The 107,252-nt window shown below is 44.9% G+C and overlaps 1 protein-coding gene across 2 annotated transcripts; it reads left to right on the top strand.

Moving 5' to 3' along the window:
- Positions 1-4,066: 4,066 nt before the first annotated feature.
- Positions 4,067-90,615, top strand: TTC8 (tetratricopeptide repeat domain 8). Of its 2 annotated transcripts, XM_077463742.1 has the most exons (15): positions 4,067-4,293; positions 18,491-18,517; positions 32,091-32,211; positions 35,825-35,888; positions 36,061-36,220; positions 43,501-43,590; positions 56,055-56,099; positions 56,475-56,560; positions 57,641-57,728; positions 59,605-59,715; positions 60,780-60,919; positions 61,060-61,234; positions 64,108-64,230; positions 75,906-75,989; positions 83,944-90,615. In XM_077463742.1, the coding sequence occupies exons 1-15, from the start codon at positions 4,180-4,182 to the stop codon at positions 84,058-84,060; spliced, it is 1,545 nt and encodes a 514-aa protein (XP_077319868.1). In that variant the 5' UTR covers positions 4,067-4,179; the 3' UTR covers positions 84,061-90,615. The 2 variants fall into 2 exon arrangements, with proteins under 2 accessions (XP_077319868.1, XP_077319869.1); XM_077463743.1 differs by lacking the exon at positions 18,491-18,517 and having other exon boundaries at positions 4,069-4,293.
- The last annotated feature ends 16,637 nt before the right edge of the window (positions 90,616-107,252 follow it).

Here is a 107,252-nt window from a genome sequence, read left to right on the forward strand (position 1 = left end):
TCGAGTCGCTCCTCTCAGAACGGTTCCATTGTACAGAATGGGGGCGACTTGCGGGAGCGAGGCGAGGCGAGCCGTGTCGCCTCGCCTCGCGTCGCAGTGTGAACCGGCCCTTAAGATCACAGCGCGACTTGGGACGACTTCAAAACGACTTGTGATGACTTCAAGCCCGACTTGGGACGACTTACAAGTCGCCCCAGGCCAGGCGACTTTTGCCGAGGCCAAGCAGAGAATGAGCTCAAGGGGGAACTCCACGGCAAATTTCTGAAAAAAATTTGGCGTGGGTTCCCCCTCCGAGAGCATACCAGGCCCTTAGGTCTGGTATGGATTCCAAGGGGAACCCCCTACGCCGAAAAAACGGCGTGGGGGTCCCCCCCAGATCCACACCAGACCCTTATCCGAGCACGCTACCCGGCCGGCCAGGAAAGGGGGTGGGGACGAGCGGGCGCCCCCCCCCCTCCTGAGCCGTACCAGGCCGCGTGCCCTCAACATGGGGGGGTGCCTTGGGGAGGGGGGGCGTGCGGCCCCCCCACCCCAAAGCACCTTGTCCCCATGTCGATGAGGACAAGGGCCTCTTCCCGACAACCCTGGCCGTTGGTTGTCGGGGTCTGCGGCTTGCCTCGCCGCGCATCGCTGTGTGAACCGGCCCTTACTCAAGTCGTGTCCAAGTTGCCTGACTCAAGTCGCCTACAAGTCGTGTTGCCCCTGTGTGAATGGGCTCTAAGACGGCTCTCATTCACTTACATTGCTTTTTAAATGTTGTCCGACCTGAGGCGACCTGAGGCGACTAGGGGCGACCTGAAGTCGGATCAGGAGTTGCCCCTGTGTGAATGGGCTCTGAAGGGGTGAGCGGTGGAGGAGTCAGTTTTAGTAATGAACACACCTGAGCTCCAGATTGCAGGAGGGTGACACACCTGACCGCTGATCATACATGGAAAATAATCATCCAGAGAGATCCATGAAATGTCTACAGAAGCCTCAGACTTCCCATCTTCACATGCGGGCCGAGACCTTCTAAGATGAACCTCAGGGGGCTTCATCCACTCCTCATCTTACAGGAAAGGGTCTTCATCGCCCAAGCAATCTGGTATGTAAACCCCAACCCCTTTTTAGTTTGTTGGGGTTCCTTTATACTAGTGGCAAGGACTGCCGCTCCTCTGAAAAGTGATCTATGCTTGGATCGCTTTTCAGAGGCTATTGAGAGACAGTGAAGAGCCTCCTCACTGCCTTTTTTAACCCTTTAAATGTTGCACTGCTATGCTGCAACCACCTGCATTGTGTGTGATTGCAATTCAGTGGTTGCCCATTAATTTCAATGTGTGAGAAGCATGCAAAATCGCGCCACCCCCAAATGCATTATGCTTAGGTACCATGCATTTTGGCACGCTAAAATGGGCATTTTAGCAGATGTGTGGGGTTGCCATTAAGGCCCGATTCACACCAATGCAGGTTGCATTTTTTTCAATATATGCTTTTCATATATTGAAGTCTTCCCATGATATTGTAATTATGTAATAATATCTTTTATAGATGCTAAAAAATGCATAGGTGTGAACCAGGCCTAGGGCCATTTCACACTTTGCAAGCTGGAAATGTGTGCAAAATCGCATTATTTTCCAACATGCACAGAAAAACGCAGAGACATATGTGTAGGGGGTGCCATTAAGGCTGGATTCACACCTATGCATTTTTAGTGCTTTTTGCATTTTACAAATTTGTACTTGAGAATGTGTTCCATAGGAAACCAAGTTAAATGGATGTAGTACAAATCTGCAAAAAGTACTAAAAATGCATAGGTGTGAAGCCAGCCTAAGGCTATGTTCACATTTTGTGCACGTCAGGAGTATGCAAAAAAAAAATAAAAATAATAATTTGCATACTTTCCAGACCTGCACAGAAAAGCACCGCCCTTCATTTTTACACACACCAAAATGCAGGCTGCTGCAGCACTGAGGGTCAGGGACTGTTGTGCGTTTCTCATTAGGGGGGAGGGGATCTGTATTTAAGGGCAGTGGAAATAATAATTGACCTAGGAGGGGAGTATGCTAGAAGTGTTGATTTTGGGGGATTTGTGTTGGAAGGGGGAATGTGTTTTGTGGTAGAAGAAGTGATATGGGAAAGGGGATTTGTGAAAGGAGGGGAATTTCTTTTTTTTTGGAGGGGGGGATTTGTGGTAGGAGGAGGGATGGGGGGGCAGTTTGTGTTAGGGGGTTGGATTTAGGGGCGGTGGAGGTAAAAATTGATCTATTAGGGGAAGATTGGGGTGGGGTGCTAGAAGTGGTGATTTTGGAGGATTTGTGTTGTGAGGTGGTAGAAGAGGTAATATGATAGAAGGGGACTTTTGTTTTGTTTTTTGGGGGGGGGGTTGTGGTAGGAGGAGGGTTGGGGGGGATTTGTACTGGGAGGGGGGATTTAGGAGTGGTGGAAGTAAGAATCATTCTAGTAGGGGAAGATTGGGCGGGGCGTGGGATGCTATTGGAAGTGGTGATTTGTGTTTGGGGGGGGGGGTTGTGCTAGGTGGAAGAAGGGTGGATTTGGAATGGGGGGAAGTGGATTTGCATCTGAAGGGGAAATTTAAGGGGTAGAGTGATTTTGTTTATGGGAGGATTTGTTATGGGGGGGAGGATTTGTGCTGGGAAGCGGATTTCAGCAGGGGGTTGGATCCCAGCAGGGAGGAGGGGAAATGTATGATTGGAGATAAGCATGCAGTTTGGTGTTGAATTTGTGATTTTTTTTTTTTTTTTTTTTTTGGGGGGGGGGGGGGGGGGGGTGGTTTGCTAACACATAGCGTTCACATTATGCCATTTAGCACATTCATCCTGGGCTCTAGACCAGTGGTTCTCAACCTCAGTCCTCAAGTACCCCTAACAGGCCATGTTTTCAGGTTTTCCTTTACTGCTTTCAATCAATATCAATGACATGGTATTGATAAGAATTTTTTTTATCTAAGGGAAGTTCACAAAACATGGCCCATTGGGGGTACTTGAGGACTGAGGTTGAGGGCCACTGGTCTAGATGACCTTATCCTGGCTCTGCCTACAGGGTGTGAATAGAGCCCAAGGATTAATGGCCGCTCTGTGTGACTGCTAAAGGGCATCTTGTTTCTGTGCATATTGGGAATGCACGCACTTTTGTGTGAATGTAGCCTAACCGCCATTCACCATTACAGGGAAATGTGTTCCCACCATGTTTATTCCTACTGATGAGCCGTACCACTATGGATAGCTACGGGTTTCCATGTGTACGGCTTTTCTATAGGCATGCATACCTCCCAAATTTTTGAGATGGGAATGAGGCACACCTGTCAGCAAAAGTATGCAGGCATAGGACACACCCCCTGCCACACCCCTTAAAGGAGAATTGTACAAAAAAATAAGTTAAACTCACAAGTGCTTTTTTTTTATCGCTACTATTCCTTTATATTGGCTTTTGGAATTTACAAATGCAGCAATTTAGAAATCGGATTAAAGGTTTAGCACTGGGAAACACTTTTTGATAGATAAAAAGTGCATTTTATATACATCTATATAGATTAGACCAAAATGAGGGACAGGTGAGGAGGAATGAGGGACAGAGAGACATTGCTCCAAATCAGGGACAGTTGGGAGGTATGGGAATGAATGGGGCATGGCGGGCACGCGTGGTATGAACGGGACACAATGGCGCGCAGTACCAGGCAGGGGCACACACCAATTATTATAGGAAACTCTCTCTACAACCATGAAAAGTGTTCTTATAAGATTATTTTCTTGTTTCCCATAACAACAGCTTCCAAATGCCCAGAGTTTGAAATGAGCCCTATATTTTGATTGGTTACTCTGGAAATGAATACATTGTTATTCTAGAGATCAGATCCCAGCCAGATACAATGTATCTCTTCACCATCTTGGTCACAGGAGGTGGCTAGGAGCTGCCTGTTAACTAATGATGTATTTTTTCCCTCTGATACATGACCTGAGTACGAGGACCTGCCTCCTCCAATACGCGCAAAAAAGGCACATGCAGCGTCTTGTAAGTGTTCGGTACAGACCGACCTCCAGTCAGGCACAGCGCCGGACAGCCCGAGTCGGCGGAAGGACCCCGAGGTTGCTATTCCCAAAGGATGCGGAGGTAAAGCCGTTTCCATAGAGACGCGGCCTACAGCTTCTCTGATCCCCGGACTGTCGTACTCTGAGTGCTGGGATGGGGCTGGAGATGGAGCCTCTGCTGCAGGCCTGGAGCTACTTCCGGCGGAGGAAGTTCGAGCAATGCTCCCAGCTGTGTGGCCGCATCCTGGAGAAAGAGCCCTATGACCAGGTATACCCAGTCCTGTATATACCCTATATACACCGAGTATATACCTCATACCCCATATACACCCAGTCCTATATACACACACCTCATATTCTATATACACCGAGTATATACCTCATACCCCATATACACCCAGTCCTATATACACACCTCATATCCTATATACACCGAGTATATACCTCATACCCCATATACACCCAGTCCTATATATATATATATATATATATATATATATATATATATACATACACACACCGAGTATATACCTTATATACACCAAGTATATACCTCATACCCCATATACACCCAGTCCTATATACACTGAATATTATATACCTCGTGTAGCGGCCATAACCTTCGATGGGGCGGCCTTAACTTTTGGGCTTACCGGTTACCTCCGCTTGGCTGGTTCTTCCACGTCTAGGGGTTCCCAGGGTTGGTACCCAACAACTTTGGACGCTGACACCATAAAAGTCCTTTAGAAAGGTTTTTATTTGCAGGGGTAACATCCAACAAACACAGTCTCGTATGGGAACAGAGGGCAAGGGTGAAGAAACTCAGGCACCTTGAACTGCTAATATCAGAAAGTCTCTAATACAACCAAGAGAGTAGCCACTCGCAGCTGGGCGCTTCAAGGCTGAACAAATCTCTAGCCAGAGATTATGGCAGTCAGCACTTTGATCCGGAACTTGTGAAATCTCTGACCTTGAGTAATTTGTAAAGGAAAGTGAACAGGAACCTTTCCTCAGTACCTGGAACATTCTCTGTCTCCTTGGCAGTACTGGAAAAGCGTGGATTCATTAGTGTCCTTCCCAACCCAGCAACCAGGCACTTCTCAGGATGCCAGCTTGTTGGCCCTTCTCCGAAGAGTCCTCCCCCTGTCACTTACATGAGCTGCGCTGCCCCTCCAAGTTGAGAGCACACCCGGACGCCTTGAATCCTCCCTCTGTTACTGCGCCTCGGACCAGCCGGTTCCGAGACTCGGGAACAGACGGATCCCTACCCCAGACCAGGCGGGTCTATTGGGGTTAGTCAACCGAACCATGTTGAAGAGCGACACACACTCCCGTGACCGGGACCCCTCACGGGCTACCCCGATTCAGAATCAGGAATAGGCAGCTATGGCCTCAGGAATGAACCCTGAACACGTGACTTCAACATCTTAAGTACCCTTCCCCGGAATCCTCAGCTGGGCCAGGCGCACCCATTGATTAGTTCCGGGGAACGCCAATACCCAAAACGTCCAACCAGGCCTGGTTCTGGGCCTGTCATGTGCACCTCACTATACACATGTCCAGGCAGAACTCTAACACAGCCCAGCCAAACTGATGTCAGAGTTAAACCTACACAATCAGCCCTCAGAACCCCTTTACTGTTCTGAGGTAAAAACGACATTTGTACATAGCAGACACCTTGTCCAAAGTGTCGCTTCTACACTCATACATCCTCCCATGTCCTATATACACCTCATATCATGTATATACCTCATATCCCATATACACCAAGTATATACCTCATACCCTATATACACCTCATATCCTATATACCTCATATCCCATGTCCTATATACACAGAGTATATATATATCTATATATAGATATATATATATATATCACACACACACACACACACACACACACATACTCGGTCCTATATACACAGAGTATATACCTCATATCCACCCAGTCCTTTAATACACCTCCTATCCTATATACACTGAGTATATACCTCATGCCCCATATACACCTCATATCCCATGTCCTATATACACTGAGTATTATACTCCTCATATCCCATGTGCTATATACACCGAGTATTGTATACACACACCCAGATGGTGAAGACGACTTTCTGAAGCTCAAACCGGGCATCAGAATGGGGAAGAAAGGGGGATTGAAGTGACTTTGAATGTGGCATGATGGTTGGTGCCAGACAGACTGGTCTGAGTATTTCTGGGATTTTCACACACAACCATCTCTCGGGTTTACAGAGAATAGTGGGAAAAAAAGAGAAAATATCTAGTGAGCGGCAGTTCTGTGGAGGCTTACCGAGGTCAGAGGAGAATGGGCAGACTGGTTGGAGATGATAGAAAGGCAACAGTAACTGAAATAACCACTTATTACACCCAAGGTATGCAGAACACCATCTCTGAATGCACAACACATCAAACCTTAAAGCAGATAGGCTACAGCAGCAGAAGACCACATCGGGTGCCATGCCTGTCAGCTAAGAACAGAAAACTGAGGTTACAATTGGCACAGGCTCACCAAAATTGGACAATAGAAGATAGGAAAAACGTTCCCTGGTCTGATGATTCTGGATTTCAGTTGCGACGTTCAGATGGAGGGGTCAGAATTTGGCGCAATGATCCATCCTGCCTTGTATCACTGGTTCAGGCTGGTGGTGGTGTAATGGTGGGAGGGGGGGATATTTTCTTGGCACACTTTTTGGGCCCCTTAGTACCAGTTGAGCATTGTTTAAATCTCACGGCCTACCTGAGTATTGTTACTAACCACGTCCATCTCTTTATGACTACAGTGTGCCCATCTTCATCCTCATTTGTTGGGGTCCTTTCACACGATCTACTCTACGGACTCTGCTTTGCTCAGCGGGGGATCAATTCGCTGGGCAGGCAGATGACAAGTCTGTGTCCACTCACTGTGCTGAGATGGACCAGTCAGAGTCTCGCTCTCCTCTATGGGGAGATCTAATGAACACGGACCACCTGTCCATTTTCATCCGATCCGCCAGACAGATGTAAAATGGGGTCACCAGCCTTCTGGTTTTGGCGGACATGATCGGATAGCAGTGGGTGTCAGTGGACATGTGACCGCTAACATCCGCTGCTCTATCCGATCAGGTCTGCCTGAAAAACTGACAGGTGGATCTAACTGGACAGCCCGTGTGAAAGGGGCCTTCATCATCGGTGGATCAATTGGGAGCCCTCTGTTGATGTGATCTTGGTGTGGTGAGAAATGTATAACACAGCAGGAGGGACTCGCTCTACTTTCAGTTTTTAGCTGTTACTGATTAAAATTTTCGTATTCGATTAATTGTTTTTTTTTGTTTTGTTTTTTTTTGACTAATTTCGATTAATTATAATACAGATACTTTTAGCTGATCTCCTTGCATTGCAACTCTGCATTAGTCGGTGGTAAATGTGGTATACGCTATATACAATTACCCCACACTAGTTAGTTTCCACAATCCATGACTTAACTTCACAGTTCACACAAATATGTTTAAATTCAAACTGTAGCACTGACGTAAGTCATTTTTTATTTTTTTTTCCACAGTAGCGTGACAATCCCTCCACCTCCAGTCTAACTACTGTATTTATTAAGCCCCATACACACTATCAGATTTTCTGCAGATTTTTTTTCCATCAGATTTACCAAAACCATATAATATGAGGTCAAACCTTAGGGGTTTCAATGTGTATGCGATCAGGCAGGCCCTTGTACTACATGGTTTTGGTAAACCTGAAGGAAAAAATCAGCAGACAATCTGATAGTGTGTATGGGGCTTTAGCGTATAACACTCACTTTTTCACCATGAAAATCGGGTGCAAATAGCGTGTTATACGCCAATACTTCAATTTTAGCTGCCTCTGAGGGGACAGGAAGGGGGCGGGACGAGCGCCGTCAGATTACATACAGTGAGAATCTCCTCTTTACTTGGCAGCCTCTGTGATAGAAAGTCTATCATAGGAGATTCTCACTGTATGTAATCTGTCGGTGCTCATCCCACCCCCTCCCTGTCCCCTCTAGGCTGCAGATGGGCATCGATCAGGCTGCACTTATGGCAATGGTGAGGCTGCTGCACTTATGGCAATGGTGAGGCTGCTGCACTTATGGCAATGGTGTGGCTGCTGCACTGATGGCAATGGTGAGGCTGCTGCATTGATGAGGCTAGATTGATGGAACTTGTGAAGCTGCACATGGGCATTGTTCAGGCTGCATTGATGGCAATGGTGAGGCTGCACATGGACACCGACCCTTATTTTGCTTCAAAGTTCCTTATTTAAAATTTTAAGTTTTTTTTTTTTTTTCCCTGAAACTTCCCTCTTAAAGCGGAGGTCCACCCTAAAATGGACCTTCCGCTCATCGGAATCCTCCCCCCCCTCCGGCGCCACAATTGGCACCTTTCAGGGGGGAGGGGGGTGCAGTTACCTGGATAATCCAGGTAACTGCACCCACTTCCGGGATAGCTCTCTGCGGAAAGGGGCGTAGATTCCCCCCCTTTCTGCAAGTGCCCGCCCCCTTCCGCAAGTGCCCCGCTGCCTGCTGGGAAACACACAGATCCCAGAGGCAGCGGGGACCGTCCTTATTGCGCAGCGCAACTCGCGCATGCGCAGTAGGGAACTGGGAAATTAAGCCGAAAGGCTCCATTTCCTGATTCCCATACCCAAGATGGCGGCGGCAGCACCCAAGTGACGATCTACAGATCGGCTTCGGGTGCCGACATCGCGGGCGCCCTGGACAGGTAAGTGTCACTATTTTAAAAGTCAGCAGCTGCAGTATTTGTAGCTGCTGGCTTTTAAAAAAAAAAAAAAACGCGGAGTCCCGGTGGACTCCCGCTTTAAAATGAATGTGCGTGTTATACGCCAATAAATACCGTAATCACTCTCGCCTTTATGGCACGGACCCCTGTGTAAACAGGTGGTCATGCAAGCGGGTATCAAAAGGGTTAACACGGACCATAAACTTCTCTCACGTCTCCTTAGATCTCAGCAAGGACGGCAGGTCATGGGTAGAAAGAAAACATCTAAGTGCTCACCGCTTAAGTCTAAGATTTAATTTTTGTGTTCAAACACAAACTACTCACATAAAGATGATAAAAACACAGCATGTAAAGCGGACAATCGTGTTAGTTCCGTAGGGCAGCAGCGGGTTACGTCATGGGTAGCTCCTCCCCCATACGCGTTACATTCAATCATTATACACACACACACAGCCACAACAGTTTTGAGAATGACACAAATATTAATTTTCACAAAGTCTGCTGCTTCGGTGTTTTTAGATGATTTGACAATTAAATGAAGTTTATGCAAAGAGTCAATATTTGCAGTTTTGACCCTTTTTATTTTTGAATCAAGACCTCTGCAATTCGCTCTGGCATGCTGTCAATCAACTTCTGTCCCACGTCTTGACTGGTGACCGTCCATTCTTTCATAATCAATGCTTGGAGTTTGTCAGAATTTGTGGGGTGTTTTTGTTCATCTGCCTCTTGAGAATTGACCACAAGTTCTCAATGGGATGAAGGTCTGGGGAGTTTCCTGGCCATGGAAATTTCGATGTTTTCTTCTCCAAGCCACTTGGTTATGACGTTTGCCTTATGGCAAGGTGCTCCATCATGGCGGAAAAGGAATTGTTCCTCACGAAACTGTTCTTGGATGGTTGGGAGAAGTTGCTCTTGAAGGATGTTTTTGTACCCTTCTTTATTCATGGCGGTGTTCTTAGGCAAAAGTGTGAGTGAGCTCCCTTGGCTGAGAAGCAAGCCCACACGTGAATGGTCTCAGGATGCTTTATTGTTGGCATGACACAGGAATAAGGGCACTTTCACACTGCCAGCGCCCTGGCGTCAGCGGTAAAGTGGTGCTATGTTTAGCTATTTTTTTTTTTTACCGTAGTTTTATCGGCTCTTTTAAAACCGCCCGCAAAGAACACTGCTGCAGTGGCGCTTTGCTGGCAGTACGGCGGCGTTGCCTATTGATTTCAATGGGCAGGGGCGCTTTAGGAGTGGTGTATTCACCACTCCTACAGCACTGCAAAGAAGCTGCTTGCAGGACTCTTTGTGATGCCCTGCCAGCACAGCGCCCCAGTGTGAAAGCACTATAGCGTTCTCACTGGGATTGCAGCTGAGGCTTTTTTCAGGTGCTATTTTTAGTGCTAAAGCACCTGAAAAATGCCTCCAGTGTGAAAGGGGTCTGATGGTAGCGCTCACCTTTTCTTCTCTGGACAAGGTTTTTTCTGGATACCCCAAACAGAAAGAGGATTCATCAGAGAAAATGACTTTCCCCCAGTCCTCAGAAGTCCAATCTCTGTACCTTTTGCAGAATATCAGCCTATCCCGGATGTTTTTCATGGAGAGAAGTGGCTTCTTTGCTGCCCTTCTTGACACCAGACCATCCTCCAAAAGTCTTCTCACTGTGTGTGCCGAATCTGCCGATGTCCTCACACCTGCCTGCTGCCATTCCTGAGCAAGCTGTGCCCTGGTGGTGCCCCGATCCCACAGCTGAATCAATTGTAGGAGACGGTCCTGGCGCTTGCTGGACTTTCTTGAGCGCCCTGAAGCCTTCTTCACAAATGCAGTAGAAATATTCTTTTATGGTATGAAGTTTATGTTCATGGCAAAGAGGGACTTTGCAATTCATCTGATCACTCTTCATAATGTTCTGGAGTATATGAAAATTGACATCATAAAAAAACTGAGGCAGCAGAGTTTGTGACAATATAATATTTGTGACATTGTCAACTTTTAACTGTGTGTGTGTGTGTGTGTGTGTGTGTAAATGTATGTATATATCTCTCAAGTCCTATATACAACCCATATATACCAAGTCCTATATTCACCCCATATTCCAGCTATACCAAGCCCTCTATGCACACCATGTGCCATCTATAGCAATGGCCATCAACCCTGTCCTCAGGACCCAATAACAGGCCAGGTTTGCAAGATAACTGAAATACATCACAGGTGATATCATTTGCTGCTCCGTGATTGCAGTATTCTAGTCTGCATCTCCCCAAGGTAATACATAAAGAGGAAGTAAACCCTGATGGGTTTACTTCCTCTTTCATTCCCTGTAAAGGCAAAGCATAATGGACTACTATGCATCGCATAGTAGCCCATTATGTGTCACTTACCTGACACAGGAGCCAGCGAAGTCACCGCTGTCCCCTGTAGTTCCGAGCATCCATCTTCTTGGCGGGTCTCCGTGGGTCTCACTGCTCCGGCGCTGTGATTCGCCAGAGCAGCAATGACGTCACTCCCGCGCATGCGCACGGGAGACGAGACTCGCGGCATTGCCGTCATCGGCGATGCCCCGCTCAGTGCGCCTGCGCGCCACTGTCTGCGGCGCATGCGCCGTAGATAGCGGTGCCCGTCTTCGGGCAAATATCGCCTAAACCGTATAGGTTTGGGAGATATTTCTTGGACCTACAGGTAAGCCTTAATCTAGGCTTACCTGTAGGTCAAAGTGGTTTGTAAGGGTTTACAACCACTTTAAAACCTGGCCTGTTAGTGGGCCCTGAGGGCAGGGTTGATAACGACTGATCCTATAGTGCAGTGATGGCGAACCTTGGCACCCCAGATGTTTTGGAACTACATTTCCCATGATGCTCAACTACACTGCAGAGTGCACGAGCATCATGGGAAATGTAGTTCCAAAACATCTGGAGTGCCAAGGTTCGCCATCACTGCTATAGTACATGTATTTGTAGACCTAGTGCTACTATACCCCTAGGGGGGCAAGTCCCTGGCAGTCTAGGCTCAATTGTAAGAGGCTGAACAAGGCCAGGCTGTCATTCAGCGTGAAGGAGAAGTGCCAGCTGGTGTATAACGTGATATTTTGCAGGGGCACCACTGAATTAAAGGTGAGTATTGCATTCAAAGCTGCTTTTTTATATTTTTACTACTTCTGGACAATTTATTTAAAGCTGGAGTTCTCCTTTAAATGCAACTAACAGGGACCTTCATTGATAGGGGTGTTCTGGGAGAGTTGGCTCAGGTGACCAAAAGTCAATTTCTGTCTTCTCCTTCTGAAAATGCTGACTATGATAGTCACAGAGCCAGAACGAGTTTAGAGATGATAAAGTCTCATTTTCACTTGCTGCATGCTTGTTCTGTGTCGGTGATACAGAACTAATGCCGCATTCACACTTCTTGGCGCAGTAAGTTGCGATACCGTGCAATTTTATTATTTGTTTTTTTAATTTTCAGGGCCTGTTCAGATTTTGGCCTCTCAGTGTGTTCACCTTCGATGCGTCAAAGCCGTATTAAACCCAAAAACTTTTATTATATTGCAGCCTCCCAATTCTTGGATGTGATGGCTGCATTCGTTTTCTATTTTAGGCTTTCCCTCCTTTGCCCGGTGATCCAGCTAGCAAGTCTGTTGATTTTCAACAGAACAAGCATTCCTTGCAAGTGTAGCGGTTAGAATGTTGAGACAAACCATTTATCACTGACGGGTGCTAACCATGATCAGCTTTTATTTATTTATGTAAAACCTTTATCCTAAAAGGAAAAAAACCTCTGCTGTGACCAATTACAAAGTATGAGCTGGAGTTTGGCTTCAATTTGTTAGTGTATCTAAATCTGCTAGTACATCTAACACTTCCCTCCCACAGGTTGACAATGCTGCTGTCCAAAAGTGCCCCCTGTGCTCCGCTATCCAGAGTGGGGGTGCTTTGATACAGGAGGTTTGTTACTGGCCGGTCACCAGGTGAGAACAGAGTGAAAGACGGCCCAAAAAAAAAGAAAACAGATGCAGCCACCACATCTAATGATTGGTAAGCTGCAACATATTACATTTTTAGTTTTGGCTTTAATACCACTTTAAGACTCCCTTTTACACTGAGGCATTTTGCAGGCGCTATGGCGTTAAAAATAGCACCTGCAAACCGCCCTAAAACTGCTGCTCCATTCAGCTCCCTCGGGTTTTCACACTGGAGCGTTGCACTGGCAGGACGTCAGAAAAAGTCCTGCCAGCAGGTTCTTTGTAGCGGTGAACTCGCCACTCCTCTCTATTGAAATCAATAGGGCAGCGCTGCTATAGGTGGATTTACCCCTTTTTGGCCACTAGCGGGGGGTTAAAACTGCCCCGCAAGTGGCCGAATAGCGCTGCTAAAGAGACGGTAAAGCAGCACTATTTTTAGCTTTACCACTGACGCCCTAGGTGGCACAGTGTGAAAGGGTACTAACGCCGCCCATTCAAAGCAGCAAGACGGCAGAGACAATGGACATGTGCCATTTTTACTGCATGTTGGAGCCACATTGCCTTTTATATGTTCAAAATTAAAGGCACCAAAACAGTCTCACAGTGCAATCACAGGCATTGTGGGCTTTTGTGTTGCTTGCATGAGCATCAAATGACTGAGGAAACTTAGTAAACCTCCTCCCAGAGCAACTGGTGCCCCATCCAGCCGCTTGACATGCGCAATTGTGACAGTTTTTCTTCTTTGGCCTGGAAGGTTGCGTTGTGCAGCATGGAGGGTTGTGCAGCTTTGCTCTGTGCAGCGCGGAGGCTTGTGCTGCTTTGCTCTGTGCAGCGCGGAGGCTTGTGCTGCTTTGCTCTGTGCAGCGCGGAGGCTTGTGCGGCTTTGCTCTGTGCAGCGCGGAGGCTTGTGCGGCTTTGCTCTGTGCAGCGTGGAGGGTTGTGCGGCTTTGCTCTGTGCAGCGCGGAGGCTTGTGCGGCTTTGCTCTGTGCAGCGTGGAGGGTTGTGCAGCTTTGCTCTGTGCAGCGCGGAGGCTTGTGCGGCTTTGCTCTGTGCAGCGTGGAGGCTTGTGCAGCGTGGAGGGTTGTGCGGCTTTGCTCTGTGCAGCGTGGAGGGTTGTGCGGCTTTGTGCTGTGCAGCGCGGAGGCTTGTGCTGCTTTGCGCTGTGCAGCATGGAGGTCTGTAGAGCTTTGCGCTGTGGAGGGTTGTGCAGTGTGGAGGATTGTGCTTTGCAGTGTACAACCAACCAGCTGCGGATCGGATTGGATGACCTCTGGATGGAAACACAGATGGTCCGTTTCCATCTGACAGCCCCATAGCGACCAGCAGGCTGTCTGCGTCTGCTCTGCATAAGCAGAGCTGACACGGACTAGTCATCCACCTGCTCAGGGGGATCAGCAGAGAGATCCCCCGCTGATCTGGCAGACCCTGCCAGTGTGAAAGGGTCCTTAGACGCGGTTTACACCTGTGCGTTTTCAGTTTTGCAGAGATGCACTAAAGTCCATTTAACATGGTTTCCTATGGGTCACGTTTACATCTGTGTTTTCCACCAGTGCATTTTTTGGAAAGGGTCAGGGACTTTTTTCCCCTGCAGCCAGTTTGTGTTTTTAGTTTCATAGACTTCATTGGAAACTCTGCAGAAATGCATCAAGAACGCATAAAAAAATAAAAATGCAGTGCTTGTGTTTGTGTTTTTTGTGTTTTTTTTTTTTTTGTTGGCTTCTCCTGCATGACAAGACACCTCCAAAAAAAACTCATCAGAAATGTGTGTGAAACAAAAAAGGCATCGGGAAAATGCATCAACTGCATCCTGAATAGGTGTGAATCAGGCCTAGGGCCCCCTTCAGCAGGGGACCTGTCTACTGATTCCCTAATGATCAGAGCAGAGCTGTTGGATGATCGCTCTGATGACTAATCTGATCAGATGGTGGATGATGACCAATGGATGAGTGATCTGGTCAGATGACTGTGTCTGCTCAGTTTATGCAGAGTGAACATGGATCCAGCCTGCTGTGCTCTATGGGTGGTCGGATGCAGAGAGACTGTGTGTTTATACCAGACTGCCCTCTAATCTGCCTAGGCAGAGGAGGAAGGATCCCCTTCCTGTGTGTGGGGTTGTGTTTTTTTTTTTTGGACTGGATTAGACTGGAGGTAGGTGAGTGTAAATGGACCTACAGTATCTCACAAAAGAGAGTACACCCCAAAGTGAAAATGTACAAATTGGGCCCAAAATGTCAATGCCTTAACCCTCTTGGGCATGAAGTTCACCAGAGCTTCACTGGTTGCCGCTGGACCTTTGCAGCAATGCTGGCAGCACTCCTATGTCTATTTCCCAAAGACAACCTCTGGCAGGGGCATCGGCAGGGGGTGGCTAGGGGGGGCTGGAGCCCTGAATGGGTCCCAGAAAAGCCCCGAATCTCGGTAAGACGCCATCAAATTGTTAGCCCCGAGCACCACCGGCCGCTGCCGAGTGGGGACCGATCTGATCCGCTGAGTAACCTAGCAGGTCACGCCTTCTGGAGCTATGATGGACGTCTCACTGGTCCAATGGCGGGATGTGTGACATCCATCATAGGCACTGCAGGCTCCAGAAGGCAGGAATTGCAATGCCGCCACTGCGCCACACCACTTCACTGAGATCCCCGCTCGGATCTCGGAAAGATCATCATGGCAGCGGAGGAGCGGTCGGGTGAGATCTGTCAGTGACTGCGCTGGGGGCGGATGGCAGAGTGAAGATCTCAGTGGCAAGGTCAGCATGTTAGGTAGGTGTAATTGTATGCATGTCAGGTAGGTCAGTGTATGTTAGGTAGGTGTATGTTTAGTTAGGTCAATGTATGTAGGTGAGGTCGGTGTATGCATGTCAGATAGGTCAGTGTATGTAGGTGAGGTCAGTGTATGTAAGTTAGGTAGGTCAGTGTATGTATGTATTATAGGTCAGTGTATATGTTAGGTAGGTCAGTGTATGTATGTATGTATGTTAGGTCATTGTATGTATGTTAGGTAGGTCAATGTATGTTGGTGAGGTCAGTGTATGTATGTTAGGGGAGGTCAGTGTATGTAGGTCAGTGTATGTAGGTGAGGTCAGTTTATGTATGTTGGGAAGGTGTATGCATGTCAGGTATGTCAGTGTATGTTAGGTAGGTGTATGCATGTCAGGTAGGTCAGTGTATGTAGGGTCATGTAGGTGAGGTCAGTGTAATGGTCAATGTTACTACTGGTAAGCCCCAGGCAGCAACCAGCAAGTGAGCTCGCCCAGCCAAAAAACCCCGTGCCACGACCACCCTGGATCCCCCGCGCCCCCCGGTGCCAGCATCGGACTTCAGGCTGAAGCCCCTGGTCTTTTTGCCACCTAGCAACGCCCCTGACCTCTGGATATGATGCTGAGCACGTGCACTCAACTGCTTTGGTCGACCATGGCGAGGCCTGTTTTGGCAATCTTCTTATAGCATAGGCCAGCTTTATGTAGAGCAACAATTCTTTTTTTCAGATCCTCAGAGAGTCCTTTGCCATAAGGTGCCATGTTGAACTTCCAGTGACCAGTATGAGAGAGTGAGAGCAAAAACACCAAATTTAACACACCTGCTCCCCATTCACACCTGAGACCTTGTAACACTGAGTCACATGACACAACGGGGAGGGAAAATGGCTAATTTTTGTTGCCAGCGGTTTAGACATTAATGGCTGTGTGTTGAGTTATTTTGAGGGGACGGCAAATGTACACTGTTATACAAGCTGTACACTCACTACTTTACATTGCAGACAAGTGTCATTTCTTCAGTGTTGTCACATGAAAAGATAGAATAAAATATTGACTAAAATGTGAGGGGTGTACTCACTTTTGTGAGATACTGTAGGTCCATAGGGGTGAATGGGGGGGGGGGGGGGGGGTCCGATCTGGTCCTACTGCAAAATGGACCCGCTTGGACCCTTTGTATGAGCGGAGCCTAATTCACAGGTGAGTTCAGATCTGTCCTTATTTTGGGCGATAAATGGGAGCATCCTCCCTTTGAGAATACTGCAGCTGTCTTTTACTATATTCTCCATCGAATGTTTGATTCTCTAATTATTATATATCGCAATAGAACTGTAGCCTTCCCTTTTTGTGAATTTCTTTATGTGCAGCATTTATGCTCTGACCTTGAGAGATGACATTGAAGGAGTGTTGCCAGGATGCACAGAGCAGAGAAAATGTAGACTGTACATGGGATATTTGGGGAGATGCTGCTTTCTGCTTGAGTCACCTTCCTGCTTCTCTGGCTGGGAACACATAGATGTTCCAATGAAGCATTTAGCATGCAGCTCAACAGCCCCGTGAGCACAGAGAGAACTCATTTGCTAATCGGCGGTACGGCGCTCTGAACTTAAACGTCTAGTGGAAAAGGTTAAGAGCGCAGTCATGCTTGTTCTTGCTATCATGCAGTACATTGGGGATGTGCTTTGGGGTGCATTGCCATTCTTTAATAATGGCACCCCAATGTGCACAGATGTACACACAAAAAAAATAATTAAAAAACATAAAGCACCTGACCAGGACACATGCATTAAAGCACTGGTGGTGCCTGACAGTACATTGGTGAAAAAGGAAGTCGGTGATTATTTTTTGGCCCATGATCTATTGTGAGCCCATGAAAAATAAATGGCCATGCTCAACGCAGTGCACGTTAAGGTGCGCACATGAATGTGATGTTATTTAGGTTGATTTAATTTAGAACTTAAAACGGCACTCCAGCTTTTTTTGCCTTTATTAAAAGTCAGCAGCTACACTTTATTTTAGCTGCTGACTTTTTTAATAAACACACACTCGCCTGTCCCAGGATCCATTGATGTGGCCGCCTGAACTCCTTGCTCCTCTCCCTCGTCACTCCACTTCTCCACTTGCTCCATTTCTCCACAGCTGGCTGCGCACCGAACATGCGCGAGTTACTCTGTGCTCCCTGAATGGTTTGGCAGTCTTCTGGCACCTGTGACGTGTCCCAGAAGACTGCGGGGGGGGGGGGGGGGGGGGAGAGGAGAACTTCTGCTTGGATCACCTAGACCAGTGATGGCGAACCTTGGCACCCCAGATGTTTTGGAACTACATTTCCCATGATGCTCAAGCACTTTTCAGTGTAGCTGAGCATCATGGGAAATGTAGTTCCAAAACATCTGGGCTGCCAAGGTTCGCCATCACTGACCTAGACTATCCAAGTGGAAACCTGTGAAAACTAGATATCCCCCCTCCCCCCCCCCAAAAAAAATGATGCCCTTGTCACCACTAGAGGTCGTATCAATCCTCGCCCATCTTCCTTCCGAGTCCGCAGACTCTGGCTGTGTGACGTCACTCCCGCGGCGCCTGCACGCAGCAGCCGCCGGTCACAGCATAGGGCTCTGAAGAAACGGCACGGGTGGCCGTTCATTCAGAGCACATGTGCAGATGACGTCATTGGTGGCATATATAATAAATATCTCCTAAATGGAGAATGTTTACCTATAGCTAAAAAAAACATCCATGGACACTTACCTCCTCTTTAAATGAAAATGCGGGGGGTGTTTCAAGACGCTGTCTTCCCAGCCTGTAATTGGTTATTAAGGTCCAATCTCTGATGCTACTTGTGACCATTTGGTGTGGAGGTGCACAGACATCTATTCTACAGGCTACAGAACAGTTAAAAACTAAACAAACATAACTTTTTTTCTCTTCCTGACACAGCAGTTGTTATGAAATTGTTGGTTCTTTTATGCCTTGGTCCAATCTTTCCCATTTTCTTCAAATGCTTCCGAAGGAGAAAAGTTCTAACCATCTGATCCAGGTACTGGCTGTAAATTCTCTGTAGACTGTAGATAGATCTAGTTAGCTGATAGTAGCTCTGTTAGTGATGTGTAGATGTGATTGTGAAGATTTACTAAAGGAGTTGAAATTAAGACTGTTCACATGGAAACTTCAGTTGTGATAGAGGAGTGTGTGAGCAAAATATTCCATCCACACAGAACTGCTTACCAGAGCTTAGGATCCCACATTCACAGAGGCCATACAGTGCTTTAGCACAAATCCTGGATTACTGTCTGGATCAGACTACTTCCCCTTTCCCAGGAAGCCCCCCCCCCCCCATTTGAGACAAAACACGCATAGGGCGGAGTCTTGCAATTAGGGCTGCAACTAACGATTATTTTCATAATCGATTAATCGGCCGATTATTTTTTTCGATTAATCGGATAAAATCACAAAAAAACGTAATGTTCAATTTTTTCGTTTATTTAAAAAGTAATAATGAAAAAACTGGGACACCAATGATGGGGCACTATTCCTCCCAGGGACACCAATGACGGGGCACTATTCCTCCCACTGACACCAATGACGGGGTGCTATTCCTACCATGGACACCATGGATGGGGCGCTATCCCTACCATGGACACCAATGACGGGGTGCTATTCCTACCATGGACACCATGGATGGGGCGCTATATTCCTACCACGGACACCAATGATGGGGCGCTATTCCTCCCACTGACACCAATGATGGGGCGCTATTCCTCCCACTGACACCAATGACGGGGCGCTATTCCTACCATGGACACCATGGATGGGGCGCTATATTCCTCCCACGGACACCAATGATGGGGCGCTATTCCTCCCACTGACACCAATGATGGGGCGCTATTCCTACCACGGACACCATGGATGGGGCGCTATATTCCTACCACGGACACCAATGATGGGGCGCTATTCCTCCCACTGACACCAATGACGGGGCGCTATTTCCCCCCCCCCACTGACACCAATGACGGGGCGCTATTCCCCCCCCCCACTGACACCAATGACGGGGCGCTATTCCCCCCCCCACTGACACCAATGACGGGGCGCTATTCCCCCCCCACTGACACCAATGACGGGGCGCTATTCCCCCCCCACTGACACCAATGACGGGGCGCTATTCCCCCCCCCCCACTGACACCAATGACGGGGCGCTATTCCCCCCCCCCACTGACACCAATGACGGGGCGCTATTCCCCCCCCCCCCACTGACACCAATGACGGGGCGCTATTCCCCCCCCCCCACTGACACCAATGACGGGGCACTATTTCCCCCCCCCCCCCACTGACACCAATGACGGGGCACTATTTTCCCCCCCCCCCCCACTGACACCAATGACGGGGCACTATTCCCCCCCCCCCACTGACACCAATGACGGGGCACTATTCCCCCCCCCCACTGACATCAATGACGGGGCACAATTCCCCCCCCCACTGACACCAATGACGGGGCACTATTCCCCCCCCCCTGACACCAATGATGGGGCACTATTCCCCCCCACTGACACCAATGATGGGGCGTTATTCCTCCCACATTGGTGTTTCTGGGGGGGGGGGAATAATAGAGCCACATTGGTGTTTCAGCCGGGGGGGGGGGGGGAATAATAGTGCCACATTGGTGTTTCAGCCGGGGGGGGGGGATAGTGCCCCATCATTGGTGTCCCCGGGAGGCGCTACTCCCAGGGACACCAATGATGAAGCACTATTCCCCCCCCCCCCCCCGAAAAACACCAATGGGGCACTATTATCCCCCCCCCTGCAGAAGCACCAATGTGGCTCTATTCCCCCCCCCCCTCTCCCTCCCAGGAAAGCAAATGATGGGGCACTGAATGGTTGGTGTGTGTGTGTGTTGGGTACAACTTTTAGCTGATAGCTGCTACCTTTTTTCACACTCTGTGTGCAGCTCGGCTCAGTGACCTCCTCACAGATTCTTGCCCTCTCTGTTCCCTCGAGACAGCAGCGGATGGAGCTGAGATCTGTGTGAATGTCACGTGACATCAGCGAGGAGGAGAGGCGCGCCGTGGACGTGCAGCGGCGAGTGCGTGCCTGGTCACAGAGAGCGCCGCCGAGGACGGATGACATAGGAGGAGAGGATTTATTTCATTTTTTTCAACTAACAGACAGGCGGAAGGTGTGGACCAACTAATCGATAATGACAACGTTGACAACGATTTTCATTATCGATAATATCGATTAATCGTTGCAGCCCTACTTGCAATGATGTCAGTGCACCCACTGGTGAAAGTGTAGCATTTTAAATCAACCTCCCTGTGTTTGATATAATTGTTGCACAGCATCTGGGAATTTTATGTACAGCGGGAAAAACAAGTATTGAACACGTCACCATTTTTTTAGGTAAATTTATTTCTAAAGTTTCTATTGACATGAAATTTTCACCACATGTTGGTAACCATACATACATACATACATACATACATACATACAAAAAATAACCTCCCTCCCTCCTTAGTCTTTCAGGACTACATGTAGTATGGTGCACTTGTCCTGGCTCTTCATTGGCCCCTGGCTGCAGCCAATAGGGAGGCAGGAGGAATCGGAGCGGGCGGCAAACTCTGAGTTATTTTCGCAAAAGAAATGTAGCCGAATACATGTTGGCCTAAGTGCCGGTTCACACTGGGACGACTTGTCAGGCGACTTAGCCACCTGACAAGTCGCGTCCCATTCTGTACAATGGAACCGTTCTGAACCTGTTCTGGTCGAGCAACACAAGTCACCCCGACTTAGAAAAAGGTTCCTGTACGACTTTGGGGGCGACTTGAGGCGACTTGCAGTGACTTCTATAGAGAAGTCGTTTTGCAAGTCGCCACAGCTGTCGTGTGCAGGTCGCCTGAGGCAGTCGCGCTGCAAGTCGTACTGCCTCAGTGTGAACTGGCACTAAATGTATCAAGAAAGATCGTTTTTGTTATAACATTTAGCAAATAAATAAACAAAAATGCGTTGTTCTTATTTTTTATTTTTTTCAATTACAGCGGATTTCCGCCAATTAAAAATAAATAAATAAAGTTGGCAGATGCTGACTTTTAAAATAAGGACACTTACCTGTCCAGGGCGCTCCCGCCATGTCGGCACCCTACCAACCTACCAAAATACATTTAAAAAAAGATATTAATATCATAGTTAATAAGGTTGAATAAAGACACCAGTCCATCCAGTTCAACCTGATTGAGTGTCCACAACTGTCCCTATCCTTGTACACTGTACATTGCAAACCCACATCGGTCCCTACCCTTAAGGAGCCCACAATCCAAGATCCCCATTCACACACTAGGGTCAATTTTGAACAGAATCTAATCAACCTACCTGCATGTCTTTGGATTGTGGGAGGAAACCGGAGTACCCGGAGGAAACCCACAAAGGCACAGGGAGAACATGCAAACTCCAGGCAAGTAGTGTCATGGTTGGGATTCAAACCAGTGACCCTTCTTACTGCTAGGTGAGAGTGCTAACCACTACACTACTGGGCTGCCCAATATCGGTCCAGAATTTTACAGATAATGACCGTCAAAATTACTTATCAAGATAAATTTAACCACTTGAGCCCCAGAAGGATTTACCCACATAATGACCAGGCCATTTTTTTGTGATAGTGCACTGCATCGCTTTAACTGACAATTGCACGGTCGTGCGACACTGTACCCAAACAAAACCGATGTCCCTTTTTTCCCACAAATAGAGGTTTTTATTTATTTTTTAAATTTTTTTGGTGCTATTTGATATTTTATATTTTCTGCGCTTTAAACAAAAAATGAGCGACAATTTTAAATTATTTTTTACTTGAATTATCCAATCATGTTGCAAGCAAATCCAAGTTTGTTGAGATTTCAAAAGTCAAGATGTTCTTTATTCAAGAAGAATGGAGCTCTTCAGCTTTTCTGAGTTTTATACAACAGAACGACGTAAAAAAACAATTAGAAGTTCTTGAATCAGAGAAGGCAGCCTTCAATCCACTTGTTACAAATGTAGTGGAAATACATTTCCAGGATAACCTTGAATGACAGCAAATACAATGTGTATAATGTATTTTCATGAAAGAATAAACATTCTCTTTTATTGTAGAGGAGCTATACATTCCATAGAAGCTTGGATTTATTGATTAAAGTAGTATAAAAGGGAGCACAACACATAAAAAATGTACATTATTAATAATGTGTTTTTTTTTTTTGTTTGGATTATTATTATATAATATTTAAATATATTTTAAGGTTGGGGGTTAATTATTATTACATATTGATCTAGTTTATATATTTATAATGTGTATATATTTATGATTATTTGTAGTTACTTTATTTTTACATTCATTTATTCATATATTTACGTGTGTGTTTTTATTTTTATTTTTTTTTCCATTTGAGCAAGAAATTTTCTTTTCGTTTCCGTCAATCTCTGTGGTAATGAAAACATGCAAATCTCCCCAGGTTTTGAGCTACTGAGGAAGTCCCAGAACCTCCCCTGCACCCTAGTTACTGGAGTTGATTGACAAGAGTGGGAGCCAATGGCTCCTGCTGCTATCAATCTTCCCAGTGAGGAGGGAGACAGCATTGAGGGCCACTGTTCTCCCTCACATCCCTAGATCAGATCGGGCTTGGGTAAGAATAAGGGGAAAAAAATTGCGAATAAAAAAAAGTCTGCACTAAGATACAAGTCAAATCTTGGGCATCCCCTGCAACAAAAATTTAATTTTTTGGTGAGATACTTGCGTTTAAAGGAATGTAGACCCTGCCACTTTCCTCCTTGGAGCCCTGCAGCTGAATGGAGCAGGGATTAACCCTGCACGACTCTTTAACGCCACGCTAATTGTATCACTAGGGACGAGGGACATATGCACTTTTAGATGGCCTAGGGATGACGGGACATGTAGTCTCAACAAAGGTGACCTTTCTGTGAGAGGCTGTTACTTTCCAACAGCAAGTTCAGGATAGCGGTGCAGGGTGATCAGGAAAAGCTGACTTCAGTACTACCAACTACCAATGTACAGTGGATATAACAAGTCTACACACCCCTGTAAAAATGTCAGGTTTCTGTGATGTAAAAAAATGAGACAAAGATAAATCATTTCAGATTTTTTTTTTCTTCCTTTTTAATGTGACCTATAAACTGTACAACTCATTTGAGCAACAAACTGAAATCTTTTAGGTAGAGGAAAGTAAAAAATAAAAATAAAATAATATGGTTGCATAAGTGTGCACACCCTTAAACTAATACTTTTTGTTGAAGTACCTTTTTGATTTGGTTACAGCACTCGTGGGAATGTAGGCCGCACCGACCCTCGCTGAATACAACACAGTCACATACCTGGCACTGCATCGCTTTAACTGACAATTGCACGGTCCTGCCACGTTGCACCCAAACAAAATTGACATCCTTTTTCTAGATTAGGTTAAACACTAGGGGGTGAAGTGTGTCCTAGGGAGTGATTCTAATGGTGGGGGGATGGGCTTCCACTCACATGACAGCGATAACTGCTCCTGATTACAGGGAGCAGTAGATCTGTCGTGTCACAAGGCAGAACGGGGAAATACCTTGTTTACATAGGCACTAACTCTGCGGCTCCGTGACATGCTCACGGGTACACAGGCGGACATTGGGTCCCATGAGAACGGTCACACTGTACATGGCGTGCGTGCGCCCACTAGCCCCATCAAAGGGGACGCACAGGTATGCCCATTTGCCCACCACTGCCATTGTGCCAATGTATATCTGCGTACGGCAGTCGACAAGTGGTTTAATGTTCTAATCGTTAAGATATAATGTAAAAACTTTTCTCTTTGTAAAATTTGCGTTTTTTTTTTTTCTTTGTAATATCCTAAATAATTTTTATTCTTGACTGTTTAATACCAGTTAACTATACGGTACCACCGAAATTGAACTGACCCCTGGTGAGAGGGGTCCTATCTGAGTGAATCGGACTCCTTCACCAAATGGCCTAACTGCTAGATATCTGTTCACTGATTGCTACAGTGGCATAGGGAGATCCAAATACCTTTATCGTATCCCTGTCTCCGGAGACAATCACATGATCTTTCAGTAAACCCAAAACCATCTTCTTGTTTTTTAGTATAAGTTCAGATATTCGGAGAGCGCCAAAAAAGGCTAGAACAAAAGTAGCATTAAAGCGGAGGTCCACCCTAAAGTGGACCTCCGCTCATCGGAACCCTCCCCCCCTCCGGCGCCACAATTGGCACCTTTCAGGGGGGAGGGGGGTGCAGATACCTGTACAGTACAGGTATTCTGCACCCACTTCCGGGATAGCTCTCTGCGGAAAGGGGCGTAGATTACGCCCCTTTCCGCAAGTGCCCGCCCCTTTCCGCAAGTGCCCTGCTGCCTGCTGGGAAACACACAGATCCCAGAGGCAGCGGGGACCGTCCTTATTGCACAGCGCGACTCGCGCATGCGCAGTAGGGAACCAGGAAATGAAGCCGAAAGGCTCCATTTCCTGATTCCCATACCCAAGATGGCGGCGGCAGCACTTGAGACGATCTAGAGATCGGCTTCGGGTGCCGACATCGCGGGCGCGCTGGACAGGTAAGTGTCACTATTTTAAAAGTCAGCAGCTGCAGTATTTGTAGCTGCTGGCTTTTAAAAAAAAAAAAAAAAAACGCGGAGTCCCGGTGGACTCCCGCTAGCACAGCCACAAAGAAACTGAGGAACACACCGAATGAGTAGTTGAACACAGGTAGCTGAATCAAAATAGGTCTCCTATTATCTGGAAAATAATGACTCTTATATCCTTTAAGAGCCCTCTGGATATAAAAGAATGTTGTTAATGGAGGTAAGTTTATTAACTTAAAGAAAAATGATACCTCCGCCAGGATTTTGGCGATGCGACTATGAGATAAATCTGACTGCATTAAACTACATAGAAGCTTCTGAAGGAGAATCCAAATTGTATGTCAACTTCACTAGCAAAGTTGGTCTTCCTGTGCCCTGTGGCTGAATATTCCGCCCATGTAATGTCCAACTGAATGTCTTATAGAATTTGCCAGAACTTCTGAATTAGGCTCAAGGATGTTCTGGACACGCGCAACCTTCCTTGTCTGAATTCAAGACATGGCATCCGCAATTTTGGTTCTCCTTCTCTGGAGCATGTTTGGCATTTATCCAAATATTACATTTTAAGGCAAAGAAACGCCTAATGCCAGCCATACACGGTTCGAATTTTGAAAGAATTTTCTTTTTCGAAAATCATATATAATAATTTTCATAAGAATTTCACACCATTAGTGAGCTGCAGCAACGGCCAATTTCCGTGCGGCAATGAAATTTGTGAAATCTGACATGTTGGAAGTTTTTTAAAAAACAAACGATTTTCTAATCATAATGATGGGAGAATCGTGCGAGAAATGTAATAAGAAAAGAAAATGCGCATGTGCAAGAAAAGAAAATTTACGGAGAGAAAAGATTCCCGGCCACGAAAATTTTCTATAGTAGCAACATGAGGTGAAATTGAAGGCTTGGTCGGCTGAATTTCCAAAATCAATGGTGGCATCATCGGATCACAAAAAAAAATAAACAAACTTTCTGATTTTGAAAAGAAAATTTAGTTTGAAATTCGACCATGTATGGCCTGCTTAAGTATCTAAGTAATTTGACCACCTGCATTGATTTAGCTGATGAGCAATTCACAGCATATATAACTCCTTGTATTATCTGAACTATATAATATATAATCTCTCAAAGAATTTAAACCAAATTACCAGGTCCTCTTTGAGGTCATCTGTTCATCTGATGTGTGAAAACCGAGATTTCATGCCTGACATAGCTAAATCCAAGCGGCGTGAGAATATCCTGCCAACAGACATGATTCTTGTCGCAAAGGACAATAGTCCTAATAGCGATTGTAGTTCTTTTAATAAAACTCTTTTAACGAATACAGAAATCGGGGGTTTTAAAGCGGGAGTCCACCGTTTTTCATTTTTTTAAAAGCCAGCAGCTACAAATACTGCAGCTGCTGACTTTTAAAATAATGACACTTACCCGCCCAGCGCGCCCGCGATGTCGTCACCCCTGAAGCCGATCTCTCGATCGTCTCTCGGGTGCTGCCGCCGCCATCTTTGCTATGGGAATCAGGAAGTGGAGCCTTGCGGCTTCATTTCCCGGTTCCCTACTGCGCATGCGCGAGTCGCGCTGCGCAATAAGGATGGTCCCCGCTGTCTCTGGGATCCGTGTGTTTCCCAGCAGGCAGCGGGGGACCTTCGGAAAGGGGCGTAGATTCTGCGAAAGGGGGCGTGGCTTCTGCAGAATCTACGCCGGAAGTGGGTGCAGATACCTGTACTGTACAGGTACCTGCAGCCCCCTTCCCCCTGAAAGGTGCCAATTGTAGCGCCAGAGGGGGGGGAGGGTTCCAATGAGCAGAAGCTTCACTTTAGGGTGGACCTCCGCTTTAAGTAACAAATTCAAATGACTCAATGGGGGTTATTAAAGGAAAATCCACTTTGCACTGCAAGTGCACTTGAAAGTAAAGTTGCTGTAGATCCGAGGGGGACATGCGAGGGAAAATAAAAAACAGCATTTTAGCTTGCACATGATTGGATGATAAAATCAGCAGAGCTTCGCCTCCTTTCAGATCTACCCCTTAGATTTAGAGCGACTGCTTTTTCAAGTGCACTTGCAAAGTGGATTTGCCTTTTGTAAATAACCCCCAGTGTCTATCTTGATGCCTAATAATTCTATGCATGAGGATGGAAAAACGTTTTTTTTTTACTAGATAATGGAATACCAAGTGCTGAGAAACTCCACTAAGCAGCTGGAGCATAAATAAACAAATAGGGGACTGCGCCGGGCCAATGAATAAGAAGTTATCAAGGTATTGTAATATACCTTAATAACCAGCTTCGAAAGCAACTACCCATTGGAGAAAGGACGAAAATTTTTCTAAATAGGCACAGGATATGGAACATCCCATAGGGAGGCACATATGGAAATAATAGTTGCCTTGAAAATACATACCCCCCAATGGAATTGAAAGCCAATGGATCAATAGGTAGTAGCCTAAAAGCAGCCTTTATGTCCGCTTTAGCGAGCAGCGCACCCTTACCAAATCTCCTGATCTGCTGAATAGCATCCTCAAACATGTAATAAGATAAGGATGACATGCTAGCATCTATTTCATCATTTAAGGGGATACCCTTAGGGAATAAGTGGTGTGTTAGGCAAAAGGAATTTACCTTCTTGGGTATGATGCCTAATGGAAAAATTCTAAATTGTGCAAATGGGGGGAGCTAAATGGACCTGCTATTTGCTTGTATTTGCAAACCCCCCCCCCCCCATCCTCTTTTATAAGGGGACACTGTAGATTGTGGCTGCCTCGAAAATTGTATTCCTTTTGAAACCCCTGAATAAAAGGTGGGGTCCTGAACAGTGTGAGTTGCCTGGTGTGACCTGTTTTCTGTGGCACTATAAGGCTAAGCCACAACCCAAGGTCCTTTATCACCCCATTTTAGTGATGGATATATTGATGGCTTTTATCTAAATGTTTCATCATGTTGGAACCATCCTAGTCCTCCAAAACTCTTGTAGGCCTCTAGCACATGTTCCATATGTTGAAAAAGCCCACTGCAATATTCGGGTGTTTTTCACCTAATACACTAGCGTATATGGCAAATGACTGAAGCTAAAAGACCTCGTCACCGGCCTTCTCCTATCATCCTCAGATTTTTCATCAGATTTTAATTTTTTTTTTTGTCAGCTTTGTTGATATATTCCTTTGCAGATGGAAGTAAGGGCAAAATGTCCATAAATTGACCCTTCCTGATTTTATGTTTGGTCTGAGGAGAAAGGTGGTAACCTAACGGCGAGCTCTCACATGGCAACGTTTCTTTAAAACATGCCCCAGGGACTGATGAGCTAAACCTATTAATCTCAGCCAGTAACAAAATTAGAGGATTAACATTAGCTGTTTCTAAAGGAAAACTATTACTATTGCCTATATTGCTTTTACTGACAGTATTTCTTCCTACATTAGACCAGACACTTCCATAATTACTGCTGTCATTTACTGGTGTATTAATACTGTTAGCCAATCTATTGATAGATTCCATAATGTTAAGTGTATTTGCTAACTTGCCTATACCACCAGGTGGCGCAGGAGCATTGAATAGAGCTGAAGCAGCATTTTGCTGCTCTCTGTTGCCTCCAGTGGACTGCAGCAGGATGTCTGTAACACTTGCACAGCCTGGAGCTTCGTGTTGCATTAGTGAAGCGATGGGCAGGGCTTGCAGCTCCAAACCTCCTACCTCTGACACCGCCTCTGTCCTTCTTGATGTCGCTCCTCCCGCCTGCCTGTCACTGCCTCTGGGTGGCGTTTGGGACCGAACCCTCCTTTTTTTTTCTTTTTCCTTAAGCTGACTCTCCGCCCCATTTTAGTAGCTGTCTCCTCCTGCCGCACCATGTTACCACCTTCTCTCTCCGGGGGTAACGGGCAGGCGTGACGGCGGGCCATGCTGGCGTGTCTGGCACCTCCTGAGCCAGTCTTCCCCCTCCGCTGTTCCCTGCTCGCTCCAGCTTTTGCCTCATTAGAGATTTCATAGTCAGGTTGGCTGCAACCAAAAAGTATTATAGATTATAACCCTTCTGAGGAGCTGGTTGCACCAACACTGACTAGCTGAACACTGGCAGGAATACTCCTGTGAAAGGGTCCTATATATAATGAGCCCCTTTTCCAGAACATTCCCAGGGGGGTCACATGACACGGGAAATTCCCAATTGTCATGTGACCATGTTTTCCCCAGCCCATTTGAAATTTTCTTAAAGGGACCTTTACACATCCCCTTTTTAGAGAAGGGGTGACCACATGCCCATGCTGTCAGGCTTGAAGCCTTAAGCCTTCTTAGTCCAGTCTTTTTGGGTATGAGTCTATCAGCATGGCACATCTTGACTTGGCAATATTTTGCCACTCTTTGCAAAAACACCCCAAATCTGTCAGATTGCGAGGGCATCTCCTGTGCACAGCGCTCTTCAGATGACCCCACAGATTTTCAATTGGATTCAGGTCTGGGCTCTGGCTGGGCCATTCCAAAACGTTAATCTTCTTCTGGTGAAGCCATTCCTTTTGTTGATTTTAGATGTATGCTTTGGGTTGTTCTCATGCTGAAAGATGACGTTCCTCTTCATGTTCAGCTTTCTAGCAGAAGCCTGAAAGTTTTGTGCCAATATTGACTGGTATTTGGAACTGTTCATCATTTCCTCTACCTTGACTAAGGCCCCTGTTCCAGTTTAAGACAAACAGCCCCAAAGCATGATGCTGCCACCACCATGCTTCATGGTGGGTGTGGAGTTCTTTTGGTGATGTGCAGTGTTATTTTTGCGCCATTGGATGACGCAATTTTTTGTGAAACACGTAGGGCTGAGCGATGCGCTGATGTCACCCCTTACGGAGGAATTGTACCCAGGAACGACGAGTTTGTCCGTTTTGCGTCCGGCCGGCGCATCGGACTTGAGGCTGATCTTTCCTTTGTGCTTTGTAAGTGCATTTTTGTTTTTATATTTGAGTTATATTAAAAGGTTTTACACTATTAGAGCTTCATTTCTTTTGCATGGAATTGGCACATATGACCTAATATATGGGAGATAACTAAAGATACTTGTTTGACAACCTGGTCATGATATCGGTGGAGGGAGGAGAACAGCCGAGACCCTTCTGAAGTGAGAGATATCTATTGTTACATGCTGTTGGTGACCCTCTGTAGTGGGGGGTCATGAAATTCTGGTAAGAAGCAATTTTGGCTGTATGGTGGTGGATCAAGCATTTGCTACACAGTAGAAGATTTGACGATTTCATCTATGTTGGACTCTGTTGGAATTTAAATGTTTATATAATTACACATTGGGTGTTCACTATTTTTGTTTTTATATATTTTTTTCTTTTTTCTTTTTTCATTGTTCACTGTGATCAATTATCCTATAACCCTTATTCTTTAGGACTGGGGGTAATAGGCCTAACTTTGCACATTATTTATTGAAATTTTGTCTAATGCTTTTTACTTCATTGAATTTTATGTGGGTTTATGATTTAGCGCAGCTTACTCAATTTTTCATTTATTTTTGCGCCAAACATATCTTTTGGAATTGTGGACAAAAAGTTAAACTTTTGTTTCACCAGACAATAACAACACATTTTTCCACATGCTTTGGGAGGGTTCAGATGTGTTTTTGCAAGATTTAGCTGGACTTCGATGTTTTATCTTCATAAGAAAAGACTTTTGTCTTTCCACTCCACCCCATAGACATACCGTATTTTCCGGCGTATAAGACGACCTTTTACACGTAAAAAAATTGGCCAAAAAGCAGGGGTCGTCTTATACGCCGGGTCAGCTCCTCGGATGCCGGCTGGGTGTTCGGTAATACTGTATGTAGCTTCGGGTACATACAGTATATACCGCTGAGCCAATCCTGGTGAGCGATGTATTCAAATGAATACAAAGCCTGCTCGGATTGGAGTAACGACCTCTGCCAATCCGAGCAGGCTACTCTGTAGCCTGCTCTGATTGGCTTGGAGAGTCAGAGCGGCGCGGGCTGATGATGTTACAGCCTCTGCCAATCCAAGCAGGCTTTGTATTCATTAATAGAATACATCGCTCGCTGTGATTGGCTCCAGCAAATGCAGGAAAAAGGAAGAAATATGAAGCCTCGGAAGCCTCGAAAGCCGGGTCGTCTTATACGGTAAGTACAGATTTAAAATCATTCTTGTCCTGTAAGATTAGGGGGTCGTCTTATATGCCGGGTCGCCTTATACACCGGCAAATACGGTATAAAGAATACGGGAGATTGTTGTCACATGTACCACACAGCCAGTACTTGCCAGATATTCTTGCAGCTCCTTTAATGTTGCTGTAGGCTTCTTGGCAGCCTCCCTGACCAGTTTTCATCTCACCTTTTAATAAATTTTGGAGGGAAGTCCAGTTCTTGGTAATGTCACCGTTGTGCCATATTTTCTCCACTTGATGACTGTCTTCAATGTGTTTTCATGGTATATCTAATGCACTGGAAATTCTTTTGTACCTTTCTTCTAACAATGAGATCCCTCTGATGCCTTAGAAGCTCTCTGCAGTATGGCTTTTGCTGTAGGGTGCAACTAAGAAAATGTCAGGAAAGACCTACTAGAACAGCTGAACTTTATTTGGGATTAATCAGAGGCACTTTAAATTATGGCAGGTGTGTACTGACTCCTATTTAACGTGAGTTTGAATGTGATAGCTTAATTCTGAATGCAGCTACAACCCCAGTTATAAGAGGGTGTCGGAAGTTCTGAAATTATTTATCTTTGTCTTATTTATTTTTTTTCATCACAGAAACCTGACATTTTAACAAGGGTGTGTAGACATTTATATCCACTGTAAGTGACTGGAAACATACTGGAAGAAACCTTTTTTTAGTGGGCATTGATTCATTGGTGTCTTTGAATATATAAATCAAAAAAAGAGTTTATCATGTGGCAGCATGTCCAAATGGAGTCTCAATTTCCTTCTGTCAGCAGCCTGGATCCTTTCATTGGTTCATTCAGTGCTGACCTGGCGGGATATTTCTCTCATTGTGTTCCCTGTGCTTTCCTGCAGGCAGCATGGAGTCTGAAGACCCGGGCCCTGACCGAAATGGTTTACGTGGATGAGATTGATGTTGACCAGGAAGGAATTGCTGAAATGACACTGGATGAAAACTCTATTGCACAAGTCGCACGTAAGTTGGTAACGGCCGCGTGCGTCCAGCAGGGTCATGTACCCTGACTGTATGCATTCTTTTGTGGAAAATTACTTAGAACCCCCAAACATTTTATAATAAATATATATTATTAGCATTAAAACAAATGAAATGACCCTTTCACTGATTTAGGATGCAGAGAGACTTACAGCAGAGCACAGCACTGGACAGGGGAGCGGGAGTTGTCAAAGTTAACTTTTCCTATTGATAAGCTGGTGATTGGTTGCTCGGCGCATCAGAGCAACCAAGCACCAGCTTGTTAATAGGAAAAATTGACTTTGCCAGCAAAAATGTCCCTCTCTAGATGTGCAAAGCTGGTAGAGGCACCCCCAAAAAGACTTGGAGCTGTAATTGCAGTGAAAGGCGGTTCTACAAAGTATTGACTCAGGGGGGCGCCATGCAAATTTACCCTACAATTTTCACATATTTGTTTGTAAAAAAAATAAAAAAAAAAAAAAAAAAGGGAAAACCATTTATGATTTTCCTTCCACTTCACAATTATATGCCACATTGTGTTGGTCTATCACATAAAATCTCATTAAAATTTATGTTTTTGGTTGTAACGTGACAAAGTGTGGAAAATTTCAAAGGATATGAATACTTTTTCAAGGCACTGTAGAACATGCTGCATTTTTACTGTACTGGAACACAGCAAAACTTACTAGAACTGCATGTGATGTGAACTGTAAGTAAAAACTCACCCGGAACATATTTGTAGTGCATTTTTGTGGTGTGAACTAGCCATTCATGCTCATAAACCAAATATAATGCCAGATTTTTGGTAAAATATGAAGGCTGTGTTACACAGAGTAAATAGATATTTAACATGTCACCCTTTAACATTGCGCATGCTCGTGGAAGGGAGACAAACTACATCACCGTAGGCAATGCTTTAAATGCCTTTACAGGTTAACAGTTTAGAGTTACACAGGAGGTCTGGTGCTAGAATGATTGCTCTCGCTCTGACGTTCATTATCTCACATGTGGTGCCATCACCATTTACGTATGCACGCAGGACCAAGGCATGCACGTGAGCACGGGGGAGGGGTGGCAAAAGTCCTGCCTGTGAGCCAATCGCGGCCCGGATTTGTATGGCCCGCCTGGTGTGCCGCGGTATCAGGGCTGTCAGATGAGCTCAAACCCCAGACTGTGAGAAGCTCCGTCGGCTTCAAAAGTGAAAGTAAAGTGCAGGGGAGTGTGCTGTGCTCTCTGCTTCCCACTACAGTGCAATACCCGGCTGAATGAGGAAGCTGGAAAGGTAGAGTACTGTGCTACAGGCTTGATTTATTTTAAAAGGGCTTTATTCATGTGTCTGTATGTGTGTGTATGTATGAATATGTCTGTATGTACGTGTATGCATGTGTCTGTATGTGTGTACGTGCATGTGTCTGTATGTATGTGTGTTACTTTTAATCCGGACCCCCCCCCCCCCCCCTATTCTTGTACCATCAGAACAGCTTTTGTAGGGCTTGTGTGTGATGGCAGCCAGGACTGCTGCTCCTCTGAAAAGCAATCCATACACAGATCACTTTTCAGAGGTGGTAAAGAGGCATTATGTTGCCTCCTCACCGCCTGTTTTAAGTAGAGGTCGACCGATATGGGTTTTTCTCTGGCCGATGCCGATATTTAGAAATCATGGCGGCCGATAGCCGATATATGATGCCGATTTTTTTGGGCCGATATGTTAGGCCGATTTTATTTTATTTATTTATTTTTTTTTAATCCCCCTTGATCTAACACACCTTTCCCATTGGGGCGTTTTTCAGGCGCTTTTGGGCTAAAAATAGCACCTGTAAAGTGCCTGCAAAATGTCTCCCCTGCAGTCTGTGTGAAAGACAGAGTGCTTTCACACTGAGGCGATGCGCTGGCAGGATCTTAAAAAAAAGTCCTGCAAGCAGCACGTTTGGAGTGGTGTATACCGCTCCTCCACCACTCCTGCCCATTGATATGAATGGGCACCACTGCCGAAGCGCATGCAATGCGATTTGGCAGCAGTGCTTCATGGGCGCATTTAACCTCTTCCTTGGCCGCTAGCTGGGTTATATGTGCCCCACTAGCAGCCAAATAGCACCGCTAAAATGATGGTAAAGAGCCGCTAAAGTGTATGTATTAAATAAAAAAAAGGTAGTCAAAACTTTTGGACGAAAAAAAAAAAATGGGCTAACTTTACTGTTTTTATTTTATTTTTAAATAGTGTCTTTTTTTTCCCCAAAAAAATGCATTTGAAAGACCTCTGTGCAAATGCCGTGTGACATAAAATATTGCAACAACCGCTATTTTATTCCCTAGGATCTCTGCTAAAAAAATATATATAATTTTTGGGGGGTCTAAGTGATTTTCTGGCAGAAAATACAGGATTTTTACTTGTAAGCAACAAGTGTCAGAAAAGATTTAGTCTTTAAATGGTTAAACTGGGAACTTCTACACACTGAGATGACTTCATTCATTGAAGTGTAAACATTGTATCATTTAGTTCTTTTCTTGGCAGTCTGCCCAGAGAGGAGGAAAGTGTTGCTATGACGACTCAGGCAACTCACACTGACTTCTTACAGAAGTCATTTCAAAGTCCCGCTGTAGTTCTAAATCGGCTTTTTATCAGAACAATCGGCCGATGCCGATTATTTAAAAAACGGCAAATATCGGCCGATATATCGGTCGACCTCTAGTTTTAAGCCCGTAAATGCAGCATCACTATACCGCAACTGTGCAATCCACACAGTTGTGGGGTAGTTGAAGTGCAGCCCCAGTGCACCCCTGGGTATACCTCCAGCTGCAGCCACAGCATGTGTACACCCCCAGCTGCTCCCTCTGCAGCTAAAGGAGGAGAAGTTGGGGGTGGTAAAAACAGCTTAACCATGTGGTTTTACTGTCCCTCCAACAAGCCCTTGGTTCACATCTGTGTGACTGCGTGCTGTGTGTAGGGCAGCCCATTCATTTAAATGGGCTTCCCTACCCACAAAAATTCAGGGGAAAAGTCCTGAGCTTTTTTTTTTTTTTGTTAATTGCACTGCACCAAAAGTACCCCACATTTTCCAATGTGTGGGGTACCATTAAGAATTAACGGTACCCCTAAAGAGCAGAGCATTCGTCTGTGTGTCGGGAACGAGCGTGACAAAGGCAAGAGAATTCTTGTTGGGCGGTGTATTCGTGCTCAAACGACCGAATTAGACCGAAATTTTAATGGTTCAAAGAATGTCAGGCAAAATGGTCGGCCCTTACACATGTTCACTTCATCAAATCTGGCCCTCTTTGAGAAAAGTTTGGACACCCCTGATTTACACTTTCAAGCAGAGCTCCACTCAAAAGGGGCAAGTTCCGTTTTTAAGCACTCCAGTGCCAATTCTATAGCAAGCATGGTCTGAAGTCTGCACTTTTAGATATTAGTTGACAATGTCAACCGCTATATTTCTATCCTGACGGACTTGCATTTAGTTGCAGTTTGCAGCATCAAAAAGCTAGAAATTCTGCTTCTTTACCTGAGGGCTAGTAATATTGCTCTGCATTTATAATTTAGAGGCCACTCAGGACGCATATCTCTTCAGTGAACAGATTTATACAGCTGCAGTGAACAAATGAAATGAATTATTTACAGGTCCTGGGACCAGCCTCAGACAGGCAACGGCAAGAAAAATCGAGGGACCAAGTCCAGCGGTCAGGTAAGAAGTTTTCTTGTTACCTCCAATGCTTTCCAGCGCTCATACAAGTGTGACACTTTAGCCTTCTCATCAATAATCCTTTTCTTGGAAGTGTCTTTGGAAATGACCGATGCAACTTTTCTTATTATTAATGTTGGTGGACGTTTTTTATTTATTTTATTTTTTTTCCTAGACCAGTCACCCAATCCGGCAGGCCTTTGACAGGCTTTATTCGACCCGGTACGCAGTCTGGTCGCCCTGGCACTATGGAACAGGCGATCAGGACCCCCCGAACCGCAAGCACTGCTCGACCAATCACCAGTGCTTCCGGAAGGCATATCCGCCTCGGAACGGTAAACACAATTTTTATGTTGCGTTAATGTTGCTAGTTTTAGATACTGTATGTTATTATGAATATTTATGTGGCTGCAAAGTTTGAAGGATAAGAATACTTTTATCTCAACCACTTGCCCTCCGAAAGATTTAAGTCTGGTACCCACGGATCGATTGTTGGCCAACCGAGCATCTGATTTTTGTCAAAAGGGCGTGTGCCAGGATCTTGTCCTGCACACTAACGTTGGACAAATTGTCGTGCCACAAACAAGAACGTAGTGACGTACTATGAAGCATTTCAGCTCTTGAGCACCACCCTTTGAGGGGCCCCCTTCTGCCAATTTTGTGTTTGGTGAGAATTGATTCCGAGCATGCATGTTTGTACTTTCGACTTTTGTGTGAAGGATTTGTGTACTGACCATCCAATAATATGACGTGGAGCTGTCGTTTGACAAAAATTTACTAGCCTGTCATCCAACATTTGTTGTTGGAAAATTGAAACACAAAAAGCGAATTTCGGACAACAGTCTGTCAAAAGACAATCCCCTTCCGAAAATTGAACCATGTGGACGAGGCTTTACCCCTTTCATGACCAGGCCATTTTTTTGCAATACAGCACTGTGTTGCATGAACTGACAATTGCACGGTCATGCGGCACTGTACCCAAATAAATTCTTTTGGTGGTATTTGATCACCTCTTGTGTGTTTTTTGTTTTTTGTTTTTTTGTTTTTTTTTGCACTATAAACAAAAAAAGACCAACAATTTTGAAGAGAAAACTATAATTTTTACTTTCTACTATAAATAAAACAAAGTTTTTAGACTAATATGTATTCTGCTACATATTTTTGGTAACAAAAAAATCCCAGTAAGCGTATATTGATTGGTTTGTGCAAAAGTTATAGCGTCTACAAACTATGGTGTGTGTGTGTGTGTATATATGTGCGTGTGTGTGTATGTGTAAAATAAATATATATATATATATATATATATATATATATATATATATATATATATATATATATATATATATATATATATATATATATACACTTATAGCGAGACTGCTATATTACGGTGGACAATTGGACACTGACACTTTGTGGGAACCAGTGACACCAGTACAGCGATTTAAATATCTAGGGTGATCAAAGGTTAACTCTGTGACTAGCCAGTGTTTGTGTTTTACTAAGGGATGTGCTAGAGTTTATTCCCTGCTTTGCAGGAGGAAAAAAAAAATCCAGCACATCTCTGTTGACAGGACAGAGCTCTGCACTTTTCCCCTAATGCAGAACTCTGTTCTGTGTTCCTCCTCGCCGATCAGGGGGTGGCGGCGGACATTGATTTGCCGGGACACCCGCTGATCAACTTCTGCTATGACCAATCACAGCAGAAGTGGCGTGTCCCCTACCCAGGAGAGCCACTTTGTCGCTGTATTCGGTCGACAAGTGGTTAAGCCAAATGCTACCCTCTTTCCTCCTTTGCTTTTCCTATGCGACCTTTATTGCTAATTACACATTACAGATCAGTAGGCAATGTGGATCTGAAGTTGAGGCCAATCTTGATGGTGCTCCTTGTCATGGTTACGCACACCCATGGCAACTAGCTAACTGTGACGTGCGTTCCGTGACTGGGGTATATGAGGAACTAAGGGAATAAGGGGGAACTTATACTGAGCATGTAAGACTGGCTGTGGTACTTTCACAGCCCGCACTACCTTTGGGCGCCACTAGAGGGAGACTCCAATCCAGCTAGCTGACCACACACATAGGCAGATACGAATCTTGCATACAATCTAGTGCACTTTCAGAGTTGGTGAGCAGTATAGCAATTACTACACACTTCTAGGGAAGAGGGAGCACTCACATTGCCACATCCGTGAATTAGAGAGGAAACAAAAAGGGGTACTCAAAAAGTAACCATGGATCCAACAATGGAGAAGTAGAAAGAAAAATTATGCTATTTATTGAAAAACAAATTTTATATAATATATAGTGTTCACAAGCTTTAAAAATCATATAAAATGATTCAGTTTGTACAGTGAGCCCTTGTGCGTCTACATGTTTCACCGTTGGGCTTCTTCTGGACACGATCAAGGTTCAAAGCGATGACAAAAAGAGAGAACTAGTCTCACTGTCTGGAATGAAATATATTTAAATTACAAATCTAATAGACATAACGAGCATTACATTAAAAAGCATATACCAGTCAATCCTGAGGAACCACCCAAGTACAGGGGACACAGCAGAGAACCTACACATACCCTGTTAGTCGGTTGAGCCTCATGTACAAATATTTGGAATGTTCTCATAACGTTTGTCTATTAGATTTGTAATTTTAAATATATTTCACTCCAGACAGTGAGACTAGTTCTCTATTTTTGTCATCGCTTTGAACCTTAATCGCGTCCTGAAGAAGCCCAATGGTGAAACGTGTAGACGCACAAGGGCTCACTGTACAAACTGTATAATTTTAACGCTTGTGAACACTGTATATATTATATAAATTTGTTTTTCAATAGTACCATTTTCTTCTACTTCTCCATTGTTTCGATGCCTTTAAAGTCCGATCCATGGTTACTTTTTGAGTACCCCTTTTTGTTTCCTCTCTAATTCATGGATGTGGCAATGTGAGAGCTCCCTCTCCCCTTTTTTAAATATTTCTTTAGTACAATGATCTCCCCCACTGAGCTATTGTGTTCTGGCAGGGGGGTGCCCCTTCTGCCAGAACCAGGGCTTTTTTTCATGGGGAACTTGGTGGAACTCAGTTCCACCACCTCTGGCTCAGACCCTTGGGGGGGGGGGGGGGCGCTGCGCTGCTCTGCTCAGCACAATCACTTGTAAACACAGAAGTCTGGTTTCTGTGTTTACAAGTGACAGCTCTGCACTCTGTGTGTAACCCCCCTGAACTCTGCACTCTGCATGTAATGCAGAACCAGAACACTCAGAACGGGAGCCGATTGGCTGCTGGTTTTCCAGCATGCTGGTCCGACAGAAGCCAGCCAAATGGCTAACATACACACGGGCCGATTGTCTGTCAGCCAGTTTTTATTGAACCGGCCAATTTTTCTCCCGACATTCGCCCCATGTGGTTTAAGTCTGATGATTTTCATCTTGCTTTAACAGACCAAGCTGCCTAGCAAAAGTGGCAGCTAGAAGGTTGGGACACACAATCTACCAATGGCAGGGGTGCTTACAGTGGTCAGCTTTTATTTATTTATTTAAGTAAAACATTTGTCCAATACAAAAAAAAAAACCTTTTTGCTGTAACTGCTTAAAGCTGGACTTGTTAAATGCACTAGCAAATGTAGGTGGACTTGACTAACATTACACTCCCCCCAGATTGATCCAGAGTGGATACACCCTTGGGTCTCATTAAAACCTGAGCGTTTTGTAGCTTGAAGCTTAAAAACACTGGAGGAGAAAAAAAATCGATTATTCTCTATGAAGATGGTTCAATTCCCCACTTCATGTCACCTGAAGGCAAACTCCTGAAGCTCAAACAATCAAACAAGTCCTGGAGCTTTTTTTTTTTATTTATTTATTTTTTTGCGCAGTTTTGGGCATTTTTGGCACATTTCTATTCTCATAGAAATTAATAGAAGCACGCCATTCGCACATTTTTGTGCGTATTCACGCGTCTTTGCACAATTTTCTGTAAAAAAATAGTAATATATGAATCCTTTTTTTTTTTTTTTTTAAATAACATGCACAACTAAAAATCATCATAAGTAAAATAAATTAATAATGTGTAATAAAATTAATAATAAACCTCTAACCTTAAAGGGATTGTAAAGTGATTTTTTTTTTTTTTTTTTTTTTTTTTTTTAAATAACAAACATGTTATACTTCCCTCCACTGTGCAGCTCGTTTTGCACAGAGTGGCCCCGAACCTGCTCTTCTGGGGTCCCTCGGCGACTGTCTCTGCTTCTTCCCGCAGGTGCTTCTCACGTTCATGCGAGCTCCCTCGCATGGTGAGAAGCACCTGCGAGCGCGCTCCCGTGATACAGCCGGCGGCTATAGCCGCTCACTGTATCACACGGCCCCGCCCCCGGCGCTCCGCGTCAGTGGATGTGATTGACAGCAGCGCGAGCCAATGGCTGCACTGCTTTCCATCCATCCACTCTAGCCAATCAGCGGCCAGGCTGAACGGTGGAAAGGACGTCGGGGGACGAGGGCGGGATTTTTGAGGGGTGAGGTAAGTAAAATGGGGGGACTGGGGGCGCCGGCACTGTCAGATGTTTTTTCACCTTAATGCATAGAATGCATTAAGGTGAAAAAACATTTACCTTTACAACCCCTTTAATTATTATTATTATTATTAATTTATTTTCGGTTAGGGTGTTTAGTTATTTAATATTTTTATTTTTTTAAGGGTTAAAGTTCAGAGATATTTATTTATTGTTACTTAGTATTCATTTATTGATTTTTTTTTTTTTTTTTTTTTTTTTTTTTTTTTTCTGTTATAATATTAAATTCAAAAAACAAATTAAAATAATAATAACTTCTAATCCTAAACTGAACTCCAAGCCCTTACCCTAATGAAAAAAACATTATAATACATAAATACTAATAATAAAAGAAGAAATGAAGGCTAATGGAAAAGTTCAAAAAGCTGAAATACTTAGCAACAAATGATGCAACAGATGATAATTTTCTGTATTGGATTATTAAAAAAAAAAAAAATAAAATGGCAAAGCCCAAAAACATGCGCAAAACTGCGTGAAGAAAAAGCATTCGAAGACGCTACGCTCAGGTGTAAATGCAGCCTAAGACAGAAAGTGTGTTAGTGGCTGGATCACCAGTTGAAAGGGCAACAAAATTTAAAGCGGGCACCAAATGTCAAGGATTATAAAATGCAACATATACTGTACATAGATTCTATGGTGGGTTTTTATTTATTTATTTATTTTTTTATATATTGCTTTACCCCTTTTTAACCACTTCAATACCGGGCACTTATACACCTTCCTGCCCAGACCAATTTTGAGCTTTCAGCGATGTCGCACTTTGAATGACAATTGCGCAGTCATGCTACACTGTACCCAAATTAATTTTTATAATTTTTTTTCCCCACAAATAGAGCTTTCTTTTGGTGGTATTTGATCGCCTCTACGGTTTTTATTTTTTGCTAAACAAATAAAAAAAGACAGAAAATTTTGAAAAAAATGTTTTGTTTTGTTTCAGTTTCCAAACTTTGTAAATAAGTACGTTTTCTCCGGCACTGATGAGGTGGCACCAATGAAGTGGCACTGATGAGGTGGCACAATGAAGTGGCACTGATGAGGTGGCATTGATAGGCACTGATATGTGGCACTGATAGGCACTGATAGGTGGCACAAATTGGCACGGATTGGCATGGATAGGCGGCACAGATGGGCATGGATGGGCACTGATAGGTGGCACGGATGGGCACTGATGAGCGACATTGTATTGCATTGTTTTGTACTGATGGATGCCAATCAGTGATGCCCATTGTGGGCACTGATTGGCATCCCTGGTGGTCTAGGGTGGCATACCTGGTGCTGGGAATCCCTGGTGGTCTGGTGGCATCCCTGGTGGTCCAGTGTGGGCATCCTCGGGGGGGGGGGGGGCTGCGCTGATAATCGATCAGCACAGACCCCCCCCCGGTCAGAGGAGCAGCCGATCGGCTCTCCTCTACTCGCGTCTGACAGACGCGAGTGAGGAAAAGCCGATCACCGGCTCTTCCTATTTACACTGTGATCAGCCAATCACAGCTGATCACGTGGCAAAGAGTCTCCGTCGGACTGACACCCTGCAACAACGATCGCCGCTTCCGGTCAGGATTTTGAAACCACTTTGCAGCCGTCCTTTGACTATTGGCGGGTGGCAAGTGGTTAACATGGAGGAACCCTTAAAATAACTTTCATGCCTCAGGGAACTTCTATTGTATGTACATCTCACTGTACATTAGTGTGATGGTTTGTAGGGTTCTTAGATTTGTGGTCCGTGGGAAGAATCCCCCATCCATCCATCATCCATTTTTTTTTTTTTTATTTTTTTTTTTTATATATTCTTGGGGGATATTTATTATAACAAAAAGTGAGTACTGCTTGGACCTTCAAGAAGGGGACATACCCCGAAAGCTTGTCCTGAAAAATTGTATGTTGGTGCAAATAAAAATAAAAAAAATCACAGACAGTACTCAATTTTCTCTGTCACAATTGCGCTAATATGGCTACAATCACATCAAGTATGCTTTTTTTTTTTTACTATAGCGCAAAAAAGAAAACCTGCAGATTTGAGCAAATACCACCAAAAGAAAGCTCTATTTGTGGGAAAAAAGGTTGTCAATTTTGTTTGGGTACAACGTCGCGTGACTGCGCAATTGTCAGTTAAAGTGACAGAGTGCCGAATTGCAAAAAGTGCTCTGGTTAGGAAAGGGGTAAAATCTTCCAGGGCTGAAGCGGTTAAAGAAGAACTGCAGTCTGCTCACATAATTTGTAATAAAAACATCTTTGCCATTCTGAAGCTTCCCTCCAACCACGTTGCATATTATTTTATATATACTGTGATTCTTGCCAAATATGCAGCAGAAATCTCCCTCCACTGAGTCTGGCTGCAGCCATTTTAACTGTGGGCAGCTGAAGCTGCTGCCTGTTCACTTCCTGGATTTTCACAGACACACAGAAGGCTCTCATTTGCCCTCTTATGACTCACCCCCCCCTCCTGGAAAATTCTCACCAGAGTGAGAGAGAGATCTCTGCATGATGTCGTAAACCTAGGCTAATGACCAGACAAGAAACGGGAAGTGGGCTGTATAAGGTATTTAGACCCCTTTCACACCGGGGCGCTTTACAGGTGCTACAGCACGAAAAATAGCACCTGCAAAGCGCACTGAAAGAGCCGCTCCTCACACTCCGGTGTGAAACCCCCCTGGGCTTTCACACTGGAGCGGTGCACTGGCAGGACGGTAAAAAAAAAGTCCTGCTAGCAGCATCTTTGGAGCGGTGAAGGAGCAGTTTGTATATACCAGTCCTTTACCGCAGCGCTTTGCGGTGGTTTTAACCCTTTCTTGCCTGCTAGCAGGGGGGTAAAACCGCCCCCGCTAGCGGCCGAATACCATCGCTAAAACTACGTTAAAGTGGCGCTAAAAATAGCACAGTTTTACCGCTGGTGCCCGCACCGCCCCAGTGTGAAAGGGGCCTTACTGGCACAAAAAAAGTGTTTTACTATCTAAAGTTAAAACAACAAGGGCAGAAGATTTAATAGATGGAAAGATGAAAAAATGACATAAGACCCGCTTTTAATATCATTTTTCTATGTTTTGTTTCTTCATTAGGCGTCAATGCTGACAAATCCAGATGGACCTTTTATCAATCTGTCGAGATTAAATTTGTCTAAATATGCACGAAGTCCCAACTTGGCCAAGGTTAGTCTGCAGAAAAGCTCATTTGAAATCTACCAATGTTACATTTTATTTAAACCAAATTAAATTATGTGAAGTAGAAGTTGTCGCTCTATGAAATTCTCAAAAACATAAATGAAACCGAGTGTTTGGTAGGAGACTTGACTGTTATTCTCTATCAGCCTCTTCTAACTTACTCATAGCTAGAGAGCTCTAAAAAAAGAAATCTTTTTTTTTTTTTATTCTTTTTCTCGTTATTAATATTAAACAGGCAGTCTGGAGGCCTCATTGAGGAATGCTATAAATGCTTTTTGATTTTTCATATAGCATCCTTCAAGTCCTACATCAGATCGCTAGCGGCTTCCTAGAGTTTCATTCTAATACTTCAGTCGTCTGTACTTTCTACTGCGTAGTTTATTCAAAGTCAGCGGCGTCTTGGAGAGATCCATCTAGAATTTTTTTTTTTTGTATTGTTCACTAGGGAGTAGCTAATCTCTGATATCGGCAGTCTGGGTATAAGAGTCCCGCTGGGTTGGAGTTCTACTTTCAAAGTAAAAATGGGATCCGCTCAGATCAATTCGCAACTAGCAAAACGTAAGGTGCATATGGGCAGTCCACAGAACAATACAATACAAAAAAAAATAATTCCTAGCAAAACAAAGTCTAAGCTGTTTCAGCAATTTGCATTAAAAAAACAAAACCTTTGTTACATTTTTTTTTTTTTTTTCTTGGCAAATGCAACGCCACAGAGCAACAGGAACACGCTGCAAAATGTGTTTGCTAAACGAGACTAGCCTGAGCTCCAAACTTGGGACATAACGTATAAAGCATTGGAGTAAGTTGAGAGCAGGTATGCCTTGAAGGTTTCTTCTTCCTCCCTAAAAGCAAAACTTTTTCTTTAGGAGAGCATAGGTATACGCAGACTATTAATATTAAAAACAAAAGTTCTTGGCGCACAAATGGAAGAAACCTTTTGTAGAGAACACTTTATCCAAATATTAGGTTAATTGTTGTCTCATAGAGGGCCTATAATTAGTCTCAATGTGCAGCTGCTAGACCACTTTGGACATGGTGGAAGAAAGCAGAAATTGAACCATCACAAGAACAGCGCATCAGAGAGACTCATAGTCTGATGTGAAGAGCATAGAAACAATTTATTAAAATGAAAAAGAAAAAAACTCGATAAAAGACGTCTGATCCTCCAGGGATCTTAAAACCTTTACATCAGTCAATCACGACAATAAAACAACAGTTGCTTGATGATAAATTAACCCTGGAATCTTCTACTCGTAACTTTGAGATGTTTATTCATTTTTATTCATTTTTTTATTCATTTTTTTTATTCATTTTTTTATTTTTTTATTCATCTTTCTTTTTATTTTCACATTTTTTACATTTTTTACGTTCCATATATTTACAATTTTTTACCAAAGATATGTCGCTATATCCAATATACATCTTTCCTATACATTCCCCACCTCCTTCCCCCCCCCCCCTTCCCCCTTTTTTTCACATAATTTTCTCTCTTTTTCCCCACCCCACACTTCTCCTTAGATTTTCATATCCCTTTTCACCCACTCAATATCTCAATCGAATCCGAATCCATTGTTATCGGTGTCCCTTAAGTCTACACACCAATAGATATCATTGTTCCACAAGTCTCAAGCAAAACATACGTTTTGACACATGAGGGGTTAATTTAGTGCACTCCGGTACTCCCCGCCCCTCCATACAACCCGATGCTATATATCCCTATGTGTACCACACGCCGCCTCAGCTTTGATAAAGCGCATGCGCGCGAAACATGTTAGCAGGCCGGTCGGCATGACAACCCCCCTCGCTACGGAGCCTTCCACGTGACCAATAGTGACCCGCAACCGTTCGGGCAAGCGAAGCGCTGCGCTCCAAGCCTCTCCAACACACAAGGTGGACGCGCTTACTGCACCTCCGTCCCGGAGCACAGGGAGCAGGATTGACCCTTTTTCTTCCACTCCTCCAGCTCAGTGTGACGGCGCCCCAGCCCTACAGTCCAGCCATTAACAAAAGTGAGTGTCTTTTGGGAACTCTGTTCCAATCATTTATTTACACCTATATACGAACTTCACTGGTTCCCCCTGCCTCTGGGAGATAATCACCCACAATCATTCAATCTACGTGTACAATAGACTACACTAGCAACACAGCCCTGTTTTTACCAACATCTCAAAGTTACGAGTAGAAGATTCCAGGGTTAATTTATCATCAAGCAACTGTTGTTTTATTGTCGTGATTGACTGATGTAAAGGTTTTAAGATCCCTGGAGGATCAGACGTCTTTTATCGAGTTTTTTTCTTTTTCATTTTAATAAATTGTTTCTATGCTCTTCACATCAGACTATGAGTCTCTCTGATGCGCTGTTCTTGTGATGGTTCAATACGCAGACTATTGCATTAGGGTATGCTCCCCAAAGCTCCAACACATTTGCGTTTAACATATTTACCAGCCTCTTCCCTGCTCTCCATACTGAAACAATGGGAGGAAGGGGGAGCAAGGGAGCACATGGGGGACCCGGGCAACAGAAGAAAAAGGAACAGGGAAAGGAGGAGTGGTGGAGGTGTCATATATTAGTACTGATCCCCTATATTTTCCTCCTGTGGCAGCTGAATGTTGACAAAAGGGAGAGGAGGAGAAGCCTACTTTCAGCTGCTGCAGGAGGAAAATACAGATCGGATCCACTAAATTCCACACCTGCACTTCCCCTGTCCAGGTTCTGAGGGTCGGATTGCGATTTTACCTGTCACCTTCTTACCATTGACAGGTTGCCAACCCCAGGATTAGGGTGTGCCAAGGCACACTTGGCAGACTCCTTGCGCACGCCTATGGTGGGATTAGAGCCCCTGTCAGGTTTGTTTTTTTGTTTTTTTTACTTTCAAAATATTTATTGGAAGAAGAACCCTGAAGAAGGTGTTTAAAAACACCCGTGTTGAGTCGCTTCTGAATCGCTTTTTCTGCAATGGGAGCAGTAGCAGGAGCGCTGTATACATGTGATTGTGAATCTCTGTAGAGAAGCTATTAGCTGGACTTGGAGAGAGACTAGCCAGCAGTATCTATGTGAGCAATCAAGATACGATTGAACTAACATTGAAATGCGATTAGGATGGCTGTAAATTAGGCTTGATCTGAGCTGTCAGCTCTGTAAACATGAAAATTTTTTAACCAAAACTCTTTAATTGTTATGAACTTTTGTACCGGGTGCTCCTCGACTTTCCCCACTTTTGGACAGCCCATCAGGGTGCTTTATTCTTCTTGGTAGAAAAAAAAAGCTGGAAAAGTGGGTGCAAACAGAAAAGTCTTTTGTGGCCTTTGGGACCCCACGCAACCAAAGGTATGCAAACGGCACTTGTAGAAGCAACAAGCTGATCCCCCTAGCTTTAGTTGTAGTGTGCACTTTATCAATAAGATCTGGCCGGTGTCTCCTTAGAAGGGGTTGTAAAGGTCCGTGTTTTTTCACCTTATTGCATCCTATGCATTAAATTAAAAAAAACACCTGTCAGTGACCGGCCCCCAGCCCCCCCCCCCCCCCATTTTACTTACCTGAACCCTTGAACTTGTCCCACAGGGATGCGTCGTTTTTCTGCTAGGAGTTTCCTGGCTGTTGATTGGATAGATTGATAGCAGTGCAGCAATTGGCTCCTGCTGCTGTCAATCAAATCCAATGACGTGCCCACTGGGGGCAGGGCGGAGTCCTCGCCGAATGCTGGACTTGGGAGCATGCCCACAAGGTAACCCCCCGGCAGAGTGCTTCTCCCAGGGGGGTTATCTGATGTGGGGAGGAGCCGAGAGAAAGGCCCAAGAAGAGCAGGTTGGAGGCCACTCTGCAAAACGAGCTGCACAGTGGAGGTAAGTATGACATGTTTGTTATTTAAATAAATAAATTAACCTTTTGTGTCACTTTAACTTAGGAGTAACCGCGGTAGACTAACTTCTTGAGGTTAAGCATATCTGATAAGGATTTTAGCAACCCAAAATCACACTGTGGCTTCAGAAGCCACAAAGGGTACAGGTAAACTGTATACAGAATCTACTGGAAAGGGCTTGGGAGCATGTTTGTGTCCTCTTCAAACAGAGTCCGCAAATTACTTGGCTAGGGATGAGCCGAACACCCCCCGGTTCGGTTCGCACCAGAACTTGCGAACGACCCCCGCGTTCGAAACGAACGTTAGAACCCCATTGAAGTCTATGGGACTCGAACGTTCGAAATGAAAAGTGCTAATTTTAACGGCTAATATGCAAGATAGTGTCCTAAAAAGGGTTTGGGGACCTGCCTCCTGCCTCAGGGGACATGGGTCACTGCAAAAAAAAGTTTTAAAAACTGCCGTTTTGGCGGGAGCACTGATTTTAATGACGATTAAAGTGAAAAAAAAAGGTGAAATATTCCTTTAAATATGGTGCCTGGGGGGTGTCTATAGTATGCCTGTGAAGTGCCACGTGTTTCCCGTGTTTGGAACAGTCCCTGCACAAAATGACATTAAACGGAAATAACACCATTTAAAACTGCTTGCGGTTTTAATGTTATATCTGGTTCCTGCAATATGGTTGAAAATCATTGAGAAAAATGGCATGGGTAGCCCTCCCTGCCCATTACCAGCCTATTTGGGTCTTGTACGCATATTAAGGGGAACCCCGTACCCATATTAAAAAAAGGAAATGCGTGTGGCCCCCAGGCCCTATATACTCAGAACAGCAGTATACAGGCGGTGCAAACAAGACAGGGACTGTGTAGGTTTGTTGTGTTAAGTTGAATCTGTTTGTAATTTTCAACCGGTACATTTTTAAAGTGTAGCTCCAGTCAAAAAAACGATTTTTAAGCTTTTTGGAAAACATAGGGAAGGGTTATCACCCCTGTATAATTTGTTTAGTCGTCCATCTTTTTTCATCTCACTTGCTGCTGTCTCCTTGCGTTTGCAAGTAGGAGATGTTTGTAAGTTGGATGTTTGAAAGTAGGGGCCTGCCCTATATTATAGCGGTATGTACTGGGTACAGAGCACGCAGACAGCACGCACTATCTCCTAACACTACTGACTGCAAGCTCTATTATTAACCACTTGACCACTGGGCACTTAAACACCCTTAATAACCAGACCAATTTTCAGCTTTCGGTGCCCTCACATTTTGAATGACAATTACTCAGTCATGCAACACTGGACCTATAGGAAATGTTTGTCCTTTTTTTCACACAAATAGAGCTTTCTTTTGGTGGTATTTAATCACCTCTCAGTTTTTTATTTTTTGTGCTATAAAAGAAAAAAGACCGAAAATTCTGCGAAAAAATGAATTTTTATTCGTTTCTGTTATAAAATTTAGCAGATTAGTCATTTTTTCTTCATAAATTTTGGCCAAAATTCATACTACTACATATCTTTGGTAAAAATAAGTACAAATTGGTGGATATTATTTGGTCTTTGTGAAAGTTATAGAGTCCACAAGCTATGGTGCCAATATCTGAAAATTGATCACACCTGAAGTACTGACGGCCTATTTCCTTTTTTTTTTTTTTTTTCCACAAAATTGTCATATTATCAGGTTATTTCACACACACAGCATATGCATACCAAAAGACCCTGGAGAATACAATGGTGGTCGTTGCAAATTTTTATCTCACACGGTATTTGCACAGCAATTTTTCAAACGCGTTTTTTGGGGGGAAAAAACTGTTTTGTGCTTAAAAAACAAACAAAAAAAACAGTAAAGTTAGCCCAATGTTTGCATAAAGTGAAAGATGAAGTTATGCTGAGTAAATAGATATCAAACATGTCACTCTTCAAAATTGCACATGCCCGTGGAATGGCGCCAAACGTCGCTACTTAAAAAATCCCCATAGGCGACGCTTACATTTTTTTTTACTGGTTACATGTTTTGATTTGCAGAGGAGGTCTAGGACTAGAATTATTGCTCTCGCTCTAACGTTCTCGGCGATACCTCACATGTGTGGTTTGAACACCGTTTTCATATGTGGGCGGGGCTTACGCATGCGTTCGCTTCTGCATGCGAGCACATGGGGACATGGGCGCTTTAAAAAATTTTTTTTTTTTTTTTTATTGTTCATTTTACTTTATTTATTTTAGTTTGACATTTTTTTCCCCAAAAATATATTTTTGATAACTTTTATTCCTATTACAAGGAATGTAAACATCCCTTGTAATAGGAATATGGGGTGACAGGTCCTCTTTACAGTGAAATCTGGGGGTCAATATGACCCCACATCTCACCTCTAGGCTGGGAAGCCTGAAATAAAAAATAAAAAAAAGATTCTGGCTTTGATCGTACTGGCGAGTTGGTAGAAGCACCGGAGGGCGGTGAGGGGTGGGGGGCGTCTATGGCTGGGTATTTCAGGGTATCACCGAGTATGGCTGGGTATCTCCGAGTATGGCTGGGTATGGCAATTTATGGCAGGGTATTGGAGTATTGGCGGGGTACTACAGAGTAATAGCAGGGTACTGCAGATTATTGGGGGGTACTCCAGAGTAATGGCAGGGTACTGCAGAGTAATGGGGGTTACTGCAGAGTAATGGGGGTTACTGCAGAGTAATGGCGGGGTACTGCAGAGTAATGGCGGGGTACTGCAGAGTAATGGCGGGGTACTGCAGAGTAATGGCGGGGTACTGCAGAGTAATGGCGGGGTACTGCAGAGTATTGGGGGGTACTGCAGAGTAATGGCGGGGTACTGCAGAGTAATGGCGGGGTACTGCAGAGTATGCACTGGTATTGCAGAGTATTGGCAGGGAATTGAGGGGTTAAATTCGGTGAGCAGCGATGTGGGCACTGCAGATGCAGCCCACATCGCTGCTGACACCGATCTCTTTCCCCTCCGCTGTACCGATCGGTACAGAGAGGGGAGGGAGGAACCGGCGTCATAACATGACGCCGGTTTGTTTACAAGTGATCACTCCGTCATTTGACGGAGCGATCACGTGGTAAACGGCCGCGACGAGCGGCCGTTTACCGTGATCCGTGATGCGCCGGGTCCTGTGGACCCGGCGGTCACGGATGCTCTCGAGTGCGCGCCCCAGGGGGCGCGCGAGAGCAGAATTCTGGGAGGCCGTTAATTAACGGCCTCTCAGAGTTAAACAACCGCCCTGAAGCCGTTAATCGGCAATGGGCAGTTGTTAAGTGGTTAAAGCTAGATCACTAGCTATATAGGTGATGTGAATATAGTGGTGTATACTGCAGTCAGGGCACAGACAACAACCACTACACAGCAGCAAGATAGGAAATCAGCCAAAAACGATCGGTGTGTACTGTGTTGAAGGTACACAGAACACCCACTGCTTCAGATGCTAACACACTACACGAGGCCGCCTCAAAGGCGGCCTTATATAGTGTGGGGCGTGCACTACACAGCCTGAGCTATGATTGGCCACAGGCAGGATGCCTGTGGCCAATCATGGCTCTCCTCGCTGCTGGCGCTACGATTGGCCAAGCATGCGGGGTCACAGTGCATGCTTGGCCAATCATGAGCCAGCAATGCACTGCGCCACCGCAGTGCATTGTGGTCCGCGCGCGCCACTCGAATTTTAAAGCGAACGGCCCAAACGTTCGGAATTTGCCGAACGGCCGAACGGCCAATGTTCGAGTCGAACGTACGTTCGACTCGAACACGAAGCTCATCCCTATACTTGGCAATTTGGGTCATAAAGTGTCAGGAACCATGAATCGGACAGATTTAATATAGTGGTAAAAATGGTACAAATAGTAAACGTCAAAACATAGCCAGGAAATTGGGGAGCCAGAGATCGGCATAGTTAGACTAGCAGACAGGATCAGGAACCAGAAGGGACGTCAGCTAGGCAAGTCTTCAACAGGAAACCAGCAGAGAGTCCCTAGATATGTTGACAAAGGCACAGGATATCTAATCCAGGCAGCTTAACCACTTGACCACTGGCCACTTAACCACTTGCCGACCAGCGCACGACGATGTACGTCGACAGAATGGCACGGGCAGGCAAATGGGCGTACATGTACGTCCCTTTAAATTTGCCGCCCTGCCATCGGGAGCGCGCCGCCTCCCGCGCTGGTCGCGACCCCCGTGAGTCCGGTCGCGGGACCCGCGGACTCGATCGCCGCGGGCATCCCCGCGATCGTCTCACGGAGCGGCCAAATTAAGAAATGCCGTTGTAAACAGCATTTCTTCATTCTGCCTAGCAACTAGTGACGCTGATCTCTGCTCCATGTGATTGGAGCAGAGATCAGTGTTCACTAAATGAAAGCCCAACCCCCCCACAGTTAGTAACACACCCCTAGGAACACTTAACCCCTACACTGCCACCCACTGGTTAACCCCTTCACTGCCAGTGTCATTTACACAGGAATCACTGCATTTATATAGCAGTGATTACTGTATAAATGACAATGGTCCCAAAAATGTGTCAAAAATGTCCGATGGGTCCCCCACAATGTCGCAGTCACAATAAAAATCGCTGATCGCCGCCATTACTAGTAAAAAAAAATAATAAAAAATTATTAATAAAAATGCTATAAAACTATCCCTATTTTGTAAACGCTATAACTTTTGCGCAAACCAATCAATCGCTTATTGCGTTTTTTTTTAATTTATTTTTTTACCAAAAATATGTAGAAGAATACGTATCGGCCTAAACTGAGGGAAAAAAATGTTTTTTTATATATTTTTGGGGGATATATATTATAACAAAAAGTAAAAAATAATGCGTTTTTTTTCAAAATTGTCGCTCTATTTTTGTTTATAGCGCAAAATATAAAAACCGCAGGGGTGATCAAATACCACCAAAAGAAAGCTCTATTTGTGGGAAAAAAAGGACGTCAATTTTGTTTGGGAGCCACGTCGCACGACCGTGCAATTGTCAGTTAAAGCGACGCAGTGCCGAATCGCAAAAAGTGGTCTGGTCTTTGACCAGCAAATTGGTCCGGTCTGAAAGTGGTTAAACACCCTTAATAACCAGACCAATTTTCAGCTTTCGGTGCTCTCACATTTTGAATGACAATTACTCAGTCATGCAACACTGGACCTATATGAAATTTTTGTCCTTTTTTTCACACAAATGGAGCTTTCTTTTGGTGGTATTTAATCACCGCTCGGTTTTTTATTTTTTGTGCTATAAAAGAAAAAATACAGAAAATTCTGTAAAAAAAAAATGAATTTTTCTTCGTTTCTGTTATAACATTTAGCAGATTAGTCATTTTTTCTTCATAAATTTTGGACAAAATTTATACTACTATATATCTTTGGTAAAAATAAGTACAAATTGGTGGATATTATTGGTCTTTGTGAAAGTTATAGAGTCCACAAGCTATGGTGCCAATATCTGAAAATTGATCACACCTGAAGTACTGACGGCCTATTTCAATTCTTTAGCAAACACCCTGGAGAATTACAATGGTGGTCGTTGCAATCTTTTATCTCGCACGGTATTTGCGCAGCAATTTTTCGAATGCTTTTTTTTGGAAAAAAAAAACAGTTTTGTGCTTAAAAAAAAAAAAAAAAAAAAAAAACACAGTAAAGTTAGTCCAATTTTTGCATAATGTGAAAGATGAAGTTACGCTGAGTAAATAGATACCTAACATGTCACTCTTCAAAATTGCACATGCTCGTGGAATGGCACCAGACGTTGCTACTTAAAAATCCCCATAGGCGACGATTTAAATTTGTTTTACTGGTTATATGTTTTGAGTTACAGAGGAGGTCTAGGGCTAGAATTATTGCTCTCGCTCTAACGTTCGCAGCGATACCTCACATGTGTGGTTTGAACACAGTTTTAATATGTGGGCGGGACTTACGTATGCGTTCGCTTCTGCATGCGAGCACATGGGGACAGGGGTGCTTTAAAAAAAAATTTTTTTTTTATTGTTCATTTTACTTTATTTATTTTAGTTTGACATTTTTTTCCCCAAAAATAAATTTTTTGATCACTTTTATTCCTGTTACAAGGAATGTAAACATCCCTTGTAATAGAAATATGGCATGACCAGTCCTCTTTACAGTGAGATATGGGGTCAATAAGACCCCGCATCTCACCTCTAGGCTGGAAAGTCTGAAAAAAAAAAAAAAAAAAAAAGATTCTGGCTTTGATCGTATTGGCGAGTCGGTAGAAGCACCGGAGGGCGGCGGGAGGGGGGGGGGATGTCTATGGCTGGGTATTGCAGGGTATCTCCGACTATGGCTGGGTATCTCCGACTATGGCTGGGTATCTCCGACTATGGCTGGGTATCTCCGACTATGGCGTTGCAGAGTATTGCATTGCAGGGTATTGGCGGGTGTTGCAGAGCATTGAAGAGTGTTGCAGGGTATTGCCGGGTGTTGCAGAGCATTGCAGAGTATTGGCGGGTGTTGCAGAGCATTGCAGAGTATTGGCGGCTGTTGCAGAGCATTGCAGAGTGTTGCAGGGTATTGGCGGGTGTTGCAGAGTGTTGCAGAGTAATGGCAGGGAATTGAGGGGTTACATTTCGGTGAGCAGCGATGTGGGCACTGCAGATGCAGCCCACAGTGCTGCTGACACCGATCTCTTCCCCCTCCGCTGTACCGATTGGTACAGAGAGGGGGAGGGAGGAACAGGCGTCATAACATGACGCCGGTTTGTTTACAAGTGATCACTCCTTCATTTTACGGAGCGATCACGTGGTAACCGTTTACCGTGATCCGTGATGCAGTCCGGCGGTCACGGATGCTCTCGTGTGCGCGCCCCAGGGGGCGCGCGAGAGCAGAGTTCTGGGAGGCCGTTAATTAACGGCCTCTCAGAGTTAAACAACCGCCCTGAAGCCGTTAATCGGCAATGGGCGGTTGTTAAGTGGTTAAATAGCCAGCAGGGCTTGTTAACGAGCAGTATATGATCACCAGGTGAGTCACTGTGGAATGATGAGCACTGGCAATTAACTGACAGCTGAGCTCTGAGAAGGGAAGGCTGAGCTCAGCCCTGACAAAGTCCTGCATGACTTTAGTGAAAACAGCTGAGAGGGTAGTGGACCCAGCCACACCGAATGTCCAAGGAGGAATCCAAGTAGGGTAGAAACTCCAACATGAGAAGACGACATGACTCTAGGCTGCAGATGTTGGTACCATCAGTAGGCACGCTGCAAGAAACTCCCAACCCCCAAGTAGAAAGTGAGCTGGGGACACCCAGTACAACGTAACTGCCTCTCCACCATTCTCTATGCCTTATCCCTTTTAAAAATGACAGAAAAATTATGTGATCTGTCAGAAATCTGGGGTGCTCTTTTACTTACCTGTTTGAGCCGACACCACCACCATGCCTTTTTCTGAACTTTACAGATGGACTAAATCAATGAAAGATTATTGCCTCTAAAATTGGGTTTTTCAGGCAATTTAAAGAGGGGGGGGGGAAGTTACATGTTTCTAACTATTTGTGCTATTTTGTGTAGATGTTGAATATTCATTTTTAAACCATGTTCAATTGGTAAGAAAATATACTATTTTTAATATTTAAAAAACTTATTTTTTTTTTTCTCATTTAAATTGCCTGAAAAATCCCATTTTAGTGGTAATAATTTTTCATACATAAAGGGATAATGAAACGTAAAATGAGGACAAGGATACACAAAACCTCACGTAAATACAAGGTAATTTGTGATGTTACCGACTCATAACCGATTTGTCACCTGTACCATTACTTCGTACTAAGATGGTAAATGTCGATATTGTACTTGTTAAAAAATTTCTGAATACAAATATTGGAAAAGAAAGGGACGATGGCAATTACATGCCAAGCTACATGAGTGTTCATTTTTATTTTTTTTTCATGACCACATCAGTTGGACATTAAAGGGGTGCTCCGCACGCAATGTGTTTTTTTTTTTTTTTTTTAAAGTCAGCAGCTATAAACACTGTAGCTGCTGACTTTTAATAAGGACACTTACCTGTCCAGCGAGGCCGCAATGTGGCCCCCCCCCCCAGGCCAATCCGTCCATGTTGACGCCGCCATTTTAACAAAGGGAAACAGGCAGTGGAGCCTTTTGCGGCTTCACTGCCTGTTTCCTACTGCGCATGCACGAGTCGCGCGGTGCTTTGTGAACGGCCCCGTTGTTTTCTAGGACACACACATGTCCCAGAAGGCAACAGAGGAGGGAGTGCCACGGAATAGGAAGATTGGGAAGATTGCTTAGCAACAGGGGTTTCTGGTAAGTTAAAAAATATATATAATTTTTTCCAATAATTTTTTTTTTTTTTTAAGAATATTAATGCCATTTTTTTATTTTAGGGTGACCCTCCAATTTAACTCTGCCTTACGAAAAACTGAACTCTGAATGCAGTTTGGCGTGCAGGGTTCAGTGGTTTGGCATGCCAGCGTTCAGTGGTGGTTTGGTGTGCCAAGGTTCAGTGGTTTGGCTTGTAGGGTTCAGTGGTTTGGGGTGCCAGGGTTCAGTGGTTTGGAGTGAAAATTAACAGCCAGGTTCAACTGGTAATAAGAGAGATGTACATCACCTAATACTGACCGATATTACGGTTTTGTTTTTTTCAGACACTGTTTGAATACATCTTCCACCATGAAAATGATGTGAAAAATGTAAGGATTCTATTTTCAATAAATAACTTTCTTCTGTTGAATAGATCTAAATATGAAAGGATTGTTTTAGGGGTTGGTAGAATTTGGCAGATTTAGTTCTCTGGGTCTCAGGAGATGAAATATAATGTATAATGCAATATGTCACATACTTTACATATTCATAAGAAATTATCTGTATGTGTAAATTATACAGCCTGCATTTTTCTTTTTGTTTACACTGTCACTTCTCCATAGACAGTACAATATACACTTGGGGTACATTTATAATATCTTTCAGTACTTTACAATAGCAAGACCCTTTTTCATTCAATTGTAATTCCACTGTAAAGGAACCTTTCCCGACCAGACATAAAAATGGACATGTTTGTGTTTTAGGCTCTAGAGTTGGCTGCCCTGGCCACAGAACATGCCCAGTTCAAGGACTGGTGGTGGAAGGTTCAGCTGGGCAAGTGTTATTACAGGTAAGATGTCTGACCCAGTCTTGCAGTGTTTGAAGTGAGAGACCTGTCCTTCACAGCCAATCAGATTCTTTCTTGGATCCCCCTACTGCAGTAAGAAGGCAAAAAGGAAAAAACTGATTTGCCAGCAACAATACCGTTTTTTTTTGTTTCAGGTTCTCTAACAAGTAATGCCCTCTGTATTATTATTTTTATTCCTCTTCCCCCCTTTTTTATTTTTTTTTTATTATTATTATTATTATTATTATTATTATTATTATTAATAAGGATTTATAGTAGGATTCAGGTCACAGCTGAGGTTACCAGAGCAGCCCAGGTATAAGACAAGTAAAAGCGGCTTTAGCCCTGCTCCAACCAAGCCATGCTTCCAATGCATTTCTCCTTGCCCACAGGATTTGGTCATATAGTGGTCCTCCATGACTAAAGTCCCTGTGAGCAGGATGAAATGCGTTGGAGACATGGCCTGGTCGAGCTGGGCTGAAGTCACTTTCACTTGTCCTACACCTTGGCTGTTCTGGTGTGCAGCATTTGAATTATCTTTTGTTCATGAGTGTGTGTACTGATCCAGGATGGGCTCTTTATTTCTATGCCACCACCCCTTTAGCGTGAGTCACCAGAGTCTATTTGAATGGAAACCTGAAGCGGCACCCTAAACTTTTTCAATTAAGATCCCAGTTGAGGTGTAAATTAACCTTTTTATATAGGTTTTATATGGTGGCTCTTTTGAGGAATGCCTGCCATAAGAGAATAGGAGGGGTGAGATTGCTGACCTCATGGAAATGTTAGTTGCCTGAAACTTTGGTTTTTGATCACGGACAATACTTTTGGAAGTAAGGAATCTTACTAGCTGTCGTTTACCACATTATCACCACAGGTGTGCATTAAGTGCTGACTGGCTGTAAAAATCATAGAGAATACATGCGGGGCCATAATGTGTGTGCAGTAACTTCAGCTCAACAGATTTCACAAATCACTGGCTTCCTCAGGAGACTTGTAAAGTACTGCATAAATGCCACCAGGGTGCTGAGAAATATTTGAAGAATCTGTAAACAGATAAAATGTTTATCTGTATTTCTCATACAGGCTGGGGCTGTTCCGTGAAGCAGAGAATCAGTTTAAATCGGCTCTTGTACATCAGGATATGGTGGACACGCTTCTGTACCTGGGAAAGGTAAGTGTTTGCAAATTATCAGCTTCTCTAGAACTTGACATCAGATTTATCAATCGGTCAAGTCTGACCGAGTGATCTAAGAATGATCTAGCACTGGGGAGCTTGGTCTTTAGAACCTGCTTCTCATGGATACATACATACATACATACATACATACATACGCAGAAAAGTAAGAAGTTTGTTTGAAATCTTTGCAAATGTAGTAAAAATAAAAAATCCCATGTACATAAGTATCACATCCTTTGCTCAATACTTTGGTGGACCACCTTTGGCACCATTTGCAGCCTCGTGTCTTTTTGAGTATGATGCTACAAGCTTGGCACACCTATTTTTGGGCAGTTTCTCCCATTCTTCTTTGCAGGACCTCTCAAGCTCCATCAGGTTGGATGGGGAGTGCCGGTGCACAGACATTTTCAGATCTCTCCAGAGATGTGCAGTCGGGTTCAAGTCTGAGCTCTGGCTGGACCACTCAAGGACATTCACAGAGTTTGCCTGAAGCCACTTCTTTGTTATCTTAGCTGTGTGCTTAGTTTTGTTGTCCTGTTGGAAGATGAACCTTCACCCCAGTCTGAGGTCCAGAGCGCTCTAGAGCAGGGTATCATTAAGATGTCTCTGTACATTGCTGCATTCATCCTTCCCTCAATCTTGACTAGTCTCCCATTTCCTGCCACTGAAAAACATCCCCACAGCATGATGCTGCCACCACCATGCTTCACAGTAGGGCTGTAACCATGAGTAAAAAAATGTTTTTGTGTTATTCATTTTCTCTGAAAAATGGCCAAGAAATCATACATTTTGCCAGGGTGTGTGTGTGATATATATATATATATATATAAGTTCACCTTTTGTTTTCCTAAATTCCAGTTTTGCAAAAAATTTAAACTTTTTTCCATTCTGCACCAGCTTACCTAACTCTCTTGGTGGATGTTTAAACACACTAATTACTTCCGCCTTACTTCCTGGTCAGATTTTAGGTCATGACACAGGAAGGAATTGACGAGCTGAGGGTAGATGATGCAGGGGGTGTGCTAATGAAATCAGCTGGTCAACTCATTACTGTTAACTGTTTGCCGCCAACCCACTGTCAAATGATGGAGGGACAGTGTAGCTCTCATTCTGGAAGGATGCTGTATGACGGCGCCTCAGAACGCCCGTTAACGCGCTCCCAATCTCCTTAACTATGTGATCGGCTGTGTCCAATCACAGTCGGTCACATGTAAATGCAGAAGTGCCATGAATCGGCTCTCCTCGCCTCACACTGACACTGTGTGGGGCGAGGAGTGCCGATCAGCAGCATCTCCTCGCAGAGGAGACCTGAGAAGGTAATCCGGGCACTGGTCATCAGTGCCCTGATTACAGAAAAGCTCCATCAGTGGCACCAATCGGTGTCCATAAGTAATGCCAGTCATCAGTGCCTGCTCATCGGTGCTGCCCATCAGTGCCGCCTATCAGTGTGTGTGTGTGTGTATATGTATATGTGTGTATATATATATATATATATATATATATATATATATATATATATATATATATATATAAAATTATTTTTTTATATCATTTTCTATTTTGAGTAACTTCAATTGTTGATATATTTATTTTAAATATTTTTTCATTGTAGTCACACATACTGGATTGGGTTTGAGAACTGCTGCTGATTGTGAATGGTGGTTGTTTAATAATTTATTTCATGTGGCATCTGTCTGACTTTTGCTGCTCATGTTGGTGTATTTGATGTGCAGCCCAAGAGCATTCCTTTTCTTCCAATGTGACCCAGTATGCTCAAAAGGTTGGACATTCCTAGTCTAGAACTGCAGTTATCTTGTAATTGGTGAGCTGCGTGATTGAGCCCCACTTTTTATTGTTTTTATTTTTTCAGGTATATGTAAGGATGGACCAACCTCTGACCGCTCTGTCCCTTTTTAAACAAGGATTAGACCGCTTTCCAAAGGAAGTGATGCTCCTATGTGCGGTGGCACGGATCCACGAGGTGGGTCGCACTGCTCTTCATTATTTATATATAATCATTTTTTATACTTCCTAGAGCATTCTAGATCTGGGCCCAGAGCAGACCTCAGTACTTTATGGAGTATAGAGGAGGATTCTAGCAGTATGGTTTCAAGCCCCATCCAATGTCTTACATTTCTTTGTCTTTGTAGCCCAGTGTGTTATAATTTATAACTGATTTTTAGCTGGGAAAGCCTTAAAAATCATTATATAAATGTTGCATACATGTTAAAGTGGTACTAAAGGCTGAAGGTTTTTTATCTTCATGCATTCTATACTCCCACAAAGTTCAGTATGCAGCTCTCCCTGCAGCCCCACCTAATACTTACATGGCGTGATGTGCGCAAGAGCAGTTGCTCTCCCGCATCTCTGCCTCTTCGTTGGCTAAAAGCCATTGGCTCCCGCTGCTGTCAATCACAGCCAGTAAAGGGGGCAGGGCCAAGCCTCGCTTGGTGTGTCTTGCACGAGTGTCCCCCCATAGCAAGCTGCCTGATGAGCGGGCAGTCAGAGAGATAGGAGGAGAGGAGATAGGAATTCCAGTATTAGACCCGAGAATCTGGGCTGTTCTCTGCAAAGGAATCACCACAGAAGACCACCGCAGTGAGTGAAGAGTGGGGGCTTACCAGATACTAATGCCACTCACAAGAAGAGGTCCCAAAATGCATTATACCAATTCACACACAGTCTCACAGCTGCTGCAGATGTCCCGACAGGTTGCTTCAATGTGTCCCACCTATTGGAGTATAGCAAGGCTTCACATAGACAACACAGGCAAAGATTTATAAAAGGAGACAAAATACACCTTCCATAGCGTAAAACCCTAAACTAATATGGCTGTGGCTGGATTGCTCATGTGCAGTGGCGTGTGTTCCGGCTCCACCCTACGCATTTCTTCATACAAGACATCAGAAACGAGTAGGCTAGAGCCGGAAAACACACGTGTCTGTCCAGGTCTGTTAGATTATGAAATATGTCTACAGGGAAAATGTTTGTGCTGTTGGTAGTTTGGTAGGAAGGCAGCAATACATTTTCATTTTTATCATCTAGGAAATGAATAACCTGACCTCATCCACTGAATACTACAAGGAGGTCCTTAAACAAGACAACACCCATGTAGAAGCCATTGCGTGCATTGGAAGCAGCCATTTCTACACGGACCAGCCAGAGATTGCTCTGCGATATTACAGGTCAGCAGATTTCTTGGTGCTTGGAAGTGACCCTATCTATGGGATGTCTATGGTGTATTTGTAACCATTTACAGCGATTTAATAACGTAATGGCTTCCCTCTTGTAATAAGCCATTGAAGGTTTCCTATTGTCCCCACAGGCGGCTCCTTCAGATGGGAGTCTATAACTGTCAGATGTTTAACAACCTGGGCCTGTGCTGCTTCTACGCTCAACAGTATGACATGATCCTGACGTCATTTGAGAGAGCCCTGTCCCTGGCTGAGAATGACGAGGAGGTGGCAGATGTTTGGTACAATCTGGGGCATGTTGCTGTGGTGAGTACACAGGTGGAAATTTAACTGTTGATGGTAAGTATCCAACTAGAGGAGTGTTGGGACACTTGATCTGCACATGCTTGCTTGCTTTAGCTCAGTGACTTAGTAAAGCAAGGATCAGGATGAAGGCCTCAGAAGCATGAGCTTCAAAACCATTTTGATATTAGCATCTCCCATATGAGTTCCTTTCAAACTGTCCTCTGGTGTGTTCCCTCCTACATCATGGTGGTAGACTCGGGTATTGTACAAAAAAAAATAGGGGGATCATTTTTGTTTATGTAAAATACACACAGGGGGAAACTTACTAAAACTGGAGCTCACAGAATCTGGTGCAGTTGTGCATGGTAAACAATCGGCTTCCAGGTTTTATTGTCAAAGCTTACTTGAACAAGCTGAAGTTAGAAGCTGATTGGTTACTATGCACAACTGCACCAGATTCTGTTACCGGTTTTAGTAAATCTCTCCTAATAGTGATGACATTATGTAAGAAGAGCAACGTGATTTAGTTATAGAACATTTATACAAATCGGAGGTGTATCTGAAGAACAGGAAGTCCACATATTATACAGTATATATATCATCTGTTCACAGAATACAAATAGGGCATTAAAGGAGAAGTCCAGCCTGAGCTAGTTTTGGCTGGGTTTCTCCTACAGGTCACAGGAGTGCAATCCATTTTGCACTCCTGTGACCTGTTTTCAGCAGAGAACGGTCTGAAGTCCGCTCTCTGCTGACGTCACATAAATCGGTCCAGGTACCGCATCATTACGACAATGCAAGTCAGGATCCACCGGTTATCTGGACTGACACCTGTTTCAGCCTCTCAGCGAGCCGCTGAGAGCCTGAGACAGCCACTTCCCGTCCCACCACAGCTTAGTGCTCCAGTGAGCGTGGAGGAGCAGAGCGGAGAGAGGCTGATTGACAGTCAACAGCTCTCTCTGCTCTGGGAGCTGTGAGAACCGAGCCATCGGTGATGTTCGATCACTCAGTACTCAGTGCAGAGGCGCCGGGAGACAGATGCAGCATCAGACCGATGCTGCATCCTTCTAGGTAATGATGGGGGGGAACACCAAAACCATACTTTTAACCTCTTGGCGTGGACAGCATGCAAATATGCGACCTCTAAGCAGATGGGCCTTGGCAACAAGTGGCCGCTATTTACATACCACATTGCAAGCACAGCTGTGCCGAGAGCGTGTGCCCTGTGCACACCTGGCACAGTTACCGGCAGCTAATGAAAATCTTCCAATCGCTGCTTGCGATTGGGAGCTTTCAAATCATGTTACCACCGTGACAGCCAGTCACAGTGGTCACATGATCATAAACTCCAAAAATCCTGTCTGGCATTTGAAACACCTTAAAGGGCCGGGAGGTGCTGGAATCAAGGTGTTAAAATGGAACTATAGGCAAAAAAATTTTTTTTTCATTTTGCGTAGAGTAGAGGAGGGTTATAACGGCCAACCTGACAGATTTTTATTTATTTATTTTTTTTTTATTTATTTTTTTAGGGCAGATTTCCCTTCACTTCCTGTCATAGCCAAAACAACAAATTAGAGGAAATCCAAATCAAGGGAATCCTTTGGGGCCCTCAGATCACCAGAACTATTGGCCCCATAGGTAGATTTCCCCTCTATTTCTTTTCTGGGGACAACCCAAAATTTTGAGATTTTCTTTTATTTTCAATATTAATTCTAAATAGGACTAATAGGGTGAATTTCCTTAATGGGGGCACAGACGGCAATAAAAGCTGACTGGGGTTCTAATCCCTCTCCACTCTATCCAAAACTGAAAACAAGGTTTGCATTTAGTTATACTTTAAAGCGGTTCTTCACCCTATAGGGGAAGTTCCGCTAATCTGATCCCTCCCCCCTCCGGTGCCACAATCGGCACCTTTCAGGGGGGAGGGGGGTGCAGTTACCTGGATAATCCAGGTATCTGCACCCACTTCTGGGCAGACCGCCGCAGACGCCCCGCCAAAACCCCCCCCCCCCCCCCCCCCCCCCGTTGTGTTCTGGGAAACACACAGTTCCCAGGACACAGCGGGGACCAGAAGAGACACGCAGCGCGACTCGCGCATGCGCAGTAGGGAACAGGGCAGTGAAGCCGCAATGCTTCACTTCCCGATTCCCTGACAGAGGATGGCGGTGGGGGCAGCAGCGAGATGAGCGATCGCTCGTCATCTGCCGCCGACATCGCTGGACCCTGGGACAGGTAAGTGTGATTTTATTAAAAGTCAGCAGCTGCAATATTAGTAGCTGCTGGCTTTTAATATTTTTTTTTTTTTAGGTGCAGAACCACTTTAAAAGAGAAGTATGGGGTTTCTTTTTTGTTTTCCCCCATTCTGTCAGAGCTCTCTGCTCCTCTCCCTCTTCGCTCACTGGTGCTCTGAGCTGGGCAGGAGGCGGAGCAGGCCATCTCAGGCTCTCAGCGGCTCGCTGAGAGGGGTGTCGGTCCTGGCACCTGGCGGATCCAGACTTTGTCGGGATGAAGCATTACCTGGACTGATATCCACAACGTCAGCAGAGAGCGGACTTTAACCTGCTCGCTGCTGAAAATGGGTCACAGGAGTGCAAAATGAATTGCACTCCTGTGGTCCATAGGAGAAGCCCAGCCAAACAAGCTTTGGCTGGACTTCTTTTTTAACCACTTGACCACCTCACGCCAATATACGTCGGCAGAAGGGCTCATACAGGCAGAATCACTTTTGGAGCCATTGCTTATTTCAGGGACATGACTCTGAATTCTGATTATTTATCGTATCCCAGGAGCATGTCCTTGATGGGAGTGCATAGTTGTATTGATTTTTAGATCACTGACATCCTTATATTATAGGCTTTTTTTCTATTGATCTTCCCCGTGTTTTGTTATTTTAGGGGATTGGTGACCTTAATTTGGCATATCAATGCTTCAAGCTGACTCTGGCCAATAGCAATGATCATGCAGAGGCTTATAATAACCTGGCTGTCCTGGAGATGCGCAAAAATCGTTTTGAGCAGGTTAGTAACTTGGAGTGTTTTTTTCATATAACTTAAAAAGATGCTTGTCATGTGTCCTGTGCGCAGTACTGCAGCTGCGTTTGCACCTGTGTGTTGGGGTGCTGTTCTAAATGAATGGCAGTGCGGTGCAGAACACAAAGTGCCATGCATTAGCACTTGATAAAATGCATTTATTGAAGCCAGTCTTCCTGTTCTTGAGTCAATCGATCTTAACCACTTAAGCCCCGGACCAATTGTCAGCCTAAGGACCAGAGGTCTTTTTACAATTTCGCACTGCACTGCTTTAACTGGTAATTGCGTGGTCATGCAATGTTGTACCCAAACGAAATTTGCGTCCTTTTCTTCCCACAAATAGAGCTTTCTTTTGATGGTATTTGATTGCCTCTGCGATTTTTATTTTTTACGATATAAAAGGAAAAAGACAGAAAATTTTGAAAAAAAAAGATATTTTCTACTTTTTGTTATAAGAAAAATCGAATAAACTAAATTTTAGTCATACATTTAGGCCAAAATGTATTCAGCCACATGTCTTTAGTAAAAAAAATGTCAATAAGCGTATATTTATTGGTTTGCGCAAAAGTTATAGCGTCTACAAACTAGAGTACATTTTCTGGAATTTACATAGCTTTTAATTTATAACTGCCTATCTCATTTCTTGAGGTGCTAAAATGGCAGGGCAGTACAAACCCCCCCCCCCCCCCAAATGACCCCATTTTGGAAAGTAGACACCCCAAGGAAATTGCTGAGGGGCATGTTGAGCCCATTGAATATTTTTTTTTTTTTTTCTTTTGTCCCAAGTGATTGAATAATTACACAAAAAAAAAAAAAAAAGTTTACAAAAAGTTGTCACTAAATGATATATTGCTCACACATGCCATAGTTATATGTGGAATTGCACCCCAAAATATATTCTGCTGCTTCTCCTGAGTACGGCGATACCACATATGTGGGACTTTTTGGGAGTCTAGCCGGGTACGGGACCCCGAAAACCAATCACTGCCTTCAGGATTTCTAAGGGTGCAAATTTTTGATTTTACTCCTCACTACCTATCACAGTTTCGAAGGCCATAAAATGCTAAAATAGCACAACTCCCCCCCCATGACCCCATTTTGAAAAGTAGACACCCCAAGCTATTTACTGAGAGGCATGTTGAGTCCATTAAATATTTTATATTTCCCTAATCGTCTTTCAGGACAGCCACTATGAGAGATAGACTCCTCCTCTTCCTCTGGAAACACTGCGCCAGCCCATAAATTCTTACTTCCCCTGCCGGACCTCAGTTATTAGTGTTTCCTCCGGCGGGGAGACACTGTGCAAGGAACTAGGCCGATCAGTCGGGGAGGCTGTGGCCATTTTGACGTTAAAGAGCCCGGTGGATAGAAGCAGGGGCTTCGTTTTAAAAAAGCCGGGTTCAAACCGTTCGCAACCAACGTCCGCGTGTCGGACGGGTCGAACGGTTTACTTACCTTCACCAGGTACTGCCACCCCTTCCGAGTCGAGCGCGGCTTCAGGTCGTGGGGGACTCCTATCGCGTCTACAGGGACGCAGCTGGCAAGCCGTTCGGATGATTTCCCTGTACGGGGGTACAGTCCGCCTCCTTTTTTTCTTGAACCGAGCGGGCCGAACGACGGGCGACGTCGTATCCGGCGGAAAACGAAGGCTTGACCTCGATCGACTTCCGGTTCCGGGTCGTGGAGCTGATAGGAGGGCCGGGCACAAGCTGGAGATGAGTTCAGAACGCGCGCAGGCAGCGTGGAACTCGGTGTTAAGCAGCCACCTGCAGTCATGTCGGAAGCCGAGGCTCAAACGTCCGACTCTGTCTCCAGCATTCCTAAGGTAAGAGCGCCCTGGGGAGGGGTTCTCTCTATCTAGGATCCCCCCACCCCAATGTATGGTTCTATCATGGGTGGGGGGGCAGACCCCCTGGGTGGCCAGGGGGGAGGGGAGGCTCAGATCCCTTCGTTTTATAAAAAGGGTCTAGTGCACTCCCAGGGTTGTATCCCGAGCTTTTGATTGACTCTGTTTTTTCTGTTTTTTCTTTTTCCTTTCTTTTAGAAAGCTGCGGAAAAAACTAGGTCTACGCATAGCTCTAGAAGGAAGTGTGCCTCCTGTAGGGACATTTTAGGGGAATCTTGGACCAAAGTGTTGTGCAAAGGCTGTATTGACTCCCTTGTTAGGGAAAGGGAATCTGAACAGGAGTCAGGACTAGCAGCTTCAGTTAAAGAGCTCTCGTCCACCTTCTCTTCTTTTAGGTCCCTTTTTGAAAAATTCCAGCTTCCCACGGGTCCATCTCCCCAGGATACAACCCCACCTCTAGCACAGAGTTCTGCCCCGGTCCAACCCCCTAGTGTAGGGGGGACAGAGGTTGCAGGCCCTTCAGGGACAGATAGGGAACTTCCAGACAGTTCCTCTTCTGATTCCGAGGAGGGTTCCGAGGGGGACCAGGATGGGTCCAGGAAAGCCTCCAGATATAAGTTATCCCTTGATGAGGTAGAGGACCTCTTAAAGGCAATTTATACAACCCTCGGTATCCAGACGGATAAAAAGCCCCTTACCCTGCATGACCAAATGTATTCTGGTTTGGGGGAGCCAAAGAGAAGGGTGTTTCCAGTACACGATGTGTTAATGGAAACAGTTAAAAAGGAGTGGCAGGATCCGGAGAGAAAACCCTTTTTATCCAGATCCCTCAAAAGAAGGTTCCCATTTTCAGAGGACCCGGCATGCCTTTGGAATAAAAGTCCCAAGTTGGATGCCGCTTTCTCCCAGATCTCCAGACACACAGACTTGGCGTTTGAAGACATGGGGGCGTTGGCAGATGTCATGGATAAAAGGATTGACTCTCTGCTTAAAAAGACGTGGGACTCGGCCATTGGCAATCTTAAGCCTGAAATGGCAGTTACAGTTGTGGCTCGCAATTTAGAGCACTGGCTCTCACAGATCCAACAACATATTGAGGCAGGCACAGATAAGGAAACCATTCTGTCATCCTTCCCTACTATGCTGCGAGGGATCTCTTACATAGCAGATGCCTCTGCTGAGTCCGTCCGCATGTCGGGCAGAACGGCGGCTCTAGCCAATTCGGCCAGAAGGGCCCTCTGGCTAAAAACATGGCCAGGGGATAATGCCTCCAAGATAAAACTTTGTGGGATTCCCCTCACGGGGGACCTCCTTTTTGGCCCAGGGCTAGAGACGGTTCTAGACCGGACAGCGGACAGGAAAAAGTCCTTTCCTCTCAAACGGAAAATCCCTGTACCAACAAAGAAGGGGTTTCGTCCGCAGGGGCGTAGTGAAACCTCTAAACCAGAGACAAAAAAGAAAACCTGGCCCCAAAAAGGCAGGGGCAGAGGAGGGGCGATTTTTCGCCCTCCTATCCAGCCCAGTAAAACCCAGTGACAGTCCAACTACAGTGGGAGGAAGACTGGGGGCCTTTCTTCCACAGTGGGAAGCAATATCCCCCAATCAATTTATTTTAGGGGTAATAAGAAGGGGGTACCTCTTGGAATTCCTAAGACCACCCCCTCAAAGGCTCCTTGTCACGCATCTACCCAGGTGCATGGTAAAGGCCGAGGCCTTGCTAGAAGCTCTGAGGGAGTTAGAGAATCAGGATGTTATTCGCAAGGTCCCGAGAGCAGAAGAGGGAAGGGGGTTTTATTCTCACGTCTTCATAGTAAAAAAACCCTCAGGGAAGTTCAGGCTGATTCTGAACTTAAAGCCTCTAAACGCTTCAGTGACATACAAGAGATTCCGCATGGAATCGATCTTTTCAGTAAAAGCGCTCCTGCCCCACAACTGTTTCATGGTGTCTCTGGACCTAAGGGACGCGTATTTGCAAATCCTTATAGCGGAGGCCTCGCAGAAGTTTCTACGCCTTGCCATAGATCTGGGCGGGGAAACAATACATTTTCAGTTTCAGGCCCTGCCATTCGGGCTATCCTCTGCACCCCGCATTTTTACCAAGGTCCTGGCAGAAGCCATGGCCTTTCTTCGGCTCCAGGGGGTATGTGTAATTGCCTACCTGGACGACCTGCTTCTGTTTGCAGCATCCCCAGCTCAGTTGGTCAAGGATCTCAATCTAACCAAAAGGGTCCTTACAGACCTGGGGTGGCTTCTGAACTTGGAAAAATCCAGCCTGATCCCCTCACAACAGATCTCCTATCTAGGTTTTCTGTTGGACTCAACACTGTTGAGAGTTTTTCTGCCAAAAGAAAAGGTACAAAAACTGGACAGTGCGGTGGCCTCTCTTCAAAACAACCAGCTGGTTTCCATAAGGGTTCTGATGTCAGTACTAGGTCTCCTTACATCCACCCTTCCAGCAGTACAGTGGGCAGGGCTACACTTTCGTCCCCTACAAACCTTCATCCTAGGGGTGTGGGACCACAGTCAGGAGGCCCTAGACACCCTGGTACATATTCCCCTCCAGGTAAAAAGATCCCTCTGGTGGTGGAGGAAAGTGACAAATCTGTCGCAGGGTCGTCTGTGGCTCATCCCGGTTTCTCGGGTAGTAACCACAGATGCAAGTGGAAAAGGTTGGGGGGCACATCTGGGTTCCCTTCTAGCCCAGGGCACTTGGGAAGACGACGAGTTGACTCGATCGTCCAATTGGAAAGAATTGAGGGCAGTGGGACTAGCCCTCAGATTCTTCAAAAAGGAGCTTCAGGGTCACCACATTCAGGTGCGGTCGGACAATTCGTCCGTAGTGGCCTATCTGAACAAACAGGGTGGCACCAGAAGCGGAACCCTGTTGTCTTTAGCAACAGAGATTCTGTCCTGGGCCGAGACCTACACCCTTTCGCTCTCAGCCGTTTTCCTGAGGGGAGAGAAAAACGTAGTAGCAGATTTTCTCAGCCGAAAGAAGCTGAGGGAGGGCGATTGGGTTCTCAACCAGGAGGTCTTCAATCTCATAGTAAAGAGATGGGGGGTCTCCGGAGGTGGACCTGTTCGCGTCCAAAGACAATGCAAAAACCCCCTGTTTTTTCTCCCTAAAAAGGGGAGAGGGAGCTCTAGGGGTGGATGCCTTGAGCCAGGATTGGCATTTCGGAACTTGCTATGCCTTCCCACCTCCAGTGTTGTTGCCAGCAGTTCTGAGGAAGTTTCCGATGGAAAACACATCGCTGATTCTGGTGGCTCCACATTGGCCAAAGAGAGCATGGTTCTCAGTACTAAAACGGTTGGCGATAGAACCTCCCCTGCTCTTGCCCCTTCGGGACGATCTCCTCTCTCAGGGGCCAGTCCTATGCCCACAGGTACACCAGTGGAAGTTAGCGGCCTGGCTACTGAGGAGGGTTTGTTAAAATCTAAGGGATTCTCAGAGAGACTAGTTTCTACCCTTCTGGACAGTAGGAAGAAGGAAACTCGCCAGATCTATGAAAGGGTCTGGTTACGTTTCAACAAGTGGTGCGCAGAGAGCTCTTTCTCTGTACGAAGCTCCTCCGCAGTGTTGGAATTTTTGCAACGTGGGGCAGATAAGGGGTTATCCATCAGTACCCTTAGAGGCCAAGTATCAGCCCTTAGTGTTTTTTTGGAGGATCATTTGGCTACCAATCCATGGGTAGTCAGATTCTTTAGGGCCCTGTCCAGACAGAGACCGGTCCAGGGTCTGTCCTTTCCCAGATGGGATTTATCTTTAGTTTTGCAGAGTTTAACTGGACCCCCCTTCGAACCTTTTGAAGGAGTGTTTTCTGAGAGAGCTTACTCTGAAGACAGTATTCCTGGTAGCAGTAACAACTGCCAGGAGGGTCAGTGAGATGGAGGCCTTCTCAGTCAGGGCTCCCTTTTGTGTTATTTTTCCGGATCGGATAGTTTTAAAGACCGATCCAGCCTTTTTGCCGAAAGTGGCATCCAGCTTTCATAGAAGCCAGGAAATTGTTTTGCCCTCTTTTTGTCCCAATCCCTCCGGTGAGAAGGAATTAAGATTTCATTATTTAGATGTTAGGAGATGTATCCTACACTATCTGGAACTGACCAAGGCATTCAGAAGGTCAGATTCCTTATTTGTTTTGTTTTCCGGGGCCAGGAAAGGTTGTAAAGCGTCCCGGCGCACTATTGCTAGGTGGCTCAGAGTAGCCATTGAGCAGGCTTATTCAGCAGCAGGGAAAGAAATCCCAGTGGGTATTAAAGCACACTCCACTAGAGCTATGGCAGCCTCCCAAGCAGAAAGAGCAGGAGCTACGCCAGAACAGATCTGCAAAGCAGCAACATGGTCCAGCTATTCCACCTTTGTTAAACACTACAGAGTGGATCTGGTGTCGGCAGGTGAGCAAACCTTTGGGCGGAAGGTTTTGCAAGCTGTAGTCCCACCCTAACTGGTAAGTGCTCGCTTATCCTCTCATAGTGGCTGTCCTGAAAGACGATTAGGGAAAATTAGAGTTACGCTTACCGGTAACGTCTTTTCCAGTAGTCTTTCAGGACAGCCCTAGTTCCCACCCGAAAATTGGGGGGAGTCTTACAAAGACCAGAGCGCAGCAAGATAATAGTATTTGATAAATATGTTATTAATGTGTTCTTGTGTCTCCCCAGCTGGCCGGAGGTATTCTCGATATAACTGAGGTCCGGCAGGGGAAGTAAGAATTTATGGGCTGGCGCAGTGTTTCCAGAGGAAGAGGAGGAGTCTATCTCTCATAGTGGCTGTCCTGAAAGACTACTGGAAAAGACGTTACCGGTAAGCGTAACTCTAATTTTTGCCACAAGTGGCAGGAATATTACAATTTTTTATTTTTTTTTGCACAAAATTGTCACTAAATGATATATTGCTCACACACGCTATGGGCATAAGTGAAATTACACCCTAAAATAAATTCTGCTGCTTCTCCCGAGTACGGGGATACCACATGTGGGGGACTTTTTGGGAGCCTAGCCACGTACGGGACCCCGAAAACCAAGCACCGCCTTCAGGATTTAAATATAAAACGCTACCAAAAAAAACTGTTAGCGATCGCAGGCATCAGGCCTGACTCTGCGAACGCTGCAGTTATGTGTTTAGTGTTTTGTAAGTGACATTGATCGATCGATACTGCACTTGGGTGGGCTGGGCGGAGGGGCAAAACGCAGGTGCTAGCAGGTATCTGGGTTGATCCCGCTAACAATGCATTTTTTTGGAACCCTAAACTGCTGGGGACGCTAGTATAGATCAGATACTATACCCCTACAGGAGGTGTATGCTTTGTGCGTGGGTGTTAGCGGTACTGGCACTAACCTAGCGCTGCCTGGGGCGACGCAGACCCTGACCCTAAAACCTAATTGATATCACCCGCCGGCTGATCAGGGGGTTAAACCTTTATTGGGTAATAAATGGTGGGTGCCCTGATGCTATAAAAAGCCAACTAACTAACCAGAGTCACCCGTAACACTTATACGGTGATCACTGGTGAAAGGGTTAACTAGGGGCAATCAGGGGGTTAAAATCTTTATTGGGTAGTATTTGGGGGTCCCTGACACTATATAAAAACCTGACAGGGAACCTAAATAACTAACTGGCTAACCAGCGGCACTTATAAGGTGATCGCTGGTGAAAAGGTTAACTCTAGGGGCAATCAGGGGGTTAAAATCTTTGTTGGGTAGTATATGGGGGTACCTAACGCTATAAAAACCTTAGTGGTGAACATAAAAAAATAACTAGCTACCTAGCGGCACCAGTGACACCAATGCAGCGTTCAGAAAAACGATCGCTTAGTGACACTGGCAAAAGGGGGTGAAAGGGTTAACTAGGGGCAATCAGGGGGTTAAAACCTTTATTGGGTAGTATATGGGGGTACCTAGCGCTATAAAAACCTGGCGGTGAACCTAAAAAAATAACTAGCTACCTAGCGGCACCAGTGACACTAATGCAGCGATCAGAAAAACGATCGCTTAGTGACACTGGCAAAAGGGGGTGAAAGGGTTAACTAGGGGCAATCAGGGGGTTAAAACCTTTATTGGGTAGTATATGGGGGTACCTAGCGCTATAAAAACCTGGCGGTGAACCTAAAAAAATAACTAGCTACCTAGCGGCACCAGTGACACTAATGCAGCGATCAGAAAAACGATTGCTTAGTGACACTGGCAAAAGGGGGTGAAAGGGTTAACTAGGGGCAATCAGGGGGTTAAACCTTTATTGGGGGGGTAGTGGGCTACCCTGGACCTAACACTAACTGCCCTGACAGTTTTTACTGTCACAACTGACACTAAATGCAGTGATCAGTAAATAAATAATCACTGCAATCAGTGACACGGTGACTGGGGGGGTGATATGTGTACCTACATGTCAGTGTAGTGTTTGGTGCACTTACTTTGTGTTCTCCTCGCAGTCCAGTCAAAAAGACCGCCCCGAGGAGGATGACATCACTTCCTCCCTGCCTGTGTTTACACTACACAGGCGGGGGAAGCTTCTCATTCGCCAGGAGCGATTGAGAGGGGATGGCCAGAAACCAACGGCCATCTCCTCATCCCGATCGGACCCCCCACCCGCTGGAAGGCAAGCACGTACATGTACGTGCTTGTGCCTGTCGGTGCCATTGTGCCGACGTACATTTACATGCGGCGGTCCTTAAGTGGTTAAACAAAGCCGTAATGTCGGGGTCTTGGGTTGATTAGAGTGACAGTTGACCCTGTCACTAAACAAAACACAAAACATAAAAAGGCAGTCTGCCAAGTATCACAACATTCCTCAGCCTTGGCCAACTATAAACATAGTAACTTTTTGTCCTTTAGATCAGAGGAATGAACTTCAGCGTGTAAATGAGGGAAGTTTAACCACTTAAACATTAAACCTTTTTCTGACACTTGTTGGTTTCAAGTTAAAGAGGAAGTAAACTCTCCCACTCTGATGCTTCTTTTCATTTAGTCCATTATAATAAGTAATTATCAAACTATAGCCACTGTAATCCAGCCCAAATCGCATATTACTTACTGTTTAAGGAAACTTTAACCACTTCCCGACCAGCGCACGACGATGTATGTCGACAGAATGGCACGGGCAGGCATATTGGCGTACAGGTACGTCCAATATTCAATGCCGCCCTGCCATCGGGAGCGCGCCGCCGCCGGCGCGCTCCTGCGCTGGTCGGGACCCCCGTGAGTCCGGTCGCGGGACCCGCGGACTCGATCGCCGCGGGCATCCCCGCGATCGTCTCACGGAGCGGCCGAATGGAGGAAATGCTGTGTAAACAACATTTCTCCATTCTGCCTAGCAACTAGTGACGCTGATATCTGCTCCATGTGATTGGAGCAGAGATCAGTGTTCATTAAATGAAAGCCCAACCCCCCCACAGTTAGTAACACACCCCTAGGAACACTTAACCCCTACACTGCCACCCACTGGTTAACCCTTTCACTGCCAGTGTCATTTACACAGGAATCACTGCATTTATATAGCAGTGATTACTGTATAAATGACAATGGTCCCAAAAATGTGTCAAAAATGTCCGATGTGTCCCCCACAATGTCAGTCACAATAAAAATCGCCCCCATTACTAGTAAAAAAAAAAATAATAAAAAATTATTAATAAAAATGCTATAAAACTATCCCTATTTTGTAAACGCTATAACTTTTGCGCAAACCAATCAATAATTTCTTATTGCGATTTTTTTTTTTTACCAAAAATATGTGGAAGAATACGTATCGGCCTAAACTGAGGGAAAAAAATGTTTTTTTATATATTTTTGGGGGATATTTATTATAACAAAAAGTAAAAAATAATGCGTTTTTTTTCAAAATTGTCGCTCTCTTTTTGGTTATAGCGCAAAAAATAAAAACCGCAGGGGTGATCAAATACCACCAAAAGAAAGCTCTATTTGTGGGAAAAAAAGGACGTCAATTTTGTTTGGGAGCCACGTCGCACGACCGCGCAAATTGTTAGTTAAAGCGATGCAGTGCCGAATCGCAAAAAGGGGTCTGGTCTTTGACCAGCAAATTGGTCCGGTCTGTAAGTGGTTAAAAAAACTTGTCTCTGGGGGTTAAGTTTTGTTTTCTGAGTCCATAGTGGAGTGTATTTCTGCCCTTACATTGAGTACTTCCTGTCCTGGTAACCAAGCCTCCTTCTCAATCCATTGTTTCTATGGCAACCCTGCTTCCCTGTTCATAGCTAATTTGTTTTATTTCATAGTATTTACTTATGCCATTACCTAGTAGTGTTTGCCTTTGTCAGTCTTATCGGCTTCAGCTGATCAGATTGCAGTAATGCTGTCCCATACCCTGCTTTACACTGCATGGATGTCACATGGGGTGTAAGAGGAAGCTCTCATTCTCCTGGGATTTCAGTGTTGTGTGCTGTAGGAAGTCCTGATAATAGATGGACAAAGTACACAGAGTGTGCTGTAAATCAGGGGAGATCTGGGCATGCTCAGTGACGTTATTCTAAAGAACAAAAAGAATTACAATACTAAGTAAGGCGATGTCTAAAAGCAGTGTTCATTAGGGGGTTTTATGCTGATTTACATGGGACAATGTTGTGGGGGAGAGTTTACAACCACTTTAAAATCATTATTTTATGCTTGAAAATTAGGTAGAACCCCCAAACATTAGAGACCCTAGAGAATAAAATGGTGGTTGTTGCAATATTTGATGTCATACTGTATTTGGGCAGAAGTCTTTTCAAATGCAATTTTTTGGGGGGAAAAAACACACTTTAATGAATAAAAAATAAAAAAAATAAACACAGTAAGCCCAATTTTTTTTGTATAATGTGAAAGATGATGTTACGCCGCAAGAATTGTGAGAGAATCATGATCTTTATTCTAAGCAAAACAAATCACGATTCTCATTTTAGCCAGAATCGTGCAGCTCTAATAGAAAGTAGGTTCTGCGGTTTTCAATGGCATAGTTCACACCAGTGTCTTCAAGTTCCAGAAAAAAAGAACATGCTGCCTTTTACCTGCACTGGACTGGAATGCTGTAAAATGCATCAAAAACGCAATGGAACACACCGGAACGCACATGTCCATGTGACTATAGAGTCACACATATTGGAGTATATACAGAGAGCTGGGTCATGTGACATCTGCATATCAGTTATTAAAAAAATGTACTTAGATTTTTATTTTTTATGTTAAAAATAATTAGTGCCGTCATCCATGTTTTGAAATAGAAGCGACAATGTAAATGAAAGTGTGTGTGTTTTAATATATATGAGTACCCATGATGTGATCAGTTTGCGTTTTATTTTTTATTATATACTGGAATGGCTGGGCTTGGTGGAAGAGAACTCTGTGGCACTCCACATCATTTCCTAATCCTTTCTGGGCACCACATAGAACTACTCAACACATCCATCCATTGGCAGTGTCAGCGCTTTCATTGAGTGGATATGTGGGTGGTGTATGGGGAGTAGTTTAAGAGATTAGAACATAGGGGCAGAATTAGATTAGTACTGCCCACTGCTCTTTAATACTGGTGGTGGGGATATTACACATGAAAAGTGAAGGGACCCGCCACCCTGATGAACATGGAGCAGCGACAATTGTCCGGTCTTTTCAGCAGGAAGTTTTAAAGGGCCTCTGAGGCCTGACTTTTAAGAATGATACGAGGAGGATGGTGCTTTTGTAAGGTAAATGGAGCTAACATTACTACTAGGTATCGATGTGCCCATCAGACTACTAAAGATAGATTTTGCCCGGAGTGGGGCTTTAATGGAATATTGTAGAAAATGTAAGTTGTATGCGAAATTCTGTGTGGTGATACGTTGTCTTTTCATCCCTCCAGGCCCGAGCTCTACTGCAAACCGCGGCGGCCCTGGCCCCTCATATGTACGAGCCACATTTCAACTTTGCTTCTATCTCCGACAACGTGAGTATCTGGATTGGAAAATATGGCAGCTGGTTTATTAATTTAAAGCTAATGTAGAGGTTACCCAGTGGGAAGTGTTAGTTCATTAAGTAGACAATGCAAGACTAAATTAAACTTTATAATGAACACCGCGCTTGGCATTATCAGGAAGTATTGGCTGTCAAAGATTAATTCCAGGAATTCAGCAACGTAGCAAAAAGTGAAGGCATACTGAGTTAAAGCAGCGCTCCGCACCCCTTTTAGGGGGGAATGGGTACCTAGTTTTGACAGCTACCCGCTCCCCCCCAAAAGTTTGGCCCCCCTCCTTCCCCACAACCTTCTGGGACCTCACAGGTCCCAGAAGACTATGGCCCATTCACAAAGCTCATTGTGCTTCGTGCAGTAGGAAACTGGCTGTGAAGCCACAAGGCTTCCCTGCTGGTTTTCTTTAGTCAATATGGCCCAGAGGATCTCAAACTCCATCATGCTCACCAGACGAGCCTCATTTTCTTTCTCCCCAAGTCTTCCCCACTCCCCTATCACCATCCTTCACTTTTCCACAATGCAGTACTTATTCCTCCTCCTTTTTATAATTGTTTTAAAATATTGAAATAAAGTATTTGGCGCTATACATGTTCATAAAAAACTTTGCACAAAGAATAAATATACAGTGCATCAAGCTTAAATGTGCACACTAATGAAAGAAATTGTCATAATAGCAAGTAAAAAAGTCCATAAGTGATAAATTCCCAACTTCCCAATACCAAATCAAAATGCTCTGAGATATAACTTCTAGTTCTTCCACCACGAGTTCTCAGTATGAAGATGGCCACTCACCAGAGATGTTTGACCCCTTTTTACAGGATGGTCAAAAAATGCCTTTGGAACACCAGATTGGTTCCGCTAATAGCCTAAATCCAGTCCAATGGCCACTCGCGATGGAACTAGGATGTAAAAAATTACTCCATAGGAGACACGGATAAAAGTCTTATTGTATAGTAATTTCTAGGAATCTAGGAGCTGCAAGGCATGTAGAATGCTTATGTTAATGTGCAATTTCCAATATGTTGGTAGAACCACTAGAACCATGGCAAAAAGAGTGGGAGAACATATAGACAACATATAAAAAATGGGTTTAAACGCCATAGTGTATACAATTATTTTAGGTTGATGCACAACAAGGACCCCTCCCTACTCCGGTTCTGGGGTATTGATGGGGTTCGCCAGCATTGGAGAGGTACGGACATGACTAAAAAAGTGTTGCAGATGGAGATATAGACTTCAATCTCTCCAGCCTATGTGATTAAACATAGATAATGATTATAAAATGTTTTTTAACTGATTTATTGATTGCAGTAATCTATTTTATTGGTTGTATTCGATTTTCAGAACATGTATAGCTCCAAATCCTTTTATTTCAATATTTTACGCAGTTTAGTGATTTTCTTCACTTTTAAAGGGGCAGCTGTTTGATATACAGTGGGGCAAAAAAGTATTTAGTCAGCCACCAATTGTGCAAGTTCTCCCACTTAAAAAGATGAGAGAGGCCTGTAATTGTCATCATAGGTATACCTCAACTATGAGAGACAAAATGTGGAAACAAATCCAGACAATCACATTGTCTGATTTTTGAAAGAATTTATTTCCAAATTATGATGGCAAATAAGTATTTTATTCACCTACAAACAAGCAAGATTTCTGGCTCTCACAGACCTGTATCTTTTTTAAGAGGCTCCTCTGTCCTCCACTCATTACCTGTATTAATGGCATCTGTTTGAACTTGTTATCACTATAAAAGACACCTGTCCACAACCTCAAACAGTCACACTCCAAACTCCACTATGGTGAAGACCAAAGAGCCGTCAAAGGACACCAGAAACAAAATTGTAGACCTGCACCAGGCTGGGAAGACTGAATCTGCAATAGGCAAGCAGCTTGGTGTGAAGAAATCAACTGTGAAAGCAATAATTAGAAAATGGACGACATACAAGACCACTGATATTCTCCCTCGATCTGGGGTTCCACACAAGAGCTCACACCGTGGGGGTCAAAATGATCACAAGAACGGTGAGCAAAAATCCCAGAACCACACGGGGGGACCTAGTGAATGACCTGCAGAGAGCTGGGACCAACGTAACAAAGGCTACCATCAGTAACACACCACGCCGCCAGGGACTCAGATCCTGCAGTGCCAGACGTGTCCCCCTGCTTAAGCCAGTGTCTGTCTGGGCCCATCTGAGGTTTGCTAGAGAGCATTTGGATGATCCAGAAGAGGATTGGGAGAATGTCATGTGGTCAGATGAAACAAAGTAGAACTGTTTGGTAGAAACACAACTAGCCATGTTTGGAGGAGAGAGAATGCTGAGTTGCAACCAAACACCATACCTACTGTGAAGCATGGGGGTGGCAACATTATGCTTTGGGGCTGTTTCTCTGCAAAGGGAACAGGACGACTGATCCATGTACATGAAAGAATAAATGGGGCCATCGATCGTGCGATTTTTGAGTGCAGACCTCCTCCCATCAGCAAGGGCATTGAAGACCCACCACCCAGGCAACAAAGGAGTGGCTGCGTCCTGGTCGCCAGATCTCAACCCTATAGAAAACCTTTGGAGGGAGTTGAAAGTCTGTGTTGCCCAGCGACAGTCCCAAAACATCACTGCTCTAGAGGAGATCTGCATGGAGGAATGGGCCAACATACCAGCAACAGTGTGTGGCAACCTTGTGAAGACTTAAGCCGCATACACACGTGGCGGACTGTCTGGCCAACTTAGTCCGTCAGACAATCTGACGGACAGTCCGTCATACTTTCGAATGAACGGACTTGCCCACACACGGCACTTTTTGAGCGGACTAATACGGCGGACTAAGTCCGCCATACTATCCGCCCTACTTTTGAAATGAACGGACTCGCCCACACACGCGGAGGAAAGTCCGCTCATTTCGAGCGCGTCTCCAGGTAGGCGGGGCCCGCGAAGGAGACGTCGCTGGCCCCGCCGCCTGGTATGGACTTAAAGGGGAACCCCAACGCCGAAAAAAAACGGCGTGGGGGTCCCCCCTAAGTCCACAACAGACCCTTGTCCGAGCACGCTACCCGGCCGGCCAGGAAAGGGGGGCGAGCGAGCGCCCCCCCTCCTGAGCCGTACCAGGCCGCGTGCCCTCAACATGGGGGGTGCCTTGGGGAAGGGGGGGGCCGCGCGGCCCCCCCACCCCAAAGCACCTTGTCCCCATGTTGATGAGGACAAGGGCCTCTTCCCGACAACCCTGGCCATTGGTTGTCGGGGTCTGCGGGCGGGGGGCTTATCGGAATCCGGGAGCCCCCTTTAATAAGGGGGCCCCCGGATACCGGCCCCCCACCCTATGTGAATGAGTATGGGGTACAATGTACCCCTACCCATTCACCTGTAAAATAAAAGTACCAAAAAAAACACAACACACAAGATAAAATACTTTATTGCACAGCTCCAGGGGTCTTCCGTCTTCGGGGGTCTTCTCGCCGGACTCCTCCGCTATCTTCTTGTAGCTCTTTTGCTAGCGGAGGAGTCCGGCTTTCTTCCTCGCCGCCGGCCTCTTCTCCCGACTTCGGGGGTCTTGTCCCCCTCTTCGGTTCTTCTGCCGGGCCACCGCGCCTTCTTATAGCTCTTTTACAGGCAGTGGCCCGGTCTTCTGTCGCCGCCGTCGCCTTCTTCTTCTTCTCCTTCTCCTTCTCCTTCTCCAGGAGATGTTGCCTCGACGCTCTCTCCGGCCGGAATGCCAGGGACGCGCTCCGCTGCCACTTATATAGGGACAATGGGGCGGTGTCACATGGGGACTATGACATCGTAAGGGGGCGGGGTCACCATGTGACATAAAGCCATGTGACACCGCCCCATTGTCCCTATATAAGTGGCAGCGGAGCGCGTCCCTGGCATTCCGGCCGGAGAGAGCATCGAGGCAACATCTCCTGGAGAAGAAGAAGAGGAAGAACGGAAGGCGGCGGCGACGGCGGCGACGGCGGCGACAGAAGACCGGGCCACCGCCTGTAAAAGAGCTATAAGAAGGCGCGGTGGCCCGGCAGAAGAACCGAAGAGGGGGACAAGACCCCCGAAGTCGGGAGAAGAGGCCAGCGGCGAGGAAGAAAGCCGGACTCCTCCGCTAGCAAAAGAGCTACAAGAAGATAGCGGAGGAGTCCGGCAAGAAGACCCTCGAAGACGGAAGACCCCCGGAGCTGTGCAATAAAGTATTTTATCTCGTGTGTTGTGTTTTTTTTGGTACTTTTATTTTACAGGTGAATGGGTAGGGGTACATTGTACCCCATACTCATTCACATAGGGTGGGGGGCCGGTATCCGGGGGCCCCCTTATTAAAGGGGGCTCCCGGATTCCGATAAGCCCCCCGCCCGCAGACCCCGACAACCAACGGCCAGGGTTGTCGGGAAGAGGCCCTTGTCCTCATCAACATGGGGACAAGGTGCTTTGGGGTGGGGGGGGCCGCGCGGCCCCCCCTTCCCCAAGGCACCCCCCATGTTGAGGGCACGCGGCCTGGTACGGCTCAGGAGGGGGGGCGCTCGCTCGCCCCCCTTTCCTGGCCGGCCGGGTAGCGTGCTCGGACAAGGGTCTGTTGTGGACTTGGGGGAACCCCCACGCCGATTTTTTCCGGCGTTGGGGTTCCCCTTTAAGTCCATACCAGGCGACGGGGCCAGCGACGTCTCCTTCGCGGGCCCCGCCTACCTGGATACCCGCTCGAAATGAGCGGACTTTTCTCCGGGCGGGAAAAGTCCGCTCATTTCAAAAGTACGGCGGACTGGCACACACACGGGCGGATTGTCCGCCGAAATGCGAGTCCAGCGGACAGTATTTCCAACATTCCAAAATACTTAGTCCGCCAGACGGCACGCTGAAAAAGTCCGCTGAAGCCCACACACGAGCGGACTGTCCGCTGAAATGTGTTTTGGCGGACTAAGTAGGCCAGACAGTCCGCCCGTGTGTAAGCGGCTTTACAGAAAATGTTTGACCTCTGTCATTGCCAACAAAGGATATATAACAAAATATTGAGATGAACTTTTGATATTGACCAAATACTTATTTTCCACCATAATTTGCAAATAAATTCTTTCAAAAATCAGACACTGTGATTGTCTGGATTTGTTTCCACATTTTGTCTCTCATAGTTGAGGTATACCTATGATGACAATTACAGGCCTCTCTCATCTTTTTAAGTGGGAGAACTTTCACAATTGGTGGCTGACTAAATACTTTTTTGCCCCACTGTATGTTCTCATCCCCATAGGGCACCATTATTGGTACATATTTTTTAATATTGTTTGTCTCAAACCTTATTCTTCTAGTGCAGTGATGGGGAACCTTGGCACCCCAGATGTTTTGGAACTACATTTCCCACGATGCCCTACTACACTGCAGAGTGCATGGGCATCATGGGAAATGGAGTTCCAAAGCATATGGGGGTGGCAAAGTTCCCCATCACTGTTCTAGCGTGACCCCGTCCCCTTCATCAGCAGTGTTGTGGTTTCTATTCTGATAGGTCTGTACTAACTGACACCACTTTCAATTGCAGAAACATGGTCAGGGCCGTCTTTAAGGCAGGGCAAAAGGGGCAGCTGGCCTGGGCCCCATCATTGTTGTGGGGCCCTTAGCAGCTGCCTCATACTTGCCAACTATCCCAGTTTAAATTCCCTTGTCCCTTGAAGTTTTAGTCCAGTGCTGTGTCCTGATAACTCAGTGTGAAGTTCTGTTACTAATTCTGCTTAGCTCTGCCCTGTTGCTGTATACAGATGACTCGCCTGAAAACCCTGTGTTTACATGTAAATAATCTGCATTGTTATGTAAATAGCGGCAGCATTAATATGTAAATAGCCGTGGCCCAGCGTCATTGATATGTAAATAGAGGCAGCATTTTTATATATATCGTGCCCCCTTGAGGTCATATCCACTAATCACTTCTGCTGAATGCTGCCCACTGGGGGAGGTAAAGGGGCATGCTTGCAGGTCTTACCTACAACTGTGGTCATTAAGCCTATAATCAGCCTGTTCTGCAGAGGTAATCAAATTGGAGATGGAACCCTTTTTCAGAATAACATGGTGCCACAGTGCCGTGAATTTTGGTGCATGTGAAAACGCACATCTCCGCATATGCGGGAGGGTGTCATTAAAAAAAATAATGGAACTGCTGAGTTGAGTTGAGAGGTATCTTGATATAGCATGCTCTTACTCCGAAGGGTTCCCAAGCGCTTGACTAGTGCCAATTTGGAAGGGAGCCAATTAACTTACCAGCATGTCTTTTAGAGTGTGGGAGGAAACCCACGCAGGCACAGGGAGAACATGCAAACTCCAGGCAGATTGTGTCATGGTCAGGATTCAAACCGGCGCCCCTTTTTTCTGCTAGGGGAAAGTGCTACCCACTACACCACTGTGTATCTACTAAAGGGCAGCATGTTTGTGTGGTGCCAGAAAAGCCATTTCGCATGCGTTCCCGACACACACAAATGTGAATGCAGGCTAAATGTCTCAGTTGCATTGGTGGTCAGTGTAAATCTTCTCATTACATTTGGGCTTGGTGTACAACCCTTTTTCATTCACGCCAGTGGCCAGTGTGAAGGTCCCCTTTACATTAGTGGTCAGTGTAAATCCCCATTACATTGGTGGCCAGTGTAGAAACTCTACTTTATATTTGTAATCGGTAAAAAAAAATCCAAATTTGCATTTGTGGTCAGTTTCAAATCCTTACTTACATTAGTGGTCCATGTAGATGCCCCCTTTAAATTGGTGGTGAGTGTAAATCCCTCCTTACAATGGTGACCAGTGTAGAAATCCCCCTTTATTGGTTGTTGATGTAAAATCCCCCATTACATTGGTTGTCAGTGTAAATTCTCCATTACATTGGTAATTAGTGTACATTTCCTTTTACATTGGTGGTAAGTGTAAATCCCCCTTTACATTGATGGTCATTGTAAATCACCCCTAAAGCCCCATACACACTATCAGATTATCTGCTGAGTTTTTCCTTCAGATTTACCAAAACCATGTAGTAGAAGGGCCTGCCTGATTGCATACACATTGAAACTCCTAAGGTTTGTCCTCATATTATATGGTTTTGGTAAATCTGAAGGAAAAACTCAGCAGATAATCTGATGGTGTGTATGGGGCTTTACATTGTTGGTCAGTACAAATCTCCTTGACAATGTTTGTGTATATTCCCCCTTACAGGGAGGTCATTGTATATTATTCCCCTTTACACTGGTGGTTCGTGTAAATGCTCTTATTACATCTGTGTCAGTGTAGAAATCCCTCTTTATATTGGAGGGTGGCGTAAAATCCCCTGGTACATGATGTTTCAGAATTTGCCACAGGTGTACTGCCTCCTAACTAATCCCCACCACTGCCACTGATCCCATCAACCTCACAGTTTTGCCACTGATTACCCCCCCCCCCCCCCCCCCAGCACTGCCACTGATTTCAGGAGTCCTAGAGTTGCAAGGCATTTTCTGTCTATTGATGGGTCCCCTCACCTTCCCAGTCCATGGTGTGCAGCAGTGAGGAGATGATGTGCTATAACCTTTAGCAACCAATCAGTGAGCAGTAATGATGTGTACTAACTTCTTGCAGCCAATCATTAAGCAGTAAGGATATGCAGTAACATCTAGCAACCCATCCGTGAGCAATAATGTACAGTAACCTCTTGCAACCAATTAGTGAGTGGTAAGGATGTCCAGTTACCTCTAGCAACCAAAAAACAAGAAGTAGTCATGTGCTGTAACCTCTGTCAAATAAGTGAGCCATAATGTGTGTTGTAACCTTTAGCAGCCAGTCAGTGTGCGGCAATGATACACTGTAACCTCTGTCAAGCAAGCGCAATTGTAGCCTGATTTTATTCAGTAAACTATTTTTTTGTATGTCTCGGAGCACAAATGTTTGCCCAGGGTCCAATCCATAATAAAGATGGCCCTGAACATGGTTACAATTTAATGTTTGTGTTTCAGGTCGGAGACCTCCAGAGCAGTTATGTGGCAGCGCAGAGGTCAGAAGCCGCCTTTCCTGAACATGTGGAGACCCAGCAGCTCCTCGAGAAGCTGAGGCAGCATTTCGCCATGATCTGAGCCGTCCTGCACACATGGCAGATAATAGGCGCTGAGTAGCACCGACAGGCAGAGTAGTGAAAATGATGCAAAGCTAATCTCTGATCGTTGTACTGGCAGCTGAGGGGACACTGTAACAGGGTCCTGTAAAGCCAGAAAGAAATGAGTAACACCTGTATAGACCTTTTCTGTGGTTATAACAGAGAATGTGTCCCATAGGTTCCACTATAGCTTTAGGAAATGCTCCATTTTAGGTTTTGCTGGTCTTTATTATTAGCGTGTCTTGCTGTGTTTTTGAACATGGCAATAATGTGCTTTAAAAAAAAGCAAAAAGGTTCCCATTTAATGAACACACTTGACACTTTGGGGGAGATTAATTATATCTGGAGCACTCAGAATCTGGTGCAGCTGTGCATGGTAGCCAATCGGCTTCTAACTTTAGCTTGTTCAATTAAAGAGCAACGCCACTTTTGTTGAAGGAGAAAAAAAAAAAAGTATGATCCGTCTTTTTTTCTAGGCTACTGACACTCGGGAATGTGGGTGAGGGGGTCAGGGGCTTGTAGTGAAGGATACAAACTCAGAAAGCAAGTTGTCCATTAAAACAGACCCAAAATAAGTGTAGATTTGAAAGCACTGGCCTACGGAGAACACCAACAAGCATTGACCTGCTGCAGAATTTCCTCATTTTCTGCTAAGTCTTCTTGAAACTGGTGCAAGTTTAGCACTGAGGTCAGGAGGTCACCAGCACTCCAAGCATACATTTGTAAGGTATTTTTTTTGCCACAAAATAATGTTGCATAGGTTAAATGGCCAACGTTTTGTGGCTTCATAGGATCCCGTATCTCAGGACAACTCGGTGACAATTGACACACAACATAGAGTGGAACTCAACTGTATCTGATCACCACAAGCTGAAAACACAATTGTATTCATTTCTAGTATTGCCATCCCCAACCCATTTCCATCCATGTCTCTATGCTTTATTTTGTTGAGAAATCATTTTGAAAAACACCCCTTAACATTTCTAGCCACGGCCATCTTGAGTAAGGGCTGATGATTCATGTAGGATTTACTTTTATTTATTATTATTTAAGGTACTTGTATAGCACCGTCAATTTACACAGCGCTTGCTTTGTGGGCAATCAACAGAAGGGAGGGGCCAGGAGCATCTGCGAGGGACCTGAGAAGAGGAGGATCTGGGGCTGCTTTGTGCAAAATCATTACACAGAGCAGGTAAGTATAACATGTTTGTTAAAAAAAACAAAAAACTTTAGTATCACTTTAAACCCAAAAGCAAACATTTTATTATATTACAGCTTACCAATTCTTGGATGTGAGGACTGCATTGGTTTACTTCTGTAGGCTTTTTTTTTTTTTTCACCTGGTTCTAGCCACTAAGTCTGTTTTTCAAAAGGAGACTCTCCAGCAGAATGTATCAGTTACAGAGATGAGAGCAAACCATTTACTACAGACGGGTGCTTACAATGATCTGCTTTTATAAACATAAAACCTTTATCCCAATAGAAAAAAAAAAGTTTCCTGTAACTGATTATAAAGCATTAGCTGGAGGATGGCTTAAATTTGTTAGTGTATCTAAATCTGTTAGTACATCTTACAGGGGGGGGGGGGATCCCCCAAACTGAAAATGCTGCTGTCTGCTTTGCTTCCTTTGCTCCTTCTTCCAGAGCAGGGCCCTCTAATACAGGAGGGGTATTACTGTCCAAATGACCGGGTAAAAACGGGGGGGAAAGCTTAAAAATGAATGCATTTTTGGGTTTAATACTGCTTTAACCACATGCTGACCAGCCGCCGCAGTTGTACTGCGGCAGCATGGTTCGGCTGCGCAAATTGCCGTTATGCTACATCGGTAGCATAAGCGGCCACTAGTTTCCAGTTCTCTGAGCAGGGAACTGACAAGATCGTCTGTCCATAAAGAGTATGAACAGCGATCTGTTAGTTTCCCTGCACAGTCCCATCCCCCCTTCAGTTAGAACACAAAATAGGATACGTATTAACCCCTCCCCTGCCCACTAGTGTTAACTCCTTCACTGCCAGTGACATTTTTACAGTAATCAATGCAATTTTAGTCGCACTGATTGCTGTATTAATGCCGAAGGTCCCAAAAATGTGTCAAAATTGACGTGTCCGCCATAATGCCGCAGTCACGATAAAAATCACTTAACGCCGCCATTACTAGTAAATAATAAAAAAAAATTAATAAAAATGCCATAAAACTATCCCCTATTTTGTAGACGTTATAACTTTTGCGCAAACCAATCAATATAGCCTTATTGCGATCATTTTTTATTTTATTTTTTTACCAAAAATATGTAGAATACGTATTGGCCTAAACTGAGGGGAAAAAGTTTTTTTTTTTATATATTCTTTGGGGATATTTATTATAGCAAAAAGTTAAAAATAATGCTTTTTTTTTATTTGTCGCTCTTTTTTTGTTTATAGTGCAAAAAATAAAAACTGCAGAGGTGATCAAATACCACAAAATGAAAGCTCTATTTGTAGGGGAAAAAAGACGTCAATTTTGTTTGGGAGCCACGTCGCACGACCGCGCAATTTTCAGTTAAAGTGACGCAGTGCCATCCGGGGCCAGCCAAATGGTCCGGGGCTTAGTGGTTAAATTGTGTGTGTCAATTGTCACGAGTCCCCCTGCAAGGTCCTGAAACGTTGGATAATTCTCCTGTGTGACCTTATGTGTCTATAATAAATTTTGCACATGCTTTGATTCCTAGCACCATCCATTGCAGTACCTATAAGCACCCCCTCCTTAAAGCGGAACTACACCATGTCTGAGCACCACAAACCAAAAACACTATTTCATTCTTTTATTTTTTTTCTATTCTATGTGAACTCCCCCATCCATCCATGTCTGCTTTATTTTGTTGAGAAATCACTTAGAAAAACACCACCCCTCTAGCATTTCTGGCCATGACCTTTTATGCGTAAGGGCGGATGATTCATGCAGCATTTATTTCCTGGAGTTCATCTGCCTTTAGCTCAGACATGCAAGCAGGAGAGAGTACTGAACCGCGAAAAACCCTCCTAAAGACTCCTGGGATGTATGACATCATTTGCCTAGGCCTGGAAACCAGGAAGAAACTGCAGAAATGTAAGAAAAAGAAAAAAAAAGTTTAAAACAAGTAAATATAATATACTTTTCTTACTATTTACTATTGCTAGCAGTAAGGAATAAAAAGTGTCAATGTTGATAGAGAGAGTGAAGTTACACTTTAAAGTGGAACTAAATCCATCGACTTAAAGTGGTTGTAAACCTCAGACATGAAATGCAAACAACGCATAACTCTTTAGAGTGTGTACTTGTGTCAATCCAGAGCACTAAGTATCACTTCTGTCTGCTACCTCCTTCCTCTGCTATCTGCACGAGTCAAAGGTGACAGAGGAGGGAGCCTCCAGCACACAGCCTGTGATCGCCAGCCTCTGCTCTGTTCCTGTGTGGAGGGGGGGGGGGGTGCGTCCCTTCCCTCCAATCAGCTCTCAGAGCTCTCCTCACTCAGTTCTGCAGAGTGTAACTTCAGCTCTCCGCCCCCTTCTTTTTTCTGAACTCGCAGACAAGTTTTAGGCCTCATGCACACTGCATGTTCTAAAAACGCCAGTAGCTTTAGTCAGAGACTGTTTAAAACGCAAGTTTTTAGCGTATTGCAGTGGTTTTTAAGCTTTTTTTAGCATTTGCGTTTTTTAGCAAAACTATACTCTCACAAAAGCTTGTGGCTCAAAAACTCTCAAACACAGGATAGCCGTGTTTTTCAGAGCAACTTTAAAAATGTCCATTGGGCCTTAAAAAAGGCAGAAGGTTTTTTATAACTTCATGCATTCTATGCATGAAGCTAGAAAAAACCTTCAGTGTGCAGCAGCCGCCCTCAACACCCCTAATACTTACCTAAGCCCCATCTCGATCCAGCCATGTTGCACAAGAATCTCGGCTGCCCGGGATTGTCCCTCCTGATTGGCTGAAACACAGCAGTGGGCGCCATTGGCTCCTGCTGCTGTTAATCAAAACCAGTGAGCCAATGAGGAGAGAGAGAGGGGGAGGCCACGGGCCCATGTCTGAATGAACACATAGAGCTGTGGCTTGGCTCAGGTACACCCATAGCAAGCTGCTTGCTGTGGGGACACTTGGCAGGAAGGAGGGACCAGGATCACTGAAGAGGGACCTGAGAAGTGGAGGATCGGGGCAAAACCATTACACAGAGCAGGTAAGTACAACATGTTTGTTATTTTTACACACAAAAAAAAGACTTTAATATCACTTTAACCACTTCAGACCGGACCATTTTGCTGGTCAAAGACCAGACCACTTTTTGCGATTCGGCACTGCGTCGCTTTAACTGACAATTGCACGGTCGTGCGACGTGGCTCCCAAACAAAATTGACGTCCTCTTTTTCCCACAAATAGAGCTTTCTTTTGGTGGTATTTGATCACCTCTGCGGTTTTTATTTTTTGTGCTATAAACAAAAATAGAGCGTAATTTTTTTTAAAAACGCATTATTTTTTTACTTTTTGTTATAATAAATATCCCCCAAAAATATATAAAAAAACATTTTTTTTCCCTCAGTTTAGGCTGATACGTATTCTTCTACATATCTTTGGTAAAAAAGCGATTATTGATTGGCGATCAGCAATTTTTATTGTGACTGCGACATTATGGTGGACGCATCGGACATTTTTGACACATTTTTGGGACCATTGTCATTTATACAATAATCACTGCTATATAAATGCAGTGATTCCTGTGTAAATGACACTGGCAGTGAAGGGGTTAACCAGTGGGTGGCAGTGTAGGGGTTAAGTGTTCCTAGGGGTGTGTTACTAACTGTTGGGGGCTGGGCTTTAATTTAGTGAACACTGATCTCTGCTCCAATCGCATGGAGCAGAGATCAGTGTTCACTAGTTGCTAGGCAGAACGGGAAAATGCTGTTTACAACGGCGTTTCCTCGTTCAGCCGCCCCGTGAGACGTTCACGTGTATGCCCGCGGCGATCGAGTCCACGGGGGTCCCTACCTGCACGCGAGCGTGCCAGCGGCGGCGCGCTCGCGATGGCAGGGTGGCATTAAAGATTGGACCAATATGCCTGCCCGTGCCATTCTGCCAACATACATCGGCGTGCGCTGGTCGGGAACCGGTTAAAATTCTGGACATTGAACGGATGTAGAGAAGGTGGTGCAGCAGATAAACAGGTGCAACTTATTTAGGAGGATTTGTTTCATCACTGTTTTATAATTTCAGTCACTTCACTGGCTATATGGGCAGAGTTTACAACCACTTTCAGGGCTTGTTCACACCATACGTGCATAAAAACCGATGGGTAAACCGCGCAGATTTCACTTGCAGAGACATCCGTTTTCATGCGTGTCAGTTATGTGCCCTGTTCACACCAATGTTGATGTCATGTCTGTTCTTTTTCCCATGCAGAAAACTGCATAAATGTTGCAGATTCCTGTGCAGAACAGATCTGCACATGATACCAGTGTTGTGGTGTGAACAGGGCACATAGAGAACAATTTTTTTTTTTTGTGCCCGTGCAGAACGCGTGCCGAAAAACTGATGTCTCTGCACCATGGTGTGAACAAGGTCGAACGGTTTAAATACATTTTTACGTTCCCAGCATGCCAGGAATGTTAAAGAGGAACTGCAATCTGAACACATCATTTTGTATTAAAAACATGTTTGCCATTCTGAAGCTTCCCTCCAACCACTTTGCATATTATTTTATATATACTGTGATTCTGTACTTCCCAAATATGCTGCAGAAATCTCCCTCCACTGAGTCTGGCTGCAGACATTTTAACTGTGGGCAGCTGAAGCTGCTGCCTGTTCACTTCCTGGATTTTCACAAACACACAGAGGCACACCTCCAGCTCTGCAGCCCTCCTATGACTCTTCCCCCCTCTTTCCCTGGCAAACTCTTAGGAGAGAGAGAGCTGTGCATGATGTCATAAGCCTAGGCTTTTTACCAGACAAGAAACAGGAAGTGGGCTGTATAAGGGATTTACTGCGAGGAAAAACTACAACAAGGTCAGAAGATTTAGTAGATGGAAAGATGAAAAAAATGACAGAAGTTCCACTCTGTCACAATTGCTTGAGATCTGTTACGACACCAGTCATTTGATAGTTTATCAGTTTGGTTGAGCACACATGTGCAGCACCATGACACGTGCAGATCAAACAGAAGCTAAGATGGCAGCTTCCTTGGCTGAAGTGGATAGGAGGGTTTAGTTCCACTATAATTACATCTGGTCCAGCACCACCAGGATTGTGCAGCTCTACATAAGCTTTACTTTGCTTTCCTCTGAGGTCATTCCACATGGAGCACTTTCCTGTCCTTTCAGGTTTTTGAGTGGCAGCTGGTATAGCCGGTACAGTGGGAATTTTGGCACTATGGGAACCGATATGAAGGTCACTATAGACAGAGGCAGAGTGCTGTCAGCTTAGACATTTCCGTCCCCCTTCTAGAAAGCATTTATATGTGGATCTGTGTTTTATGTAAAAGGCACTTATATGTATATTTGTAATTAGAGAATAAATTATTTTAGCATTTGCAATCTGTGATCTGTCCTACTTCTGTGAATGATAAAACATTGCAATGGGGGCGATTTAAACTGATGCACTCAGATTTTGGTGCAGCTGTGCACAGTAGCCAATCGGCTACTAACTTCAGCTTGTTCAGTGAAGCTTTGACCAGAAAACCTGGAAGCTGATTGGTTACTATGCAAAGCTGCACCAGATTCTGAGTGCGCCAGTTTTAGTAAATCTCCCCTAATGTTTCTTTGGGAAGAAATTAGGATAAAGGAGCGCCCAGCAATCAAAGAGGTAAGTACATTTGTATTTTATTTGAAGTTTTTAGGGATTTTAAGGATTTTGATTCTAATAATAATATTTATTTATGGCAAAATATGGCGTCTATCAGAAATGAAGAAATCATGGAAGGAGACTTCCCCTTGACCCCTTGACACAAACTGAGAAACCTTTACAGCATATACCCCCAGTTTACTATCAAGGAGTGGGACAAGAATCTCAAAAAAGGAAACCCCCTAATATAAGTATCCACCCCGGGACCTTGAAAAGAGGTAAAAAAAAATAGAGGAAGAGGGGGAGGCGGGAGAGGTAGATATCCCTGGCCACATCCCTATACAAAGCCAGAGTTTCAGGTTCCCACTTCGAACAGATATGATGTCTTGGCAGAACATACTGGAGGGAATAATTATAACTTCCCTCTATCGTGTCCTTTTTTAGGAAGCGGCGGGGGGGGGGGGGGGGGGGGCAGAGGAGGGGTCGTGGTTACCCTCTCCCCCAGGGGCAGACCACCATCAATGTATTATGCCCCAGTAGCCCAAACCCACAGGGAATCCGAAGTGAGGGATTATCAACACTGGGAGAGGAATGTACCCCAAGCACAAAACCTAAGGAGAAACGGAGTAGAGACTGTAGAGCAGGACGCAGGACCCAACAAAAAAAAAGAATGAGAGAAACAGATTAGGAGGTATCTTCAATTTAAGTAATACCGACTTGTTTGATAAAGAGAAAAACATTTTACATCCGGGATTGAAATGTGGGTTGAAAACACCAATAAGCAAGTTTGATGTATATGTAGATATACATAAATACATGCGGAAATTGAGTATGAAAAAATATTTTTTAAATAAAAATTCTAACCCTGTAAGCACAAATGGGAATGGTGCAGTAAGAATAGGATAGGGTCAGTGACAGCCAGATTAGGTCAATATTTGGATAGATTCCCTCCGAAAAGTGTCACAGAAACTAGGGCATGTCTTAAGGACACTAAAAGTTTGCTACAACTTCTGCAGGATGTTGACCTAACAGGGAAAGGAGAGTTTTTTCTACTCATGTCAGATGTGGCCTCCATGTATACAGTAATTCAACATGAGGATGCACTATTGGCCCTCAATTGGGCATTGAGTAAGAGGGATGATCTGCCACATGGACAAAAGATCTTTTTGCGGAATGCACTCGACTTCTGTCTTGCCTATAACTACTTTTGGTTTAATAACTGTTTCTTCACTCAGAAGAAGGGGGTAGCTATGGGTGCAACGTTTGCGCCGAGCATAGCTAACCTCTTCATGGGGGAATGGGAGGACAAGGCAGTATTCCATCAGAATAGGGGAGAATTACTATTTTACAGACCGTATATAGACGATCTGCTCCTGATTTGGGCAGGGGCGGATCCAGAGTCTAATCTCGGGAGGGGCACTGCTATAAAATATGTTTTTTTTGGGGGCAATTTATATGGGAAATGGCTGGTATTTGTGCTTCAATCATTACGGCACCATGGTTGTTATGGTGTCAGGATGATTGAAGCGCATTATTTCTATTAATACATTGTAATATAAAATTAAATGGTTCAACTCACCATAATGCAGAATCAGTGGGAGCCCTGAGGATGTCACTTGCCATGTCGCCTGCCACCAAATGTGGATTGTCACTTGCCACGTCACTTGTCACCAAATGCGGATTGTTACTTGCCACGTCACCTGCCACACATTGCGGATTGTCACTTGCCACGTTGCCTGCCACACATTGCGGATTGTCACTTGCCACCTCGCCTGCCACCAGATGCGGATTGCCACGTAGCCTGCCACACATTGCGGATTGCCACTTGCCACGTCACCTGCCACACATTGCGGATTGTCACTTGCCACGTTGCCTGCCACACATTGCGGATTGCCACTTGCCACGTCACCTGCCACACATTGCGGATTGTCACTTGCCACGTTGCCTGCCACACATTGCGGATTGCCACTTGCCACGTAGCCTGCCACACATTGCGGATTGCCACTTGCCACGTCACCTGCCACACATTGCGGATTGTCACTTGCCACGTTGCCTGCCACACATTGCGGATTGCCACTTGCCACGTCACCTGCCACACATTGCGGATTGTCACTTGCCACATTGCCTGCCACACATTGCGGATTGCCACTTGCCACGTTGCCTGCCACACATTGCGGATTGTCACTTGCCACGTTGCCTGCCACTTGCCACGTCACCTGCCACACATTGCGGATTGTCACTTGCCACATTGCCTGCCACACATTGCGGATTGTCACTTGCCACGTCACCTGCCACAGATTGCGGATTGCCACTTGCCACGTTGCCTGCCACACATTGCGGATTGCCACTTGCCACGTCACCTGCCACACATTGCGGATTGCCACGTAGCCTGCCACACATTGCGGATTGTCACCTACTGTGTCACTTTTCTGCAATCTCTCTGCTGCACACAGCTTCCTACACAGTGAGGGCGGAACTGGAGGGATGCAGGGCAGTGAGAGAAGATGTCATCTCCCTGCTCCCCTGCCTGCTGGCTTCCTGATTGGCCAGCAGCCCTCCTAAGCCATCCAGCTGCCCCCCCCCCCCCTCACCGTCCACTCAGCGCGGGTACCCGCGGAACCGACCGCGTTTGGACCCGCGGAACCGGCCGTGCGGGTACCCGCGGAACCGGCCGCGATTGGACCCGCGGAACCGGCCCGCTGGTACCCGCGGAACCGGCCCGCGGGTACCCGCGGAACCGGCCCGCTGGTACCCGCGGAACCGGCCGCGATTGGACCCGCGGAAACCAGCCTGCCGGTATTCTCGGGGGGGGGGGCAATTGACCCGTCGCCCCCCCCCCCTGGATCCGCCCCTGGATTTGGGCAGGATCAATTTTTTAGATGTTACCATTTTTCGGGTAATGATACTTTACAAACAAAAGTGTTTTTTTAAATCTACAGGTAGCTTTTTACCAATCCATAATGGGTATCACCCACTATGGTTGAGAAATATCCCTAAGGGTCAGATCATGAGGGTTTAACTTAACTGTTCTACATCCAATGACTTTTTGGCACAGTCCCAGATTTAAAAAAATTGATTTGTGGAAAAAGGGTATAGGCCTCAATTTTTGGATACTATAGTGGAACAAGTGGGTGATTTACCTAGACAAGATGTATTGAGAGACAGGGAAGTGAGGTTGACTGATAACAATCATGAGTGGGGCTTCGTATCAAATTTTCACTCTCAGTACAGAGAAGTGGAATCTGTTATTTTTTTTTTTTTATACTCACTGGCATATCCTACGGCTCGATAAGACATTGCAAAATGAACTGCTATTAAAACCTAAGTTCGTTTATAGAAAGGCACTGAAATTTGGAGACGTAGTAGTGAAAAAGGTTTTGGATCGCCCTAGTCGTCCGCCTACTTTTTGGGACAAAAAAGGTTTCTTCTATTGTAGGAAATGTAAACCTTGCCGAGAAGTATCTTGTCAGATTAGAGGGCTTGATAAATTTGTATCGTCATCCAATAATGAAGAATTCACCATTAATGAATTCATTACCTGTAACACAACGCATGTGGTATATGTGCTGAAATGCCCTTGTGGGTTAATGTATCTTGCATTTTAAGTTGTTTCATAGACCAGCTCCCTCTGGTCTGCTATTTTGGGGTATTGACCATATTAAACCATCCTAGAGATGCTCTAATCTAACACGAGAGCTCTCCAGGCGTGAAACTCAATCGATTTTTTTTGCTGGACACATTAGCCCCCAACTGTTTCATCAGTGATTATTGAGCTCTATATGAGGGAGGTTTTTATTTTAACCTTTTAATCATTTTTGTTTTTATTTAATTAATAATTTCTTTTTATTTCTTTTTTTTTCAAGATCCTACACAATGCAAACTTCCTTTTCTGGGGCTGGAGTAGTTAGGGCCACCTAATAAAGTGATATTTAATTTGCTGCTATTAGAGAGTAATTTTAAAGAAATGTAATGTTTATCTCAGGTTCTTTTTACTTCTAGATTATATAGTTTTAAGCCTAGGAATTATTTAATGACTGTCATGATATCATAAAAGTAAATATAATATAATACTGAGTTTTGTGATTGAGCTGATACTAGCGGTCACATGTTTTTATTTTTATGCTGCATAGTAAATATATGATGTATTTTTTAGACTGTAATGGTCCATAGCACTTTGCCATGTACAATTGGTACGCTATGGAGAATGTGTACCTTCCTACCGTCTGTGATTGTAGCGGTGGATCGGTATGCAGAGTGTTCATTCATAGTAATTGATGATCAGTTATATTCCGGGACGTTACGTCGGTATGCCACACCCATTGAGAAAGTTGGGATGACGAAACGCATCAGCAAGTGACCTATCGACAACCGGAAGTGATGCACAGCTTCCTTGCCTTCCAAGTGCCTGAGGAGAGAAACCGGAAGGGGAGTGAGCGGCGTGTGGTGTCATCCCCCCATCCCCTCAGTGAGTGGCAGGAGTAAAACGGCTCATGACATCTTGCTATCTGGCCAATATTGGAACAAAGACTGTGTATTTTATGAGGACAAGCCTACGTATATGTAGAGTTTTTTTTTTTTTTTTTTTAATTCATAAACAGGACTGGACTATGTGGAGTTTTTTTTTTTCCCTCATATGGTGAGTCTGGATGAACAACCGAATAACTCTAAGACATAAGGAGGCCGAGACATGGGAATTGTAATTGAGGCCCATTGATATCAGAAGTGTGGTGGGTTTGAACCCCTAAGGGGAGCGTGGTGCACATGTGGAGCAATCTGGTGGAAGGGTGCACTATCTTCAGACAAAACGCTGTTACCATCACGTATTAGGACTCTCACTCTCCTATCGCTATCTGATACTGCTTCTTATATTGAGTATTTAGTGTCTCAAAAGGCTGTTTTGTTATATATCGGTCATTGAGTTAAATACTATATACATACATACAAGTCATCATTGTATAGGTGATAATAGCGCTGCTAATGATAAGTGATATTTGATGACATATTTTGTCTATGAATTTTATTGATCATTTTTTAAATAAAAAGAGGTCAATGCGTTTCAGGGGACTAAATTCTCCCCCTTCATCAGGGCTGTTTGGAAAAGTGTAATAAAAAAACTAAAAACAAAGATAAAACTAAATACAGTGGAACCTTGGTTAACGAGTAACGTGGTTAATGATCATTTTGAAAGACTAGCAACTTTTTTTTTTTTTTTTTGTAAAATTCTGACTCGGTTCACAAGTGTTGTCTCACAAAACTAGCAGAATTCAAGCTAATGAGGTATGCAGTACCGCATTTGCCCAGAGGTGCGGGGGCGCCGGTGACACTAGGAACGGTTCAGAGCTACTCAGAAACACACAAATACTCAGTTCCCGAGTGTTTCAGAGTTCAGCCAAACTGTCACCGAGTATTTTTTCGAGGCTCTCCAGCGACCCCCCCCCCACCTCTGGCCACATGCGGTATTGCATGCAATAGAAGTCAATGCGGAACTAATTATCTTCATTCCCATTGACTTCTATGGGGAAACTCGCTTTTATATGCGAGTGCTTTCGATTACAAGCATTCTCCTGGAACGGATTAAGCTTGTAATCCAAGGTTCCACTGTATATATAAATACTTCAAATTAAAGGGTCATAATAAGAAACAATCGCTTACTGAATGCTATTCACAAGTATTGTGTAAAAAAAATATTTAAGCATTATACTGAGGATATCATTTCATGTACATTATAGAAGTAGTATTCAATTGTACTGTCATAATTGTGTGTGAAAAAAACACGTAAAGCTTTACATATATCTGCACATATGTTTTTGTTAGGAAAAACGTTTCAAATTAAAATAAAACTGGATTAAAATGCCCCCCCCCCCCCCCCACAAAAAAATAAATAAAAAATAAAATATATATATATAATAGTAATTGGGAAAAAAATTCAGAAAAAGTGCATGCTGCAATATCGCTTATATATATATATATATATATATATAATATAATATATATATTGTGTTGATTTATAACATTCTTTACAAGCAGATCTCAGCACAAACCTGCTAGCAAACATAGTTGTGGGGTGATCCTGTTGGAGGATGACTTTGGCACATGGATCTAGAGGAATAAACAGATATGCAGTGTAATACCAAAAAATAAAAAAGTCAAGTGGACATCCGGGAAGAACCTCAGGCTTGGGGAGGGGAAGGGGACTGAAAGGTGAAACAAATGTGAGGGAGGATGATTATATACAGGTATTAGAGCGAGAGATTCCCGCATTGATAAGCAGCTGATAAGAGTGGTTCAACGGTCTGGTAATTGGCATTGAGCCGCTCTGACAGGGGGGGATGCTAAACCCGGCGTGCACTTCTATGTTGTTGGGGTGTTCATCCGTCCACACTCACGGCTGCTGAAATGTGTGAGAAGGAGAAGCATACGGTATCCTTACCTGGACTGTTATGCCACGTACACACGACTGGACTTTCCAGCAGACTAGGTCCAACGGTCTTCCTGACGGACTTTCAGTGGAGTTCAGACGGACCTTCCGAACGAAAGGACTTGGCCACACACGAACGGAAAATGTTTCTGGCAATGTTTTATAGCAGAAAGTAAGAAATGTTGTTTTTTTTTTCAAAAAACCCAACATTTATTACATTTATCTGGTGGTATTTGAATCCGCAGAGGGAATTCAAATACCACCAAAAGAAAGCTCTATTTGTGGAAAAAAAAAATAATCAATTTTATTTGGGTGCAACATCGCACAACCGCGCAATTGTTAGTGCCGTATCACAAGAAATGGCCTAGTCATTTAAGGGGGTAAATCCTTCCATGGGCTGAAGTGGTTAAAGCGGTTTGGTACCTAAAAATTAAACTTCATATTATTAAAATCACAAGATAGAATACTTACCTAAATGAACCCTGAAAAAAAAAAAAATTCTTTACTTACCTTTTATTTCAGATGTTTCTGCTGACTTCCGGGTTGTCCTACCGTGGGAGTAGGCGTGGTTATCATCCTCGCAATGGTCCCTGGGAAATTTCTAAGCTATTTCCCAAGAATCCATGGGGGGACAACGAAATTGCGAAATCTCGTGAGATTTCGTTAGGACGCCGGTCACGTGACGAGGTCGTGTCCGAATTTGCCATTTTTAAAGTGGGCAGGCAGCTGTATCTGCCATTACCACCATTGCACACTGAGCATGCGCGAGATGGAGCGGAGCATGCTGGGAGCCGAGCGTCATCGATATACAGGAAGTAAATGCCCGTGGGCTTCAGACGCCCACACTTAAAATGGAAAACGCCAGAGCACTTTTTTAAAAGTCATCCCGAGGAAAAGAATCGTCGCGCCGGGGGTCAAAAAAACGCCGGACGTGGATGCTAAGCGAAGGTAGCAGTCGCCCACCTGTAACACAGGTAAGAAAAAAAACAAAAAGAGCGGAATCCCGCTTTAAGGCATCCTTTACAATTCCGCATAATCTCGAGGCACCCCAATCTAAAATTAAGAAAAACGAAATGAATGGTTTTACATAATGCAGCAACACCCATATGCGCAGGACACCCCACATTAGCGTTGATTCATTCTTCCAAAGCAAACACATTTGCACACTGGTACTGACTAGTATTCCAGTGTTTTCTCCTCTTCCTCAGTTTCTCTCTCTTTACTTAGCTAGTGTGACCCCAGAGCTGATGGAGAGGGGCAGGGGAGGGGCAAACAAGGATGCTGTACAGGTGCCGATTGTCCTATTTATCAAGCTAAGTGTAGTATCTGTTCTTATCAGTTGTTAGGGAAAGAACCCTGACCCCTTTTGCCAGTTTTGGGGGTTAGTACTTCCCTGATGTAATTAGGTTGGAACGGTGGGGGCGGTGGGAGGGCTCCCCCCCCCCCCCCCCGGGTTGATTGTGGCCTTGTGCAGAAGGCTTATACCCAGCTGGAGGCAAGGCTCTCCCTAAGTTCTGATGCCTTCCTGGTAAGGATGGTGCTGCACTGGTCTGACCGAGGGAAGCCCTTGGTGTATGTGCCCCTGGAGTGGCAGTCCAGGGGTGCCATAATTCTCACCTAGTATGGGGTACACTTTGAGTTTATTTGTACCTTGGTCACTGCGCCTTTTTTTGCACCTGCCTCTAGGGCTGGGCTGTTTGGCTGGGACCAGAGGATTTTTTTTTTTTTGGCTCCTGGTCGAATGACCTGCCGTGGTATTGCACCATAACACTTTTAGCACTTATCCCTTTTCATTACTCCCTTTTTTTTATGTGTGGTTGATGCGTTTATCGCTTTTGCACAGTATAGTTTCTCAAAGCACAATTGGTAGGGTGTAGGTCCTTGGGCCTGCCCTGAAAGTCTTGGGAGGGGGTGGACATGGCCTTCTGGCTTGCGCCCTTTCTCATGGGGTCTCCCTTCAGGGGAGCCCCACCTAGTATTTGGGGTTGGCCTGTTTCGGCAGGCCTCCCAGAGAACGGGGTCCACCTAGATTTGGCAAGGTGGGCCAGTGAGTACCTTAGTCCCTGTCAGTAGTCTTGTGCCCCGGGGGATCAGGGTAAGGGTCCTCCCTCTTTGGAGGAGGTCCATGTGTACACTCGGTGCACTTTTTTTGTGTTCTCACTTTTGTGTGTGTGCAGTTTTGTTTTTTGCACCGGGTGTTGAGCCTCATACACACGATCAGATTGTTGGCCAACAAAGCATCAGACTTCTGTCCGAAGGGCATGTGCCTGGATTTTGTCTTGCATACTAACGGCACACAATTGTCGGCCAACAAAGATGAATGTAGTCTTGTATTACAAGGAATTTCAGCTCTTGAGGGCCACCCTTTGGGTACCTGCTAATGTCGTGTTTGAGCATTGATTCCGGGCATGCGTGTTTGGACTTTTGTGTGACGACTTGTGTACAGACAATAGGAAAATCTGACAAGAGTGTCACCTGCCGAAAATTTACTAGCCTGCCATCCAACATTTGTTGGCAGAAAGTTGGCCAACAATTGTCTGATGGAGCGTACTAACGGTCAGATTTTAGGCAAACAGTCACACAATTCCCTGCCGAAAATCTGATCACGTGCACAAGGCTTTAGTCTGAGTGTTTCACACACAACAAGGGCTAAGAAGAAAAGGATGATGCCATTGGTTCTTAGGACACTGGTGGCTAGAAGGTTGTAATGGTGCACAATGAAAACCTGCTGCTTTATGTAACTATTAGGCAGGGTTCATCCATATTAAATTTTTGGGCAGTTTCTAGGCATTTTGCTAGGGCATCCCTGAAGAAACCTGAATGCCACCCCAGGGTGCCTAGGCACCCTAGTTGAGAAAGGCTGATCTATCCCCTTTCCTACCCAGCTTGACTGTCTCTAATCCGCTTAGGGTTGCCACCTCATCCCTTTAAAACCGAACACCTATTCATTACACGGGTTTTGCAGCTAATTTTAAAGCAGATAAGGCACCAAGTGAGTCTAATTACCACCCTAATCAGCCACAGAACATGAGTAATGAATATGTGTTTGTTTTTAAAGGAATAAGGTGGCAACCCTAGGCCCGCCCCTTTCATTCATAGGGGTTCAGGAAAGAACCATTGAAGGAAAAATATAAGCACAGCTTTAATGCCAGCTCTTCTTTAACGAAAGCATATTCGTTAGCAAGAAAGCTTGTTTAAATCATTTAAATGACCTCCCAGGCCTGCACATTAAGGGAATAGAATGGGCAACGAGTTGTTTACTCTGAATTATTATGTGGGAAAGCTTTGCAGAGCGTTGCCGCTCCTTGCAGGATAAACAGAAACTTGGAAACCTCTAAGCCGTAATTTGCTCCTCGGAGGGCCCAATTAACATTTATAATGCATGAAGGCAAATTATAACTTGTTTTCTTTATCAGACTAAACAGTTCATTGAGCTTTAGAGCAGGGAATGGCGATGTCTATATCGTACACCTTTTGTTAAAGACGCGTTGCTACAGGAGGCCAGTCCCTGCCGCAGTTGTGGTTTGTTTAAAGATGAACTCCAGGCACAAAAAATTCCCATTTTTATACACTCACCTGCCACTTTATTAGGTACACCTGTTCAATTGCTTGATAACACAAATTGCTAATCAGCCAATCACATGACAGCAACTCAATGCATTTAGGTATCTAGATGTGGTGAAGACGACTTGCTGAAGTTCAAACCGAGCATCAGAATGGGAATGAAAGGGGATTTAAGTGACTTTGAATGTGGCATGGTTGTTGGTGCCAGACAGGCTGGTCTGAGGATTTCAAAAACTGCGGATCTACTGGGATTTTCACGCGCACCATCTCTCGGATTTACAAAGAATGGTGGGAAAAAGAGAATAGCAAGTGAGCGGCAGTTGTGTGTGGAGGAAACTGCCTTGTTGATGTCAGAGGAGAATGGGCAGACTGGTTCCATATGACAGAAAGGCAACAGTAACTCAAAAAACAACTTGTTACATCCAAGGTATGCAGATTATTATCTCTGAACACACAGCACATCCAACATTGAAGTAGATGGGCTATAGCAGCAGAGGACCACACCGGGTGCCACTCCTGTCAGCTAAGAACAGGAAACTGTGGTTACAATTGGCACAGGCTCACCAAAATTGGACAATAGAAGATTGAAAAAACGTTGGTCTGATGAGTCTGGGTTTCAGCTGCGACATTCAGATGGTGGGGTCAGAATTTGGTGTAAACAACATGAAAGCATGGATCCATGCTGCCTTGTATGACCGGTTCAGGTTGGTGATGGTGTAATGGTATGGGAAATAATTTCTTAGCACACTTTGGGCCCCTTAGTACCAATTGTGCATCGTTTAAAAGCCACGGCCTAAATGAGTATTGTTGCTGACCATGTCCATCCCTTTGACTACAGTGTCCTCATCTTCTGATGGCTCCTTCCAGCAGGATAATGCACCATGTAACAAAGCTCCAATCATCTCACCACTGGACAATGAGGTCACTGTACTCCAATGGCCTCCACACTCAACAAATCTCATCCAAAAGGGCACCTTTGGGATGTGGTGGAACAGGAGTTTCGCATCATGGATGTGCAGCCGACAAATCTGCAGCAACTGCGTGATGCTATCATGTCACTATGAAGCAATATCTCTGAGGAATGTTTCCAACACCTTGTTGAATCTATGCTATGAAGAATGAAGGCAAAAGGGGTTCCAACCCGGTACTAGCAAGGTGTACCTAATAATAAAGTGGCCAGTGACTGGATATGTTTCTCAGTAGCCACAAAGGATATATTTCTGGTAGATGCCACTTTGCTACTTGTGGTAGCCTCTTCCTCTTACCCACTGCTCTTTTCGACCACACTTGGAATTTGGTATGCCTCCTCACTTGAAAATATTTTTTTTAGGCAGACATAGTGGTGACTGTGGGCTGTGGTGACACCGGTGATGTGGCTGCACTATTGCCCACTGATAAGCAGCACTGATCAGCTACACTGATAGGCGCTGATGAAGTTCCACTGATGAGCGGCACTGTGTGGCAGTGTAGAATGGCAGAGTAAACTCACTGGTATCCGATCGCTCTCCTTCCCTCACACTATTGCATAAAGTGCTGTAAAAAGGACTCCACCGAGTCTCCAATGTACAGATAGCGTTTAAAATACAAACGGCGTTGAAAATTAAAAATAAAACTGCTAGCAGATAAAAAAAAAAAACCTGTTTGTGGTTTTAGATTGCGATCGCACATGCGCAGGACATGTGGGTGTAGCTACCCGATGATCGTTTCGTCACAGGTCTGACATCATCAGGGGTACCCTGATGATGAGGTATCTCAGACTGGTGGTTAGAGTGAACTCAGAGGTTCTTCATTTTAAGTTTCAGGCGCTTTCGTTCGGACTAGCATCCTCTCCGAGGATTTTTATGAAGATCCTTGCAGAAGCCTTGGCCTCGCTGCACATGAAGGCCATTAGAGTGATTCCCTACTTAGACGATCTCCTGTTCATCGCTCATTGTTTTCATCAACTGGAGAGGGACCTGCAGGAGCCGCAGAAGTTCCTGTGGTCTCTCGGTTGGCTGATCAACCAGGACAAGTCTCAGCTTGTTCTGACTCGAGAGGTACGATATTTGGGCTGCAGGATCTCCTCAATAGAGAGAAAGATCTTTCTCCCACAGGAAAAGATCAAGAAGATGGATCAGGCGGTGGCACAGCTTCAGACCAATTGGGAAGCCCAGATCAGAGAGGTCAGGAGGGTGGTAGGACTTATGACATTCTGCTTGCCGAGCGCCCGCTGCAAGGTCACCTTTTCCCTTGCTGGAGTGGCAACCAGCAGACGTTGGACCAACCTATGCTCCTAATGGCCAAGTCGAGAGTCAAGAGGTCGCTGTGGTGGTGGCGAGCCCGGCACAATCCAGGCGGGAATTTTGTGGTCCAGTCTGACAGCTCTGGTGGTAACAGACGCCAGTTCTTTTCAGCTGGGGGGCCCACTTGTACGACAACCTGGCTCCGGGGGCTTGGTCTCCAGTGGAAGCCAGGGAGACCTCGAACCAGAGGGAGCTTTTGGCAATCCATAAGGCTATAGAGGCCTTCAAGTCACTCATCATGGGACAACACCTCCGGGTGCATATAGACAATATGGCAGCAGTCCCATATATGAACAAACTGGGGTCCAGGGGGATCGAGGAGCCCTTCTTAGCAACTGATAGCAGGTGAGATTTTTGGCTGGGCTGAACTAAATTTGGCTTTGTTAGCTACCATTCACTTAAAAGGTACCCAGAATTCTCTAGCGGATTTTCTGAGCCGCCAGCAGGTGAGACCGGATGAATGGTCACTCAACCTGGACATTATGCGGTCCTGGGGCTGACTGGAGGTGGACCTCTTTGCCTCAGAGCAACAAGAAGTTTGCTCAATTCTTCTCCCTGCATCCACAGGTTCAAGCCAAGGGAATAGATGCCTTTGCCAATGCATGGGAGTTCAGCCTTTACTATGCCTTTCCTCCGGTAAGACTAATCTCTGCAGTTCTGCAGAAGTTCTTGAGCGAGAAGACAGACCTTATTCTGATAACTCCATTTTGGCTGAGAAGAGCCTGGCTCTCATGCCTAAGGAGGCTCACCATATATCCCCTGATTCTTCTCCTGGTGAGGGAGGATCTGGTCATGCAGGGGCCAACCCCTTAGACCAACAGGGTGGCATCTTCTAGACTGGTCAACGCAGACCCTTCTAGAGTGCCGCAAATCAGTAACTAGAGGCATTTTATACCAAGATTTGGAAAAGGTTCAATTCCTGGTTAATAGAACAGGGACAGGAACTACCAAGCATTCTGGCAGTCCTATATTTTTTCCAGGCGGGTTTATAATTTGGCCTCTCTATCAGCACGCTAAAGGCGCAGGCCACTGCCTTGAGTGTGTTCCTTCAGGTCTCCCTGCAGCAAGATGGATTCATAAGAATTTTTTTTAAGACCCTCTCTAGATCCAGGCCAGTGAGGGTTTGGGCCTGTTCCGCCTGGGATCTGTCCTTGGTCCTCTGGGTGCTTACAGGCAATCCCTTTGAACACCTAGAGAAATCGGATGTTAAGTGGATAGTCTTAAAGACAGTGTTTTGGGTAGCAATCACCTCCGCTAGAAGGGTGAGTGAGTTGCAGGCACTCTCAATTCGAGAGCCGTTTTTATTAATTAGGAGGATAGGGTTGTGCTCAAAACAGACCCAGGTTTTCTCCCCAAAGTATTCTCCTTGTTACATAGAACATAGGATATTATCCTGCCATTGTTTTATCCCCCCCCCCCCCCCCCAGAGGTTGATTAGGAAGGACGTTTTAGTTTACTAGACGTTAGAAGAAGCCTTTTGGCTTATCTGGAGGTCATCGGGGACTTTAGAAGGCCAGAATCCTTATTTGTTAACTTTGCGGGTGCATGTAGGGGGTTTAAAGCTTCGAAATCTTTCATTGCCAAATGGATCAGAATGTAAATTACAGAAGAATACAGTTTGGTAGGTAGGCAGGCACCCCTAGTTAAGGCACATTCAATCACCTTTGTGGGCAGAGGGCCAGTGCCACTCCGGAGGATATTTGCAGAGTGACAACGTGGTCCAGCTATTCCACATTCTCAAAGCATTATCGCCTGGACCTGTTTTCAGGTAAGGAGCAGGCATTTGGATGAAAGGTCCTCCAGGTAGTGTAAACTTACCATTTGACCGTTTACATCCGTTTTTCGTTCGTTCAATCTTTTTAATGGAACAAAAATAGGGCTTTGATCCATTTAAAAAAACAGATGTTAACAGAAGCGGATATAAATGGATGATCATCCGTTTTTCCACAGAGATGCAATGATGTCTGTTTTTCATCCGTCAACGACATCAAGACAAACGGTCCATATGTGAAAGGGGCCCTTATTACTTTCTGATCAATGTTTATAAACAATGTTACTTGGTATCTATCTCCTGTCTGATCAGTTTTTTTTTTATAAACAATGTTGCTTTGAATCTCTCTGTCCACTTAATGACCACCCTATAGCAGATTTACTGCTACAGGGCGGATGTTCTGTGCAGAAAAATATATACAGTATCTCACAAAAGTGAATACATATTTTCATGTGACAACACTAAAGAAATGACACTTTGCTACAATGCAATGTAGTGAATGTACAGCTTGTATAACAGTGTAAATTTGCTGTCCCCTCAAAATAACTTAACACACAGCCATTAAGGTCTAAACTGCTGGCAACAAAAGTGAGTACACCCCTAAGTGAAAATGTCCAAATCCGTCAGAGATCTTTTTAGATGCCTGGTCTGCAGACCAGCATTTCAGCCAGATCAGGTGCCGTAGCACCACTGCTGATACTGATGCTCTAGAGAGCAGGGCCAGAGCTGCATCACAGACATACTTAAGGCTGTGCACCAGCTGGTCTACTAGTTCTACGCAGACTGGGGGAGACTGTTGCTTCTCCAATTTACGATGCAATAGTTTTGACCATTCAGTAAGGGTCTGCGACACTAATGCCGTGGTCAGTACCGATTTGTATCGCTGACCCCGCTACCGTAAACATGGACCAGGCCCCTGCCTCAGCTCTCCTGTCGGTAGGGTCCTTGAATGCAGGGGCCCCTTCTACCGGAATCGTAGTTCCTTTATTTAACTTGGATACTGGGGGGGTCAACGACTGGGGGAGCCTTCCATTTTTTAAGGAGGCTCTCTTCAAAGGGGTAACTCACTTCCATTCTTTTTTGGGACTGAAAAGGTCCATTGTGGGCTTCCCCATTCCTTGTATATGAACTTATCAAAATAAGTCCGATACGGAAACACTTTAGGTGTACTGGCTGGTTTACAGGACCCAAAAGGGTCCAACACCTCGGCAGAGGATCCTGCTGTATCCTGTATTTTCGGGGTATCACGCACAGTGGTTATAAGTGCTCCAACTAGCGCTTTTTCCTGCGCAGACACTGAATCATCCTCTCTGTCCGAACGGTCCTGGTCCGCATACTCTGACACATCAGAATAGGGGCTACCAGTCACCGTGGGGTCTGAGTCTGAGTCAGAGCTCTCACCGGAGTCCAGGTCTATTGCACTCTGAAATAGAAACTGCACAGGCTGAGTAGAAAGACCTGTAACAAGTCTACCTACTCTGTTAACGTGGCGTGTGTTAAAGCTATGTCAGAAGTAGTATGCAGCAACTCCTGTGCTGTCCTTTTGACAGTTCAGAATAGCCAGAAAGTCCAGGGGAAGGGGGGGGGGAGCATCAGCCGGGGAGAAGAACACAACCTGCTACACACTCTTTATATTCTTGTATATTCTGATTACGTTTTTGTTTTTGTTTTGTTTTTGCAATGTGCCTTACTGGTACTTTTTTACAGAAGACCTTATTTTCACCCCTCAAAGTTTGCTTTACATGGACCTGATGTCAGTTTTTGTGCAAAGTCATTCGCCAATAAAGGTGGACACACCCATGTACTGTACATAGTCCTGTGCGCAGGGCAGGACCTAGGGTGGTGGGGGCCCCTGGGCTTGAGTCACTTTCGGGCCCTACCGTCTATACATTACCGTATTTATTGGTGTATAACGCGCCCCAAGTTTAGGAGGGAATTTTAAGGACAAAAACTTTTAGGAGGGAAGTTTAAGGAAAAAACTTACATTTAATTGCCCATCAATGCAGCCTTGTCAGTGTCATTTGCAGCCTTGTCCATTGCAGCCTTGTCCATTGCAGCCTTGTCCATTGCAGCCTTGTCGTTTAAAAATGGCGCCACCGAGATACAGAGTCCTGTGTATCTCGGCGGCTCTCGGGTCCCCTTGCAGTCCAGAGCGGAGCTGAGAGTAGCAGAGTGTACTTGGCTCAGCTCACAGTCATGCCCAATCCCTGTGTTATGTTCATCATAGGGCGGGACTGTGAGCGGAGCCGAGCCCAGTACACTCAGCTATGTATCTTGGTGGGGCCCATGGGCTTGAGCCCAGTCAAGCCCAATGGTAAGTCCGGCCCTGCCTATGCGATTCAAAGTGAAGAAAGA

The sequence above is a fragment of the Lithobates pipiens genome, unplaced genomic scaffold, assembly GCF_037356315.1.
Source record: "Lithobates pipiens isolate NorthernLeopardFrog02 unplaced genomic scaffold, aLitPip1_a1.2 Scaffold_30, whole genome shotgun sequence".
In the NCBI taxonomy this organism is placed as follows: Eukaryota; Metazoa; Chordata; class Amphibia; order Anura; family Ranidae; genus Lithobates; species Lithobates pipiens.

Excerpts from the sequence above, each read along its gene's own strand:
- TTC8 (XM_077463742.1), top strand. The coding sequence starts at position 4,180 with ATGGGGCTGGAGATGGAGCCTCTGCTGCAGGCCTGGAGCTACTTCCGG. Across the intron at positions 56,100-56,474 it reads ATGAAAATGATGTGAAAAAT|GCTCTAGAGTTGGCTGCCCT; the intron begins GTAAGGATTCTA and ends TTTGTGTTTTAG. Across the intron at positions 59,716-60,779 it reads CGGTGGCACGGATCCACGAG|GAAATGAATAACCTGACCTC; the intron begins GTGGGTCGCACT and ends TTTATCATCTAG.